The sequence below is a fragment of the Mya arenaria genome, chromosome 10, assembly GCF_026914265.1.
Source record: "Mya arenaria isolate MELC-2E11 chromosome 10, ASM2691426v1".
In the NCBI taxonomy this organism is placed as follows: domain Eukaryota; kingdom Metazoa; phylum Mollusca; class Bivalvia; order Myida; family Myidae; genus Mya; species Mya arenaria.
The window spans coordinates 72546575-72690753 of record NC_069131.1 but is presented as its reverse complement, the minus strand read 5'-3'; the positions used below and the strand labels follow the sequence as shown (position 1 = coordinate 72690753).

The 144179-nt window shown below is 36.2% G+C and overlaps 3 protein-coding genes and 1 long non-coding RNA gene across 5 annotated transcripts; all 4 read right to left on the bottom strand.

Annotated features, from left to right (window-relative positions):
- Positions 1–536: 536 nt before the first annotated feature.
- On the bottom strand, positions 537–19678 carry LOC128205299 (uncharacterized). The gene is made up of 4 exons (XR_008256213.1): positions 19528–19678; positions 5110–5247; positions 4635–4972; positions 537–1946 (listed from the first exon to the last, which is right to left on the bottom strand). It is a non-coding gene; the product is annotated as an uncharacterized LOC128205299 (long non-coding RNA).
- A 27429-nt stretch (positions 19679–47107) lies between these two features.
- LOC128205089 (protein archease-like) lies at positions 47108–62271 on the bottom strand. Of its 2 annotated transcripts, XM_052906506.1 has the most exons (7): positions 61974–62271; positions 61309–61333; positions 59779–59821; positions 56973–57054; positions 54969–55051; positions 53467–53519; positions 47108–48419 (listed from the first exon to the last, which is right to left on the bottom strand). In XM_052906506.1, the coding sequence occupies exons 1-7, from the start codon at positions 62143–62145 to the stop codon at positions 48293–48295; spliced, it is 585 nt and encodes a 194-aa protein (XP_052762466.1). In that variant the 5' UTR covers positions 62146–62271; the 3' UTR covers positions 47108–48292. The 2 variants fall into 2 exon arrangements, with proteins under 2 accessions (XP_052762466.1, XP_052762467.1); XM_052906507.1 differs by lacking the exons at positions 61309–61333; positions 61974–62271 and adding an exon at positions 60416–61298.
- A 23853-nt stretch (positions 62272–86124) lies between these two features.
- On the bottom strand, positions 86125–97174 carry LOC128206463 (uncharacterized). The gene is made up of 5 exons (XM_052908894.1): positions 96716–97174; positions 95108–95251; positions 92406–92523; positions 89393–89520; positions 86125–88439 (listed from the first exon to the last, which is right to left on the bottom strand). Exons 1-5 carry the CDS (start codon positions 96777–96779, stop codon positions 88411–88413), a joined length of 483 nt encoding a protein of 160 aa, XP_052764854.1. The 5' UTR covers positions 96780–97174; the 3' UTR covers positions 86125–88410.
- A 2695-nt stretch (positions 97175–99869) lies between these two features.
- LOC128205783 (potassium channel subfamily T member 2-like) lies at positions 99870–143106 on the bottom strand. Its single transcript, XM_052907738.1, has 30 exons — positions 143016–143106; positions 142024–142089; positions 139607–139712; positions 137425–137499; positions 136764–136850; positions 136298–136401; positions 135389–135575; positions 134335–134499; positions 133810–134010; positions 132872–132980; positions 131441–131549; positions 128760–128795; positions 127319–127345; positions 123017–123166; positions 122033–122229; positions 119569–119671; positions 119039–119173; positions 117814–117957; positions 117007–117111; positions 115352–115457; positions 114604–114776; positions 113527–113598; positions 113062–113196; positions 112322–112433; positions 111576–111680; positions 110868–110951; positions 110484–110639; positions 108993–109170; positions 107459–107543; positions 99870–106384 (listed from the first exon to the last, which is right to left on the bottom strand). Exons 1-30 carry the CDS (start codon positions 143030–143032, stop codon positions 106165–106167), a joined length of 3549 nt encoding a protein of 1182 aa, XP_052763698.1. The 5' UTR covers positions 143033–143106; the 3' UTR covers positions 99870–106164.
- Between the last annotated feature and the right edge of the window lie 1073 nt (positions 143107–144179).

Sequence of the window (144179 nt, the reverse complement as noted above, 5' to 3'; positions counted from 1 at the left end):
GCCAACAAAGGACAACTTCATGGCGGTATTTCTTGTATTAGTTCAGGCTTTACGTAAACCCAGAACTCTCTAGACAAGACGGGTTGATGGTTACGCGGGACAGACGGGTGTCCTGTATAGTTATTGATGAGAGATGTGTACATTTCGAAAGTACGATATGGTCATCGCGAAACTTACATCTTCTACCAGTAAGTGCACCAATGAATTTGAGAAAAAGTTCGGTTCTATTGCTGTGGTAAATGAATAGTTGCTAATGAAAAGTGTTTCCAACTCAAGACCGCTTCCTTGCAAAAGTGCATGATCAGTTCCAATGCCTGAATCTGGGTTAAGCAGTGCGTGTTTCAACGTAATTCGTGGCTCTTTAATTCCATTGTCAAAACATTCTTTGTGGGTCATTGCAATTGTTGTTTGATAGGCAATTAGTTCGGATGTGTAAAATGCCATCTCTAACAAACAACCGTTTGCTTTCATTAAACATATCTACACACTTGCAACCTTGTTCATAGTTCATGACACATAAAAAACAACATATCGGGTGACACAACAGAACCAAAATTTTCTATGAATTTTCTCCAAATATCACTATCAAAACCATGCGAAGATAGAAACACACATGCAAGCATCTCCTTATAAGTCTGATGTAAAAATGTGTACACATTGCTCTCTCCTGATATAGTTTTCAAGCTTGTTTTCGAAAGAAGTCCAGATTTGAGAAGTACCGACGTTTCATCTTTCTTAAGTTTTCTTATTTGGTGTTCTTCTATTAAAGATTTATTATCGCCTAAGAGTGAATAAGCAGCCAGTTTTCCAATAGCGTAAATTAGTTTTGCTAAACCACAGCACGCGTAATTTCTTTCATCAAAACATTCGGGAAGTGCATGTGGTTGACCATTGTTCTTGTAATACTCACTGAGATCTTGTACGAGTGATTCCTCCTTCTTTTCGGTACTACGTAACATCAGTTCTATCATATTTGCATATACATGCGACCTTGTCTTACCAAGGTATGTCAGTCCGGTCTGACGAGGTACTACGTTGTACCGGAATCTGAACATAATCTGTGAACGGTTGCATTGTCCGAACATGTTTTATTCTCACTGCGTTTATCGTGATAGATACATAACAACTGCAGCGCAAACATTGGATTTTCGAGCTGAGATTCTAAACATTGAGTTTTGACAGCGTCTAAGAAATCATCTGTATCATATGATGTCTTGAAATGCTTGTTCAAACATTCGTTCGCAAGATTCACAAGTTGTTTGGACAAATCTTGTTTCATAACCTCAATTTGTGCATGTGTATATTTTTTTTGCATACTTATGTTTGCAAGTTTCCAAGGACGTGATGTAATGAGAACAGTATACTTTCTATTTACAGGCATAGACATTATCAAGGGAATTTTACATTCATCTAAGCCGTCTAAAATGAACAAACCGTTTTCTTTCGACAATATATTATCAAAGGCTTTATTATCCCGCGTTAACTTTGTGTCAACAGATTCCGTATGCGAGAAAATGATATCCTCTAATTTAGCGCATTGGTTTTCACGTAAATTGACGTAAAACAAATAAGTAAATTCCTTCAAATACTCAATAATGCTAGAAACGTTTTGGGTGCCACTAACCGTTGATTTCAGATCGGTCGTTCCCTCTTGAACCTTACACCACGATAAAACTAAAAACTTACAAAATGATGTCTTTCCAACACCAGCGTCTGCGGTGAGAAATATGATACCTTTCGAACTGAACAACTGTTCCAAATTCGAAAGAGGTTCTGTAGTCTGTTCTATTGATGTCTTGTCTTTATGAATCGACTGAAGAATAACCCTACTAATGTTTGGCCATAAATAGAGGTCCTCAAGTCCTGAATCTCCAGATCTAAGCAAGGACCAAGCGGTAGCGAGCAGTTATTTGTGCCATGATATACGATGAGACCTTTCTTCAGATCTGTAAAATAAAGGACCAAGCAATAGTGTGCAGTTGTTTTCCGGTGATACATGATAAGAGACTCCTTCAGATCTGAAAATAAAGGGCCAAACGTTAGCGTGCAGTTGTTTTCCGGTGATACATGATTAGAGACTCCTTCAGATCTGTAAAATAAAGGACCAAACGTTAGCGTGCAGTTGTTTTCCGGTGATACATGATTAAGACCTCCTTCAGATCTGTAAAATAAAGGGCCAAACGTTAGCGTGCAGTTGTTTTCCGGTGATACATGATTAGAGACTCCTTCAGATCTGTAAAATAAAGGACCAAACGTTAGCGTGCAGTTGTTTTCCGGTGATACATGATAAGATCCTCCTTCAGATCTGTTAAATAAAGGGCCAAACGTTAGCGTGCAGTTGTTTTCCGGTGATACATGATAAGATCCTCCTTCAGATCTGTTAAATAAAGGGCCAAACGTTAGCGTGCAGTTGTTTTCCGGTGATACATGATAAGATCCTCCTTCAGATCTGTTAAATAAAGCACCAAACGTTAGCGTGCAGTTGTTTTCCGGTGATACATGATTAGATCCTCCTTCAGATCTGTAAAATAAAGAGCCAAACGTTAGCGTGCAGTTGTTTTCCGGTGATACATGATAAGATCCTCCTTCAGATCTGTTAAATAAAGGACCAAACGTTAGCGTGCAGTTGTTTTCCGGTGATACATGATAAGATCCTCCTTCAGATCTGTTAAATAAAGGACCAAACGTTAGCGTGCAGTTGTTTTCCGGTGATACATGATAAGATCCTCCTTCAGATCTGTAAAATAAAGGGCCAAACGTTAGCGTGCACTTGTTTTCCGGTGATACATGATTAGATCCTCCTTCAGATCTGTAAATAAAGGGCCAAACGTTAGCGTGCAGTTGTTTTCCGGTGATACATGATTAGATCCTCCTTCAGATCTGTAAAATAAAGGGCCAAACGTTAGCGTGCAGTTGTTTTCCGGTGATACACGATAACAGTCGCAGTAAGATCTGTAAAATAAAGGGCCAACCGTTAGCGTGCAATTGTTTTCCGGTGATACACGATAACAGTCGCAGTAAGATCTGTAAAATAAAGGGCCAAGCGTTAGCGTGCAGTTGATAATTCGGTGATACTTGATAAAAGCAACCGTCAGATATGTTTAATGAAGGACCAAGCGCTAGCGTGCAGTTGTTTTTTTGGTGATACAGGATAACAGTCGCCGTCAGATCATTATCATGGAAACCAGAGAACGGTGTTCCTGCTTTATAGAGTATTTTTCTTCGATTACTAATATCGTATATTATACCTCACATAAATTTATCATTTCTTTATATATATAATCTCGATCGGTTCGTATATCACAGTATTTTGATGAAAATTCAGTTTTATGACGTCAGCGGTCAATATTATATTTTGGGCCGGTCTGGACCTCGCCGAAAATGTAATATGGACCGCTGATGTCATACGATTTGATAGTGCGGCTTGCTATTTTCACAACGGCGAAAAACATGTCGCAAGTAAACATTATCAGGTTTGTTAAAAAACACATTTAAATCGCTTTAAAAATATTGACTTATAATGAAAAGTGTTCGGTATAATATAAGAAATATAACACACCACCTCGGCCATATGGCATATTAAGGACCGGTCAGTCAGCCCCCGAAGGTGAATGGATCTCGGCTAGTGCCTGAGTCCATATACACCAGTGGTGGCTGAATGGCCGGTCCTTATAATGTCATATGACCCTCAGTGGTGTGTTATATTTCTTAAGTAAGATCCCTGCCCGAAACACACATTTTTAAATACACATGAATGTATTGTAAAATAAATAAACGTTTTATAAATACAATTCGATGATAGAAAGACCATTGATGCAACACATCAAAGGGTGCCAAATTTAGCATGTAAAGTTCGTTGGAAATGAATGACAAACGAATTATAAAAATAGCTTTTTTAAATAATATTCTTTCATCGGTTTTAATTAAACACCACGTGACGGCTCTCGTCCAGTCTGTGTCTTACAAATAGAGTGGGAATGATACGCCGAGAAGCCGATCGTGATGTACACTGTGATATATGTATCCGTAACGTGATATATTGCGATACGGTTCTTTTAATATTAGTTTTAAATATTATTTTTCCGGTGTCAATTACAAACACCACGTGACTACTCTCGTCCAGACAATGTGTATATTGCGATAGATTATTTTTTTTACAGTTGAATGATTTTTGACAATATGATTTATTCATTTGTTGTAAACGTTGAAACAATACAAAATTATTCAATGCTACATGCAGCTAATAATTACAGTAAAAAAGGATCGCACTTTTAACGAGATGATGCATTATTCTGATTTTGTTGAATCAAGTCTTGCATTTAACTATTTTTACGTCTTATTTGCATAATGTCGGTCATTTGGTCCAATGACCATACTTACTCACAAATAAGATGTAACGTAATTCATGCAATTGTTTTGATTACCAAAAAAGAAAATAAATATCGAAAACAATGTTTTTGTTTTAATTGTGGTCAATTTTAATTTGGGAGTAACAGTACATCTTTAACAACAAATTTGATATTAAAAGATTGAGAGCGTGTTCCCATGCCGTATGAACGCAAAAAGGCACGCAAAATTATTAATGAAGTTTTCTTGCAGAAAGCCTCAATATTATTTCAAAACAAACCACTGACCTGATTTAAACGAGGTCTGTTCATCTTCATTCAACCCTTTTATGTTCTGGAGGGCTTTGTCTTCAGCATCTTGTATAGCATGGACGCCTACATCTGTCTCGTACTGGAGCACGTCACCAAGGACCGACGCTTTCCTCTCTAATTCATGTTTAACTATACTTCCAACATCTTGTATACGGTCGATGGTAACTTCAGCTTCATTTTCAAGCACTTCGACGAAATCCCCAGTTTCTCTCTCTAACGCACGTTGCTGTTCAGCCATTATTGCTTGCTCTGTTCAACAGGTCAAGTGCTGCTTCGATGTCTGAACGTCCAATCACAAGTTCGTCTCTCTCCAGCTGTGAAATAAACTATTGCTATATTAATTATTAGCGTGTGTTTCAACGTCAACGTACACCCAACTGCAAGACATAAAATGCATGTACACTTTGAACATTAACCGATCATCTATATCCAGAATTCCACAAAGTCTTACCTTATAGAGCTGGTCTACGGCATCTTGCGCACGGATATTGTCTTTGTTGGATGTGGAGTCAGAAAATAAGGCCTTCAGATCAGACAGCCAGACCTTTATGTTATCGTCAGTACCCTCAAGTTTCGGAGCATCACGGACCTACAATACGGATACATCATTGTATGTGCATTGAAATTAACTGAATCATTTATGAAGCGTTGGAGAACGTAAGCTAAAGGTAAAACATCATCTTAAGAAGCACGTAAGCTAAGGGTATAAAGTCAGTTAACCATTCCTTAAAGTCAGCGTACTACTACTACTACTGCTGCTGCTGCTGCTGCTGCTGCTGCTGCTGCTGCTGCTGCTTCTACTACTGATTATGATTATAATAATAATAATAATAATAATAATAATAATAATAATAATAATAATAATAATAATAACCAGAAAAAATATATATTGTGCAAGGTGTACAACTGCACATTACTAGCTAGCTATTATGTTTCAATCAATTCCTTCAAGTAGTTTTTGATACCAGTCTGCATTATAAAACAAATAAACAAGGGGAAAACCTTTTTCAAAGTATGTGCCTCAGAGTCATAATCACAACTTCACATCGGTTTCTATGTATGTGCCAAGTTTCAATCTATATTTGAGTAAGAAAGGACTTTGTTTACATCATTATACCTTGCAGGGTACTCAACTTAACATTGCTGTCAATCTATGTGCCAAGTTTCAATCTATATTTGAGTAAGAACCAGGACTTTGTTTACATCATTATACCTTGCAGGGTACTCAACTTAACATTGCTATCAATCTATGTGCCAAGTTTCAATCTATATTTGAGTAAGAACCAGGACTTTGTTTACATCATTATACCTTGCAGGGTACTCAACTTAACATTGCTATCAATCTATGTTCCAAGTTTCAATCTATATTTGAGTAAGAACCAGGACTTTGTTTACATCATTATACCTTGCAGGGTACTCAACTTAAAATTGCTATCAATCTATGTTCCAAGTTTCAATCTATATTTGAGTAAGAACCAGGACTTTGTTTACATCATTATACCTTGCAGGGTACTCAACTTAACATTGCTATCAATCTATGTGCCAAGTTTCAATCTATATTTGAGTAAGAACCAGGACTTTGTTACATCATTATACCTTGCAGGGTACTCAACTTAACATTGCATCAATCTATGTGCCAAGTTTCAATCTATATTTGAGTAAGAACTAGGACTTTTTACATCATTATACCTTGCAGGGTACTCAACTTAACATCGCTATCAATCTATGTGCCAAGTTTCAATCTATATTTGAGTAAGAACCAGGACTTTGTTTACATCATTATACCTTGCAGGGTACTCAACTTAACATTGCTATCAATCTATGTGCCAAGTTTCAATCTATATTTGAGTAAGAACCAGGACTTTGTTTACATCAATTACCTTGCAGGGTACTCAACTTAACATCGATATCAATCTATGTTCCAAGTTTCAATCTATATTTGAGTAAGAACCAGGACTTTGTTTACATCATTATACCTTGCAGGGTACTCAACTTAACATTGCAATCAATCTATGTGCCAAGTTTCAATCTATATTTGAGTTAAAACCAGGACTTTGTTTACATCATTATACCTTGCAGGGTACTCAACTTAACATTGCTATCAATCTATGTGCCAAGTTTCAATCTATATTTGAGTAAGAACCAGGACTTTGTTTACATCATTATACCTTGCAGGGTACTCAACTTAACATCGATATCAATCTATGTTCCAAGTTTCAATCTATATTTGAGTAAGAAACCAGGACTTTGTTTACATCATTATACCTTGCAGGGTACTCAACTTAACATTGCAATCAATCTATGTGCCAAGTTTCAATCTATATTTGAGTTAAAACCAGGACTTTGTTTACATCATTATACCTTGCAGGGTACTCAACTTAACATTGCTATCAATCTATGTGCCAAGTTTCAATCTATATTTGAGTAAGAACCAGGACTTTGTTTACATCATTATACCTTGCAGGGTACTCAACTTAACATTGCTATCAATCTATGTGCCAAGTTTCAATCTATATTTGAGTAAGAACCAGGACTTTGTTTACATCATTATACCTTGCAGGGTACTCAACTTAACATTGCTATCAATCTATGTGCCAAGTTTCAATCTATATTTGAGTAAGAACCAGGACTTTGTTTACATCATTATACCTTGCAGGGTACTCAACTTAACATTGCTATCAATCTATGTGCCAAGTTTCAATCTATATTTGAGTAAGAACCAGGACTTTGTTTACATCATTATACCTTGCAGGGTACTCAACTTAACATTGCTATCAATCTATGTGCCAAGTTTCAATCTATATTTGAGTAAGAACCAGGACTTTTTACATCATTATACCTTGCAGGGTACTCAACTTAACATTGCTATCAATCTATGTGCCAAGTTTCAATCTATATTTGAGTAAGAACCAGGACTTTGTTTACATCATTATACCTTGCATGGTACTCAACTTAACATTGCTATCAATCTATGTGCCAAGTTTCAATCTATATGAGTAAGAACCAGGACTTTGTTTACATCATTATACCTTGCAGGGTACTCAACTTAACATTGCTACAATCTATGTGCCAAGTTTCAATCTATATTTGAGTAAGAACCAGGACTTTGTTTACATCATTATACCTTGCAGGGTACTCAACTTAACATTGCTATCAATCTATGTGCCAAGTTTCAATCTATATTTGAGTAAGAACCAGGACTTTGTTTACATCATTATACCTTGCAGGGTACTCAACATTGCTATCAATCTATGTTCCAAGTTTTAATCAATTACTCCAACAAGTTTTTAAGTAAGTGTATGGACAAAGTTTGCAGTATAACTTTATGACAATGGACAAAGGGAGATTAATTTACAACAAAGTACCCCGAAGTTATAATAAGTTTTATTTTTTTAGTTCTGCTGCGGACAAAGTTTGAAGAAGAGTATAATGACAAATACAATATGTCGGCCTTCCAGTCAAAGGGGAAACATAATAATGATGATATTTATAATACATTTATTTTCAGTTGGTAACGCATTTAGAATATGTAATAACACAATACATCTTAGGACATTACATACAGCACACAGCTAATTTACAATGTGGCCATCTTTATAAAACATCAGTTAACCCTTAAAGGATGTAAACTCAATGTATATCACCAGTGAACCGTTAGTGGACGTAAGCTAAAGTTATAACGTCATTCGATGATTTTAAATGGACGTACGCTATAAGTATAACGTCAGTTAACCGTAAATTGACGCAGCTAAAGGTATTACATTAGTCAATTGACGTAAACTATAAGTAAAACGTCAGTTCACCGTAAAAGAACGCTGCTTAAGGTAGTACATCATTCAACAGTTAATGGACGTCAGCTACACAAGTATAACGTGAGTTATACGTAAAAGAACCCATTTAAGGTAGTACATCATTCAACAGTTAATGGACGTAAGCTATAAAGTATAACGTCAGTAAACCGTAAAAGAACGCGGCCAAAGGTATTACATTAGTCAACAGTAAGTGGACGTTATCTATAAGTATAACGTCAGTAAACCGTAAAAGAACGCAGCCAAAGGTATTACATAAGTCAACAGTTAGTGGACGTTATCTATAAGTATAACGTCAGTAAACCGTAAAAGAACGCAGCCAAAGGTATTACATTAGTCAACAGTTAATGGACGTTATCTATAAGTATAACGTCAGTAAACCGTAAAAGAACGCGGCCAAAGGTATTACATTAGTCAACAGTTAGTGGACGTTATCTATAAGTATAACGTCAGTAAACCGTAAAAGAACGCAGCCAGAGGTATTACATCAGACAACAGTTAATGGACGTTATTTAGAGATTAATATATGGCCGCACGGGGCCAATGAGTGATAATAGCCCCGGCATGTGGATAATGGCCCGAGGGCTTTAGCCCGAGGGCCATTATCGATATGCCGGGGCTATTATCACTCATTGGCCCCGCGCGGCCATATATTAATCTCTAAGTATAACGTCAATAAACCGTAAAAGAATGCAGCCAAAGGTATTACATTAGTCAACAGTTAATGGACGTAAGCTATAAAGTATAACGTCAGTAAACCGTAAAAGAACGCAGCCAAAGGTATTACATTAGTCAACAGTTAATGGACGTTATCTATAAGTATAACGTCAGTAAACCGTAAAAGAATGCCGTAAAAGAACGCGGCCAAATGTATTACATTAGTCAACAGTTAGTGGACGTTATCTATAAGTATAACGTCAGTAAACCGTAAAAGAACGCAGCCAAATGTATTACATTAGTCAACAGTTAATGGACGTTATCTATAAGTATAACGTCAGTAAACCGTAAAAGAACGCGGCCAAAGGTATTACATTAGTCAACAGTTAGTGGGCGTTATCTATAAGTATAACGTCAATAAACCGTAAAAGAACGCAGCCAAAGGTATTACATAAGTCAACAGTTAATATTAACACCTCAACTTCCATTCCTTAAATGAACTGCCTTTCGGCAATTGCGTTCATCAATCGATGAACGCAACATCTTCGGATATGTTCGGATCGTAATTCATTGCATAACAATATACATAAAAGCTATTGATCTTGTTATTGGTTGTATTGTGTCTGCAGGTCCCGTAAAATATAGATCAACATTTTTAAAAGTGTTCGTTTATTATATTTTAAATACATTACCAGAAGTGTTTCAATTTTACGTTTTAAAGTGATTTCAAGTGGTTGATCTTTTCCTGCGTTATTGTGACGTCATTTGAAAAACTGTTTCCGGTTATAGTCGGGTCGTTCTATTTACAGAATGGGTAAGAACGGATTACTGAAAGGTTTTCTTAAATGAAATGAAGTACTTTTTTTAACAATTCTTGAATGAAATAATGAACTATTGGTGTAAATATAAGGAATGAATTGCGGGGTTGATGTCATTATCGGGGATATAAACGCAATTGGGTTGGTCAAAGTACGCGTGGAGTCCTTCGGACTCCACACATTGACCAACCCAATTGCGTTCATACCCCGATAATGACATCAACCCCGCAATTCATTCCTTAAATGGACGTAAGCTATAAGTATAACGTCAATAAACCGTAAAAGAAGGCGGCCAAAGGTATTACATTAGCAAACAATGCGAATGTCTGTCGGACATGTCCGGTATATTTCAATTTTGACCGACGAAACTTTTGTTTTGGTCGGTCACAATGTCCGGTGGAAAATTAAAGTCAGCACCGTTTAATTTTCGGAAAATTTACTTTCAGTTTCTAAATAAATGTTCAGAGTTATTTTTATATCATGATTATTCAGCGTGTTAATCCGTGTTTCACTATTTGTAAACCCTGTTTCGACATGTTTCCGTAAAAGCCGATAAAACGCGTAAGGTTCCGATTTCAGTTCGCACTCTAATACTTTTATTTTACGGAAATGTTCGGAAATTACAAAATTCCGTATGTAGTGGTTCCCGGCATTCGTGTTAATTTAAATATGATGATTAATATACCGAGCTGACTTTCTTTCCGCTCGGTTTAACATTGCCAATAACATAACTCTACTTTCGTTTTTATCATAAATGTTGTGCCTGAGTTTGACTTGTAGTACAATTCGTTACATTTTATAACCGTATTGTATCTTTAATTTAAAGATGAATTAAAAGAGTAAGATCTAGATGTTCCATGGATAGACGAACCAGATATGAGTTTTTTTGGGGAGGCAAGGGAAGAAAAAAAAGACATTTAGAAGATCCGAATATTGATTTTTTTTACATTATGTTTGGCTTTTTTTGTAATTTATTATAGTTCTGTAGGACAAATCTAACCAAAAATATCTAAACCTGTTATAATGGGGAATTACAAAACTTATTTAAAAAAGAGGCTTAAAATCAAGGTTTAGGCTGATGTAACTGAATACTGTTTGTAACATTGCGACAGGTAAAAATTTGGTGCGACAGGTAAACTTTCAGTGTTTACCTGTCGCAATGTCCTGTGAAGAAGAAAAAGTTTTCGCGTTGTCTGCATTAGTCAACAGTTAATGGACGTTAGCTATAAGTATAACGTCAGTAAAAGAACGCAGCCAAAGGTATTACATTAGTCAACAGTTAATGGACGTTATCTGTAAGCATAACGTCAATAAACCGTAAAGAATGCAGCCAAAGGTATTACATAAGTCAACAGTTAATGGACGTAAGCTATAAGTATAACGTCAATAAACCGTAAAAGAATGCAGCCAAAGGTATTACATTAGTCAACAGTTAATGGACGTTATCTATAAGTATAACGTCAGTAAACCGTAAAAGAACGCAGCCAAATGTATTACATTAGTCAACAGTTAATGGACGTTATCTATAAGTATAACATCAGTAAACCGTAAAAGAACGCGGCCAAATGTATTACATTAGTCAACAGTTAGTGGACGTTATCTTTAAGTATAACGTCAGTAAACCGTAAAAGAACGCTGCTTGAGGTAGTACATTAGTCAACAGTTAATGGACGTTATCTATAAGTATAACGTCAGTAAACCGTAAAAGAACGCAGCTAAAGGTATTACATTAGTCAACAGTTAATGGACGTTATCTATAAGTATAACGTCAGTAAACCGTAAAAGAACGCAGCTAAAGGTATTACATTAGTCAACAGTTAATGGACGTTATCTATAAGTATAACGTCAGTAAACCGTAAAAGAACGCAGCCAAATGTATTACATTAGTCAACATTAATGGACGTTATCTATAAGTATAACGTCAATAAACCGTAAAAGAACGCAGCCATAGGTATTACATTAGTCAACAGTTAATGGACGTTATCTATAAGTATAACGTCAATAAACCGTAAAAGAACGCAGCCAAATGTATTACATTAGTCAACAGTTAATGGACGTTATCTATAAGTATAACGTCAATAAACCGTAAAAGAACGCGGCCAAATGTATTACATTAGTCAACAGTTAATGGACGTAAGCTCAAAGTTAAACCTCCGTTTTTTGTACGTGTAATAAAGAAATGGTTTCCATTAACTGTAAATAGCGGTACGGTAAAGCTATTACGCCAGTTGAACAGTTAATGAACGTCAGCTAAGGGTATAACATGCGTTCACATCTAACAGATTAAGTTAACGGACGTGAGGTAAAGGTACAACGTCCGTTAATAGTGAATGCTTATGTATTTCATCTGTCAACCGTTTGGACGAAAGTTGGAGGTATAACGTCCGTCAATTGTTAACGTACGTAAACCGTTATTGGACGTACGGAAAGTGTACAACAAGGTAAAACATCCGTTATCATTTAACGTTAGTAAGTTTAAGGAATAAAGTCCAACTGATAATGGACGTAGGCTACAGATATACCGTCTGTTAACTGTAAATGAATGCAGATAAAGCGGTTAACTCTTTATTGACGTAAACGAAAGTTTTAACATTCGCTTGCGCTGACAGACGTGAGGTAAAGGTATTACGTCCGTTTATCGTAAATGGCCATGAACTTAAGGTATAAAGTCCGTTAATACGGTCCTAAGCTAAATGTTTGACTTCATTTTACCATTATCAGCCGTAGGCAAATTTTATTACACCTGGCGAATGTAAAAAAATGTTTATGACGTCCGTTATGCCAATACGGACGAACGCTAAAGAATTACTTCTATCAAACGCTATCAAACTTAAAAACGCACAACGTGCTTGACCGTAAACAGACGTTTGACAGAGTCATATACGTTAACCGTTTCCGGAAGTTAGTTAAAGGAATAACATGTATCCGAATCCGTGCACATACGTAAGCTAAAATTATAACAGCAGTTAACTGTCGATGGACGTGAGCAAAAAGCATATCTTCCTTAAAACGTAATCGACCATGAGCTTAAGGTATTACGTCTGTAAATGATTATCTGACGTTAGCGAAAAGTATAACGTCCATTAACCGTTAACGGACGTAAGCAAAACATATATTATACCATAACCGTTAAAGGCTGTGATCTATAACATATGTTAAAATATGGGCATAAGCTTAATTAAAGCTGCACTCTCACAGATTGAATGTTTTTGAAACTTTTTTTTATTTTTTGTCTTGGAACGAGCCATTTTTTTGCAAAAATCCATGGAAACCAGTTAAATAAGACTGCTGACAAAAAATTAGATCGCATATTTTTATATTTCAGTTCAAAAATTGATGTGTTATGCATTTTTCTTAAACCGTTAGTAACGGTTTAGGCAATAAAACATTAATTTTCGAACGGAAATATGAAAAAATGCGATCTGATTTTTTGTCAGCAATCTTATATCATTGGTTTGCAGATATTTACGCAAACATTTGCTCCTTCCAAGACAAAATAAAAAAGTTTTAAAAATGGTTAATCTTTGAGAGTGCAGCTTTAAGATACAACGTCCAAAAACCGTAAATCGACGTTAGCTAAGGGTATAACATCCCTTAACCGTTAGTCAACGTGAACTAAAGGTTAAACGTCCGTTACCCAATAATAGCCTTTTACGGACGTAAGATTAAGATTTAACGTTAGTTAACATTTAAAGAACGTAAGCTGAATATAAAGCGTCCCCCAATCTTGGATTGACGTAAGCTAAAAGTATACAGTAACGTCAGTTTTAACCGTTAAATGAACCCAGCTCTAGTTAATACAACAATTAAGTTGGTACGACCCTATGGGCATCATTTCAAACTAATTTTAAAAAATCTTTACCGTCAAATAACAATTTTTATCCCACCTCCGATTTCAGATCTTTGTACGCAATGCTTCGTTATGTGCCGTGGGCAATTTGGCTACGAAAATCTCGTTATCATGAATAGTTAATGAGGCAGTTTCATGGTTCCGCAAAGTACCAGATGCTTTACAGTTGAAAAATATTCTGGCGATTTCCGGATATAAACCGGTCCGCATTCTCAGTACAGAAATATTTGGCAGTAGTCAAGACCACACGGCCACGGAGACTGCTTACACTGTGAAGTTATTGAACAATATTTGAGTGTAACATGCGAATTCATCCGAAGAAGAGTTGTCTCTCCTGCCTCATGTGTATTCATTAAAACGAGATTTTGTCAGTCAATTGTCCCACGGTATTTATGAAGTGGAACGGAAGAAAGTGCCGTGGTTGCCGACGATGGGTGACAGTTAATATTTGCTTTCAGAAATGGTACATTATTGATCACATCATCAACAAATATAATCAATCTGTACTGAAATAGCCATATGGTATGACAATTTTAGCATACTGTTTTGACCGCGTACAAATTGGAACATAGACATTTTAAAGCAAAGTTGTAGAAAAACAAATAAGCTGTTCTTTGTTAGTAACTAACTTTTTAATCTTTTGGGAACATTTTGCCAAAACATCTAAATGTTTTACCGTCTCTTTAAAAAAATAGAGTTCGAAATACCCAACCACATATTTCATCCGGGCCTGAAAGTTATGGGGTTTTTTTAAATCAAATATTTGTGTGTAGAAAAGTATTTAATTATTTCTTGATATTTTTTATAAACTTCCGTATAAGATGTAAGCTAAAACAGTAAAAAAAAAAAAGAAATATACGTGCTTCTGGGTGGATTCGAACCCCTTCGTTGAAGCCCTAAAAAGATTTGTAGAGCTATGCTTAACAACATAGGCTAAATCATTTATATTGAAGGGTGGAGGTGTTCACTATGGGTGTGCTACCTTAACCTTAGATGGTATTCAGCTTTTAAGGTTTAAAGTCCGTTAAACGTTAATCATTTTGAGCTTTAGGTAGAACGTCCGTTTGCCGTTAATGGTCATGGGCTATATGTATGACTATAAGTTTCTAGCACATCGGATAGGCATTTCCGGTGAATTCAGCCGTGCTGGGAAACTCCATCTGGCATCCCCCCATGTCAGATGAGTCACGCGCTGTGACGTATTACTTTTCATTTCTTTTATTTTACATTTAATCTAACCATAATTATAAGTTGTCAGTAGATGAGTTCCATAACTATTAACTTTACAAAAACACACCTACAAAACAAAACAAAATAACCCTTAAAAGACGTGATACTGAAGGACCTTCTTGACGTATGCAGTGAATAAATATTAATGCGCGTCATGACGTCAGCTAACATCATCGCACGTGCTTTTTGGTGAAATTTACAAAACTGCGCTTTTCTATGCATTTTTCACAAAAAAAAGTGTAATTCAAGGTATGCTAGAAAAATATTATCATGTGTGTCCGTTCCGGATCGAAAAATCCGACCCGAGGGCACCTGCGTTGCCAGGTAACGAGGCTTGCCGAGTTACCTGCTACGCAGCGTGCCCGAGGGTCGGATTTTTCGATCCGGAACGGACACACATGATAGATATTTTTTCTAGCATGCCTTAAATTACATTTTTGGCAAAGAAAATACATAAGAAAGCGCGTTTTTGTACATTTCACCAAAAAGCGCGTGCGATGATGTTTACTGACGTCATGACGCGCAGTAATTTGTATTCACTGCATACGTCAATAAGTTCCTTCGCTATCACGTCCTTTAATGGTTATTTTGTTTTGTTTTTAAGGAATATTTTTGTAATGTTAATGTTAATGGAACTCATCTATTGAAATCTCATAACTATGGTTACATTAAGTGTTAAATAAAAGAAATTGAAAGTATTACGTCACAGCGCGTGACTCATCTGGCATGGGGGGATGCCAGATGGAGTTTTCCAGCACGGCTGAAATCACCGGAAATGCCTATCCGGTGTGCTTGAAGAGTTTTTCCAGCACCGGTCACATGACCGGAAACACACGTCCGGTATGCAAGGATTCCGTATTCCGTTAATAGACGTAAGTTTAAGGTTAAACGTCCTTTAACTGTTTACGACAAAAACGGTATAACGCCTCTTACAACGTGAGCTAAAGGTCTAACATCAATAAACCGTTTATTGACTTAAGTTAAAAGTATATTGTCAGTCATAAATGGACGTGCACTAAATGTTAAACATCCATTAACCTTGAATAAATTTAATGTTAAGGTATAGCCTCTATGAACCGTTAATTGGCATTGTTTAATGGCTTAACATCATTTAAGCCTAAATAGACATTCGCTAATTTTATAATAAAAGCTTTATTATAATTGACGTAACGTAAGGTTTAACGTCCGTTAACCGTTAATGGACGTAGGCTAAAGCTATAACGTATGTTTACTTTCAATGAATGTAAGCTTAAGGTAAAACTTAAGTACATTAAAAGTGCTGAGTGCGTTATAAATAACATTACTTATCTGCATTTCACGATAAAATAATGAGCTCATTAAGAAGATCTAGCAGGTGAGGCCCGCGTTATTTGAGTCGACTAGGTAGTTGTTTAAAGTCAGATATTTCTCCCTCAAATAGAGGTCAGAGTAGCAATACGCCAGATAGTTAGGGTCTCCCTATTCCTATAAACGATTAAGACAAAATGCCTGCATACTAACACGACGAGATAGGTAAGCAAACGTCAATAATTGTGTGACCCAATTTATGCAAAAATATAGTGAACGGAACAATGACAGCACGAGGCAAAAACATTGACAGTGTCACAACATTTAACACAACAAGCTGCATATTGAGAAATATATTTACCATGTTTTTCGTTAACGTTATTCCAAAATCTGTCCCAATTCACGTGACAGGGCGATAGAGCCATAAAACGTTTCAGTATTCTACCACTTCTAACATATATTTTAATTCCTCGGCACATATTTACAATAAAAATAAACCGCGTGTAATCACTGAGAAAGTTGACAGCAATGACGTCATTTTCAAAGAATCTTCCTTATTCTATAGTCTATTTCAGTATGTTTCTCTGTATTAAGGGATAGTTGCTTAGTGTACAGTACCAACTGTTCAAGCATGTATACAGTTTGAGGAATCACGTGACTGAAAGGGTGGGTTCTTACACACAGGCGTCTGGCTCATTGTTTGTGTCTAAAATGTTGATAAATATAATTTCGGGTATATATAATGCTATAAACAACACCACTGAAGATATGTAATGTCTTTGGCATACAAGAAAATAACAAGGTATGTAAATCAAACATACAGGAGTCCAGGTTTTTTTTCAAATTTCTAAATCAACATAGAAACAGTGAATTGTTAAACAGGTGACATGAAAATAGGAATGAAAACCCTTTAAAATGGTATGCGATATGTTGATATAACTATTGTTTTAGACAAACAAGCCAAATTCAATGACCCGTTCTTGTCTTTTCTGTAATCGGAAACAGCAAATTCCTGTCTTCAATGTGCACCCGAGTAAACAGCACTATTTACATAAATATTTAAGTGATTTATGCTTCTGTGTATAGATAATACAATTCCATTCAGAAATATCACAAAATAACTAATGCATGCTATTTGACACAAACAATGAACATGAATAACCACTAATGGGTCACATGAGTCAGACGCCTGTGTTCTCACATGAATAAGCACGGGTCACAACCGATGTAAACAATCAAGTAGGTGACGTTAACATCTAAATTATTGTTTTCTCAAAAATAGATGTGAAAATATTTCTAAGCCTATAAGACTATGCTATTTTCTGCTTCTACACGTGTAAAATATTTTAGATTTGTTTGTATTTTAATAATGCAATCATTGGCCAAAATTTCAATTTGACGGAATTTGTAGAACGATGCAATGCTGAAATTTTCGCCTAAAGCTTTAAAATTAAACATTGGAGTATCAGTGTGTGTATACCACGTGATTAAATGCGTCATAAATGCTATGTCAGAAGGATAAATTTTGCTTCGAATGATGCCTTAAAACAAAAATACATTTTCTTTCTCTCCACCGTTATGAAACAAAGCCCCCCCCCCCCCCAAATTGTCCAAGTTATCTTTTTATTTCAATATAGGCGAAAAAAGTAATGAAATTTGTAACCGCCCTGCAACACTTTATCCTAATAAATTTCTGTTCTGAGGTTGGGCCGCAAGTCAAAAGTTTACGCTCCTAAGTTACGCCCCCTATAACGTCGAATCCTGGTGCAGCCCCTGATGTTTTAAAGATAAGCAAAGGACAGTATTTACAGAAAAGAGATTTCCAGCTATCTTGTGAAGTGTTGTATAATATTATGCTTAGAGGGTTATAAAGTTAGTGTTGTACTGAAACAAAATGAATTAGTGATATTTAATTGTATTATGTTCTTAAAACTAAGTTTAAAAAACAAATCAAAAACAAAACAAACAATAACATTGGACTAACAAGGTCCCAGTCTCGACATAAAATAATAAACCAAAATAAATTAATGTTTGAATTTAAACAAATAAAATAAATGTTCAACATTAGTATCAATTATAGAGTAAACTATGTGGAAGCCTGCTTAACTCATTGCCTGTTTCCCAGGACAAAGTTGAAACAGGCTATACATTCCTTAGGTACGATCTCATAAGAAAAACAGCAGAATGGACGATATCGTTAATATTTTGACCTTATTTTAAAGCTGCACTCTCACAGATATACCATTTTTACAACTTTTTATTTTTTGTCTTGGAAAGAGCAAATTTTTGCGTAAATATCTGCAAACCAATGATATAAGATTGCTGACAAAAAATCAGATCGTAGATTATTATATTTCCGTTCGAAAATTAATGTTTTATGGCTTAAACCGTTACTAACGGTTTAAGAAATACGCATAAAACATCAATTTTGGAACTTAAATATAAAAATCTGCGATCTGATTTTTTTGTCAGCAATCTTATATAACTGGTTTCCATTGATTTTCGCAAAAAATGACTCATTCCAAGAAAAAAAATAAAAAAAATTGTCAAAACGTTCAATCTGTGAGAGTGCAGCTTTAAAGGAAACGGCAAGTTGAAGGGATTTCTTAGTACGGAGATTAAATCATCTTAGTACCCAATTTATTCATGCAAGCTTTTCCACGTTATCAAGAAAAACATGAATACCTTTTTATAATTGAAAATTTTAATGACCTTTAAGTGACTCGCTCATGTTTCTGAACCAAAAAATTTGTTTTCCCGGTAATGCAATTGTACACACTTATTTTGTCATTATTTTACTCTATGATATCGAAATTGCAGAAAAACTAGCGTTATAGCATAAATAAGTATTTTGGTTTTAGTGCCGGTAAAGTCAAGAAAAAAAAGAAAACAGCCGGCTAGTCCACACGGCCACCGGAACTTTAACAAAAGTGGAGGATATGTTGATCTGTAAAGGATACATTGATAACATCACGTGATAATGTCAATTAACCAATCACGCAACACCACATCGGTAATTCATTTTCAATCGCGTAATTAACGCTTATGAAAAATGTGGTCTTTAAAAACGACATTTAAGCAAATATCAACATTTGCTGAAGGGTTTAGGTATTTTTGTTTAAGCACTCCTTATGATTTGCCAAACTTTATTTCGGAATTAAAAACACAACATTTTACAAACCATGTGCGAGTCACATTAAAGAAGGATGATTACTCACGTAATATCTAACACTCTCTTTCCAATATTAACATCGAATTCCAGTCCTCTTCCTTTGAAGCATTTTCAAGCACCAAATTGATTATGTAATTATAATGAGTCCTGTCCCTCTGGAGGTTCGTTGTGAATGGTGAATTTCAAAACAAACTTGTATCTTTTATATACTCCAGATCATTGTCAAATGGCGTGATTTTCAAAATCGGTGAAGGTAAAGAATAACATGTTCGAGGGTCATTCAAAAAGGACTTAATCAGAAAAGCAGATAATTCATTGCGTATCAGTGCCGTAGCCAGACTTAAAAAAAAACACCGAGGCAGAACGGTCTAGGGGATTCCGGGGGCACGCACCCTCGCCCTTTTGCAAGATGGGATTTCCAGCATTCTGGAGTATCTTTGGTGGAATTAAATGCATAAAAATGTTACATAAAAATATAACATTTCAACATTTTTAGTGCTATAACTTTTGATACAGTTGAAGTTAATTCTACACGGTTAACATACATTTAGACGAAACAAATGTGCATTTAGAAGAAATTTACAATCATATGTGGCTTTGTTACCAATACCATGAACCTACTTCTAAACGTCTCACATATCGCCAGTGCTATGCGATGGTGTCCTGTGGCGTCCCACAACTTGTTTAGTGTTAACAAAATGTTGTTCCTGTGGATGTAGGCAAGTGCCAAACCATTAAGTCTGATGTCCGACCCCAGGGCTTAAGCCGCCTCACTGAACTGAAACTCCTTTCACAAGTGCAAGAACCAACAGGCAGACACATAATTAATTTGAATAATCTTTAAATGTTGGGGAAAAATACTTCGTCACATGCAGCTGTTGGAAGTAAAGCCTCAGCCATATAGTCTACGGCGTAACGTTTAGTATATGTATATGGTGTCACGTTGACTCTTTGGAAGATCCGTCTACATTCTTGACGATCATTATCCCGTATCGCTTGCTTAAGATTTTCGATTTCGGCATTCCGATAAAACGAAAACATATACAATTCGTACTGAGTATGTTTGTTTCAACATTTTGTGTAGTTCAATTTTATAGATACATGTATTTAGATTTTGTTTCGGGTATTCTTATTTGTATCATTCTGTTTTAGTTCCGAGTTGTTTGAAACAGCGAAAACAAAACAAAAGTTTATTTTAATTTTCAAAAGAAAAAAATGTGACCGAACCATCGCCCAAGAGGTTTGTTTCATACAGCTCTCTAGAAAGCGCTCGCGCGTTTCCACTACACCACGGGGACGTAAATTTAAGATTTATAAACTCATACAACAAAATAGCACAGAGTGGCGCGTGAAACGACTTTGATAAATTCCACTAATACTATATAAGTCAGGTTAAGGTGTATAATTCTCATATTATTCATGACAAGTATCTATATAGTGTGTACTTACAATCATGTTTGGCTCTGTCATCTTGGTTTAATCAAAAACATTGGGCCGCTGACGCATTAGAACTCGTTTATTTCTGGCACCGTTTGTGTTTACATTCTGCCCGGTGCATGTATAAAATTCGTGATATCTTTCTAATAAAATGTTATATAATCAATAAGTGAGCCTTAAACGGTATGGTACCGTAGTTTGTAGAGTTTATTCTATTATATCTAATATTCAGTTCTTTTTTCAAATATAGACATTCCGCCTCGATGGTTTGTGTACATTGAAGCAAATGAAAAAAGTCGAAAAGAGTTATTTTTAGACCTATAAAAATTGTTATATGCCCCCAAAAACACCGAGGCAGCTACGGCACTGCGTATCAAGGAAAGATGTAAAACGGCCATTGCAATATGATTGGACTTAGTTTTAATTTTATCTATTTGAATACGATTTAAAAAAGGTAACATTAACTTGATTGGCACGATATTGCGCGAGAGTGTGAATTTGTTTTGTGTGGGTGAAAGTATGATGCAGATCCCAACAGCTGCCCCTAGCTTACTTTAAATAGTTGCCTGTGCCCAGTTGGGTAAAAGCAGTCTTGACACAAAAAAATAAATAAATAATACAACATTTTATGGGCTTATCACGTCATGGGACACACACTTTGAAAAGAAAGAAAGAAGAAACTTTCCAAAACACAATTTGTCATGAAAAGATAAACGCAGAACGCAGTGATATGCTTTGGATCTGTATATTAGTGTTTGCATTCATGTCTGAACTAGACGTTTATCTTTTTCATGACGAATTGTGTTTTGGAAAGTTTCTTCTCTTGTCAATTATATAACCTAGCGGATTTTTAGATTTTATAATTTGTTGAAATATCGTCGCCAAATCATGATTAATAGTTTTGTATTGTGTCCCATGACGTGAAAAGCAGCCCAAAACTGTTGTATTTTTTTATTTTCTAGGGTCAATACTGATTTCACTCAACTGAGGCTTCAGGCAACTATTTAAAGTAAATCAGTTGCAGCTGTTGGGATCTGCATCATACTTTCAACTCTCTGTGATTTATCAAAGCGCTGATAGCGCTGCATGAACAAAGTTTTATACGGGTTTTCACCATTATGATTCACTGTCATGTGTGTATTAATAAGGTGCTGATACGTAGCACAGTGAATGTAAGAGTTCCCGTGTAAAACAACCACAGCCCCCCCCCCCCCCCCCCCAGGATTATTGAAGCATGATGGTAAATGACAAGTTATATTTTATTGACAATAAAGTTAATGCCGCTATGTAAGCAGGCAAACCAGGATGGAGAATGTAACCAATCCCAGCATAACTCCATCCTTTGGTGTAACAATATGAGTTAGGCTTGCTGGTAACAGTTTATGACCGCTTCGTTCGCTCCTCCATTCTTATTCATTAAGATTTCAACTATTTCTTCACATTAATCCTGTCTTATTGCTAGAACGACCCTCGTGCAGATTTTTCTACTTTTCCTCATTTTATCTAAAGTCAGGGCCGTACGGTTATTTCTGGTATGCACTTGAAAAACACAGGGAGTGCTGTCGCGAAAACAAAAGATCAAAGAAGAAAACATATTTTGTTTGATTATAAACACATAAGTCTGGCTTTGTATGAAATCATATCAGCCAAGTCACCGGCTTTAGCTTTCAATGGGCTCATTCATGGTTAATGGGATCAAACATTGAAACAAATATTTTGGGGGTTTCTTTTGTTTAAAATTCCTTACCGATTTTTCTTCAAATTTGCAGGTGAAGGATAGGTGATATTGCATAAATTGTTTTCCTCATTCAATCGTACATGTCATTCCAACCTTGTACAAAGTACACATACACGGAGGAGGTATCTATCGTACATGTCATTCCAACCTTGTACAAAGTACACATACATGGAGGAGGTATCTATCATACATGTCATTCTAACCTTGTACAAAGTACACATACATGGAGGGGGTATCTATCGTACATGTCATTCTAACCTTGTACAAAGTACACATACATGGAGGAGGTATCTATCGTACATGTCATTCTAACCTTGTACAAAGTACACATACATGGAGGAGGTATCTATCGTACATGTCATTCCAACCTTGTACAAAGTACACATACATGGAGGAGGTATCTATCGTACATGTCATTCTAACCTTGTACAAAGTACACATACATGGAGGAGGTATCTATCGTACATGTCATTCTAACCTTGTACAAAGTACACATACATGGGGGAGGTATCTATCGTACATGTCATTCTAACCTTATACAAAGTACACATACATGGAGGAGGTATCTATCGTACATGTCATTCTAACCTTATACAAAGTACACGTACACATACATGGAGGAGGTATCTATCGTACATGTCATTCTAACCTTGTACAAAGTACACATGCATGGAGGAGGTATCTATCGTACATGTAATCCTAACCTTGTACAAAGTACACATACATGGAGGAGGTATCTATCGTACATGTCATTCCAACCTTGTACAAAGTACACATACATGGAGGAGGTATCTATCGTACATGTCATTCTAACCTTGTACAAAGTACACATACATGGAGGAGGTATCTATCGTACATGTCATTCTAACCTTGTACAAAGTACACATACATGGAGGAGGTATCTATCGTACATGTCATTCTAACCTTGTACAAAGTACACATACATGGAGGAGGTATCTATCGTACATGTCATTCTAACCGTGTACAAAGTACACATACATGGAGGAGGTATCTATCGTACATGTCATTCTAACCTTGTACAAAGTACACATACATGGAGGAGGTATCTATCGTACATGTCATTCTAACCGTGTACAAAGTACACATACATGGAGGAGGTATCTATCATACATGTCATTCTAACCTTGTACAAAGTACACATACATGGAGGAGGTATCTATCGTACATGTCATCCTAACCTTATACAAAGTACACATACATGGAGGAGGTATCTATCGTACATGTCATTCTAACCTTGTACAAAGTACACATACATGGAGGAGGTATCTATCGTACATGTCATTCTAACCTTGTACAAAGTACACATACATGGAGGAGGTATCTATCATACATGTCATTCCAACCTTGTACAAAGAACACATACATGGAGGAGGTATCTATCGTACATGTCATTCCAACCTTGTACAAAGTACACATACATGGGGGAGGTATCTATCGTACATGTCATTCCAACCTTGTACAAAGTACACATACATGGAGGAGGTATCTATCGTACATGTCATTCCAACCTTGTACAAAGTACACATACATGGAGGAGGTATCTATCGTACATGTCATTCTAACCTTGTACAAAGTACACATACATGGAGGAGGTATATATCGTACATGTCATTCTAACCTTGTACAAAGTACACATACATGGAGGAGATATCTATCGTACATGTCATTCTAACCTTGTACAAAGTACACATACATGGAGGAGGTATCTATCGTACATGTCATTCCAACCTTGTACAAAGTACACATACATGGAGGAGGTATCTATCGTACATGTCATTCCAACCTTGTACAAAGTACACATACATGGAGGAGGTATCTAACGTACATGTCATTCTAACCTTGTACAAAGTACACATACATGGAGGAGGTATCTAACGTACATGTCATTCTAACCTTGTACAAAGTACACATACATGGAGGAGGTATCTAACGTACATGTCATTCTAACCTTGTACAAAGTACACATACATGGGGGAGGTATCTATCGTACATGTCATTCCAACCTTGTACAAAGTACACATACATGGGGGAGGTATCTATCGTACATGTCATTCCAACCTTGTACAAAGTACACATACATGGAGGAGGTATCTATCGTACATGTCATTCTAACCTTGTACAAAGTACACATACATGGGGGAGGTATCTATCGTACATGTCATTCCAACCTTGTACAAAGTACACATACATGGGGGAGGTATCTATCGTACATGTCATTCCAACCTTGTACAAAGTACACATACATGGAGGAGGTATCTATCGTACATGTCATTCCAACCTTGTACAAAGTGCACATACATGGAGGAGGTATCTATCGTACATGTCATTCTAACCTTGTACAAAGTACACATACATGGAGGAGGTATCTATCGTACATGTCATTCTAACCTTGTACAAAGTACACATACATGGAGGAGGTATCTATCGTACATGTCATTCTAACCTTGTACAAAGTACACATACATGGAGGAGGTATCTATCGTACATGTCATTCTAACCGTGTACAAAGTACACATACATGGAGGAGGTATATATCGTACATGTCATTCTAACCTTATACAAAGTACACATACATGGAGGAGGTATCTATCGTACATGTCATTCTAACCTTATACAAAGTACACATACATGGAGGAGGTATCTATCGTACATGTCATTCCAACCTTGTACAAAGTACACATACATGGAGGAGGTATCTATCGTACATGTCATTCTAACCTTGTACAAAGTACACATACATGGAGGAGGTATCTATCGTACATGTCATTCTAACCTTGTACAAAGTACACATACATGGAGGAGGTATCTATCGTACATGTCATTCTAACCTTGTACAAAGTACACATACATGGAGGAGGTATCTATCGTACATGTCATTCTAAACCTTGTACAAAGTACACATACACGGAGGAGGTATCTATCGTACATGTCATTCTAACCTTGTACAAAGTACACATACATGGAGGAGGTATCTATCGTACATGTCATTCTAACCTTGTACAAAGTACACATACACGGAGGAGGTATCTATCGTACATGTCATTCTAACCTTGTACAAAGTACACATACACGGAGGAGGTATCTATCCTACATGTCATTCTAACCTTGTACAAAGTACACATACATGGAGGAGTTATCTATCGTACATGTCATTCTAACCTTGTACAAAGTACACATACATGGAGGAGTTATCTATCGTACATGTCATTCTAACCTTGTACAAAGTACACATACATGGAGGAGGTATCTATCGTACATGTCATTCTAACCTTGCACAAAGTACACATACATGGAGGAGGTATCTATCGTACATATCATTCTTACCTTGTACAAAGTACACATACACGGAGGAGGTATCTATCGTACATGTCATTCTAACCTTGTACAAAGTACACATACACGGAGGAGGTATCTATCGTACATGTCATTCTAACCTTGTACAAAGTACACATATATGGAGGAGGGTATCTATCGTACATGTCATTCTAACCTTGTACAAAGTACACATACACGGAGGAGGTATCTATCGTACATGTCATTCTAACCTTGTACAAAGTACACATACATAGAGGAGGTATCTATCGTACATATCATTCTAACCTTGTACAAAGTACACATACACGGAGGAGGTATCTATCCTACATGTCATTCTAACCTTGTACAAAGTACACATACACGGAGGAGGTATCTATCGTACATGTCATTCTAACCTTGTACAAAGTACACATACATAGAGGAGGTATCTATCGTACATATCATTCTAACCTTGTACAAAGTACACATACATAGAGGAGGTATCTATCGTACATGTCATTCTAACCTTGTACAAAGTACACATACATAGAGGAGGTATCTATCGTACATGTCATTCTAACCTTGCACAAAGTACACATACATGTAGGAGGTATCTATCGTACATGTCATTCTAACCTTGTACAAAGTACACATACATGGAGGAGGTATCTATCGTACATGTCATTCTAACCTTGTACAAAGTACACATACACGGAGGAGGTATCTATCCTACATGTCATTCTAACCTTGTACAAAGTACACATACATGGAGGAGGTATCTATCCTACATGTCATTCTAACCTTGTACAAAGTACACATACATGGAGGAGGTATCTATCGTACATGTCATTCTAACCTTGTACAAAGTACACATACACGGAGGAGGTATCTATCGTACATGTCATTCTAACCTTGTACAAAGTACACATACATGGAGGAGGTATCTATCCTACATGTCATTCTAACCTTGTACAAAGTACACATACACGGAGGAGGTATCTATCCTACATGTCATTCTAACCTTGTACAAAGTACACATACATGGAGGAGGTATCTATCGTACATGTCATTCTAACCTTGCACAAAGTACACATACATGGAGGAGGTATCTATCGTACATGTCGTTCTAACCTTGTACAAAGTACACATACATGGAGGGGGTATCTATCGTACATGTCGTTCTAACCTTGTACAAAGTACACATACATGGAGGAGGTATCTATCCTACATGTCATTCTAACCTTGTACAAAGTACACATACATGGAGGAGGTATCTATCGTACATGTCATTCTAACCTTGTACAAAGTACACATACATGGAGGAGGTATCTATCGTACATGTCATTCTAACCTTGCACAAAGTACACATACATGGAGGAGGTATCTATCGTACATGTCATTCTAACCTTGTACAAAGTACACATACATGGAGGAGGTATCTATCGTACATGTCATTCTAACCTTGTACAAAGTACACATACACGGAGGAGGTATCTATCGTACATGTCATTCTAACCTTGTACAAAGTACACATACACGGAGGAGGTATCTATCGTACATGTCATTTTAACCTTGTACAAAGTACACATACATGGAGGAGGTATCTATCGTACATGTCATTCTAACCTTGTACAAAGTACACATACATGGAGGAGGTATCTATCGTACATGTCATTCTAACCTTGTACAAAGTACACATACACGGAGGAGGTATCTATCGTACATGTCATTCTAACCTTGTACACAGTACACATACACGGAGGAGGTATCTATCGTACATGTCATTTTAACCTTGTACAAAGTACACATACATGGAGGAGGTATCTATCGTACATGTCATTCTAACCTTGTACAAAGTACACATACATGGAGGAGGTATCTATCGTACATGTCATTCTAACCTTGTACAAAGTACACATACACGGAGGAGGTATCTATCGTACATGTCATTCTAACCTTGTACAAAGTACACATACAAGGAGGAGGTATCTATCGTACATGTCATTCTAACCTTATACAAAGTACACATACATGGAGGAGGTATTTATCGTACATGTCATTCTAACCTTTTACAAAGTACACATACATGGAGGAGGTATCTATCGTACATGTCATTCTAACCTTGTACAAAGTACACATACATGGAGGAGGTATCTATCGTACATGTCATTCTAACCTTGTACAAAGTACACATACATGGAGGAGGTATCTATCGTTCATGTCATTCTAACCTTGTACAAAGTACACATACATGGAGGAGGTATCTATCGTACATGTCATTCTAACCTTGTACAAAGTACACATACATGGAGGAGGTATCTATCGTACATGTCATTCTAACCTTGTACAAAGTACACATACATGGAGGAGGTATCTATCGTACATGTCATTCTAACCTTGTACAAAGTACACATACATGGAGGAGGTATCTATCGTACATGTCATTCTAACCTTGTACAAAGTACACATACATAGAGGAGGTATCTATCGTACATGTCATTCTAACCTTGTACAAAGTACACATACACGGAGGAGGTATCTATCGTACATGTCATTCTAACCTTGTACAAAGTACACATACACGGAGGAGGTATCTATCGTACATGTCATTCTAACCTTGTACAAAGTACACATACACGGAGGAGGTATCTATCGTACATGTCATTCTAACCTTGTACAAAGTACACATACATGGAGGAGGTATCTATCGTACATGTCATTCTAACCTTGTACAAAGTACACATACATGGAGGAGGTATCTATCGTACATGTCATTCTAACCTTGTACAAAGTACACATACATGGAGGAGGTATCTATCGTACATGTCATTCTAACCTTGTACAAAGTACACATACACGGAGGAGGTATCTATCGTACATGTCATTCTAACCTTGTACAAAGTACACATACATGGAGGAGGTATCTATCGTACAAGTCATTCTAACCTTGTACAAAGTACACATACATGGAGGAGGTATCTATCGTACATGTCATTCTAACCTTGTACAAAGTACACATACACGGAGGAGGTATCTATCGTACATGTCATTCTAACCTTGTACAAAGTACACATACATGGAGGAGGTATCTATCCTACATGTCATTCTAACCTTGTACAAAGTACACATACATGGAGGAGTTATCTATCGTACATGTCATTCTAACCTTGTACAAAGTACACATACATGGAGGAGGTATCTATCGTACATGTCATTCCAACCTTGTACAAAGTACACATACATGGAGGAGGTATCTATCGTACATGTCATTCTAACCTTGCACAAAGTACACATACATGGAGGAGGTATCTATCGTACATATCATTCTTACCTTGTACAAAGTACACATACACGGAGGAGGTATCTATCGTACATGTCATTCTAACCTTGTACAAAGTACACATACACGGAGGAGGTATCTATCGTACATGTCATTCTAACCTTGTACAAAGTACACATATATGGAGGAGGTATCTATCGTACATGTCATTCTAACCTTGTACAAAGTACACATACACGGAGGAGGTATCTATCGTACATGTCATTCTAACCTTGTACAAAGTACACATACATAGAGGAGGTATCTATCGTACATATCATTCTAACCTTGTACAAAGTACACATACACGGAGGAGGTATCTATCGTACATGTCATTCTAACCTTGTACAAAGTACACATATATGGAGGAGGTATCTATCGTACATGTCATTCTAACCTTGTACAAAGTACACATACACGGAGGAGGTATCTATCGTACATGTCATTCTAACCTTGTACAAAGTACACATACATGGAGGAGTTATCTATCGTACATGTCATTCTAACCTTGTACAAAGTACACATACACGGAGGAGGTATCTATCGTACATGTCATTCTAACCTTGTACAAAGTACACATACATGGAGGAGGTATCTATCGTACATACATGGAGGAGGTATCTATCGTACATATCATTCTAACCTTGTACAAAGTACACATACACGGAGGAGGTATCTATCCTACATGTCATTCTAACCTTGTACAAAGTACACATACATGGAGGAGGTATCTATCGTACATGTCATTCTAACCTTATACAAAGTACACATACATGGAGGAGGTATCTATCGTACATATCATTCTAACCTTGTACAAAGTACACAGACACGGAGGAGGTATCTATCCTACATGTCATTCCAACCTTGTACAATGTACACATACACGGAGGAGGTATCTATCGTACATGTCATTCTAACCTTGTACAAAGTACACATATATGGAGGAGGTATCTATCGTACATGTCATTCTAACCTTGTACAAAGTACACATACACGGAGGAGGTATCTATCGTACATGTCATTCTAACCTTGTACAAAGTACACATACATAGAGGAGGTATCTATCGTACATATCATTCTAACCTTGTACAAAGTACACATACACGGAGGAGGTATCTATCGTACATGTCATTCTAACCTTGTACAAAGTACACATACATGGAGGAGGTATCTATCGTACATGTCATTCTAACCTTGTACAAAGTACACATACACGGAGGAGGTATCTATCGTACATGTCATTCTAACCTTGTACAAAGTACACATACATGGAGGAGGTATCTATCGTACATGTCATTCTAACCTTGTACAAAGTACACATACACGGAGGAGGTATCTATCGTACATGTCATTCTAACCTTGTACAAAGTACACATACATGGAGGAGGTATCTATCGTACATACATGGAGGAGGTATCTATCGTACATATCATTCTAACCTTGTACAAAGTACACATACACGGAGGAGGTATCTATCCTACATGTCATTCTAACCTTGTACAAAGTACACATACATGGAGGAGGTATCTATCGTACATGTCATTCTAACCTTATACAAAGTACACATACATGGAGGAGGTATCTATCGTACATATCATTCTAACCTTGTACAAAGTACACATACACGGAGGAGGTATCTATCCTACATGTCATTCCAACCTTGTACAAAGTACACATACACGGAGGAGGTATCTATCGTACATGTCATTCTAACCTTGTACAAAGTACACATACATAGAGGAGGTATCTATCGTACATATCATTCTAACCTTGTACAAAGTACACATACATGGAGGAGGTATCTATCCTACATGTCATTCTAACCTTGTTCAAAGTACACATACATGGAGGAGGTATCTATCGTACATATCATTCTAACCTTGTACAAAGTACACATACATGGAGGAGGTATCTATCCTACATGTCATTCTAACCTTGTACAAAGTACACATACACGGAGGAGGTATCTATCCTACATGTCATTCTAACCTTGTACAAAGTACACATACATGGAGGAGGTATCTATCCTACATGTCATTCTAACCTTGTACAAAGTACACATACATAGAGGAGGTATCTATCGTACATATCATTCTAACCTTGTACAAAGTACACATACATGGAGGAGGTATCTATCCTACATGTCATTCTAACCTTGTACAAAGTACACATACATAGAGGAGGTATCTATCGTACATATCATTCTAACCTTGTACAAAGTACACATACACGGAGGAGGTATCTATCCTACATGTCATTCTAACCTTGTACAAAGTACACATACATGGAGGAGGTATCTATCGTACATGTCATTCTAACCTTGTACAAAGTACACATACATAGAGGAGGTATCTATCGTACATATCATTCTAACCTTGTACAAAGTACACATACATAGAGGAGGTATCTATCGTACATGTCATTCTAACCTTGCACAAAGTACACATACATGGAGGAGGTATCTATCGTACATGTCATTCTAACCTTGTACAAAGTACACATACATGGAGGAGGTATCTATCGTACATGTCATTCTAACCTTGCACAAAGTACACATACACGGAGGAGGTATCTATCCTACATGTCATTCTAACCTTGTACAAAGTACACATACATGGAGGAGGTATCTATCGTACATGTCATTCTAACCTTGTACAAAGTACACATACATGGAGGAGGTATCTATCGTACATGTCATTCTAACCTTGTACAAAGTACACATACACGGAGGAGGTATCTATCGTACATGTCATTCTAACCTTGTACAAAGTACACATACATGGAGGAGGTATCTATCGTACATGTCATTCTAACCTTGTACAAAGTACACATACATGGAGGAGGTATCTATCGTACATGTCATTCTAACCTTGCACAAAGTACACATACATGGAGGAGGTATCTATCGTACATGTCATTCTAACCTTGTACAAAGTACACATACATGGAGGGGGTATCTATCGTACATGTCATTCTAACCTTGTACAAAGTACACATACATGGAGGAGGTATCTATCCTACATGTCATTCTAACCTTGTACAAAGTACACATACATGGAGGAGGTATCTATCGTACATGTCATTCTAACCTTGTACAAAGTACACATACATGGAGGAGGTATCTATCGTACATGTCATTCTAACCTTGTACAAAGTACACATACATGGAGGAGGTATCTATCGTACATGTCATTCTAACCTTGTACAAAGTACACATACATGGAGGAGGTATCTATCGTACATGTCATTCTAACCTTGTACAAAGTACACATACATGGAGGAGGTATCTATCGTACATGTCATTCTAACCTTGTACAAAGTACACATACATGGAGGAGGTATCTATCGTACATGTCATTCTAACCTTGTACAAAGTACACATACATGTAGGGGGTATCTATCGTACATATCGTTCTAACCTTGTACAAAGTACACATACATGGAGGGGGTATCTATCGTACATGTCATTCTAACCTTGTACAAAGTACACATACATGGAGGAGGTATCTATCGTACATGTCATTCTAACCTTATACAAAGTACACATACATGGAGGAGGTATCTATCCTACATGTCATTCTAACCTTGTACAAAGTACACATACATGGAGGAGGTATCTATCGTACATGTCATTCTTACCTTGCACAAAGTACACATACATGGAGGAGGTATCTATCGTACATGTCATTCTAACCTTGTACAAAGTACACATACATGGAGGAGGTATCTATCGTACATGTCATTCTAACCTTGTACAAAGTACACATACATGGAGGAGGTATCTATCGTACATATCATTCTAACCTTGTACAAAGTACACATACACGGAGGAGGTATCTATCGTGCATGTCATTCTAACCTTGTACAAAGTACACATACATGGAGGAGGTATCTATCGTGCATGTCATTCTAACCTTGTACAAAGTACACATACATGGAGGAGGTATCTATCGTACATGTCATTCTAACCTTGTACAAAGTACACATACATGGAGGAGGTATCTATCGTACATATCATTCTAACCTTGTACAAAGTACACATACATGGAGGGGGTATCTATCGTACATGTCATTCTAACCTTATACAAAGTACACATACATGGAGGAGGTATCTATCGTACATGTCATTCTTACCTTGTACAAAGTACACATAAATGGAGGAGGTAGAGCACAAACAAGGTCCACGTATACGCGTATACGTACAAGAAGTGATTCGCAACATCTATAGTGTTCAGTTTGAAGTACGGTTTGTACCAGCCATGTACTCAATTTACCATGCTATCGTTATTGTTTATTATTATCATAATAATAATAATAATAATAATAATTATTATTATTATTATTATTATTATTATTATTATTATTATTATTATTATTATTATTTCAATAACAAAATTCATAACATGTTTTGAGACATTTATGAGTCATCGTGAGACGTCAGACAAACTTTTCTTTTTAAGCGTTGTAACACCAATGTGAAAATGTTTAACAAATATATGTACATCATGAAAATGTTCAGAGAGCCTTAAAGCTTAATAGGAATAAAAAGAATTGACAAACAAAAGCGGGCATGAATTGATCTCAAATATAGACCTTGTAATTTTGGTAATTTGACATCAGTTAATTTTAAGCACGTTAAACTCGATATTTTATTTTACCAACCACTGATTTTTATCTATAAATCAGGATTGTCTTACGGTTTGCTCAATTGACTATTTTTCAAAGGGTACGCAATGTGTTGGATATTGTATTGCATTTACACATTCCATAATGTCATATAATCACATAATCACTTAGCAAATTAACCGCATTACTTACAAATAACATTCCATGATAGCCGTTACAAAGGAGTATAGTCTTATAAGTCTTTATATATATTTACGATTCCATGAAGTCTCAACTTACAAAGGATCGAAAATATAAATGACTGACCTCGAACGATTTCACAGAAACCGATTTCCATGAAATATCCTTCCATAACATCATTAATGTATTACCGAAGTTTTTGACAAAAATAGTGCATTTACGAAATTCATAAGAAATACTTTGGAATCGTTCATATTTGGTTTTCTAAATGATAAAGTCGGTATACCGGGTAAACCATAAAATGCTAATGCAGGGCCACAATTAAAATAATGTGTGTTTGAGGTTCCCCTTACCATAATTTCGGTAGGTGGGTAGGAATTTATTTAAACAGGTTTACATAAAGTGCAACCTAATTATAAGAATAAAGAAAGTCGTTGATTGGGCTGGCGGGCGGACGCCGGACTATTGCTGTGTCAACATCACCTATCTTATGGAATACCTTTTGTTAGGGTTGAAATAGTATGACCAAACTTGGAATGTAGGAGGGGTTTTATGCGTATGTGAGGTGAAATGTCACTGTTACTTAAAATAGAAAACCCTTTGGGGTTGATATATTGTGAACAATATTTGTGTATAGGAAGAGTGTATGCAGACCTTTCATATACTTGCGTTTTAGGCCCTTAGGGTCAAGTTCGAGGTCACTTTTACTAAACTAGAAATATAGTTTGTATTGAATAACTTCAGTTATGGTAGACATATGGTGACCAAACTTGGTACATAGGAAGGGTTGGTTTGGTAGACCTTTTTGGATTGCGTTTGGAGCCCCAAGTGTCAAGGTCACAGTTACTAAAGATGGAGAAAATTGTTTGTATTGAATAACTAAAGTTATGGTTAACATATTGTGAGCTTTTTTTGGTATAATGGAAAAAATGGGATTTCGCTTTGGTCCCTAGGGTCAAGGTCAAGGTCACTGTTACTAAAAATAGAACAAAAACGACTGAAACTCAACATCTTTGTTTATGGTAAACGTATTGTCAACAAACTTGATATGTAGGAAGATATTATTGTGGAGACCTTTCAAGTGATTGGGTTAAAAACACACGCCACTTATCAAATCAGCCTAAATATAATTCTCACAGCATATGCTGAAGACCTCAATTATTGAAAACCTGGTTACGTGGAATTGTGGTGTTTCTTGTATTCAATTTTGAACGTTGAAGACGGACCCCGTCGTTAATGCATGTTCCTTCGTCGCGTGAAAAGTTGACCCTCGTTGAAAACTAATAAGTTCTAGAGTCCAATAGCAGATATAGTCAATAATATGGCAAACCTCAATGAATGTATTAAAATTACATGTTAGTTATTTAAATCAAACATTACAATGAGCTACATTAATCTTAGATCCAATTGGGACGGATATTGTAAATCACCACAACTGTAGGCGACCCTAATTGTCGCATGCAAGTTATTCCTTTTTTGAAAAGTAAATGATAAACTTATAAATGACATATACCAAGTCATGAGCCATAACGTTGCTGAAACTAGTCAGAAAATAAAACTATTGATGCGGCCTAACTTTTATTTCATGTATTAAAAGCTGCAGGTTGACCGATTTGATTTTTTTTTCATTTGTTTTGTTTCAGAATCAGCTGCTTTTTGCAACACTGTTTTCAAAATAGTTATATAGCATAACACACAGTAGAATATATCTCAAATGTTTGGACACTGACGAATTTTTCATTTGCTTAAAACGTTAGTAACGCTTTTATCCATAAAACATCAATTTTCAAGCGTAAATGTTAAAAACTGCGATCTGATTTTTACTGGCAGTCTGATATCACCGTTTTTTAAACATTTACGCAAAATTTTGGCACATTCCAAAACATTTTTTTTCAAAATGGCCAATCTGTGAGAGTGCAGCTCTAATCTATATTTTTATATCTGTATAAATTATAGATATTTTAATTATGTTATGTATATATAATTATTTTTGGCTTTAAACTGTTACAATGATAACATGTATTGATACATGCTTTCCATAGCATTTTGCTTTGTATGATTTATGTATGATACTTTTTTCGATCATATAAGATGTATTAAGTTATTCCAAACTTGAATTTTGCATTGGCTATTGAGCATGTATGTATTGAAAATCATGTTGATTTATAATAAACTATACATTTCAGTCCAAAAAATATCATGTATATTTAAATTTCTGCAGAGTTGCGTTATACATTGTTATATTGCTACTAAATGTCCTCGGTCTCAGCGAAAACTAGAATGACCTGCTGTGTATTATATTCTTTTTAACTATTGTCAGTTTATCTCAGACTATTGTTCTGGTGAAGTGACTCGTTCACACTTTGACTTTGTGTCTGACAATGGAAACCTGATTGTATAAGAATGATTTATAAAAAAAATATAAAATAACAAAGATATATAACTAAAAATTAAGCGAAGCACAAAGCAAGTCTTTTGTTTTGTCTTCAAAAAGAGCCCATTCAGACTTAATGTCACCATTTTGATTCTCTGAGGGAGATTTGCGAACCAAATACGCAATAGTTAATCACCCACACAGGCTTTCAAATAGGCTGAACTCCAAACCCTTGGCAAAAGTAGATAAAGGTGTTTTGTGTCTATATTAAAGTACTTGTTTTTGTTTATAAGACAAACGTCGTGAATAGCGGATTTATTTATTGTTGCCTTTGAAAATTTCAATCGCGGTCGAATGATAACAGGCCAGAATTGTACCCCCCCCCCGCCCCACAACTAGTATATCAAATGGTATCAAACCGGCAGTGGTAGTGGTGTTGATAGTGGCAGTGGTAAAAGAGCGGTAGTGGTGTTGATAGCGGCAGTGGTAGCGGAGTGTTAGTGGTGTTGATAGTGCCAGTGGTAGTGGTGTTGATAGTGGCAGCGGTAGTGGTGTTGATAGTGTCAGTGGAAGCTGAGTGGTAGTGGTTGTGATAGTGGCAGTGGTAGCGGAGTGGTAGTGGTGTTGATAGTGGCAGCGGTAGCTGAGTGGAAGTGGTGTTGATAGTGGCAGCGGTAGCTGAGTGGTAGTGGTGTTGATAGTGGCACAGGTAGTGGTGTTGATAGTGGCAGCGGTAGCTGAGTGGTTGTGATGTTGATAGTGGCAGTGGTAGCAGAGTGGTAGTGGTGTTGATAGTGGCAGTGGTAGCTGAGTGGTAGTGGTGTTGATAGTGGCAGTGGTAGCAGAGTGATAGTGGTGTTGATAGTGGCAGCGGTAGCTGAGTGGTTGTGATGTTGATAGTGTCAGTGATAGCAGAGTGTTAGTGGTGTTGATAGTGGCAGTGGTAGCAGAGTGGTAGTGGTGTTGATAGTGGCAGCGGTAGCTGAGTGGTTGTGATGTTGATAGTGTCAGTGGTAGCAGAGTGCTAGTGGTGTTGATAGTGGCAGTGGTAGTGGTGTTGATAGTGGCAGCGGTAGCTGAGTGGTAGTGGTGTTGATAGTGGCAGCGGTAGCTGAGTGGTAGTGGTGTTGATAGTGGCAGTGGTAGGAGAGTGATAGTGATGTTGATAGTGGCAGCGGTAGCTGAATGGTTGTGATGTTGATAGTGTCAGTAGTAGCAGAGTGTTAGTGGTGTTGATAGTGGCAGTGGTAGCAGAGTGGTAGTGGTGTTGATAGTGGCAGCGGTAGCTGAGTGGTTGTGATGTTGATAGTGTCAGTGGTAGCAGAATGCTAGTGGTGTTGAAAGTGACAGTGGTAGCAGAGTGGAAGTGGTGTTGATAGTGGCAGTGGTAGGTGAGTGGTAGTGGTGTTGATAGTGTCAGAGGTAGTGGTGTTGATAGTGGCAGCGGTAGTGGTGTTGATAGTGGCAGTGGTAGCGGAGTGGTAGTGGTGTTGATAGTGCCAGTGGAAGCGGAGTGGTAGTGGTGTTGATAGTGACAGTGGTAGGAGAGTGGTAGAGGTGTTGATAGTGGCTGTGGTAGTGGTGTTGATAGTGACAGTGGTAGGAGAGTGGTAGTGGTGTTGATAGTGGCAGCGGAAGCTGAGTGGTAGTGGTGTTGATAGTGGCAGTGGTAGATGAATGGTAGTTGTGTTGATTGTGGCAGTGATAGCTGAATGGTAGTGGTGTTGAAAGAGGCAGTGGTAGCAGAGTTGTAGTGGTGTTGATAGTGGCAGTGGTAGCAGAGTGGTAGTGGTGTTGATAGTGGCAGTGGTAGCTGAATGGTAGTGGTGTTGATAGTGGCAGTGGTAGCAGAGTGGTAGTGGTAGTGGTGTTGATATCGGCAGTGGTAGCGGAGTGGTTGTGGTGTTGATAGTGGCAGCGGTAGCAGAGTGTCTGTGGAGTTGATAGTGGCAGTGGCAGCGGAGTGGTTGTGGTGTTGATAGTGGCAGTGGTAGGAGAGTGATAGTGATGTTGATAGTGGCAGCGGTAGCTGAGTGGTAGTGGTGTTGATAGTGGCAGCGGTAGCTGAGTGGTTGTGATGTTGATAGTGTCAGTGGTAGCAGAATGCTAGTGGTGTTGAAAGTGACAGTGGTAGCAGAGTGGAAGTGGTGTTGATAGTGGCAGTGGTAGGTGAGTGGTAGTGGTGTCGATAGTGTCAGTGGTAGTGGTGTTGATAGTGGCAGCGGTAGTGGTGTTGATAGTGGCAGTGGTAGCGGAGTGGTAGTGGTGTTGATAGTGCCAGTGGAAGCGGAGTGGTAGTGGTGTTGATAGTGACAGTGGTAGGAGAGTGGTAGAGGTGTTGATAGTGGCTGTGGTAGTGGTGTTGATAGTGGCAGTGGTAGGAGAGTGGTAGTGGTGTTGATAGTGGCAGCGGTAGCTGAGTGGTTGTGGTGTTGATAGTGGCAGTGGTAGATGAATGGTAGTTGTGTTGATTGTGGCAGTGATAGCTGAATGGTATTGGTGTTGAAAGTGGCAGTGGTAGCAGAGTTGTAGTGGTGTTGATAGTGGCAGTGGTAGCAGAGTGGTAGTGGTGTTGATAGTGGCAGTGGTAGCTGAATGGTAGTGGTGGTGTTGATAGTGGCAGTGGTAGCAGAGTGGTAGTGGTAGTGGTGTTGATATCGGCAGTGGTAGCGGAGTGGTTGTGGTGTTGATAGTGGCAGCGGTAGCTGAGTGTCTGTGGTGTTGATATCGGCAGTGGCAGCGGAGTGGTTGTGGTGTTGATAGTGGCAGTGGTAGCAGAGTGTCTGTGGAGTTGATAGTGGCAGCGGTAGCGGAGTGGTAATGGTGTTGATATTGTTAGTGGTAGCTGAGTGGTTTTGATGTTGATAGTGGCAGAGGTAGCTGAGTGGTAGTGGGGTTGATAGTGGCAGTGGTAACAGAGTGGAAGTGGTGTTGATAGTGGCCACGGAAGTGGAGCTGTAATGCTGGTGATAGTGGCAACGGTAGTTGAGTTGTAGTGGTGTTGATAGTTGCAGCGGCAACAGAATGTTAGTGGTGTTGATAGTGGCAGAGGTAGTGGTGTTGATAGTGGCAGAGGTAGTGGTGTTGATAGTGGCAGAGGTAGTGGTGTTGATAGTGGCAGAGGTAGTGGTGTTGATAGTGGCAGAGGTAGTGGTGTTGATAGTGGCAGAGGTAGTGGTGTTGATAGTGGCAGAGGTAGTGGTGTTGATAGTGGCAGAGGTAGTGGTGTTGATAGTTGCAGCGGTAGTGGTGGCAATGGCAAAGGTAGCTGAGTGGTAGTGGGGTTGATAGTGGCAGTGGTAACAGAGTGGCAGTGGTGTTGATAGTGGCCACGGAAGTGGAGCTGTAATGCTGGTGATAGTGGCAACGGTAGTTGAGTTGTAGTGGTGTTGATAGTTGCAGCGGTAACAGAAGGTTAGTGGTGTTGATAGTGGCAGTGGTAGCAGAGGTGGAAGTGGCGGCAGTAGCAGTATGCTAGTGGCAGCTCTTTTGGCAGCAAATGCTGAGTTTGAAGTGGTGTCGGTGGTTGTGGCAGCGGTTGTTACACTGGTAATAGTTTGCGATAGCAGAGAAGAAGTAGTAGTTGGTTTTGGGGAGGTGGCAGCGGTAGAAGAGTTGTAGTGGTGTTGATAGTGGCAGTGGTAGCAGAGTGGTAGTGGTGTTGATAGTGGCAGCGGTAGCTGAGTGGTAGTGGTGTTGATAGTGGCAGTGGTAGCAGAGTGGTAGTGGTGTTGATAGTGGCAGTGGTAGCTGAGAGGTAGCCGTGTTGATAGTGGCAGCGGTAGCTGAGTGGTAGTGGTGTTGATAGTGGCAGTGACAGCAGAGTTGTAGTGGTGTTGATAGTGGCAGCGGTAGCAGAGTGGTAGTGGTGTTGATAGTGGCAGCGGTAGCTGAGTTGTAGTGGTGTTGATAGTGGCAGTGGTAGCAGAGGGGTAGTGGTGTTGATAGTGTCAATGGTAGTGGTGTTGATAATGACAGTGATAGCTGAGTGGTAGTGGTGTTGATAGTGGCAGTGGTAGCTGAGTGGTAGTGGTGTTGATAGTGGCGGTGGTAGCTGAGTGGTAGTGGTGGTGATAGTGGTAGTGGTAGCAGAGTGGTAGGGGTGTTGATAGTGGCAGCGGTAGCTGAGTGGTAGTGATGTTGATAGTGGCAGTGGTAGCTGAGTGGTAGTGGTGTTGATAGTGGCAGTGGTAGCAGAGTGCTAGTGGTGTTGATAGTGGCAGTGGTAGTGGTGTTGATAGTGGCAGCGGTAGCTGAGTGGTAGTGGTGTTGATAGTGACAGCGGTAGCTGAGTGGTAGTGGTGTTGATAGTGGCAGTGGTAGTGGTGTTGATAGTGGCAGCGGTAGCTGAGTGGTAGTGGTGTTGATAGTGGCAGTGGTTGCAGAGTGCTAGTGGTGTTGATAGTGGCAGTGGTAGTGGTGTTGATAGTGGCAGCGGTAGCTGAGTGGTAGTGGTGTTGATAGTGGCAGCGGTAGCTGAGTGGTAGTGGTGTTGATAGTGGCAGTGGTAGGAGAGTGATAGTGATGTTGATAGTGTCAGCGGTAGCTGAGTGGCTGTGATGTTGATAGTGTCAGTGGTAGCAGAGTGCTAGTGGTGTTGAAAGTGACAGTGGTAGTGGTGTTGATAGTGACAGCGGTAGTGGTGTTGATAGTGGCAGTGGTAGCGGAGTGGTAGTGGTGTTGATAGTGTCAGTGGAAGCGGAGTGGTAGTGGTGTTGATAGTGACAGTGGTAGGAGAGCGGTAGAGGTGTTGATAGTGGTTGTGGTAGTGGTGTTGATAGTGGCAGTGGTATGTGAGTGGTAGTGGTGTTGATAGTGGCAGTGGTAGGTGAGAGGTAGTGGTGTTGATAGTGTCAGTGGTAGTGGTGTTGATAGTGGCAGCGGTAGTGGTGTTGATAGTGGCAGTGGTAGCGGAGTGGTAGTGGTGTTGATAGTGTCAGTGGAAGCGGAGTGGTAGTGGTGTTGATAGTGACAGTGGTAAGAGAGTGGTAGAGGTGTTGATAGTGGCTGTGGTAGTGATGTTGATAGTGGCAGTGGTAGGAGAGTTGTAGTGGTGTTGAGAGTGGCAGCGGTAGCTGAGTGGTAGTGGTGTTGATAGTGGCAGTGGTAGTGGTGTTGATAGTGGCAGTGGTAGGAGAGTGGTAGTGATGTTGATAGTGGCTGTGGTAGTGGTGTTGATAGTGGCAGTGGTAGGAGAGTGGTAGTGGTGTTGATAGTGGCAGTGGTAGGAGAGTGGTAGTGGTGTTGATAGTGGCAGCGGTAGCTGAGTGGTAGTGGTGTTGATAGTGGCAGTGGTAGGAGAATGGTAGTTGTGTTGATAGTGGCAGTGGTAGCTGAATGGTAGTGGGGTTGAAAGAGGCAGTGGTAGCAGAGTTGTAGTGGTGTTGATAGTGGCAGTGGTAGCAGAGTGGTAGTGGTGTTGATAGTGGCAGTGGTAGGAGAGTGGTAGTGGTGTTGATATCGGCAGTGGTAGCGGAGTGGTTGTGGTGTTGATAGTGGCAGCGGTAGCTGAGTGTCTGTGGTGTTGACATCGGCAGTGGTAGCGGAGTGGTTGTGGTGTTGATAGTGGCAGTGGTAGCAGAGTGTCTGTTGAGTTGATAGTGGCAGCGGTAGCGGAGTGGTAATGGGGTTGATATTGTTAGTGGTAGCTAAGTGGTTTTGATGTTGATAGTGGCAGAGGTAGTGGTGTTGATAGTTGCAGCGGTAGTGGTGGTAATGGCAAAGGTAGCTGAGTGGTAGTGGGGTTGATAGTGGCATTGGTAACAGAGTGGAAGTGGTGTTGATAGTGGCCACGGAAGTGGAGCTGTAATGCTGGTGATAGTGGCAACGGTAGTTGAGTTGTAGTGGTGTTGATAGTGGCAGAGGTAGTGGTGTTGATAGTGGCAGAGGTAGTGGTGTTGATAGTGGCAGAGGTAGTGGTGTTGATAGTGGCAGAGGTAGTGGTGTTGATAGTGGCAGAGGTAGTGGTGTTGATAGTGGCAGAGGTAGTGGTGTTGATAGTGGCAGAGGTAGTGGTGTTGATAGTTGCAGCGGTAGTGGTGGTAATGGCAAAGGTAGCTGAGTGGTAGTGGGGTTGATAGTGGCCACGGAAGTGGAGCTGTAATGCTGGTGATAGTGGCAACGGTAGTTGAGTTGTAGTGGTGTTGATAGTTGCAGCGGTAACAGAAGGTTAGTGGTGTTGATAGTGGCAGTGGTAGCAGAGGTGGAAGTGGCGGCAGTAGCAGTATGCTAGTGGCAGCTCTTTTGGCAGCGAATGCTGAGTTTGAAGTGGTGTCGGTGGTTGTGGCAGCGGTTGTTACACTGGTAATAGGTTGCGATAGCAGAGAAGAAGTAGTAGTTGGTTTTGGGGAGGTGGCAGCGGTAGAAGAGTTGTAGTGGTAGTGTTTTGGGGGGGGGTTTCAGCGGTATCAAAGTTTTAGTGGTGGGGGTAATGGTGGTGGTAGTGGAAATGGTTGAAGAGTGGTGGTTGTAGTGGTTGAAGAAGAGGTAGGTCTATTGGAAGCGGCATTGGAATTGTAATAGCGGTGTTAGTGGAAATGCATATTATTATTATTATTATTATTATTATTATTATTATTATTGTTATTATTATTATTATTATTATTATTGTTATTATTATTATTATTATTATTATTATTATTGTTATTATTATTATTATTATTATTATTATTATTATTATTATTATTATTATTATTATTATTATTATAATTATTAGTATTATTTTTAATATGATTATTATTATTAATATTATTATTATTATAAATAATATTATAACTAGTACTATTTTTTTATTATTATTATTATTATTATTATTATTATTTACTTTTTGTATTATTATTATTATCATCATCATCACCAACATCATCAGCATTATTATAATTATTATTACTATTATCATATTATTATTATTTTTATTATTATTATTTATTCGACAGTACAACATATTGAACATAAATTATAGACAAAAGAAATGACAGAAATGAACAAAAAACATATGTACATTGTTTGCAGGCAGCTAAAATATGCATAGATGCGGAAGGTTTTACATATCAAACAATTTTGTGTTACGAAGATTCACACTATTTAAATCTTCAGTACATTGGAAATATTTTAAACATCACGCTTTAAAATGAAAAACAGGAATATAAATAGGGACAAAAGTGTATTTTACAAATGTGTCTTCAGGTTTTTGTCGAAAATGAATAAACAGACAAATACAAAGGCGCAGAGATTGAAAATAAAATAACATAGAAATGATCACATTCTGCACTTGTTTTAAAACAGTTCAATACCTGATCGTGCAGGATAACATAATGGCATATCTTCATGAACGGAATTTGATCCGAATTACTCAAGGTCTAAAATGTTCTATTTTTCACCGAGCAAAATATGAAAACAACAAAGGTCCAGTTTGTGCACTATCATAGATTTTCACTAGCGGATCCAGGTGGGATGCACCAGGTGCGTGCCCCCCCCCCCCCCCCCACCATCTAATTGTCCAAGTTATCTTTGTATTTCAATATAGGAGAAATGTCATAAAATACGCCCAGAAGGCACCATTTCAGAAAAGAAAGTGATAAAATTTTCTTCAACACCCCCCCCCCCCAACCAATACTTTAATTAAACAAAATAAATTTTGTTTCTGAGAAAGGGGCACAAGTCATAAGGCTACGCTCCCTAGTTACGCCCCCTTTAACGTCGAATCCTGGAGGCGCGCCTGCTGTTTGTTTTTTGATTAAAGAAGTAAAAGAACAGTTAAAAAACTGATGTCGGTACTTTACATTATTTTTGTGATAATAGTTTCGCCTCCAGTAATTGCTTTTGAACTTTTCCTATGTTTATAATGATTGCATGTACATGATAAGCTCTCTCATGACACTGGTTATTGCATACTGAATGTTAAACTTCTTCTGTACATGTCAGCGATATTCAATTGATTGAAATTATTCGTATCACTGTATCAAACCCAGCAATCGATTTAATTATAAATCTAAACACAGTGACCATAGCTGACCTGGTGAGATTGGCCAGAATGCCCGGAGGTCAATAATCGCCTCTATAGATGTAAAGCCGGCCGGGGAGTCCAGTGAGAAGAGCTGACCTGGTAATATTGGGCAGTGTCAGTAGGTCAGTAATCACCTCTATAGATGTCAAGCCGAAGAGTCCGGTGAAAATAGCTGACATGGAAAGGCGGAGCAGAGTGCCTGGAGGTCAATAATGGCCTCCATAGATGTAAAGCCGGGAGTCTAGTGACCATAGCAGACCTGGTGAGGCGGAGCAGAGTGACTGGAGGTCAATAATCTCCATAGATGTAAAGCCGGGAGTCCGGTGACCATAGCTGACCTGGTGAGGCAGAGCAGAGAGCCTGGAGGTCAATAATCCTCTCTATAGATGTTAAGCTGGGGAATCAGGTGACCATAACTGACATGGTGAGACGGAGCAGAGTGCCTGCAGGTCAACAATCCCCACTATAGATGTAAAGCCGTGGAGTTCAGTGACCATACCTGACCTGGTTATGCAGAGCAGAGTACCTGGAGGTCAATAATCCCCTCTTTATATGTAGTCGGGTAATCCGATGACCAAAGCTGACCTTGTGAAGCGAAGCAGAGTACCTGGAGGTCAATAATCCCCTTTATAGATGTAAAGCCGTGAAGTTCGGTGACCATAGCTGACCTGGAGAGGCGGAGAAGAGTGCCTGGAGGTCAATAATCCCCTTTATAGATGTAAAGCCGGGGAGTCCTGTGACCATAACTGACCTGGTGAGGCTGAGCAGAGTGCCTGGAGGTCAATAGTCCTCTCTATAGATGTAAAGCCGGGGAGTCCTGTGACCATAACTAACCTGATGAGGCTGAGCAGAGTGCCTGGAGGTCAATAGTCCTCTCTAAAGATGTAAAGCCGGGGAGTCCTGTGACCATAGCTGACCTGGTGAGGCGGAGCAGAGTGCCTGGAGGTCAGTAGTCCTCTCTATAGATGTAAAGCCGGGGAGTCCTGTGACCATAGCTGACCTGGTGAGGCGGAGCAGAGTGCCAGGAGGTCAATAGTCCCCTTTATAGATGTAAAGCCGGGGAGTCCTGTGACCATAGCTGACCTGGTGAGGCGGAGAAGAGTGCCTGAAGGTCAATAATCCCCTCTATAGATGTAAAGCCGGGGAGTCCTGTGACCATAACTAACCTGGTGAGGCGGAGCAGAGTGCCAGGAGGTCAATAGTCCTCTCTATAGATGTAAAGCCGGGAGTCCTGTGACCATAGCTGACCTTGTGAGGCGGAGAAGAGTGCCTGGAGGTCAATAATCATCTCTAAGATGTAAATCCGGGGAGTCCGGTGACCATAGCTGACCTGGTGAGGCGGAGAAGAGTGCCTGGAGGTCAATAATCATCTCTAAGATGTAAATCCGGGGAGTCCGGTGACAATTGCTGACCTGGTGAGGCGGAGCAGAGTCCCTGAAGGTTAAGAATCCCCTCTCTAGATGTATAAAGCCGGGAGTCCGGTGACCATAGCTGACCTGGTGAGGCGGAGCAGAGTACCTGGAGGTCAATAGTCCCCTCTATAAATGAAGAACCGGAAGTCCAGAAACCATTGTTGACCTGGTAAGACTGAGCAGAGTGCCTGGAGGTCAATTATCCCCCATATAGATGTAAAGCCAGGGGCTCCGGTCACTATAGCTAACCAGGTAGGGTATGGCAGAGTGCCTGGGGTCAAGAAACATTCATTGGTGCGTTGACGATTACAGTACAATTGCAGATGAATTAAATAAGTCCTTGTTCATCGAAATATGGTCGATATGAGATTGATTTCTGATACCATACGTCATGTGAAATCCTTTGTAAAACAGGCACGTCAAAGCCCAAACGCCTGTGAGTTTGACATGCCGAGTAGCCATCATGACTTTATTGATTTTAAATGCCATAAGTTGTATTAGAAAGAAGTGACTGCAATTAACAGTCAAATAAAGAGATAAGACGTCAAGGGTGTTACTTGTACTATATTTGAACGCCTTTCGGTTTGACGAGGCCGGGGTTGGGACCCGCCACCTTCTGCACACGAGGCGAACACGAAGTTATCAAGGTGGTTTGGCTTGATGTAACCAGTATGAATTGTCTTACCTGGTAGGAGAAACTGAAAAGGTCAAACTCAATCAAAGTAAATAGATACAAATGCATCACTTTGTGCATTACTTATAAGTACTGTCCAGCAATAGTCTGTTGAAGGCAGGGTCTTATTTCACATTAACTTTTAACATCCTGTTATCAATAAAGAGTATCATATAACAATGTTTTATACAATTACCACAGTAAATTATCAAAAGAGTAGTCATGACCACTCACATAATGTCCTATATATGTTCAACCAGAATCCTGTGTAACAAATATAACTATAATATTTTGAGGCCTATCAAATAATGTCATATTTTGAGTGATTGCGTACCGGCTACCAACCTCCTCAGTCCGGAGCCCCTAAATACAGCAAACCATAAATGACGGTTACACACTCCTTAAGATGGACAATGTATGACGGAAATCGCCCAATCACGACAGCTCAAAATGAAAGTTTTTTTTATAACTGGATCAAGTTGAATTTCAAGGTTGGTCTTAAAATAAATCCTTCATCAAAGGTAAAAAGTAAATTATCATTATTTATTTGTCAAAAACCAATATGCATCATTTAAAAAATCAAACATGGAAAATAGTCATATATACATAGTTATAATGCCTTAAATATCAGTATTAGATAACACTAAAAATTTACAAAAAATATCTTATATACATTTGGTATCAAATATATTAGGCAATAAAAATGAAAAAAACATATTAAAGGGACTTGCTCATATTTTTGTTAAATGCACTTTTTTGTATGACGAAATTAAGTTTGGCAAATCATCAGGAGTGTTAAACTTAGATATAAAAAGCTAGAACCCTTCAGCAAATGTTCATATTTGCTTAAATATCGTCTTTGAATACCAAAATTTTCATTAGCAATAATAACAGCTATGAGTGAATCGTTGTGGCAAGAAATTATCCTGTTATGTTATCAATGCTTTGTTAAAAGGTCAAAATATCCATCGCTTTAAATAAGTAAATGGTGGCCTAGTGGTAAAGGCATCTGTTGTTTTTTTCTTGACTTTACTGGCTGGCAAGGGTTCACACCCCAGTAAACCCAGAAATACTTTGTCTATTCTATAATTGTATATTTCTGCAATTTGGATATAATTTTTGGTCCAAAACATGAGCGAGTCCCTCTCACTTCATTAAGTTATCTCAAATACCAATGATAAACGAACGGGTCTGATACACTAACGTCCCAAGTCTGAGTTTGGGACTCAGACTAGCAATGTTTTAATTGTGTTGTTTTATGCTATGTATTCATTAAAAATAATCTGTTCAACAACCAGGCACACATCTTTTGTCAACATAAGTTATATTATAGATATTTTGAAGCATTTAAGAATTCAGTTTTCTGTTACTCAGGCTCAAGAAGTTACTTAATACGGATCCACGTCATGATGAATATATCAAATGTAAAACATCAACAATGTTATAGACTTGTGTCACGTTCAAAACACTATCTAAGGACTTTCTTATCGACAATCATTTTATACGATCTCTTATTCCAACGGGTAAATCCAAGAAGCAATATTATTTATTTCAAAACAATTTTTTTCATAGGTCACTTCAGACACAGTGAGTTTGATTTTGCAAATACCACGATTAATTCAATAAGTGATTGATTAATTCAATAAGTGATCTTAAATATAATACAAGCTTGAACAAACACGTGATCTGACATATCTGGTCCAACGCGTGATGATAAGTTGACTCGTAATGGTTATATATCTATGATTACAAACACCTCGTGTTTCTTGTCGTTATCGTAGATCTGCATGTTGGAGTATGTGATTGCCTTTACTTCAGTGCCTTGTGGATGCTTTTCTAAGTCAAACTCCTCACCATATCTGAAAGCACAAAACCAGTACATGAATCATTGTTTAATAAAGCATCTTTTAATGAATAGGTATAAAGCCTGTGGTGTGCTGGAGTGACGGAATGTGATTGACCGGGCCGTTGAAGGGCTGAAACCACTTCGACGAGGGGTAAGGGGGCCATGATAGGCCCAAAATAGCAGTCAAAGGGAGCGGGCACAAAGACACAGAGGCAAAGGTGGCTTTGCAGAAACTCTGTTCAGGGCTCTAATGGCTGCAAATTTAAAATAAAATGGAGTGTAAATACTAACAACAAAACAAAAACAATCATAAGCGACCAGTTTACTTTTTTAATATTTAAAATAAAAATGTTTTCAAGTTATTGTTTTCACTAATGTTAGGTTTTGTTCTATACTGATTTATTTAACATCTGTGAAACAAGTTCTTGCAGGCTTTCCAGTGCTGCCCATATAAATGTAGAAAGCGTTCTTGTCAAAAATTATAAAAAATTATGGGAGTTTTTCACGACCAAAGTAGGAAAAAAGAAAATCAGCACATCCTTTTTTATGATATTCCCTTAAAGTTTCAATCTTATCTTTATGGTTTTCGCTTTGTTTAAAAAAAGGACCGGGTGCTGCGGGATTGGTTGCTGCAGAAGAGGGACAGGATGCTGCAGAACAGGGACAGTGGGCTGCAGAACAGGGACAGGGTGCTGCAGAAAAGGGCCAGGGTGCTGCAGAAGAGGGCCAGGGTGCTGCAGAAGAGGGCCAGGGTGCTGCAGAAGGACAGGGTGCTGCAGAAGAAGGACAGGGTGCTGCAGAAAAGGGACAGGGTGCTGCAGAAGAGGGACAGGGTGGTGCAGAAGAGGGCCAGGGTGCTGCAGAAGGACAGGTTGCTGCAGAAGAGGGACATGGTGCTGCAGAAGAGGGACAGGTTGCTGCAGAAGAGGGACAGGTTGCTGCAGAAGAAGGACAGGGTGCTGCAGAAGATGGACAGGTTGCTGCAGAAGAGGGACAGGTTGCTGCATAAGAGGGACAAGGTGCTGCAGGAGAGGGACAGGATGCTGCAGAAGAAGGACAGGTTGCTGCAGAAGAGGGACAGGTTGCTGCAGAAGAGGGACAGGTTGCTGCAGAAGAGGGACAGGTTGCTACAAAAGAGGGACAAGGTGCTGCAGAAGAGGGACAGGTTGCTGCAGAAGAAGGACAGGGTGTTGCAGAAGATGGACAGGTTGCTGCAGAAGAGGGACAGGTTGCTGCAGAAGAGGGACAGGGTGCTAAGGGAAACAAGAGCACCGCGAAACGGAGCATTATACGCCCGAAGAAGATTCGGCTTGAGGTCTTTAATAAACATTTAGGTTATGCTAGTATACTGCTTACTAGGTGTGAAGTGTTTACAACAAAGGCTTAAACTTCCAATATTGAAAGTTTAAGGATACTTAAGTTAGCAGTGCTAATAAAAACCTTTGTTCAACAGTATTTTTTTACAACATAGAATAATTGTAAAACAACATACATACTGGTAAGTAGTGCAATGAAGAATGTACTAATATGGAATCAGATTTTATGAAATGAAATATTTTTATAAAATCAGCATACAAATATGGTTGGTACATATCTCCTAAATTACCCGGTTACAAAGTTGTGGCTAGGACACGTTTTCTAAAAATTCCTTTATTAGTAATAACACAAAGTTGTGGCCTGGACACGGAATTGCTAACACCCCCCAGTGAAATTAGCCTTTGAGGTACGGACCTGGAAAGCATGCTTGACAAATTCTTTTAATGTAGAGATGATTTGTATAAAGTTATTTGAAAATTGCTTTAGTTGTAACCCAGTTATGGCCTGGACATGGAATTGCTAACGTCCCCCCCATGGTGATTCTAGTCTTTGAGGTATGGACCTGGAAATTGCGCGCGACACATCCTTTTAATGTAGTGATGATTTGTATAAAGTTATTTGAAAATCGCTTTATTAGTTACCAAGTTATGGCCTGGACGCGGAATTGCTAACGCCCCCCCCAGTGAAATTAGCCTTTGAGGTACGGACCTGGAAAGCATGCTTGACAAATCCTTTTAATGTAGAGATGATTTATTTGAAAATTTCTTTAGTAGTAACCCAGTTATGGCCTGGACATGGAATTGCTAAAGTCCCCCCCCCCCATGGTGATTCTAGTGTTTGAGGTATGGACCTGGAAATTGCGCGCGACACATCCTTTTAATGTAATGATGCTTTGTATAAAGTTATTTGAAAATGACTTTATTAGTGACCAAGTTGTGGCCCGGACACGGATTTGCTAACGCACCCCCATGGTGATTCTAGTCTTTGAGGTATGGACCTGGAAATTGCGCGCGACACATCCTTTTAATGTAGTGATGATTTGTATAAAGTTATTTGAAAATCGCTTTATTAGTTACCAAGTTATGGCCCGGACACGGAATTGCTAACGGACGGACAGACAGACGGACAGACGATGGAGGCCATAACATAATACGACCCTTCGGGCGTATAAAAAGGGCACATTGAATCATGCTGTAAACTGGAATTATTATTATCTTAATATGTTAGACAAATATGTATAGTATATATTTGTAATCTTATTATAAGGAGTGCTACAGCTAGGAATAAATAGCAGGGGGAGCAACCTGCTGCCCTTTTCCAGCACCCTGCTGCCCTTTTTTGGCACTCTGTTTCCTTTTAAATATTTACCCTGTGTCCTTTTGTTTAACAGAGCCATCGTTGATGATTGTGAACTTTATTTCGGTTTTTTTTTTTTAAATTGATAAAAATAATTTTCAGTATAAAGTATGAGAATAATAAATATACATAATTTTGACACTTGAGTTAAGATAACACCTGAGGTATTCATAACAAACTATTAGTATTGAAAGTAGTAACAAAATACACATAATATGCATTGAAAATTGACCTTGCAAGTGCCCCATTAAGATTTGTTTAATGCGCATCAAAAGGACCCTTTCTGACCTAGCACCCTGTCCTTTTCAAATCCTGGCTGGAGCATTGAATTATATAGTTTCAATTAAAACAGAAGACATACAGTTCTAACTTTAAGTAAGTTAATTGGCTAAAACTCTTTATTTCAAGGGAGACAATTAGGGTGACAATAATGGAAAAGTGGATCACAGAGTTATCGTTCTAGTAATGTACATGAATCAAACATTTCTTTATTTCATCATTTTGTGCTGAAGCATTTTCTTTTTGTAATCAAGAAAGGCAATATGGTAATAATGGGTCACAGGGATATGATCCTTGTACTACACACATGTTCACATTGGCAGAACTATATTGATTGTTAAAGGGACACTCTTATTCAAAATCAGTACATACACATGTAAAACAAACATCAATTTTGATTGATAAAACTTGATCTACCTACTAAATAATGCATTTATGGAAAAAAATAATTTCTGATAACAAGATTGTAACCGTGTATTTAATAGCAGGAAGCGCAAAAATATTAAATGATTGGTGATTGCTAAAAGATTTACAGTGGTCAACCATAGTCTCATAAGGTAGAAATACCGTGTTTATGCTAATTTCTTCCAAGTTAAACTCGGTATCCTTCATAACAGCCATTATTATTATACCCCATTTATATAGCACTTTTGTCATAAACAAGAGCTGTCACAGAGACAGCGCGCTCGACTATTCCGCCGCTTTTCAGTGTAAGGATTGAAAAGTTTTGGCGAAACTTGCATGGATCACTGTTAGATTAGATTTCAATGCAATTCATGATGTGCTGAGATAGTAACATAAATGTGGTTACATGGAAAATTTCAACCAAATTTTTTAAGTCTAATAATAAAGGGCAAATATTTGCAAAATACAGTTATATATCTTGGTTATTCAATTACATTGAGTGGTTGAATACCATTCTATAAAGTCTCAATTCAATACATCGAGTAGTTTCTTAGAAAATAACCTATTGTGTGCTTACACCCAAAACCTTAACCATAATTTTTATGTCGAATAATAAAGGGCAATTATTTGCATTAAATGAAACTAGAGTTATCTTACATGGTTAATTAAGTAGGTTGGATGGTTGAGTACCATTGTATCGAGTCTCAATGCAATACATCAAGTACCTAGTTGCTTTGATATTAAAATAATGTGTGCTTGCACACAAAACCTTAACCAGAATTACAAAGTTGAATAATACGGTAAAGGGCAATTATTTGCATTAAATGCAAAGTAGATTATCTAACTTGGTTAATTAATAAGGTTGGATGGTTGAGTACCATTGTATCAAGTCTCAATGCAATACCACAAGTAGTTGCAGAGATATTAACCTATGTGTGCTTGCACACAAAACCTTAACCAGAATTTCTAAGTCAAATAATAAAGGCCTATTATTGGCATTAAATGCAAAGTAGAGTTATCAAACTTGGTTAATTAAGTAGGTTGGATGGTTGAGTACCATTGTATAAAGTCTCAATGCAATACCTCAAGTAGTTGCTGAGATATTATCCTATGTGTGCTTGCACGCAAAACCTTAACCAAGGGGTGACGCCAACGCCGACGCTTGGGTGAGTAGTATAGCTCTCCATATTCTTCGAATAGTCGAGCTAAAAACACACGTTCAAAAGTGCCATTGTTTTCGACATGTATTTATTCTTTTTGGAATATTAAAACAATATCATTTACTGTGGTAAATCTTATCTGGGAGCATCTTTAAGTCCAAAACAAATCCTTTGAAAACTGTCCATGTTCTGATATTAGGTTAATTGATCATTTACTGATTTTTTCTGATTATAAAGTGCCATCAATCTTATAAAATTTAAGCTTGAGTTACAAAACTTGTCATAAAAGGGAAGAGTTAGCCAGCATAGTTATTGATTGGTCAATATTTATCGAAAAGAAAATATTAACCAATCAAATCATTTCAATGTGCAAACTTGCCTAAAGATAATTTGTGGACAACTTATCCAAGTTTTGTTCCATTGGCTGCTGATAGTGAAGCACATATTTCCAAATTGCCTAAAGATAACTCGTGGACAACTTATTCAAGTTTTGTTCCATTGGCTGATGATAGTGAACCAAATATTTCTGAAAAGTTTACTTACCCTTTAGACTTGATTTTAAAGTTTTCCAAATCCATCTCTGTAATTTCAATTTTCTGAAATGAAAAAAAAATGCTGTTCCTTGATGTATAATAACAAGATAATAATGTGCATTTCTCCAGATAAATTAAATGTTAACCTGAATAAAAAGCTTTTGAGCTTTTAAAACACTAAGAGCTCATACTTAACATGGTTATAACCCGATACTATATTAAATGTTTCACATATTAAAATACATTAAATTCTACAATGTATATAGACTTGATTGTTTATAAAGACTTGATCGTTTTGACTATTATATCATAATTTTAAAATCATAAACAGTATTCAAAGAATACAAGATCAACAATAACATAACCACTAATCATTAAAAATTAAAAATTACATGATTGTATTTGTTAGTTTTAGTCAAGTCAGCTTTACCCTTGTCATAAAGTAACGTTCAGCAGAAAATAAATTTAAATATATTTTAAAATATTAAATGATTTCAACAGGCTTCAATTATTTAAAATGTCTAGGTATGAACAAGTATTTGTTGTTAAAGCTGCACCCTCACAGGTTGAATGTTTGACAACTTTTTTTTTAAAATTTCTTGGAACGAGCCAATTTTTGCGAAATCCTTTGAAACCAGTTATATTAGACTGCTGACACAAAATAGATCGAAGGCCTTTATATATAAGTTCAAAAATTGATGTTTTATGCTTTTTCTTAAACCGTTAGTAACGGTTTAAACCATAAAACATTAATTTTCAAACGGAAATATAAAAATCTACAATCTGATTTTTTGTCAGCAATCTCTACCTGTTCTCAAAATTTGATAAGGATCACTTGATTAGTTATTTGTAAAAACTTAACCAAATAAGCATGCTTATTTAATTTCAAAGAATTAGTTTTATCCCTTCATGCCTCTAGAATTTTTGATGATTTTGATTGTATTGCTACCAGCGCGTCCACGGGCAGCACAGAAAACTGCATAACCACGAAATAAGGCGTTTTGGCATACATGTAACAACTTAAACATGTGGTCATTTCTTGTTTTTCGCATCGTGTATTCGATTTTTCCCGGACAATTTACCACATTGTGGTCAAAATGCCAAAACGAAATGCATGTTGGCATTGAAATGCTGGAGGCAGGGTTATCTCAGAGGACTGTGGCAGAACACCTGAATGTGCCACAAAGTGTAGTTTACAGGATGTGGAATCGTTAACAAATGAATGGAAATGCTCAACATCGACATGGTAATGGTCGTGCAAAGGCTACATCTGACGTTACATTGCAGTTTTAGCCAGACGTTACCGCTTTTGTAACGCCACTTCGTTACGTAGTGACTTCCAGAATGCCACAAACGTAAGAGTTTCAACGCAAACCATTTAGTATTGATATATTGTTTTCTTGAAATACATATGTACTTTATATTAAAAAAACATGATCCCTTCCATGATAAAAAACAAAAAAAGTTGTAAAAATGGTATATCTGTGAGAGTGCAGCTTTAAAATGCAATACCCTGGCGATAAAGTAGGGTTCAGCACAGAATGCGAAAAGCCATTCATCCATGAAGTGAAATAGAAGTGATTCCATGTCATCGCCTACAAAATAAGAAACAAACTGTTATTTATATCAAACTGAAAATTTGTTGACTTTGGTGTAAGATAATTTTTTATTTTACTTGTGATCGAAGAAAATTATGTTTTCACACCTGAAAACATTTTTTTCTTTTATCAGTGAAATCACTTTTGGAATTTTACCAAAATGCAACAAACATCCACTATTTCTTTCTATTTTAATTATGGAATAGACTTTATGATCTCTCCAGTTAATAAAATTATTATTTTCATAAAAAAAATATTTTTCCTCACATTCTTAACAATGACGGTTACCGTACTCATTTCATAAGCATTTAATCACTAAACAAACTTGATTTCCCAGTTTGCTCAAAAATTCACCATTAAAAAATAGTTTGCTTAAAGCATTACAATGACATAACTATTTGCCTCTAAAGTTACCATGACATAACTTATTTTATTAAAATTTACCACACTGGCAAACATAACACCAAGCAGTCTTTCACACTCACAAACATATAACCATGCAGTCGTACTCATTCGCAAACATAAAAACATGCAGTCTTTCACACTTGCAAACATAAAACCACACAGTCATACCAACTCGCAAACATATAACTAAGCAGTCATACACACTCCCAAGAAAACGACACAGTCGTACACACTCACAAACATAAAACCACACAGTCGTACACACTCACAAACATAAATCCACACAGTCGTACACACTCACAAACATAAATCCACACAGTTGTACCAACTCTCAAACATAAACCTAAGCAGTCATACACACTCGCAAGAAAACCACACAGTCGTACACACTCACAAACATAAAACCACACAGTCGTACACATTCGCAAACATAAATCCACACAGTCGTACACATTCGCAAACATAAAACCACACAGTCATACACACTCACAAACATAAAACCACACAGTCGTACACATTCGCAAACATAAAACCATACAGTCGTACACACTCACAAACATAAATCCACACAGTCGTACACATTCGCAAACATAAAACCATACAGTCGTACACACTCACAAACATAAAACCACACAGTCATACACATTCGCAAACATAAAACCACACAGTTGTACACACTCATAAACATAAAACCACACAGTCGTACACACTCACAAACATGAAACCACACAGTTATACACACTCACAAACATGAAACCACACAGTTATACACACTCAAAAACATGAAACCACACAGTTATACACACTCACAAACATAAAACCACACAGTCGTACACACTCACAAACATGAAACCACACAGTTATACACACTCAAAAACATAAAACCACACAGTCGTACACACTCCCAATTATAAAACCACGCAGTTGTTCACACTCGCAAACATAAAACCACGCAGTTATACACACTCACAAACATAAAACCACACAGTCGTACACACTCACAAACATAAAACCACACAGTTGTACACACTCACAAACATAAAACCACACAGTCGTACACACTCACAAACATAAAACCACGCAGTTATACACACTCACAAACATAAAACCACACAGTCGTACACACTCACAAACATAAAACCACACAGTCGTACACACTCACAAACATAAAACCACACAGTCGTACACACTCACAAACATAAAACCACGCAGTCGTACACACTCACAAACATAAAACCACGCAGTCGTACACACTCACAAACATAAAACCACACAGCTGTACACACTCTCAAACATAAAACCATGCAGTTGTACACACTCACAAACATAAAACCACGCAGTTGTACACAATCTCAAACGTTTCATTTGAAAAAGTTAAGGCCCAGGTGAAAGGTTTTTGCAACACCAAGACTTAATGTCAATACTGCAACTATTTTTTGGGAAAAACAGACATTTTTAATAGTATGTCCAGGTCAAATCCTAGTAGCCTCAAATGGTTACCATGGATACATACCTTCTGCCTCCACCTCTTGCTCTTCAGTCATTTCCACAGTGGAGAAATCTGTTGTCATGTAGTTGAACATTGCCTGAACAACCTACAGTAAATAAGATCAGATCACCATATGTGTGAACAACCTACAATAAATAAGATCAGATCACCTTATGTGCGAACAACCTACAATAAATAAGATATGATCAGCATATGTGTGAACAACCTACAATAAATAAGATATGATCACCATATGTGTGAACAACCTACAATAAATAAGATATGATCACCATATGTGCGAACAACCTACAATAAATAAGATCAGATCACCATATGTGCGAACAACCTACAATAAATAAGATATGATCAGCATATGTGTGAACAACCTACAATAAATAAGTTATGATCACCATATGTGTGAACAACCTACAATAAATAAGATATGATCAGCATATGTGTGAACAACCTACAATAAATAAGATCCGATCACCATATCAGTGAACAACCTACAATAAATAAGATCAGATCACCATATGTGTGAACAACCTACAATAAATAAGATATGAGCAGCATATGTGTGAACAACCTACAATAAATAAGATCAGATCAGATTATTATTTGCCTAAACAACCTATGATAAATAAGATCATATCATCTATGACATATATGATCAGATCATCATTTGCTTGAACAACCAATGATAAATATGATCAGATCATCATTTGCCTGAACAGCCTATGATAAATAAGAACAACTAGAACAGATCTTTTTTGCCTAAACAACTTAATATGATAAATAAGATCAGATCACCTATGAGATATATGATCGGATCATCATTTGCTTGAACAACATGATAAATATGATCAGATCATCATTTGCCTGAACAGCCTATGATTAATAAGATCAGACCATCATTTGCCTGAACAACCTATAATTAATAAGATCAGACCATCATTTGCCTGAACAGCCTATAATTAATAAGATCAGATCATCATTTGCCTGAACAACCTATAATTATTAAGATCAGATCATCATTTGCCTGAACAACCTATAATTAATAAGATCAGATCATCATTTGCCTGAACAACCTATAATTAATAAGATCAGATCATCATTCGCCTGAACAACCTATAATTAATAAGATCAGACCATCATTTGCCTGAACAACCTATAATTAATAAGATCAGACCATCATTTGCCTGTACAGCCTATAATTAATAAAATCAGACCATCATTTGCCTGAGCAACCTATAATTAATAAGATCAGATCATCATTTGCCTGAACAACCTATAATTAATAAGATCAGACAATCATTTGCCTGAACAACCTATAATTTATAAGATCAGACCATCATTTGCCTGAACAGCCTATGATTAATAAGATCAGATCATCTTTTGCCTGAACAGCCTATGATAAATATGATCAGATCATCATTTGCCTGAACAACCTATGATAAATAAGATCAGATCATCATTTGCCTGAACAGCCTATGATAAATATGATCAGATCATCATTTGCCTGAACAGCCTATGATTAATAAGATCAGATAATCTTTTGCCTGAACAACCTATGATAAATATGATCAGATCATCATTTGCCTGAACAACCTATGATAAATATGATCAGACCATCATCTGCCTGAACAACCTATAATTAATAAGATCAGATCATCTTTTGCCTGAGCAACCTATGATTAATACGATCAGACCATCATCTGCCTGAACAACCTATGATTTATAAAATCAGGCTCCAATTTGATTTATAACTCAAAAATAATTTATTGGACACATTTTGTAAAATATTTGCTCTAGAATTATTTTTCTATAAAATATTGACCAAAAATGTGTATCAACATTTTAACATTGGTAAACAAGTTGAAATTTTAATCATGTTATAAAGTTATATGGTAAAATGAGTTGAGATTGAGAATAGACATAAGTACTTTTGTGACATTGAGGCCAGGTATGTGTTCCTTTATATGATCAGAACCGGCCAATGCATGCAGGGAGGCTACCAAAATGCATTCTGCAGTTGCTATGCAACAATTCAGTGAAAATATTTGAATTCTTATATTCTAATTGAAAATATTTACAGTCATTCTAAGAAATACACTGAGAAGGTTTATATATTTGGGAAAAACTTCCATCACACACAATGTCAACATTTCATCATAATGATGTGTTAACGGTTGATTCAATTCGTTTGTGCTATTTACCTAAGACAGAAGTGCCCGTAAGCAAATTCCATGAAGTCTGCTAGAGCTTCTTGGAAAACTTGCATGCGTGCCAACACACAAGGGACTGTGAGCATATTTCATGTAGCGCGCTAGCGCTTCTTCATTATTTTTCAAATGCAGGAAGGCATGCAGGCAAATACTATGAAGTTGCTAGTGCTTCTTAGAAAGTTTACAAGCCTGCCCATGCTGTATGACAGCAGGAGAGAAAGTGGGAATTTTGTAAGCATGCTCATTCTTGAATTCAAACAGCATTAACACACAGTAAAAGCAATCAATCCTTTATATATTTACATTCCAAATATTTTTTTACCTTGAATAAATTATAGTAAAATAATCTTCAGCTGAGTTTTTATTGTAAGAGAACGGTTTTTAACGACATATGTTTACATTAAAGAATTTCAGATAATTATAACATCAGATAATAAAACACGTGACCGGTAAAGATTGTTGCTGCACTATTAATATCAAAAGCAATATTTAAATCAACAATGATGTCATAACCCTTTGCCGCTTATACATTTAATATGAACATCAAGATTTCTCTATGGCAAATGTAGCTATAATAGGATTGATTACTGGAATGTTTTTTTTACCTGTTCGAAGGCTTCCTTTAGTGAATCTCCCCAAGCATGTAGCCTGTAAATGAAAAAATTTTAAATAAATAAATAGAACTTGCTGTTAGCAAATGCTCTGAAGACGTTTATATATGAAGTGATTAATATAACTATATGCAATTTAAAATGGCCTAAAAAGTTAGTTTGTCTCTGGTAACTGCCCGAAAAAATATTTGTCGGTAGGCGTTGTTGTTGTTTTTTGCATGGCAAACGGTAACTTTAAATATATTCGCCTTTCAACTAAACGTAAGTTTCATATTCATATTAGGATGCGAATGACTTTGGAGCCATTTGGATCAGCAAATACATAAAAACAAACTTATAAATATATATATATATATTTCAAAAATAATTAAAATTGAAAACAAAAACGGTTGTGGGTGAAAAAACACAGTCTGTCAGGTAACTCGAATTAGACCCTTTTCAATCAAAATGGTCAGCCTTAAAATCATGTATTTCCTGTCTGTACCTTGTTTTTGGTGTAAATATCATAACAATATTTATTGTTTAGATTCTGCAAATAACTTTACGGGTGCTGAGCTAAGGAATATTAATGAAACAGAGCCCAGGCCTTAAGAATCATCCAAAAATAAGTGGTTCAAACTATTTACCATACCTGTGTGTTAACGAGAAAAAAGCTCCATGATGCAGGAATTGAACCCAGGACCCGAATTCACCAGATTCTGATACACTTACCACTCGCCATTCCATTCGATAGTCTATTCTTTACCTTGAATTTCACACCATTGAAGATATTGGCATGATTGTGTAATAAAGCAATTGAAATTTAGCTACATAAGTGTCATTTCAATGACAGAAGCCTTTTTATAATAAATACTCAACAGGTCATTAGTCCATGTTTAACATTTCATAGATAAAAAGTTAATAGGTAAGATTTATTAAACGTCCCAGAAACAAACAAATTACATTAGCTCTAATGAGCAACAAACTGTTATATGTACAGTTTTAAAATCAACCGCTTTCTATTTTGTATGCCAGGGTGATAACCAGTACAAATCATATACCCGACTCAAAGTGGAGATCAAACCATGGGCTTTCTCTTATGAAATTGCCAACACAATTAGACTAACTACATGTGCTCGGTTATAGCTGCCATTATATTCAATGATATCAAGATGTTTTTCTAAACTTTTTTAAGAATGGTGCAGAGGCACTTGACTTGTAAAAATAATGAAACAAAATTCTGGGAAGCCAAAAAAATTTAAACATTACTTATAAAAAAATGCTAGAAATGGGGCTTTGATTGTGGTAGCTGTAAAGTGTATTCTAGATGTAGCTTAAATACACTTATTGGAAGATAATTATAATATTCAATGAACAAACAAAACAGTGGAGGAAATGTATGCAAAATTTGACATTATTTTTACAGATTTGTGGTGTTTCCTTCTAGCCTTTAATAATTAAGGGCGGGGCCCATATAAGGTAGAGAAAAAAACATTGGAATAAAAATCAATAATTGAAAGATTGAATAACGAAACAAAAACTTACTGTACATCTGCCGTATGATCCAGATCTACAAAGAAAACAAATAAGTTAATAATGAGGGATCATACCATTACTATAAAACAGTTTAATGAACACTGGCGTATCATGCAGTCAACAAAATTAATCTATTTAATTATATAGGGTTTTGGCTAGAGTTACATGTATATGGTGCAGCACCCTGTCCTTCTTGATGGCAACCTTCTGCCCTCATGCAGACCAGCAGATTTCTGCTACTGTTTGGATTAACCGGTAAAATTGATGTACATGTATTTGTTAGATGTAGTTTGGAATATTCTTTGAACTGAAAGTGGCTTATGAGTATGATTCTCATTTATATTGAATTTATTCATGTTTTAACCCGGAGTGAAAATTCTTCAGAAAATGTAAATATTCTTCCCTTTCCTTATTTAACCACAGAGGATAGCTTTATGTTAAGGATGTGAAAATATTGTCATGGAATCATAATAAGTTGTTGTAACATGTCCCATGAAATGATAAACACCCCAAAAATATGGCTCTGCATCATACTCATACATGTACATGTAGTTCATACATCCTGGTGTCTGCAGGATACTATCAGCAGGATATTATCCGAAATGAAACTGTCCGAAATAATGTACAATAACAACAACGAAATTGCACTTAACAACACACATCCGAAAACTTACACTCGTATTTGCCGTAGATATTTTCGGTGTCGCCGCCACCACCGTCGTCGTAACGTTCATCATCCTCAGGCTCAGCTAAGTCCTGATTCTTGTCAAGGCGAGGATGTTTTTCGACGGTTTCTTTCTCAGAGTCTTTTGTAATGTCAAAATCTCTGTCGCGTTTTTCCGCCATAATTGTTTACTTAGGTATCGAACAAAAAACTTTGTAACTTTATATTCAAATGTGTTGATTTATAATATTATGCAATGTTAACACGTTTGTTTGTTTACATAAATTGCACATGTGTAAGGTAGCAGTCAACAGTTTACTGGGCAGATTTATTGGGAGTGAGACAAATCGGGCCGTTATCAAATCGGCCTCTAAGACATTTCGGCCCTGCCATTTCCGCCACGTAAATATTTTGACTCGAGACTTTTCGGCCCCTTTATAATACTGATTTTCAACAGATACATGTCGGCCCCTAAGTTTTATTTTTGTTTTAATGCAAATATAATTAAAACGAAAGAAGTGTTCAAATTTTATTTCAACAGAAGTTATATTTACCAGGACCCGGGGCTTTAATATTTTCTGAAAAGCCTTGACTATTACAATTAATCCCACGTCGGGATCATTAAAATGCTCTATGACTGGATCTGCAGTTATGTTTTGTGATAAGATATTTTAATATGATTGTTTAAATAGTTTTACCAGACTGTTTTAACTCCTTCGTGGGATTGCGTAATTTTATCGAAAACTTATTGATGACGTTCAACTAATATTTTTGTTCGCATAAAAAACGTGTAACTTGTTTTCAAATGTTGTTAAAATGTTATTAAATGTTAAGAACACAGTTGGAACTTTCATACCATTTATAGTGTTGGGGGGTCGTGAAAGCGCTGCTTTTTCGAGTGCAATTCGGTCAATTCACTTTAGCGAAGAGATACCTTTTCTAATGTTGTTTATATTCCAAACCAATACTATAAAAAAGACCATGAATCATTTGGTTTAGTGAACACATTTGTGTGAAAATGAATGACAAACGAAATATAAAAATATTTTTTGTTGTATTTAAATATTCTTTTATCGGTTTCAATCAAACACCAAATGACTGCTCTCGACCATTCGATGTGTACAGTTGAGGTTGCGTTGTAACGATACGCTGTATCGAATGTAAATTGCGGTACACTAGTCTCGTTTCAAGATATAGATTACTTTTCGCTCTACTATCATAACGAATGAAAATATCAATAAAGCTTTTCGATTTATTATGTCATCTGTGCCAGCAATATACGAATGTAAACACAGTAGTTGTTTGTGTACTTTGTTCACTTGCTCTCTTAGCTCCTCCCTCTCTCTCTCTCTCTCTCTCTCTCTCTCTCTCTCTCTCTCTCTCTCTCTCTCTAAATGATAAAATATATTGATTGTAATCGTGATATGCTTTATCTTACATGCGATAAGTCCCAGATTTGTTTATAAGCAGTCTCGTTTTTTATTTCATTTTCTCTGAATTTGAATTATACTGACCAATAACATGAAATTCTGAACTGTACGAATTATTCATTTTCTCAAAAGCTAGTTATATGCCAAATTTTGTCGGTGAAAAGTTGCTCCTTATCCAGATACAGTCTTGATATGTTCGCAGTATATGGACTGGGTAGAGTATTGTTGTGGACTGGGTATAGCCGTATACTAGAAAGTACTGTACTGTGGATAGTAATATACTGATTGTGGCATAGTCGTAGTAATTAATGTTTGTAGAAGCATAAAACATTACACGATAATTTAATTTGAGGAACAATAGGTCTATAGAAATTAAACATTATTTTACGAATCGTGTTATACAGTGTGTGTATACCACGTGATAAATTGCCTCATAAATGCTACGTCGGAAGGCAACATTTTGCTTCGAATGAAGACTTTAATTAAAGATAACCTCACTATTTTTCACCATTTTAAATGAAACATAACACAGTTTACGCCACTTACGGGGCTCCGCCTCTGTCTTTTACCAGATTTTGATTGGGAGTTGAGTTTCTTAAAACACTTCAACAAACCTTTTCACAATACGACCATCTGACGGAGCACTGTCAAAACATTATTTTGGAAACAGGTTTGTCGAAGTGTTTGATGAAGCTTATCACCTTATCAAACTTCGGTAATTAAACGAAGGCCGAGCTCTTTAAGCGGCATAAATTGCCCTTTGTTTTATTTAAAATGGTGTAGTAAAAAGAAAAGTTATCTTTGATTTAAGTATTTATTTTAAGCAAAATGTTGCCTTCCGACGTAGCATATATGACGTAATTTATCACGTGGTATACACACACACTGTGTATATGATTTATTTTTATTTTCAAGTTTTTAATGCCTAAAATGGGGGCATATATATGTAATGCTTTGTTGCTTTTAGACTGTTGGCCTACATACTTTAGTACCGCAAATCGAAATCAGGTATCGACAGATCTACATTTTGACATGTCATGTTAAAATGATTATTACGCCGGGGTTGGGACACTTGATGTTATGCGGTTTAAAATAATGCAAACGAAAATAACACTTGATTCAGATACGTTCATGAGGTTGCACGTGAATGTGAATTTGACACTAAGGCGAATTATCTTATTTTAGAATTGGTGAGGAGCCGAGGGGATAGATAATCATGGATAATTAAGCAGATTATAGAAATATGTTGACTAAAAGACACTGCCTTTATTTACGTACTACCGATTGAAAACAAGACAAAGTGCTCATCCAATATCGGTCTTCACATAACACTAGCAATACACTTGCGAGACAAAAGCAATGTTCATACATTGTATATCCTAGTACAAAGGTTTATCACTTAGCTCATTGTATTAAAACACTCAATTTACATCACCTTATCTTAGGTAATGACATAAACTTACCAGTAACCATACAGTTTGGGTCACTTATAATATTGCAATCGACTGACAGCCTTCTCGCTTAAATCAGAAACATATCATAATGCATTGCTTCTCCAGTTGCCTGTTTGTCCGCTCAATCGTTCAGACTGTGTTACATGTATAACACTAACTACTTTTTCTAGGATGTAAATCAAGTGTAAAGGCTAGCATATAGCTTATTTGAAGAAAAAAAAAAACACATGTCGTCACAATGACGGTGCATATATGGAACCTATAATTAGCGCCAAGTTAGTGAGGAAATTTGGCGAAGTCTAAAATCCTCTATGTTTAAATAATGTGTCATGGAGTGAACACTTATCATGTATTAACAAATCAGGGCAAACAAATGTAGACATGGCCAGTAAAATGAAAATGCTCCTATTTCAAATGTAGAGCATATGCAGGACTGTCAATTCCACATCGTCAGCGTGATAATTGTGTCAATATTCTTTTCTGATTATTACTTAATTACGGAACAAAGTAATCACAAAGCACTGAGATACATATACTTTCGTTAACTTGTAATATAGTTATATCACTATTAACACACTTATAACTCATATTTGTTTATTATTTATTTCCCATCGGTCAAATTGATACATTGGCTATGCAAATTGTATATACATACATATATATATGTGTGTATGTGTATGTGATAATATGAATCTGACATTCGTAATCATTACTCAATGTTTGTTCAAATCGTCCACGAAATATAAATACTCGCCAAAGTCTCGCAAGATTATGTACAGGCAAATTTCCTCAACTCATTGAATAAAGATGTTTAATATATATGATAACTCGTGGTAGCTGTAGGTAGTTATATATAGCAGGTGCGTAGCTGCCTATACGCAAGTACGAGGATGAATCCACATGATTCTGACAAGGAAAAATCAGTCAAAAATGCAGTATGCATACTTGACTATATGACACTAAAACTGTCCATTTTATAGTACTAAATAAAGCACCTCAGAATGCACCAGATTGCACCTTGGTTTTCAATATTTTCCGAGGGGGCATGCCCCCTGATTCCTCTTGCAAAATTGTGAATCCACATATATCGAAGGCTAGCTACACCCCTGGTTAGGTACATATATACACACACATCCTGAGCAAATCCTTATAGCAGACACTCAACGGAGACATTCAAAGACGACAACAAACACACATTATTCATATCACAAACATATGGCATAACATAACAAAACATAGAGTCTACAGTTTATTTAGTAAAGAAAGCATGTACAGCTTGTTATCAATTACACACTATTTTTAATGGCATATTATTCTTTAATAATATAGAAAATGATACAAATATATGTAATGCAAAATACTAAGTTTTTTTGCATGAAAGAATATAATATATAATGTAACATTTTTCAATGGAATGTTGATTGCAGAGTTTCTTACATTATTTGCTTTTTAAATCATCGTTATTAAAGCAATAATTAAAGGTCACGATAAGGTGAATGAAAACATCTAGGAGATATCACACTTGTTAAGTCAAAGAAAGAAACTTAAGTATGATTTGTATTGACAAAAGATAAAAGAATTAAGATTTTTTTGTAAGTTATCATTTTGTGACAGTTCCCCCGTCATTATCACTAAGTTTTTTTTTTAATGGGTTGGGGGAGGGGCCGCGGTGGTTAAAAAGTCGTGTCAAAACCTGTGGTATTATCACTCGATATCAGCAGCTTTTTTTTACCAAGATATTCCAAGCAAACGTTACAATGATTTATTTGTCAAATGTGTTTCCCGTTTAATATTTAACAAAGTAACGGTACAATTACAGCTAATAAGTACCTTATTATGACAACAAGAACCAATCGTAATTACAACTCGGCCCATTCGGAACTACTCGGCCATTTTTATCGAAAACAAACTCAGATGTATTTGGACATTTTACATACCCAGAAATTGGCATGTTTAAGTCCGCTGCAAGTAGATCGCGTAGTAATTTTGTTTAGCAGTTAAACTTTATGACTTAACTCTTGGGAATCTCATTTATGTTTGCAATAATACACTTCACTGGCAATCAATGTAAATTTAGATCAATAAATACAACTCTAAAACACTACGTTTTATTAATGATATAATTCAAAAAATTACGAACTACTTCAACTTATGTACCGGCATACATCCGAGGTTGTTTTCGATAAAAATGGCCGAGGAGTTCCGAATGAACTCGGCCATCTCCGGCAAGCTTCCTGTTGGATACTGGCCGAGGTGATCCGATTGAACAAGAACATGATATATATTCTTCTGCAACTTCCGGTGTTATAATTAAGCTATCCGACCACGATTTACGCGCAATAAGTAATTTATACGAATTTCTCAGAAAAAAGTTTGCCAGGTGTGACGGCCCAGGCAACTGACACACACTGCCCCAATACTTTCGCTAACTGACGGGCATCTGCCAGCCCTTGACCAAGAACTCTCCGAATAGACCTCTTAAGCCTGGCCACGCGAATCAACTGCACTTTTACGATTATTATGCTATCGGCAGTACATATTGTATATCCAATATATGCAATACGCTGTGTTGGCACTAGGTTTGATTTCTCAAAATTCACTTCAAACCCTAACTCGTCTAATGTATGCAGTAACTGATCTTTGTGATCTGTTATATTTGACACAGATGCACAAAGTAGAAAATCGTCAACAAAAACTGTAATTCTCAACCCTACAGACCGTAAATACGTTATAACATGCCTCAAAATCTTATTGAAAAATATGGTGAACAGCATAAACCAAATACTAACACATTCCACACATAATAAACTCCATCCCATTTAAATCCTAAGAATTTTCTGTGTGATACATAAACAGGTATATGTAAAAAATCCGTCTTTGATATCAGTCGTAATAAACCTGACTTCGGGTTCTATTAACTTCACAGCATCTCGAATGTCTTCATTTCTGTACTTTGGAACATTACAAGTATCATTAAGCTTCCTTAAATCCGTGATAAGACGAGAACATTATTACGTCATAAATGACTGTATTATGACGTAATTGTATGTCGCGTGACTACTAGCAAAACTACGCAATGTTAAGTGTGGCAATTGTAAACACGAAAAGGCATTGCCCATGCTATTATATTAACCTATCACTTATTTATTCCGACACGAAATGTGCCTTATGTACGGGTGATATCGTATGGCTTCAGTCGTTTTTGCTAATCTAAATACATTGTATACAAAATAATGTTAATCTCGTGAAGGATATTATAAACGGTTAAAAGAATAGTGCACACCAATCACGCCATAGCAAAGTTTCATATTTTTGTTGAGGGCAAACGACGGTGGGGTTGTTAAGATACTTCCGCTTTCATTCCAACTTCCTGATCTCTTGAAATGAAATATTGTCTGTGTAACCACTGGAACATCTTACACGTTAAAAAGGAATTTGGCTGATCTGACAATTCAGTACAAATCATAATTCAGGATACTCCAAATAGATAAAAATAATCCAGCTCAGGTTATGAACTTAAAATAGGCATATATACACATGCTATCAAAATTGTCCCCTACATGCAGAAATGCACCAGCTCATAGTTTGGGCAAAATAATGACTTTTCGGCATATTTCAATACAGTCACAATATACTGTATATTATATTTACAATATCCATTGGACACAAAATATATTCAGTAATTAAGAAATTATAGCACCTTTAATCATTCAGTAAATAAGAAAATGCTTGGATTTTTAAGCTACTATATACGATATGATTAACTGCTTTCATGCCCAAATCATTCATAAGGTCATTCTTCGACAATTTTGTAAGGAGCTCTCCGTCTACCTGATAGTTCAAGAAGGCTTCTGCATAACTACCAAGATGTAGAAATCCCAAGTAGCCAGTAACTTCACTCACTGATAAAGCACGTACATCTTCTGGTCTAACGATAACAGGAAGGGCAAGTCGGGATTTTTTTTCCATAATTCCTCCCACAATGTATTGGGCGTCTGGTTTAAGAGTAATTGGAATTACTTTTGCTGAAGGTCTTGCATTTCTCGCGGCCGGGGGATTATCTTGACTGACCACTCTCGTTTGCTGTATTTGTTGTGTCAAGGGTCTAATGTTCATATCTGACACGTCTGAATTTGGTTTAATGTGTGATTCTGGAGGTACTAAACCCTTTATCTCTTTAGGTTTGTTTGCAGGTTTTGGATTATACATCAAACATTTTCGGTTTTGGTAACAGTGTTGGTGGTGTTTTCAATTTATTTGTTGGACTTGTCGTTTTTGTCTCCGCAACTTGATGTGCATTGTGTATTCCTGCTCCTGGAAGTATAGTGTGTGTTTCCTCCAGTGGACTTGCCTTGTTGATACTCGCTGCTGGACTTATAGCTTTTGTCTCCGCGACTAGAAGCGGATTCTGTGTTTCTGTTCCTCAAAGTATATTGTGTGTTTCCACTCCTGGACTGCCCTAGTTGGTATTCACTGAAGTCGTCGCATTTCTTGTTATTATTGGTTTCAGATGTGCTTTTGCAAGTTCTATTTTCTTCTGAAGTTGGCAATTACTATCTTTGGTCGGCATTTCCTCGATACACGATTTAACTTCTTTTACTTCTTTACCTTGTTCAGACAATTTCTTGTAGTTTTCATGATGTCTCATATCGGGTCCTTTCGGCAGGAATTCAGAGTGAGAAATATCATCTGGAAGCGGCATAGAGTCTATTTGCTGCTTTATATGTTCTGTAGTAGTAGCATTCGTATATATCTTTGTATTAAACTCAACCTCTTCATAATCCTCCCCGTCGTCATGTTCTTCATCCACTAAAGGTTTCTCATCTTCTTGAGTTGTTCTTGTAGTACCCACGTTTGCGTACAGCTGGTTAACAAGGGACCAAAAATTGATGTACAAACATGGTTCGACATAGGAAAACACGGCTCCCACCTTTTCTGCGGGTTGTGTCGCATATTCAGCAATTTCTATAAGCAAATGTTTGAAAATAAGTTGTTGGTTGAACTTCATTGAAACCTATTCATTTCATTATGGTTCATTACATTTAAGTCTTAATCGGGGAATCAGTTGATAAACATGTAAGGGAGATTTTTACGGAAAGAAAATGAAAAAAAAAATAAAGTGTATGAGACGGTTTTAATATGAACGTTCATTGACAGATATCACTGTAATCTCAAATACCTGCATTTCCATAAGATGAATTATAGGAAAAAAGTGGCAGTGATAATCAAGGTCCTTGAGAAAGGTCTTCCATTCGTCCTTTGTTTTACTCTTGTGCCCCTTTACAACGGCAAAACCAATATGTGTGAGGTAGAGTGGCACATAAGTGACCTCAGGTTCCATTGTTTCTGCATCTGGATAAAAGACAAACATATCTAGTTTATAACACCATTCAAAACATAATGCCACGCCCAAATAATTATCTCTTTATCGTCATTAGGCGGGTACGAGTTAAGTATGTCAATGATTAAACAAAAACATTACAAAACTCAAACTTTAACCTCGAAAATTCGTATAAGGACTTTAAAATAGTGTTAACTGTTAAAGGTGATCAATTCCGCTTCGCAATGGTTAAGATACGTTTGTTTTGATCAAGGTACTGTTATTTCCTGACACAGAGGTTGGTTTTTAAATTGAAACCTGACGTTAAGAGTCTAATCAATATAGTATGGCCCAAAATGATAAGTGTTTCCAACCGGGTAGGTAGGTTTGAAATTGGAACATGGCACTCAACATTAAATTGGAATGGTCTTAAATGATCAAGCGTTCTTGTTTTTTATTTACTTGTCGCGTAGGTAGTTTTTTATATTGGAATCTTATGATTGACATTATATCAATTTGGTAAGGCCAGTTTTTTTTATTCCTGCCGGATAAGAATAAGGAAATTCGCATCCTCATTAACTTTTTCATAGGTTAGACAATCGATGTCTTTGATGTATGAGATGTTGGTCCTGATGCGAAATTCACATGTGACTTGGGCAGAGCAAATCACTGATTCAAGCTATTAGATGATAAATTTATTTGCAAAAAGTAGTATATTGTCCAAGATGATATAACCAACATTTTCTAAATTTGAGGTTGTGCATACAAACCAAAGATTGATTGCATTATTTCTTTTAAGTTATTTACCTGAACTGATGTAATTTCCCAGTAGATACATCTCATCAAACGTGCCTGTGTGTTCAATTTCTGAATGTTGTTTGTAACAAATCGTCTGGCTACCAACTGTTACGATTCTATTTTTCGGAAATTCAATTACGCATGGTCAAAGTCAAAGTCAAAGTCAAACACCGTTTATTCGCTCATGCCATACACATGGCAAATGAGGTCATATACAAAACATATATACATACATGGCGGCAGATACATTGTAAATTTTTAACCACAATTTATATGATACCCAATACGAGTATCGGAGAGTTATTCACATGAGGTCAGAAAACATTTTAGACAATTCTCAATGAATAAGGTTTTATCAATAGTAGAAATATTACCTTTGAATCACTTGTAAATAAGAAAAAGATTATCTTACAAGTGTGTGCCTAATTGGAAATTGATATATTTAATCGAATTTGGCGAACGAAATACTGTAAAAGAAGAGAAAGTCATACGAAAACCCCTTAATATATGAGAAAACCTATCCGATACAAAATGATAGGAAGTCAAAGGGGTTTTTAATTCAATATTTTGTTTTTCTGACATGAGACATGTTAATAATACATCACAGCTTGTTTCTAACTAACATCGTAGTACGCCAATATGACAATATTAATGTTTTACATAATTATAGTAATTTAAACTACAGCATGTCATACATATATATTTGTGAAAAATCTGCAAATCGACAATGATTAACATATAACTACAGTACATATATTCACATATGTAATACATACATTCAAAAAACTCAAAATTGTGAATGGAATTTTTCAAGCAAATCACTATATATAACTATCAATTCATTATATTGCATATAGTTACTTAATTTTTGAAAGAATAATATTAACAAATCTATATAGATTTATCTGTGTTTGTTTACTGCCTGTATTAATTAGTTTTTCTAATTTAAATGCATTGGGATGTCTATAAAAGTAAGGTTTTAGAAACTGTTTTCTTTCATCGTTTAAGAATTGACATTCAAACAAATAATGAAATTCGTCTCCTAGTTTGTTATTGCAGTGAGTACATAGTCGTTCGTTGAGTGGTATTCTACGCCAATTGCCTATTTCAATAGCCATTCTATGATTTCTTGTTCTAAATTTGATGAATGAAAATAACTGTCTATTTGGAAATCTGGTGAGATACTTTTCAAAACCAAAGTCCTTTTTAAAAATTCTATAAAATATACTTTTGCTTGCATTTTCCATATTCGACAACCAATCATTTAAAAATAAATCGATTAGCTTTTGCTTTACATTGTTTTTTAACCACTTGTGATTTATTACTTCTTGATTAAGCCATAGATTATTCAGACCACATTTGATGAAAATCGTTTTAATAAAATATATCCAGGGATATTTTTTCTTTGTTACTCTGTCATCTAATGGAAGTGCTAAGTTATATATAACTTTATATATCAGTGATGAGAGTTTTTCTTGTGTATTATTGAATGGTGTTTGTAATCTTCCCCAAAAAACTATATTTCTTTCTTCTATATCGATTGATAAAGGTTTCATGCCTGTTTCGCCATGGACCACGTAGTTTGGTGTTGATCGTTTTAATTTGAGAACATATTTCAAGTATTTAAGTTAGACCCTTTCTAGTATGCTATTGTTACCAAATCCCCAAATTTCTGCACCATATAACAAAATAGGTTTAATTGTTTTATCAAAAAGTTCTATACGTAGGTCAACAGGTAATGATAGGCGATTTGAGTTTCTTATTAGACTATACATTGCACGTGTTGCCTGAGAAGCTATATGTTTTTTACAGCTAGCAAATGAGCCAGTTCTACTAAAATAAATCCCGAGATACTTGTATTCGTTTACTACTTCTAAATTGTTATTTTTGAATTTAAAATCATAGGGCCGTTGTCGACATTTACCAAAAACAACTACAGTGAAACTGCGTTCCCTCAAACAAGCGGTCGTTCGAGAATCGGCGTTCCCTCGAGGTCGGAGCTTGGTCCCGAACTTTTTTCCTTCTATTTTCATATAAAATATACCCACGCTGCATCAAAACCTAATTATGTCGAGCAGTCGAGCAATATCCTCGGTCCCAAGTGCACAAATCGTGCACAAAACCTTATGGCTCCCTCGAGGACATAATTTCACACTTTTCCCCGAACGCGTGTTCCAAAATAAACAAACATTTGCTAGGTGTTAAGATTTTCGCAAGTTGTAAAAATTGCAATGACAGTTGAAAGGCAATTTGATAAGGTGTGAAAAACCGTAGTTGAATGGGGGTTTGCGAACCGGAAAACCATACATTTGTGTGTCAATATTCTCATTTCTACCAAAATCAGATGGGTACCAAAAATATTGGGGATACAGCTGCGGGATGAGCGACCATCATCGTAATTTGTGTAAAACGAATATGAGGGTCTAGATTCACTGAATCATATATTGAATCCCTGAAGGAAACCCTCTACGACCATTGTTGGTTGTTGGGTACGTTGCGGTTGGGGTGATGTTGCGACCTGGGAATGCTTAGCCTAAACCCTATGTTACTCTTCCCATAATTTTGATGGAACCCGATACCCCAAGAGACGTCAATAAGTTTCGGAAATGTCTCTTCCCTTTCCCTATGAACATGTGGGTACGCTGTTGGACAACGTGCCTCAATACCCCACCCTTATACGTTAATTTTTCTGATCCCAAAAGATGCCCGTGGACCACCGAAGATTCTACGATCTTCAGGCCTGGTAACGTATAAATTAATAAATTTAAATCCATTATTTAAATTATAAGTTATTTGATTTTGTGGTGTTGACTGTTAGTTTCCATAGATCACAGTAATTGGAATATGTGTTTATAGCATATTGTAGCATTTTGTAGTCCTATTTCTGTCTCTGACATTATAATTGTGTCATCTGAGTATAATAAAATAAATAATTTAAGGAACGTATGCATATTGTCATTATGAGCAGGATTTTGAATATCAACACCGTCATTCATTATATTTTGGGTAAAATAGGAGTGCAAATCATTTAAAAACAGCGAAAAAAGGAGCGGGGATAGATTTTCGCCTTGGCGGACGCCAATATTACTTGGAAAGAAGTTTGAATATTCTGAATCTTTCGTAACACACGATTTTATGTTGTTATATATGTTCTGTATAAGTTGCAGATATTTTCCATTGATATTTGTCTTAATTAGTTTTTGCCATACGCCTGATCGCCATACAGTGTCAAATGCTTGCTTTCAGTCTATAAATGCACAAAATAGTTTCTTTTTTCGGTTATTCAAATACTGTATTAAATGGTTATGTATAAACATGTTGTCCGTTGTTGAATATCCTTTTCTGAAACCAGCTTGACTGCCATCAATAAGGTTATTGGATTCAACGTATTTATCGAGGCGATTATTTATCATACAAGTAAACAATTTACCAAGGCAGCTTAATAATGTAATTGGTCTATAATTTTCCGGACGGCTAGGATCACCTTTATTTTTATAGATAGGGTTAATAACACCGGTTGTCCAACACTGTGGGACAACTCCTTTGTCTAAGATTAAATTGAATAAAATTACATATATATCTTTGAATATATTAAACGTACTTTTTATATGCTCATTTTTAACATGATCGATGCCACACGCCTTATTGTTTTTGAGTGTTTTTACTGCTTTTTCAATATCTCTGACGGTTATTCTTGCATTAATTTCTTCGTTAATGTCATTATTGTGTTCGTTTTCTATATCAGCTATTTCTACATCTGACGAAAAATTTACTTCTTTAAAGAAATTGTGCAAATCGTCTAAGCTAGCTTCATTTTTACTTATTTTTTTATTACTTAAGCACTTCCAATATTTACGCGGGTCTTTGATTTTTAAGTTTCGTAAGTTATTAATATTTTTGTTTTTCTCTTTATTTTTAAATTTATTCATCGTTGATTTATATAATTTGCTTTAACATTTTAGATTTTCCTTATTCTGTATATTTTTACGAAGTTTGTACATATTTTTAGCCCGGTGAAAGTCTCTGCGTGCTTGTTTACATTTTGTTCCGAACCATTTTGGCAAGATATTATGTTCGTGATCTTTCAATTTATTACATTTACTGGAATTTGTAAGACCAAATGCACTTTCGCACGAATTTTTGAATACATTATTTAATGAGTCGACAATGTTATCTGCTATTTCTTGAGTAAAGATATTTGATTCGGGGCATGTTTTGAGACGTTCGTGGATAGACGATACTTTCTGTTGATCAATACTTTCAATGAATCTATTACTTTTTGCATTATTCCATAAGATCAGTTTATCTCCCTTGTTGAAAATGTTTTGCATGTTATCTTGCATTTCGAAGTTGAATGTCAAACTGACAGAGTTGTGTGCATCGGATACAATTGGGCAAAAAGCATTTATTTTAAGACAGTTTATATACTTAAATAAGCTTGATGTACTTATAAAATAATCAACTGTGCTGACGCCTTTACAGGAGGAAGTTCCTGTCATATCACCATGTGTTCGTCCATTCAAAATATAAAGATTATTTAGCTGAAGGAATTCGATAAGCCTACTTCCATAATTATTACTGGATTTGTCACTATTATTGCGTTTATAAAATACATTTTCAGAGTTTTCAAACTTACTTAGTTCACATAGAAACTCATCGTAAACTGCTTCAAAATGTTGCCTTTCAGCAAATTCTTTATCTACAAAAGTTAAATCATCAAAACACTTAGTTCTGGCATTAAAATCTCCGAACAAGCAAGTATACTTGTATTGGTGAGAAAGCGTCTAAAGATCGCTCTGTAAATTTGAAAAAGGGTCCTCAATTGAATATAACGAATTTTCAGGTGCTAAATATACTACACCGCATAAAATATCTATATCTGTCTTTACTAGTTCTTTACTTATGGAGAACCATATTACTAACTTACTATCAGTGTTTATAATCGTTATATATTTAGATATATTACTTTTAACTAAGAGCGCAATACCGCCTGACTTGCGCGAATTAGTAACAATAGATTTTCTATTTTTAGTGAATACATCGTACCCTTTCATTTCTATGAAATCAAAATCATCAATGTGCGTTTCTTGAAGCCCAATAATGTCATATTGGTTTACTAAATCAATGAATTCGGGGCAATGCAGCTTGGATTTAAAACCGCATACATTTAGAGACAGAACATGTAAATTTCTAATAGTGGTGTTTACATGTACGCTATTTATAACTATATTTTCATCAACACTTAAATATTCTGAGGAAGCACTGTAATTGTTAGCACTTTTATCAAACGGTAACCTATTTGTTGAAAGATTTTCAGTTTCATGCAACGTACGGTTTTTATACATGTTATAGTCGACTAGAAAATTCGTATTATATTGATATCGATTAACACCCAGTTCGCTACTTAAACTACTAGTATTTTCATTTTCATAATACAAACAATCATTATTCATGTAAGCATCAACTAGAAAATTCAGATTGTAGCGATTGACATATACATCGCTAGGCAGGTTATCCACCATTATATAAGATAAACAATTATTACGCAAGTACCAATCAACTAAAACATTCACGTTATATGGATTAACATACAATTCGTCAGCATTAGCACAATAACTTATACGATCAAAAGTCTCATATTCATAGCAATATTCATTTTCAGCAACATCTGATTTTGATTGATACAATTTTGGATCAACCTGATTTTGTTCGTAATAATCGGATGCAATTTCAAAACTATTTTGAATTTCGGTATCGCTAGTAAGTGGAATACATTCAGAATTGTTAGGGTATGAATTGCGTGCAGGAAAATAATCCCCTACAGCTATGCAGGCTTTACAATGGTTATATAAATCATCAGTGTTTGGATAAGGCCAATTATACACAAGATCGCTGTTGCTACTTAAGGGGTCATAGATCAACAATGACTCTCCTTGCCTGTCCTAGTTTCGGAGACCGTCTACAGCGGGTTGAGGTTCGGCGGGGGGGGGGGGGGGGTCGACAACCAGTTCGATGGCGGCACTGTGGTCCACGTCGGTGATCTCTTCGGTCACTGTCGGGAGTGTAGGGGACCCAGCGTCATCGATGCGTTTTGGGGCGGTTTCAAGCTCGAGGGGTGACACAGCCTTACGTTTACTCTCAGTCAGTATGGTTCGGTTAGGGGTATCAGCGACAAGCGCTGCAAAGCGATTCGGAGTTTCAAACCCTGCTCGGTTGTCACATGGATGGTGGGTTTGGGATTGTGTTTGTTCCGAGAAGTAGTTCGGTGGGCTTGGCGACCTTGGTCTAACGTCCGGTCGTCGGGGCACCATGTTGCTGTAATGGAACGTCGGTGGGGGGCCTGAGGAGTAGTAGCAGGAGCAGGAGCAGCAGCAGCAGCAGCAGCAGCAGCAGCAGGAGTAGCAGAAAATGCAGTAGCAGTATTAGGGGTAGTAGTAGGAGTAGAAGTAGTAGCAACAGCAGCAGCAGAAACAATAACAATAGTAGTATAAGTAATAAATAACGCTACCTTTTCTGCCCCTGCCTTTGACACAAACCGGTTCCTCAAACGTGTGTGGAATGCTCACGTGCCGCATATCCTTACCAAATCCGAGGGAGGCATGGTTATTGTAGAGCCGAATGTGCGTCATGATGTTTTGGAAACATATACTTTATACTACTTAAAGGGCGAAAAAAGGTTCCGAAAATCCTATTTAGTCATTGTTTCGCCGCCATCTTGCATATCAGACTCCAAAACCTCACTTAAACCGTCGCAAATTCGGAATACCTGCACCCCCCGATTAGATTTATCATGACCGAACTTATGATGAACGAGAATGCGTGCGCACGTCCGTGTGTATGTGTGTGTTTGTGCGTCGCATAGGTGGCATTCACGATCGGGGGGAGATTTGTTTCATTCTGTTATGTACATAGAATAAAACTGCCATATATGGTACGTATGGTATGTAAATGATATTGTCATTCAATTATAGGCTACGGATCTTTTTAAAATTTGAAACAGAAAACATGTCCTCCGTTGTTTGTTACAACGAGGTATTGTCTTACAATAAAAATGAAATAAATCCTAATTTTGGTGAATACGAACGAAAGGTCAATGATCGCTATATAGCTAAGAGTTTCAAAACTTCCTTCATTATGTTTCAAATTTGAAAATATTACCCGGTGTAAAAGTAAGATGTTTAACTGTTTTGACGATGTTATATGGTTTTTATATCACTGTTTTCTGATTAGTTTTTGTGTCATCTTGTTTTGGGTAAGTTCATTCTACAAAATTCAATTTCTTTACCAAAATGTCCATATAAAGGCATGGGTCACAGAAGCAGGAAGAGAAGAAACAGATATGAGGCAAGGAGACAATATTTATTTTCATTTGCCGTCAAGAATTATAAAAATCAGATGGGGGGTTTATACCGGAAATACAAGCTATTAAAACACATGAAAAACACATGAAAACGTATCTTTCTACGTCTGAAATGCCAAATAAGAATGCATGGAAACAAATAACCGACCGCGCAATTCTTAGTCAATATGTTACTTGGTGGACTTTTCGGACCCAAGATGATCCTGATTTCGACCGCTTCCCTAAAGGGGCTGCACTCCGAATGATGAAATAGAGAAAAAAGAAAATAGTCGAAAACTGACATAAACTTGGTTTCGATGTGTACAATGCATTGAAACTTACTATTAAACTGAAGTACTACTACATATTCTTGAATGAGTTCATTGTGTAGGTAAATCCAATAGATTGATAACATATTCTTCAAACACTACACTTACTTTTTAAAGCTGAAATTTTCGTCCAACACTGTGGACATCATCAGAGCAACCATAAGTGAGTACCATGTGAAAAACTCTAAACATTTGTCAGACTCGTTGAGTACAGTGATGATTGAAGACAACGAAGTGTTTGCCTCACATGACGTGGTGTCACTTTTCACCAACACCCCCATCGACAAGGCCCTATCAGTCATAAGAGACCGCCTAGAGAAAGACAAGACCCTAAAAAAGAGAACCAAGCTGAGTGTGGATGACATCATGAATCTAACAGACTTTATTTTGACTACAACATACTTTCAGTTCAGAGGTGACATATACCAACAAAAGTTTGGCACCGCTATGGGAAGTCCAGTATCTCCGATAGTGGCTAACCTGTATATGAAGTTTTTGGAAAGAGAAGCCATTGCAACTGCTCCGGTGACATGTAAACCAACCTTGTGGAAACGCTACGTAGATGACATATTAGAGAAGATTCAGAGAGGACAACTACAGAACCTCACTGACCACCTCAACACTGTAGACGTTACCAATAACATCAAGTTCACCCACGAAGAAGAAAGCAACGGGGCCATTCCATTCTTGGATACTCTCATCACCAGGAAGGAAGATGGTAGTATCAAACTGCTAGTATATAGAAAGAAAACCCACACGGACCAATACCTGAATTTTTCATCCCACCACCCATTACAGCACAAGCTGAGCGTGGTCAGAACTCTATTAGACAGGTGCTACAACCTCGTCACCGAAACTGAAGATAGAGATAAAGAGGAAGAACATGTAAAACAAGCTTTAGGCCAGTGTGGGTACCCTGATTGGACAATAAAGAGGGTTAAGACCGAGATTTTGAAAAGAAAAAATGAAAACAAGGACAAGAAAAAAGTGAAACATACAGATAGAGACAATAAATCTAAAGGGATGGTGGTTATTCCGTATGTGAAAGGGCTATCTGAAGCAGTGAGCCGGGTGTTTAATAAACATCGAGTCGCCACGGCCATGCGCCCACATCAGACACTACGCAACATCTTAGTGCACCCCAAGGACAAACAGGAAACAACAGAGAAAGCAGAAGTAATTTACAAAATACCTTGTAAAAATTGTGATAAAGTCTACGTGGGAGAATCGGGGCGAAAATTTGGAATAAGACTGAATGAACACAAAAAAGATTGTGAAACAAACTCAAATAAGGCATTTACTAGATCAACTAGAAAACAATCAGAATCGACAATAGAAAAAAAGTGCAATCACAGATCACCAGAACATAAATAATCATGAAATAGACTGGGAGGGGGCACGCGTAATAGAGAGAGAATCAGACTGGAGAGTGCGAAAAACGAAGGAGGCTATCTGCATCAAAACTGAGGGGGCAGTTATGAACCGGGACGAGGGGGCCTTCCTTTCTGGGATTTACAACCCACTTTTCGCCGGATTACGGAAATTCGGCGGGAAGTCCCGAGTGTCAGAGCTGCGAGGGAGCGATAGTCAGGCCAGTTGCTCTGATGATGTCCACAGTGTTGGACGAAAATTTCAGCTTTAAAAAGTAAGTGTAGTGTTTGAAGAATATGTTATCAATCTACTACTACATAGTTTACAATTAATTTTGTATTGTTCCATTAGAAAAGATAACTAGGTATGTATACCTAGTAGAATTAATTCCTTATATGTGATTGGCTAGTCGATGTTATCACGTGATATTACGAAGTTAGGTATATAGCTTAAATATTCCATTGGTTGGAGTAAGCTTTCGTAGATTCGTAGCACAGTGGATACAACGCAGCCGCAATTTTGGCGACACCGGTTCGAACCCGGTCTCCGAATCATTTTTTTTTTACATTTCGTTTCTCTGTATTATCATTTTTCGCCTTGCTATTTGACCAACAGTGAAATTAATACAGAGTTGCAATGTACTTCATACATTAAATTATGCAGATATATGGATTCAGGTATTTATCCCTACTTTCAACTTGTAGTAGGTTTTAAGCTTGCCTATTGTCCATAAACAGTTAAGGTATCACATCCCTAATGAAAACCTCCACTTGAAACTCTTCAAGTTTAATGCTGTAGCCTATGTTATGGAGAACACGAATAGAAATATTATTTGAGGGGTTTTGCATTTAAATCGTAAATCGTCGACGTTCCAATTTTACGCGGTCAAAACAGTATGCTAAAATTGAAATACCATATGGCTATTTCCGTGCAGCATGATTATATTTGTTGGTGATGTAATCAATAATGAACTATTTCTGAAAGCAAATATATTTCTTGTTTCTTTGATACCAAATTATTACCAAAATGTTGAAAAATAAATTAAGTAAAGGATTGTTCTTGTCTCTCGGGTAATGTCGTTTTTATCGACAATCCTGAAATGGGGGGTAGGGTAATTCAAATTTAAATACAATTGTTATTTGACGGTAAATTTCTTTTAAATTTTGTTTTTGAATTCAGGAAATGATACACATTGAGAAATTATCAAGCTGATCATAGTCTACCTTAAATGCTGTCTTAAATTATTGTGTAACTTAAGTTTCGTTTTCGATTTAGTACCAGTATCTTAAAGGCAAAATTGTGTGCTCAACTATTTGCACTTCTCTTAAAAATAATAAGAGACCTCTTCAAATCAATTGACGACTGTTTCAAGTCACAGAGAGAGCTATGGCACATGAATTCGAAATTGTTTGGGAGGCATGCCCTGGAACACTCCTAGCCGGGCCTGCGCATACACGCCCCTGACTAATGCATTATTATCATTTGTTATAACTTTCGTTGAATACTAAATACTATGTCTTTAGCAAGACATCAGGTGGATGTGATGAAAAACGGCTGTTACCATTTGTAAATGTATATACTCTTAGAAATTTCCAAACTGTATTACCAGGGGCCAAATTCAGAACTTGACGTTAGAGGGGGCGTTACGTAAGTTTTTAACCTCCGCCCCTCCCTCCGAACCGAAATTTATTTGGTTTAAAGTGTTGGAAGGGGGGATGGGAGTGCCCTCGTTAGAAAATGTTCACAATTTCTAGTCCGAAATGGTGCATTTTGGGCGTATTTTATTACTTGTTTGTCCATTACTGACGTTAACCCCTGACGATTAAGGTTAGGGAGGGGTGGGGAGCCGGATGCCCCCCCCCTTGACCCGCCAATGATTGTACTCCAAGATTAAGTAATCAATAACACATAAAAGTCCATTTAAACAGGGTTTAACGATTGTATGGAAAGCAAACACAAATCATATAGCATGAAAGGCAATATTTTTATAGCTTATGTTTTATATTTTAAGAAAAATAATTACCATTCCCATTATCAAACGTATCTTGCTGGACGTCCCCACAGTAGCCTTGTGTAATCATGACAACTCTTAGCAACCGTTTACTGAATTTCTCGTAAAAATCCTTCGGAGAGTATTCCTTCTTCTTAACAATGTAATCCATGTTGGAGTTGAATTGAGTTGAGTTGAGTTAAGTTGAGTTATCTCGGAATTATTTTCTAGAGGCGCAATATTGATTTCGATACGATTTAAACGTGAAAAGGAGCTTCGTTTACACGCCTTCCTAAATGCAAACGGTCAGACATCATTTAACAAGTGTATCGTGTATAATTTAAGATAATCTTAAAAAGCGACACATGCCCCGTGTCCTGACATTGGACAACCAATTCACTTTGACTCATGATGTGTCCAAAACCATCATATACACCTTCAGTCCGCCAGTACTAACAGCACAATGGAAAATAGAGGGAAACTCCCTAATAAATGATTCATAAATAAACCAATATATTCATTTGTTCACCATGTCGCCGATTTTCTTCCTCTCACAAACGAAATTTGAAGACACTGATTGCAACGTTATATTAAAGCTGCACTCTTACAGATAGACCATTTTAACAACTTTTTATTTTTTGTCTTGGAAAGAGCAAATTTTTGTGTAAATATCTGCAAACCAATGTTATAAGATTACTGATAAAAAAATCAGATCGTAGATTTTCATACTTCCGTCTAAAATTAATGTTAAATGGCATGAACCTTTACTAACGGTTTAAGAAAAATGCATAAAACATCATTAACTTAATTAAAAAAAAATCTGAGATCTAATTTTTTGTCAGCAGTCTTATATAACTGGTTACCAAGAATTTCGCAAAAATTGGCTCGTTCCAAGACAAGAAATAAAAAAGTTGTCAAATCGTTCAATCCATGAGAGTGCAGTTTTAATATATAATAACAATGTCATTGCATACCCTTGTAATTGTCGCCAAAAGGTGTTCTGATTTATGTATATAAACCATCTGCTACATGTAAGTTTATACCAGGTTTCTCCTAATTGCAACCTTGATAAATTAAACTTGCCTTAAGAATAAATGAAATGCAAGTACCATAGCGACAGTTGTGTTTTAAGGTACGCTCTCACAGATTCACCGTTTTGATAACTTTTTTTATATTTTGTCAGGGAATGAGCCAATTTTTGCGTATATGTCTGAAAAACAGTGATATAAGACTGCTGACATAAGTTCAGCTTGCAGTTTTTCATATTTACGTTCAAAGTTGATGTTTAAAGGGGCTGTATTGATGTGTACAATGAATTGAAACTAACTAACTGAAGTACCACATACAGTCGAAACTCGATGGCTCGATATTCTAGGGACCGGCCAATATACTTCGAGCCTCGAGAATATCGAGTCAAGCGGGATTGCTTATAGAATGTTATTTTTTTATTTGTTACAATAAGTCTTGTTTATCTCGTTTGTTATTGACTACGCTATCTCCACAAGAAAACAGTATCTATTGGACATAGTTATTTGTAGTTTACAATATTTTTTTCGCATTTTTTAATATTTTTTCCGTTAAACAAATACTAGGTATGTACACCTAGTAGAATACATTCTTCTGCGTGATGGCTAGTCGATGATATCACGTGAGATTACAAAGTTAGGTATATTGCTTTAATATTCCAAGCGATTAGGGTAAGCCTTCATAGCACAGTGGATACAACATTGGACTGCAATTAAGGCGACACCGCGTCGAATCTGGTCATTGATTTTTACATTTCGGTATTTTTTTTACAATTATGATATCAAAGAGTAAAACATTTAATAAATAATTGTTCTGAGATTCGTTACAGAAAAATCCTTCTTGGTGCAAATCTGGTGTATAGTCCCTTTAATGGCTAAAGGGTTAGAGTTAACATGTGATTTGCACGTTTTTATTTTATCTTGATGTTTCTGTTTTCTTTAATCATTTTATATAATTATTTGTTTATAAATGTGGTTTTTATCAAACATATTTTATAGTTTTATTTTACAATAATGTAACGGTCCGCTTGTAGGCGGCGGATGTGCGTAGCGGTCCGCTGTAGGCGGCGGATCAGCGTTCATAGTGTAATGGTCCGCTGTAGGCGGCGGATCTGCGTTCTTTATAACATTCGCTTATAAACGGAAGTACGTTCATAACGGTTGTTAACTTGGTGTTAATATGCAAATTAGCAAAGACCGGGCTCTGTGAGAATAGAGAAGTAAGTGTGTATATAGACCAGTGGGCCCCTTCAGGTTCGAGCATGATTTCTCTGAATCTGTAACAGTTGGTGTTTGTTTGAAGTCGCACGTTACGATAATACTGCTGGCTGGTACATTTTGATCACGTGACCCTCCATGGTACAACATTGAAATCCATTTCAAACTTTTCCACGCGACGTCAATGACAGATGTACACGTATATATTTAATGTTGTTCTGTAGGCTTCGTGCAAATATTTCCTAACAGGGTTTTGACAACATGCAGTGAGATCAGGTCTAACACTTTTCATCCTATTTTGTTCACATCAGGTAAGATGTGTCTGTCATACACAATTACTTCGATTTATCTTCACGCCGATATGCATTGTGGAACGGCCACAAAAAGTGATAAATCGATAAGCGTTTGATTTTGACACATGGTAAGGTTTGTTTTCTTTGTGGGTATTTTATGCTGATTTATTTATGTGATTTTTTTGTGAGCGATCATGCAACTTTCAGTGAGAATCGTGCTATTATACAAAAGAGGAGACACATTTCCATCATAGTCGTACATTGGACAGGATCAAGCTATTCAAAACTCTTCGATTTTAATAAATATATCACCATAAAATACACAAAATGATAAAAAAATAACCGTGTGTCAAAATCAAACGCTTATCACTTTATCACTTTTTTGAGATATATCCGGTATCCGTTCCCCACAGTGCATGTGAAACAATCGGAACATCTCGCATCTACTTAGCGTAATGATAATTGAGTAAATCGCCGGCGGCCTCATCACATGTTCGTATACCTTGAAACCTATCATTCGGAACTCCTCGGTCATTTTGATCGAAAACAACATCGGATTTATTTGGACGGTTTCCAAAAGCGGTACATTTAAGACCGCTGCATGGAGATCGCGTAGTAATTTTATTTAGCAGTTAAACTTTATGACTTAACTCTTGGGAATCTTAATTATGTTTGCAAATGTAATAGTCCGCTTAAATCATGCTTTTAATATATATTAAAGTAACTTACATTTCATATTTCTGTCATCATTTCATGTGGCTCCTAGCTTTACATATCTGTAGCTTTACATGTTCTTTAGTATTAGTTTCGTGTTCGATGATATTATTATGTCCCTTGCATGTTCTTATAAAATTATAAGATAATACATACAAAATATATATTTATTGTTAAAACTTATGAATCATTTTATATTCATTATAATTATATTGTTTTGACAATGTTTATTTGTATGTATACTTAATACCCTATTAAATTGCAATCTGGGAGTAGAGCTAGTGAAGGGTCCCGAACCCTTGTGACACAATCTCACTCCAAAAAGGACCAAAAAGAGGTTAAAAATCTTGCTCTGGGATTAGTCATTACAGGTTGATATTGAATTTAAAGGGGGGTTGTAGAGAATAAATTAAAACCTTAAAAGAGTTATATCTAGTCTAGTTAGCCTTTTCCTAGAGATTAAAACATACACTTCCGTCCACACCTCAAGCCCGAAGAGCCCCGGTTACACAATAAAACGCTTCACTGGCAAACAATTTTAACTTAGATCAATAAATACAATTCTTAAACACTACATTTAATTAATGATGTAATACAAAAAAAAATACGAACTACTTTAACTGAAGTACCGGCATACATCCGAGGTTGATTTCGATAAAATTGGCCGAGGAGTTCCGAATGGAAGCCTATGTACGAGGTCTATCCCGAATATTGCCGGAGATGGCCGAGGAGTTCCGAATGGAAGCCTGTGTTCGAGGTCTATCCCGAATATTGCCGGAGATGGCCGAGTTGTTACGATTGCATGAGTAAGATACATTTATTTACAAGAAATACATTAGAGTTATTTGTATGTTTATTTGAAACAAACGCACAGATAAAACACAATTCATATATAAGATGCAGTTAAAGCTGCACTCTCACCGATTGAACGTTTTGACAACTTTTTTATTTTTTGTCTTGGAACGAGCCAATTTTTGCGAAAATCCATGGAAACCAGTTATATTAGACTGTCGGCAAAAAATAAGATCGCAGGTTTTTATAATTAAAAATTGATATGTTATGCATTTTTCTTAAACCGTTCAGTTTAAGCCATAAAACATTAATTTTCGAACAGAAATATGAAAGTATGCACTCTGATCTGTTGTCAACAATCTTATAACATTGGTAAGCAGATATTTTCGCAAACATTTTCTCTTTCTAAGACAAAAAATAAAAAGTTGTAAAATGGTAAATCTGTGAGAGTGCAGCTATAAAAGATATAAACGTTTTTTTCAACGTCAAATCCATGTGTCTTTTATAATAAAATGTATTCCCTTTCAAGAATATATAAGGCCAAAAACAAAAATACCTGTGTTTCCGGTAACCCGACCGAACCTATTTTTTCCTCGCCGACCCTAATCTTTTTTTAGACATAAAAGTAAAAAAAATTATATATTTTTAAATTCTTTCGTAAAAAAAATATATTTCTTTAAATATATCGTTATTATTTTCGTTGTTTATCTTTCAATGTCCCCGGAGAATGTACTTTCATTCCTGATTATGGATTACCGAGACGGAAAAACAAAATGGCAGATGGCGGCGAACCCTGTCCGAAATCTTAAAATTGGCAAACGTATGTTTACGGTCAAAACAGGTGGTTGATCACCAGAGACATATTTTGCTGTCTTTTTAATGGAAATATTTGTTCGCGGTGTTATTTATCCATATCCATGTCCAAATTAAAACTTACTTTTTTACGATAAGGCTTTGCGTATATCATGCAAGCTTCTTACGATTAGGCTTTGCGAATTCATGCAGACTAACTGCCAGGTTCCAATACACATTTCATTAATCGTTATATTAATTTATCCGCAATTATCAATGGTTATTTATTTCGCCTTATTTAAGTCCCATCAACTGAAATCCAAACAATAACCTGTGAAACACATTTATTGGAATGTGTCGGCTGCAGATCAAACGGTACAATTTGTGACGTCAGAGCACGAGCGGTATCAATTTGTGACGTCACAAACACGAGCGGTGATAAGATCAAAAGCGCGTGGCTATGGTTTGTATCTAATTCGGTCAGTCGGATACCGTATCACTATGATCCCATTTGATTGCCAGGATTTCGCCTAGGCTGGTACAAAAATACCATACGATCAAAAAAATAACAATCAATAATCGTCGTCTGGGAATCTTAAAACAATGAAACTCACTATAAATATGAATGAATCTTTGATTGCAGTAATGAACGAAAATAAGATAAATCCATAACCACGTTTACTTGTTGTTTTATTAACCTACCTCCACTTGAAGGCCTAGTTTAAGGAGCTCACAGTTGACAAGGAAATCGGCGATTTTCCTCAAGCAAATTAAAAATTTAGTTGATAATTGACTGTTTGGCTAAAACATTATCAAAGATTTTTTGAAATTGAAGTGCTGGATTTTTCCTAAAAACCGATCACGACTTATAAACGAGTATTGTAAACAAAAAAGCACCAGATTTCATGGGAAACATTGGCGGGGAAATACGGTAGTCGAAGTTAAGGAAATGATTTCAGACATTAAACAATGCTGTTTTATCAGACTTTTGGTAAATTAGGAAACGCGAAGATAAAACATAATTGATCTGATGCAACAGAAATTTGCATGATATGGAAAGTGTAAAAAAAAATCCCGACCTACCGACCCTATTTTTTTCGCCATGTTACCGGAAACACAGGTATTTTTTTGGCCTAACTGTTTATTATTTCCTTTAGTGTAACTCCCTTTTATTCTTTTAATAATTTCAAATAGCATTTTATTAATTAATATAGCAATACCACCCCGCGTTTTGATAACGTCCAAGAAAAAAAGCGGTACCATTTTGTTTGTTAAAAGTCGCATCTTTTTTAAATTTGTACAGAACAATATTCAAGAAAAGCTCTACATAGGAAGTGGAAAAACACGCATCAATATCCCTTTTATTTAAAAACATATTTCAAAAGATGCACCGAAAAAATGTGAAATGTCCCATCATTTTTATCGAATTTCAAACGAATTTCTTGGGCAACTATTAAGGTTGGGGGGGGGGGAGGTAGGATCGCGATGGGCCTTGTAGAATTTCGTAAAAGTTACAAAAATGTTCAATTTTATTTGTTTTAATCAGTCTGCACAGTTAAAACTCGGTATTCTTTTCTCCTTTTCATAAGTCACACATCACAGCAGCGAATTCTGAAAAGAGAAGAAAACACTTCTTTGATCATCAACATACAAACTCTACTGTGAGCTGGCGTTACAGACTAGGTACTTCACTAAAGAAAGCATGCAAATTAATATTATATTTGATAAGAAAATACAGTTAAGTAAGCATGAAAAACATGCATATCTTTAATGAGTTATGATTTTTTTTACATGATTAAAAAAAAAACTTCTGAAGGAAGTCGCCGACATTTCACATTAGACCCCCCAAAAATAAAAATAAATAATAATAGAGATTTGATAGAGATGGAGATTGAAAAAAGACTCATGTATGTTCATGATCCCGGCGTCTGAGGTTACACACCACTCAGGGTCATAGTTGGCAGAAACGGTCTCAGTGTGTTTACCGTGGAAATTTCTGTTATCCCCCCTCCCTCCCCCTCCCTCCCCTCATCCCTCCCGACAGCATGCCAACACACACACCTTCCCCCTTGAAGGTAAAAAAGGAGGGACAGTCGAGGTTGGGATTTGAGAGGAAACATGTTTGGTTATACATTGATACATTGTATACTTGTTATGTTGCTACGTAATGCGTTCAACTCAATAACGACCCCCCCCCCCATCCATTGAAGACCTTTTCCACCCCGTCCCAAATTTTAAACAACGGGGATAAAAAGCCGTTTTAAAGTTTTAACCACGCTTTCCGCCAAAGTGGTAACTAGTATTACTAGTGTTTCTTAGCGTTCAAAGACATGAGCTGATATGTGCTCAGTTTGGAAAGTTCTGGCTAAAAGGGCAATGGGGAAACGCTTTTGGACATACAAACATGTATATATTCTTAGTATGTATATAATTTTATCCCAAAAATATATGACCGTCTCTGGCCGATACTGTTATCTACGCTCAGCGATAGAGAGTGAATTTATGACGGCGTGTGCCCAGTAAACTTTATGCCTGTGACGATGCATGTCCAGGACAGTTCGTACCATCAATGGAGATATTGCCGTCCCCATCAATATCGACCTTTTGCAGCATTTCGTCGATTTCGCTGTCGTCTATTTTCTCCCCGGCCATGTTTAAAACTTCCCGGATTTCGTCACGGCTGATTGTACCACTGTGGATTTAGATTACCAATAATTAAAATGAAATATTGTAAATAAAAAGAATAAAAAAATAACGGTTATCGTAAAGGAATAATTCATCGGCCATATTTATAAATGTACGGACCTTTCCTTGTAAAGGCAAAACAATTGCCAAGATAATAGCCTTCTGCCACCTTTCCATTATACTCTAAAGATAGCTTTGAGCCCCGTGTCCCTTTTGAACTTCCCCTTCCCTTGTCCTTATGATCCCACGAACAAATAAAACAAAAACTCACTCGCATGCACGTTGGAGCGTTAACTGAACAGTGCGGGTATCCCGAGCCCCTCTGCGCCCGTCCCCTACTCCTATACCATTCAATCCCACCACACACGTGCCATCACAACTCTGCCCCACTCCCTACTCCTATACCATCATATCCCCTTCCCTACACACCTGTTGTCTCCCCCTCTGCACCCATACCCTACTCCTATACCATCCCTACCCTTCCCCACCCACCTGTTATCTCTCCCTCTGCACCCATACCCTACTAATATACAATCCCATCCTCTACCCATACACACCTGTTATTTCTCTCTCTGCACCCAACCCCTACTCATATACTATCCCACCTCCTACACCCACAGACCTGTTATCTCCCCCTCTGCACCCATCCCCCAATCCTATACCATCTCAACCCCTACATCCACACACCGGTTATCTCCCCCTCTGCACCCATCCCCTACTCCTATACCATCTCACACCCACACCCACACACTTGTTATCTCCCCCTCTGCACCCAACCATTACTCCTATACCATCTCACCCCTACCCCCACACACTTGTTATCTCCCCCTCTGCACCCAACCATTACTCCTATACCATCTCACACCCACACCCACACACTTGTTATCTCCCCCTCTGAACCCAACCATTACTCCTATACCATCTCACACCCACACCCACACACTTGTTATCTCCCCCTCTGCACCCAACCATTACTCCTATACCATCTCACACCCACACCCACACACTTGTTATCTCCCCCTCTGCACCCAACCATTACTCCTATACCATCTCACACCCTACCCCCACATACCCGTTATCTCCCCCTCTGCACCTATCCCTTACCCCTATTCCACCCCATCCCCTCATCCCACACACCTGTTATCCCCTCCCTCTGCACCCATCCCCTACTCCTATACCATCCCATATCATCCCCCACACACCTGTTATTTTCCCCTCTGCACCCATCCCCTATGCCTATACCTTCTCAACCCCTACACCCACAAACCTGTTATCTCCCCCTCTTCACCGATCCCCTACTCCTATACCATCTCAACCCCTACACCCTCACACCTGTTATTTCCCCCTCTGCACCCATCTCATATTCCTATACCATCTCAACCCCTACACACACACACACCTGTTATCTCCCCCTCTGCACCCATCTCCTACTCCCATACCATCCCGTCCCCTACCCCACACACCTGTTATATCCCGCTCTGCACCCATCCCCTACTCCTATACCAGTCCGATTCCTATCCCACACACCTGTTACCTCCCCCTTTGCACCCATCGCCTACTCCTATACCATCCCCTCCCCTACCACACACACCTGTTATCTCTCCCTCTGCACCCATCCCCTACTCCTATACCATCCCATATCATCCCCCACACACCTGTTATCTCTCCCTCTGCACCCATCCCCTATGTCTATACCTTCTCAACCCCTGCACCCACAAACCTGTTATCTCCCCATCTTTACCGATCCCCTACTCCTATACCATCTCAACCCCTACACCCACACACCTGTTATTTCCCCCTCTGCACACATCTCCTTCTCCCATATCATATCACCCCCTAACACACACACCTGTTATATCCCCCTCTGCACCCATCTCCTATTCCTATACCATCTCAACCCCTACACCCACACACCTGTTATCCCCCCCTCTGCACCCATCTCCTTCTCCCATACCATCCCGTCCCCTACCCCACACACCTGTTATATCCCGCTCTGCACCCATCCCCTACTCCTATACCAGTCCGATCCCTATCCCACACACCTGTTACCTCCCCCTCTGCACGCATCGCCTACTCCTATACCACCCCCTCCCCTACCCAACACACCTGTTATCTCTCCCTCTGCACCCATCCCCTACTCCTATACCATCCCATATCACCCCCTACCCCTACACACCTGTTATCTCCCCCTCTGCACACATCCCATTCTCCTATACCATCTCACCCCTACCCCCACACACTTGTTATCTCCCCCTCTGCACCCAACCATTACTCCTATACCATCTCACACCCTACCCCCACATACCCGTTATCTCCCCCTCTGCACCTATCCCTTACCCCTATTCCACCCCATCCCCTCATCCCACACACCTGTTATCCCCTCCCTCTGCACCCATCCCCTACTCCTATACCATCCCATATCACCCCCCACACACCTGTTATCTCCCCCTTTGCACCCATCCCCTACTCCTAATCCATATCACCCCATACCTCCACACACCTGTTATCCCCCCCTCTGCACACATCCCCTACCCCTATACCTCCCCATCCCCTAACCCCACACACTTGTTATCTCCCCCTCTGCACCCATCTCCTACCCCTATACCATCTCAACCCCTTTCCCACACACCTGTTATCTCCCCCTCTGAACCCATCCCCTACCCCTATACTATCTCAAACCCTTTCACACATACCTGTTATCTCCCCCTCTGAATCCATCCCCTACTCCTATATCATCTCACCTCTACCCCAACACAACATCTTTTACCTCCCCCTCTGCACCCATCCCCTACCCCTATATAATCTCATCCCCTAGCCCACACAACACCTGTAACCTCCCCCTCTGCACCCATCCCCTACCCCTATATAATCGCATCCCCTTTCCCCACACACCTGTTATCCTTATCAAAGACCTTGAAGGCGGTTTTCATCTCTTCCACTTGTGCGTCGATGTCCGCCTTCTGGTCCGAAAACAACTTTTTGAACTCTGACTTGTTCACATACCCCTCCTCTGTGAAAATTATGGAAGGTTATGATGACAGTAATTTATTTGTTAAAAATGCACTCTTTTCCCAAATAAGATGTACCACAGTAGATACAATTGTTTTAATGTATCGAAAAGGGTGAATTATTATCGAAAACAATGGTTCTTATGAAGGATGCCGTGTAAAGTTAAAGGAACGCCGCAGAAAGCAGTTTTTCTTCCTAATAATGAGACGATAGTTGATCACTGTAAATGTAATAAGACCCACCAGCTATTTAAAAGTTTTGCGTTTTCAGCTATTAAATACACGGCTACAATCTTGTTATCAGTAAATAATATTTAACTTAAGGCATTATTCAGTAAGTAGTTAAAGGTTTATCACTCAAAATGAATGTGTGTTATGCACCAGTCAATTGTAACCACGCCCCCCCCCCCTCGGGGGTATACCGGGGATATCCGGGGAAACGGGTCGTGTTTTTACCTTTCAGGTGGCCCCGCAGTGCCGGTCAATGCGGTGTTTTGGTTTTCTCTTTTAATATAGCGGGCATTACCTAGGGTCCCTGGGATGTGGGGACATTTGGCGAGGATTTTACCATCTGTACGTCTCCGCAAGGCGCAAGGCGGGGATTTTAGCCGGGGTTGGCTGGACCGAAAGTCCAAGTCCCCGCTTTTCCGAGTCTGGTAGGGCCGTGGATACAATTGACTGGTGCATTATACATGTGAACGTATTGATTTTAAATACGAGTATCAGTTTAAAGCTGCCCTCTCACAGATTTACCGTTTTGACGACTTTTGTATTGTTTGTCTTGGAATGAGCCATTTTTTGCGTGAATATATGCAAACTAATGATATTTATTAAATTGCTGACAAAAGATCAAATCGCAGATTTTCATATTTCCGTTCGAAAATTAATGTTTTATGGCTAAAAGCGTTACTAACGGTTTAAGAAAAATGCATAAAACATCAAGTTTTGAACTGAAATATGAAAATCTGCGATCTGTTGGTTTTTGTCAGCAGTCTTATATCACTGTTTTTCATGCATTTTCGCATAAATTGGCTCATTCCGAGACAAAAAAGTTGTCAAAGCGTTCAGTCTGTGAGAGTGCAACTTCAAGGAAGCGATACTGTAACTTCGATGCTTATAAAACGAAAAATTTCGCGTAAAATATGGTAATAAACTCCAAAACTAATAATTTAATATCCGTTTTATCTTCCTGAATATATAAATACGAGTAAAATATTGCAAAGTATTCATTTTACACAGGTCTATATCATCCTGAATTGTGTTTGGAAGGTAAGTTTTTTTCATTAGGAAGTAATTTATGTTGCTGTCAAAAAAATGTTTTTTTAAAACGAAAAAGATCTGACAAAACTTATTTTTCACGACACTTTTCTTTAATTTATTATGTTTTGATAACTAAAACATATCAAGATTTATTATTTGATTGTTGTCTAAAATGTGGTATAAATTGCTAGATTACCTTTATATGGTAACATTAAAAAAATGTATTGCGTCCTTGTTGTAGCTAATTCATCGTTGGCATTAGCGGCTTTAGAGGGGGGAGGGCGCACCCGGCGCGCGCACCCTCTAAAATCGTCAAAGGTAACTTTTTATTCATTATCGGAGAGAAAAAACGACATGCTCAAAATGTACCTTTTTGACTACAAATTATTACAATGGTCTTGTAGCAGTAACCCCAAACCTACATGCAAATAGTTTATGCAATATATATTCGGTTCTTAGGGAGGGGCGCATGTCAAAAGGATGCGCCCCTAAGTTATGCCCCATCTAACGTCAACTCCTGGAACCGCCCCTGATTAGGATATTGCCGAAGATCGGAATAGGTTTAAATATATGCCCATTTAATCTTATTTATTCCCATTAAATCTGAATTATAATAGGAAATTTGAATTATGTCTGGGTAATCAGATCTTATCTTAGGAAAACGGTACTTTTCCAAGAAAATCGTTACAAATTCTTACTTATCCAAGGAAATCGTTACTTATCCCAGGAAATCGTTACTTATCCAAGAAAATCGTTACTTATCCCAGGAAATCGTTACTAAACCCAGGTTACAAATCGTAACTTATCTCTGGAAATCGTTACTTATCCAAGGGAATCGTAGCTTATCCAAAGAAAATATCCCAGGTAATCGTTACTCATCCCAGGAAATCGTTACTTATCCCAGAAAATCGTAACTTATCCCTGGAAATCGTTACTTATCCATGGAAATCGTTACTTATTCTAGGAAATCGTTACTTATCCCAGGTAATCGTAACTTACCCCAGAAAATCGTAACTTATCCCATGAAATCGTTACTTATCCCAGAAAATCGTTACTTATCCCAGAAAATCGTAACTTACTCGGTAAATCGTTACTTAACCAAGGAAATCGTAACTTATCCCTGGAAATTCTAACTTATTCCTGGAAATTGTAACTTATTCAAGAAAATCGTAACTTATCCCTGGAAAATGAAACTTATTCCAGAGAATCATAAGTTTTTCGTATCTTTCATGGTAAATCCAAACTATCCCCAGTATACGATACTCTCTTGACTGTGGGTGAGCAATGCGTACCCCACATCTAATACACTATTTGTGATTTACATACGTGAGGGGTTGCAATCGGCGATCATCTGCGCAGCCTCATCCTGTGTCGGGTTCATACCAAGGAGGCGGGCGGCCTTCGTGAGCTCGATGACGGATATCCGGCCGTCATTGTTCAGGTCGATCTTTTCAAATATCTGTTCTATCTCTGTGTGAGATAATAAAGTGTTGGACGTACAGATGAAGGAGAATTGTTTGTTTTAGTGCAATATCGCAATATCCTTCACCGAGTGAGCATCGAGAATTATATTTCATGAGTGGCATAGCTACGAGCGAAATATAAATACGGGGTGAACAATGTTAAGATCTTATAATGATTTTAACATTTTTTTTTTCTAATTATGATATGCCTTAAAAGGATTTTAAATGTAAGTTTATTGTAATTTTTCAAATAAGCGCGGCAAAAATAAATGCGAACGTAAATGACGTCTTTGGAACTGTGTCGCAGCCCCGTGTGTGTTGACGTTTGAGTTGAAAGTGAATAGAGCGGGCCTTAATGTCAAAAGAGAGAAAAACATCAAATTGTTGTTTCATTGTTTAAAAATTGATATATCATTTTTATTTTACTGATAAACCTCTATAAATCACCGAATGTTTGTTAGCCTTTCACACAGTTTTGTTACAATATGTCAACCCAAATTAAAAATATTCAGTAGCAAATGTTTTCTATTAGACCAATACCATGAGTTGTTCATATATACCAAGTTTGGGTACAATTTATCAACCAAAACTAAAGCTATTAAGTTTTAACAGTTTTTTATTAGACCAATCCCATAAATGGTCTTCAAAAACTTTTGCTATATACCAAGTTTAATTCCAATATATCAACCCAAACGAAAGCTATTAAGTTTTCAACCATTTTCTATTGGATCAATCCCATGGATTTTTTACATAAACTCTTCATATATACCAACTTTGGTTATAATATGTCAACCAAAACTAAAGATACAAGTTTCAAATGTTTTTTTTGTTTTGTTTTGTTTTCAATTTGACTAACTGTGACCTTGACCTTGACCCTATGGGCCCAAAACCAAATCTCGTGCAATATTCACATATTACGAAGTTTCGATAGGCTATTTTCCTGGTATATTCGGTAGAGTTAGGTAGAGTTTAGAGAATGGTCCGGAATAAAATAGACGGTTGGTTCCAAAGACGGTCTCCTAGTAGACAATGGTGGATTACTTATCAAAAAAGATTTATGAGATAAAAAAACATTAACATTTTAATAACAAAGAATTGCTAACTACAGCTCCCGCTTGATTTAAAAATCGGCATCGCGTTCGAAAAGAAACTGAAATTTGAAAAAAGTTGAGCGAATGTTACAGTAGACGCAAGACCCCGTTTAACAATAAATATGCATACTCTTGAAATATTAATACAACTATAACAGAGGAATACCAGAATTAAAAAGAAATGTCACAAGGAGTTCATTTAACACTAAATGAATCATTTTGAGCCAGTCCAGTTACCACTGAATAACTACAAAATGTTATCTCTTTATCAAAGAACTATGTTTTTCAACATTTAGTACCAACCAGTTCATCGTTTGTCATTTTATGGATATACCAAAGTTAATCAAATGATACAACTAAGTATAAAATAATCAATATACCTGATTTTTGCTTCTTTGTTTTTGAATTCTTGGTCGTTCCTGAGTTTCCTTTCGCCTTTGACATTTTCAGGTTTTGTTGTGTTACAAATCTCCTCGAGTAGCGTAACACACCGTACAAGAACGCTTGATTCTTATATCGTTCTCAATATTAGTACGTCCGTTATGTATTATAACGTGTTTTATTATAAGTAGTATTTGTGTGCTCGTGAATTAGCAACGTTCGAACCGTTTCTGTTAAAAAGAGCATAAAATCATGTCCAATATACTTGGCCTTTTGTTGACACTTTCTTATAAATAATTGTATTTTTAATATCTGTTTTCTAAAGAATTAATGCATTTCATTTTTAATCGCGACATCTATTATTGAAACATTTAATCAAACATTCAACGTACACCTTTATTCCCCATCACAAAGGCCTTTCAAAATGTATAATTTTCATATTTATAATCCATATTCATTTACCTAAACATGATTAGTATGCAAACTAGATAAATATCACCGATCATTGCTCATTACGGATTATATTCTATCAATCAAGATTTGCGTGATGAATAATAGTCTGAATAAAGAATCATGTTTCCACTGTCGGGAGGTTAAACGTTTTTTGTATATGGCGTCAGAAGTTCGTTAATCCTGTCTGAAGTTTACAAAACGCTAAAGCGGGTACAGGGTTGCGCGGGGGGAAGGGGCACGATGACAAAGCCCCCCCCCCATCCAATTTTCCGTCGTGACAATGTCATAGAAAGAATTTGCATAAATACACCATTTTAGACTTACATAAACCTAATTGTTACCTTTTCTTTCTCCCTTTCTCCTATCGTCACTTGAATACACTTGACGAACAAAACATTTACGAGCAACTTAAGATGGATTAAAGCTATTAAAGTACATGGTCATTGAAGTGGCGATGTTACCAATCGTCCTAACAATCATTATGTTTCCAATCGTCCTAACAATCATTATGTTTCAAATCGTCCTAACAATCATTATGTTTCCAATCGTCCTAACAATCATTATGTTTCCAATCGTCGTAACAATCATTATGTTTCAAATCGTCCTAACAATCATTATGTTTCCACTCGTCCTTACAATCATTATGTTTCAAATCGTCCTAACAATCATTACTTTCAAATTATTAGGACAATGAATGGGGACACATGAAATGATTATTGTTGACATTAACTAACTGAAAATAACTATAAATGCTGCGTGTCAACATTTAAAAGTGAACAGTTAGTTGTAGGACGTAAGACTCTGTTTAATAAACATACATGTAGAAACCTCGCTAGTACTTACTAAAACTTACTGGACAAAATAGATTTTTAGGCTGAACTTTTATGGGAATGGTCTAGTATCAAGTATGTCTAAAAATAGATCATTTCGATAAAAGCCTGAAAATGGAAAAAAAAAAAAACCTTTTCCCATCATTGTTGAATGAGTGGATTTTGGCCCATTTTGTCTTTGTTATATAATATATATGTATATTAAAACTACCATCAAATGCAACGACCATAATTTTAGAATGCCATTGTTCTGCTAGCTGAAGGGCCAAAACTCTGTACTTACAATGTGCAGCTGCAAACAAACACCCAGGTGCATAACTAATTAACCCCGACTACATTACACTAAGGTTTCATGAATCTAGGTCAAATAATATTGGAGTTTTGAATTACACAAGTTCGAAAATTCCAATGGTTGGTAATTCATGATCAACGGCCCTTTTAGATGAAGTGGGAAAAAATCCATGTGCACAACTTTATCATCTCAACAACATTCAAATCAGATTTCATAACTATACGTCAAATAGTTTTGAGTTCTGAAAGACACAAGTACGCATAATATTTATGGACGGGATCACGGACGAACGAACGCACGGGCTGACAATGACATGTATATCTCACCCCCAAATGAAGTGGGGCATATAACTACAGGTATGTTCAATACATTGTTATAGGTGAGATTGGCGGCCTATAAAGATTGCCAACTGACATGATTTTCCAATTCTACTGTCGGCTTAGATTAAACAAGTGTACCTAAAGGACAGGACATGGTCCGATGCTATGTGACAGCTCAATAAAACAATAACTGCAGTTGTTTAATCAGGTCTCGATAACACGAAGTAACGTCAATGACGAAGAATGCCTGTTTTAGGTTACAACAAAATTACTTTGATCAATGGTTTAGATGAAATATGTAACCGCTGCTGTTTACGTCTCAGTGACAATTATTGCACAAATTAACCTTAACCTGTACCTTCACAATATCAAACTCATCGTTGAATGAATAAGCGATCTTGATCTATGGAATCTAACCTCCGGTGTAAATAATGACAAAGGCGTATACTGTGACAAACTTGCACGTATGCGGACTCATTTGAGCTTAAATAATGGCAAATGTAGACGTAAGACAATTTCAGGAGGAACAGCTTTGGCGTATACAAGGTAAAAAACTAATGGTTATTTAACGACAACTTTAGAAGTATGTGAAACTATTTGGGCTAATAAAAAGGAAACCTCAAGCTTATATTATGAGAAACTTCGACGTTTAAGGACAAACTCGGGCGTATACTGATATAAGGACAAACTCTTGGCTGTAATATTAACTCACCCGGACATTTACACGGACGATCTCATGCGTATATAATGAAACAATCGTGGGTATTTGATGACAGCTCCGAAGTCGAGGATAATCTCAGAGTCATATAAGGGCAAATACAGACGTATTTAAGGGCAAGCTCAGTCAAATTTAAAGTTAAACTCAGACGCAGTAAAGCAACTCGAGACGTTCTAAAGAGCAAACTTAGACATATTTAACGGAAAACTCATACGTTTTAAGGGTAAAGCGACGCATTTCAGTGCAACTTCAGACGTTATTAATGGCAAACCCAGATGTATTTAAGAATAAATACAGTCACATTTAAGGACAAACCAAGACGCATTTAAGAGCAACCGCAGACGTATTGAAGAGCACACTCATATCTTTGTAAGGGTAAACCCAGACGTAGTTATGGTAAGTCCGACGTATTTGAGGACAAACCCTGACGTTATTTAGGAAAACTCAAGACAAACTCAGACCATACGTATTTAAAAACAAACTCAGACGTATAAAAGGGCAAAATCACATGGTCGAACATAGGCATAAATAATACCAAACTGACATGGTCACATCATTTTATTCTATTTAACAATATATGATACAATTGTGTTGACAACAACACTTTAAGTGTACATTGACAATAAACAACACCTTTAAATGACAAATGTTTTAAAAATATAAAATATTAGTACTGTACTTATTCATAATCAAGGTATCTTGATTACTGTGAAATCACATATATGTGCAAGATACAGTGATATTTTTCAACTATCAAAATCATGAACCTTAAAAATTGGACATAAACAATTAATAACCTTGAAGTAGTTTATTACACCTGGGAGTATTATTGGCCCCAGATTACACAAAAACGTGTGTTAGTACTATGCAATCACCTACGCAGTGATCTCCCTTGATGACCAGATAACCTCTGCCGCCACTACGAAAATAGATGGATTTCAGCTACAGTATATACTTTTGGGGAAGTTTTTTTTACACATATTAAATTTTATGCACTATTGAAGTAAAGTTCCTTTAAATAAAATTGTTTTAAAAATTAGTAAAAACACACAAAAAATAACTTCAACGAACGCAAATCTTAACTGTTTGCATGACGTCACATGATATTGATCATTATCACATGACATGCGTAGTGGCAGTGTACTGTATGACAAAAGGAAGTAACCGCTGTAAAGTAAATAGTAAAACTCAAATGCGACTTTCCATAAGTTGAAAATACATAACTAAATGCTGACTTGAAATGCATGGCAAGAATATATTCGAAACTCTTAAGAAACATACATATTACCAATAGAACGAGGCATACAGATAACCAAAAAACTAAAACCATCAAAATACGTGAATAAAAAATGTACCTGAAACAAAACTAAAATAACCAAGAAACAGAACATTGTACATGTATGTAGTGCATCCACGAGTAAACAGCTATAGCATTTAAACAAAAAGGAATGTGATTTTACCTGAAAAGATTCCCTTTGATACAAATAAAGCAAAAAAACCAACACTTTAGTTCAGGCGAATACAGTCATTGATTGAAACATAGATTGAGTTTAAAGAGGGATTTTGTACTTCAAAACAACCATTGGTTTGGAAGATAGGTTGTGCTTAAAGGGGGATTCAAAACAGCCATTGGTGGGAAAAAAATTGAACCTTCAAAACAGCCATTCAATGGTAGGAAAAGATTGAGCTTGAATAGAGGCTTTATACATAAAAACAACCATAGGATTGTACATAGATTGTGCTTTATAAGGGATTATATACATGTAATTTAAACAGCCACTGGTGGGACTATAGTGTGTGTTTAAACGATTATGTAATTTAAAACAGCCACTGATAAGAACAAATTGAGCAGGAAGGCCATTTTGTACTTCAAAACAACCATTATTTGGAACATACATGTAGATTGTTCAAGAAGGAGGATTAAACATGGATTGAAGGGGGATTTTATCCTTAAAAGGGGCGAACTCATGACAATGCAGTATAATTATGGTGAACTTCTCTTCTGTAAAATAATGATTTTATTTTTGTTCAACTTAAATGGCTAAATTTACACATTTTCCTTTAAAAACAAATTTTATTTAGTGCTTATGGTGAATTTGAGGAATTATAGTGGAATTAGGCATTTTTTATTATTGAAGCGCTTAAAATATTAAGATTTACAGTCATGTAAAAAGTAACCTTCTTTTGGCCAACTTCATAATTTGAGGACTTGGCACAACATGGATGTAATCAGCAGTCTTGCACAGAGCATACAAATTATTTAGTGTTGTCACTGAAAGTTGGCTATGTCCCTCAACACAGGCTGCAAATGCCAATGCATAGGTTCGCATATCTAAATTTTAAACTTACCATGGTTTCAACCAATATCTTTGTGCAAAAAAGTCCCATAGATCTATTATAAAAAATAAAATCACTATATGTTGATAGGTTGAGTGGTTATTCAATCTTCAGTTTAGGTTATAACTTGTGTTACACATAACAGAATTCTCAGTACAGAATGTAGGCATCCACTAAACAATGCCAAAATAATGTCTACTATATGCTACACAAATGCCTATAGATTGTGGCACTAAACATCTTCTGAGTAAAACGCAATACATGTATGTGATAATTGAAATATACCATAATATTGTTATACTAGGACAAAAAGACAATGAGCTTTGAATGATGGAGTCAATCAAAATAACTGTCTATATGCGTGTGTTTCCTTCAAATAATGTATTGTTGTAAAATTGATAAAATATGTAAATTATTGGTTAAAACAGGTAGTACTAACTTTTTTTTTTTTTTCAAATAATGTTTTTTTCCTCACTGTGGCATGAACACTTATTTAAGAAGAGAGAAATGTATCAGACTTTTCATAGCTTTCCAAACAATATGGTATTGATGAATCAACATAAACACTTGTTACATGTTAAATATAGTTTAATGCCAATAAGTATTTGTTTTAAACAAAGATACATAATTTGGCCTCTAAAACAGAGTATTTAAAATCTGATTGAATATTTAAATCTAAATACAATAAAGTAAAAATAGAATTGCTTCTTTCCGATTTCACTGACCCCCCCCCCCCCCCATCTATAAAAACAGTAAGGTCGGCGCCTGTTTCGTAGGTAGGGTCGAGTAACCCAAAACAAATGTTGTTGTTTTTTAGGCCCTACCCAAAACCATGTACCAAAAATGAGTGAAAAATAAAGCAAATTTAGAGTCGGGTGGGGAAACCAGAAAAAAACAATCTGTTTTCGTTACACCTGATGAAAACTATGTTGCAGCAGTCATGAACTAAATGAGATTCGACAATGAGTAACCATAGAGATTTTTCTTTAAAAGAAAACTCCCATTAAACGCACATTGAAATTATAATATAAATAATTTAATGTGATTAATTTTTAGTTACAACCCAGGGAGTTGTAAGTCTCTGACCGGTGATAGTGACTCTGAAATTGAGTGAAGCAAATATAAATGCACAAAACAAGACAAAAACATCGCAGAATTACAGTTCATAATTTTTTTTAGATTTCTGAAAACAAATCAAGAGACACATCTTCGGCCATCCTTAAAAAATGTGTTTGACATGACCAGACTCAAACTTTTAGTTCAGAAAATATTTTTTATGACTCAGTGACAACTTCACACTAAACAAACCTGGCTTAATCCAAGGGCTATTTCCCAACTCAATAAAAAAGAAGTCTAAAATTGCATGAACTTTGAAAAGGTCTTAGGATGACAGCACACACACGTACGCACGCACGCACGCACGCACGCACGCACACACACACAATCTTTAAGGATGGACCAAGATACAAGAAATGTAGGAGCTGAGGTATTTGATTTTGTTCGATATGTGCTGACACAGTTATCATGGTGACATCGCTTAACATATATACATATCATATCATATCATACAGAAAATATATATAATTAAAATAAAGGATATATGAACACATGGCGAATTCGAACATAAACAAATTAAAAAATATACACTAACAAGTATTTACAACACAACAATAGTAAGCAGAAAAAATATTCCTTGTTTGTCAAAGTTTAAGAGAACATCTTCAACGAGTCCTACTGCTTCATAATAAACAATTACTAAGTCTCCTATAAACAGAGAATATCATTTCAATGCTTAAAATTTATATTTTATATTTGATGCCCAAAAATATTACAACATATTTGATGCCCAAAAATATTACAACATATTTGATGCCCAAAAATATTACAACATATTTGATGCCCAAAAATATTACAACATATTTGATGCCCAAAAATATTACAACATATTTGATGCCCAAAAATATTACAACATATTTGATGCCCAAAAATATTACAACATATTTTTTTCCTGAAATGAAGGATATGAAATTCCTGGGATATTTACAATTTTATGACAAAAAGTGGAAACCTCATACATAATCATAAAAGTTAATACCAAACACAGAGCACTGTGAAAACATCAATATTTAACAAACAAATAACACATGTTATCCATGCTAACAAACACATGTTATCAACTATGTCTTATCAACAGTAACAGACATTAATCACAGTAAAATATATCTTTTGGTCCCGTCAAAAATCATTGGTCCCTTTTACACAATAAACGGTTCATAATTCTAATGTACATGAAAACTACAAACAAACAAGCATGTATCTAGATTCTCGCATTTGTATTTTTTTATTCAATGTTTAAGCCATGACACGTGAAGAACTTGCAAATTGCCAAGAAAAAAACAAGATTAAATGCAGCTGAGAATCTAAAGAAAATAAATTAAAGCAGAATTACAAAGACAAACACGGCAGCAGTACTGTTTCAAATAAAAACAATTCTACAGTAAAAGCATCGAAAATCATTTAGAAGAGCAGTTTCAACATTGTTATTAATTTTAATATTTCCTCTGATGTCATCATCTAACACTGCAAAGATACATTGTACTTGTTTTGATGTGAACTCAGAAAGCTAAAATACGGACAATCCTATTTTGCAATATATATCAATGGCAGATTTATAATTGATATTATGGTAATGGATTCCATGTCTATGAATTTACTAGCGCAACAGGGATTACTTTTTGAAAAGGAAGCTTAGGAATCAGGTAAAACTCTCCAGATGCGAAGACAAAAACCTTGCAGCAGTTTGTACAACACTGAACAATAAAATCAGCAGTTTGTGAAATTAGCAATTCATAAAATCATCAGTTTGTGAAATTAGCAATTCATAAGATCAGCAGTTTGTGAAATAAGCAATTTATAAAATCAGCAGTTTGTGCAATAAGCAATTCATAAAATCAGCAGTTTGTGAAATTCAATTATTGTTTGTGATATAAGGAAAGTGTAAAATAAAGCCTTTCACCACTTTGCGACATACTCATTTTCTTTTTAAATCCAGATTTTGTGTTTACTTTGCAGCAGTTTGTAAAATTTGGTGGTTTTCTAGGGTAGTGAAAGCACTGGTATACCACAATGCGCATCAGAACTTAGAGGTGGTAATGTCTGGTGAGCTATTACACGTCAACTTGGATTCATGCACCGGCACAAACCTGAGGTTGATAAAACAGGCAATCGGTCAATTGATTAAAATACATAAATCAAGCACAGCAGGAAGTGAACATGGTTATATAAAGCACAGAAAAACAGAAAATGGGACTGGGAAAGTTGCTAAGTTGGGCAAGTACAGTAAACTACTCTATTCAGTTATGCCATAGCCAAAAATTAGGGTAATGGCACACTTATACTGCTGACAACACCTAGATGCTATGGTTATACCTGGATAAACTCCCTTGAAGCTACCTTTACCTTGACAATGCTTTTTGAAACTGACTATACCTTGGCAATATTTTCCAAAACTGACTACGGTATACATGTATACTCTGGCATTTTCCCCTGAAACTGACTATATTTTAGCAAAGTTTTCAGAAGCAGACTATACCATGTACCATGATTTTTTTGAAACTGACTATACCTTGGCTATATTTCCTTGAAATGACTATAGTTTGACAATTTTTAAACATACGCCCACAAACTGAAGGTTTGCAAAATGAAGGGCAAATAATGCTCTAATTTCTAAGGGGAATCCATTTTTGATTCAACGAACATAATGGTATGCACACTTTGTTAAAATATTATGTATTATGTTATAAACATTCATTTTAATCTCAAGTCTATTTCATAAACATGACAACTTACTATGCAAAATGATAAATAATTAAATTGCATCAAATGTGACTTTCACAATATATCACCACCCTCTCCCCGCTATTTTAGGACTAATTCTACATTTCATGTATTCAATATACAAGTCCAATTTTTCAATTTCTTCAGTCTGAAAGCTAGGCAAGTAGAGGACAGCTTTAGGTCTGGGTGTAAGGCAAAGCTTCCTGAGATTGGGTTACCTTCTATGTCCAATATAACGTTGTAGACATAGTTTACACTGATAGATACACAAAGTCCATCATCTTAATTTCGGAACACGTTGTGAGGCCCCCTGGTAAAATATTTTTGTAAGTTAACTTGTTTGAAAGGCATTGGCAATGATCTGTGACCACTGATATATCAACTATGAGGGCCTCATATATTTAAATCATTGACAGTTGAAATACAGCCAATACATGACAACGTCTTCATTTTTTGAAACTACAAGGAGCTTTGCCTTTAATTAACATCTTAAGTGCCACTCACAACAGCTACTATTCCGTAATCAAACAATTAACAACACTTAAAATAATAAAACAAACTATTTTTAAGTTTTAACAAGAACATCAATAACTTCGAAAACCAACATTAAACAACACTTTAACTCATACAACCAACTATATCTGAAACTGCAATATTAAAGTCAATTCTCAACAGATCCAATGTGAAACCTTTTCTTAGGTTTCCGATCCGACAATGAGCTTGTGCGATCTCTACTGAAGTTGGCATCGTCTGGGAATTTCAGTGTAATGTTTGTGTCGGAACCAGAGCGTTTTAACGGAGGTGTCCAGTTACGTCGGTTTTGCTTTAGCCGGGTGATACGACTTGGAATGGCGTACATAGAGCTGGGCTGAATCACGTAGCTGAAAATATGTTTATACACATTCAAAGCATGGGAAAATTTCTAAAAAAAATATTTTTAAACAATTTTACCGTACGTCAAAATGATTTAAATCAAATTTCACAAAAGACAATTAAGTTTCCTACAATTATCTTTTCAGTACTCTCCCTTTAGAAGTGAAAATACTCTTCACATGGAGAATAAAAAAGCAGTAAATGACAAAACAAATATACTCAGATCATATTTATTTCATTATTATATACTTACATTGCTATAACAGTGTTTAGATAATTTGAGAAATGAGCTCAATAAAGCAGGAAATAAGTATGAGTTTATTTGAAACATTACAGAGACCACTTCATTTCCAATTATTACACACTAGGGCTGATTTCTCAAACAATCTTAAGAAAGTATGCGTATTGTCTTTGGCAACATATGAACCAAGTTTCAATTGAATGTATTGGTAGTTCTTTGAGTTATGACCAAGATTAAAGGTTTTGCATTAAGATGCAGCTAATGTCAATGAGCCCAAGGTCATCACAATACCTAGCTCAGAGTTCAGTTAAGGCTAACACAGTTGTTCATGTTCGCTAACTGTTTTGTTTTGTATCCATGTTGCATCGCAGCACATACACTACACACGGGGAACCAAATTACAAACACTGTAAGTTGCAAACACCAATGATGCTTGATCTTCAGAAGCGACATTCAAAATGCATGTGATATACTTACACAAGGTCACCATGTGATATACTTACACAAGGTCATCATGTGATATACTTACACAAGGTCACCATGTGATATACTTACACAAGGTCACCATGTGATATACTTACACAAGGTCACCATGTGATATACTTACACAAGGTCACCATGTGATATACTTACACAAGGTCACCATTTGATATACTTACACAAGGTCACCATGTGATATACTTACACAAGGTCATCATGTGATATACTTACACAAGGTCACCATGTGATATACTTACACAAGGTCACCATGTGATATACTTACACAAGGTCACCATGTGATATACTTACACAAGGTCACCATGTGATAGACTTACACAAGGTCACCATGTGATATACTTACACAAGGTCACCAGTGCGTAGTTTTCTCTTCGGGGAAGGGTTAAGGATCACATAACAAATGTCATTCTTCTTATATGCCATAGAACCTGGAACACACAAGCAGAGTGGTTAAATGTATGCCTCGGCGAGTTACATTAGCAGAGAGTACCATTAAGCGGTTTGCGAGCCCTCCTTATACTTCAGCAAGATCTGAATCACTAGTTGATAGATTACCACAGGGGAGGGGTGCATTAGCAGAGAGTTTCACAAAACGCTATGCAAGCCCTCCTTACGTTAGCAAGACCTTCAATCTACAGTTGATAAGTTACCACAGGGGAGAGTTGCATTAGCAGAGAGTTTCACAAAACGCTGTGCAAGCCCTCCTCATATTTCAGCAAGACCTGAACAAACAGTTGATAGGTTACCACAGGGAAAAGGGGAATTATCAGAGAATACCACATAGCACTATGCAAGAGCCCATCTTATATTCAGCAAGACCTGAATCATCATGCGAAAGGTAAAAACAAGGGGGAGTTGCATTAGCACAGAGTATCACATAGCGCTATGCAAGAGTATTCATTACCTAAGCAACAACCTGAATTTAAGGTCGAGAGGTTTCAACAGGTTTGAGTTGCATATTCAGAGTGTACCACATAGCGCTATGCAAGAGTCCACCTTATATTTCAGCAATGACCTTAATCAAAATATTATATATAAAACTAGGTGATGCTGTCTGCTTAAGTAATGACCCCCCCCCCACCCCCCGCTTAGTACCTTTCCATAAGGATTGTTGTATAGCGTTCAGCGCTTAATAGTGAACAGCAACTCATCCTACATTTCATTGGGTAAAGGGAAGAGGGTTCAATTTGACATTAATTAAAGAAGGTGATAATACCTTTTTGCTTTCACCACTCCATTTTCACAACTGATGCCATAATACTATATCATAATGGTGCTTCAAGGGGACACTATACTACTCTTCGTTCTATAACTCCCGGGGACCAGATTTATGGGATCTGCTAGTCATTCGCCCATTAAGAATTATACCAAGTGACATTATTAATATGTATACCAAGTTTTTTGATGAACCTTTATATCAAGTTTCATGATTACCATGCATACCAAGTTTTATGTCAATGTCTTGAACACTTTAAAAATGCACAACGACGATAACAGCTCCCCAAAACCAGTTATCCCCAAAACTGTGGTTATGCCAATATAATGAAACTATCTCAACAACATTTTGAAAATCAGATGAGTTTCTAAACTGGTTCAAAATCTAGACCAACGCCATAGAAAGTACACACTTAAATTTTCATTTTCATTCCGGCCAACTTTTATCCGGTATCCCTCGTCCTATCATTTTTATTTGACAAAATTTTGAACTCTGCAAGCAAGGAAAGTGGGCCAAAATAAGATTATTCAATACATTTTTAATTTGAAGATTTAAAAATAAATTTACCCAACCATCCTTTTAAGAATTTTTAAAGTAAAAAATTAAAATCCATTTTTCTCTGGCATTTACTTAATGACAAAAAAACATGGCGCAAACTCACAGTAGTCATCAATAGTGAGGTCGAGACTCTTCATTCTGTTCCGTATGAGATCAGAGATGTCCTCGCGCTCCGGATTCTGAGTATTCCAGTGTTTCTGAATGTTCAGCTGGCTGTTCACTTTCTTCGGCTCACGGTGATGCGTCAGCTTCTTGCCATTGGCCTGCTCTGTGTTGTTGTTCTGAAGAAAAATATTAGATTAATAGACAAACTTTGGACGCGGGTGGCTGTTCACTTTCCTTGGCTCATGATGACAATGCAGTTTCTTGCTGGCAATATGCTCTGTGTTATTGTTCTGAATACAAAAATATTTGAGGTTCTTTCCATCAAATTCAAATTGGTGACCATAGATGATGGATCACTTTCTGTATTACTTTGTGACAATATAAATATCTATCATGTGTTTTTGGTACGGATGGAAAAATCCGACCCGAGGGCACGCGCTTAAGCCGGTAACAAGGCTTGCCGAGTTACCGGCCACGCAGCGTGCCCAAGGGTCGGATTTTTCAATCGACCGGAAAAACATGATTGATATTTTTTCTTGCATACCAAAAATTATGAATTTGTGGGAATATTGACGCAGAAAACACACTTTTGTACATTTCACCAAAAAGCTTGTGCGACATTGTGTACTGATGTCATAAAGTGCAGTAATTTTAAATCACCATCAACATCAAATAGTTCCTTTAATATTCGTGCTTTTACGATTATTTCTTTTCAATTTTAATTGAAAGTACAGTATACTTATATTTTTGATTCCGCTTTATTGAAATTGCAGAATATACTTTTCATAAACCATGCAATAAAAGAAATAAGAAGTGGCGCGTTGTTGCGCATTGTTGCGCGTGACTCATCTTACATGGGGGTGTAAAATTAGTTTTTCCTGCACCGGTCACATGACCGGAAACACACGTCCAGTATGAGTTTCTAACCATCCACATACTTAGTGCTGATGTTATCAGAAATATATTTATACCAAACCAATTTGTTTTCATCCGCTAACTGCCTATTTTTGTTGGTTGTCATGATGCCGAGGGAATTTCTTAGCCCATGTTCTACAATGCTCTGCTGAACCCAATCAAAGGATCCTCCAAATTTATGAGTTGATTATTTTTTAACAGTGGAGAGTATAATAACAGGGGATTTTTTCTGTTATTTATGAAAATGACTTGTTCCTTGTAAATTGGAATGAATTTTTCGCATGTTATTTTACTAATTCAGAATTTGTTATAAATATTTACTAAGACTGCAAAATTATACTCAAATATTTTTTTAACCATTTATTTGTGAGCTATTAAAACTTCAACAGCAATAAACTACAACAGAATTTCTTGAATTGTGGAAAAAGCATATTTTTTAGCACTGGGAACATTAGTAAATATTGGCTATAAAATTCTCTGAACTAGCTTTCAAATTAACCATTCCTCTTTGCAAGATCATAAATTGGTGTGTATAAGTACTTAAGAAATATGAGGTTTGTGAGGAAATACCCACCGGTGGTGTAGGAGAGGTTGGACTGGCTGATTTGATTGCTGACTGGTTATCGGTTCGGTACAGAGCAATCGGGACTTCTCCCGTTGTTGTACACAGAGCGTGGTATAGTTCTCCGTATGTGCGGTAGCGTGCAAGGGTCGTCCGCTTGATTCGAATCTGAAATTTTGCATTATGCGTAAAAGAAATAAACTCAAAAGCAAGGATGAGTCAAAGAATTACGTAATTTCAATCGTGTCACATAATTTTCATATGTTGTTTCTGTGACATTTTCACAATTTGTTAAGGTCCAATTACAAAGAAAAATGTTTTTTAACATAAACACCCCTCATCTTCTGCTTTATTTTTTACCAATAATCTGTGTCAATTTGTGTTAATTTAACTTACACTGGAGAGATGTCCAGAGTTTTCCTCAGCGTCAATTCCAAGCAAAAGGCGTACAAAAGTGATGAGGTATCCTTTTACAAATGTCTGAAATGATACAGGTTCAATTTGACTTATGCATTGAATCATAAAAATAACATATTCAGTAGACAAATCAGAATCCATGATTTCTGACAATGAGTTTAAAATTAAAGATCAATAAGTTTAAAAAATTTAATTTCCATGCGTAACATTGAAAATCAGAACCGCTTGATAATAAATTTTAAATTAAAGATGATCAGGTTTACGATCATAACTAGCCATGCGTTACCCTGTTTTTGGCTTAAACTGAGTTTCAATAAAAATATCATGAGAATATTTATTGTCAAGAATCTGGCTGTAACTTGAGCACTCTCAATCAGCGTAACGTTAGCAACTAAGATATCTTATTGAAACAGAACCCAGGGGTGGTATTCAATATTAAACTTAAGTAAATCTTATGATCATACAACATTGATTTCATTCACTCTATTGGTCAGTTATTGATAACCAGTAATCTGATTAGCTACATCGTTCTTAGATCCAACTTAAGACCAATATTGAATACCAACCAAGGCCCGCAGCAAATAGCCTATAAATAAAATAATGAGGCTAGCCGACAGTAGTAACAATTACTTTAATGAAACATAGTTTAAATATAATATATATTGTCATATTTACAATCCAACATACCTGATAAAGCAGTGTGTCTAACATACTGGCACTGAACACCTGGCCTGCAGCAAATGGCAGACGGAATATATGGCTCAAGTTTGACGTCATGCTTGACTTCAGTTTCTGTGGAAGAAAAAAATATAAATACCGTCAGACGCACAAATGAAGATCATAAATATCTTTCATGTGTTTCTGGTGAAGATGGAAAACCATAAGGCACATGTGGAAGCCGGTAAAGAGGGTTGCCAAGTTACTGGCTACGCAGCGTGACTGAGGGTTAGATTTTCCAATCCACAACAGAGACATGTGATCGATACTTTTACATGTATACGTAAATTTGACATTACATAAGATGATAATCCTAAACAATAACAAAATTATTCAGCCTTCCATGTCCAAGTTAAAGAAAAAAAAACACCACAAAATTATCATTTTAAAGTCCCGAATCAGAATTTTGTAACTTGTCAGGGTCATAATCAAGCATGATTTTGTTTTGCTATATGATGCCTGGCTTCACAAGAAAGATTTGTTCGACTTTTTTTACGATTTTCGAGGTGAAAAATAGGAGCAGTAAATTAGGATTAATACAATAAAACACTGATATGGTTTGGCCTTGTGTTTAAATTAAAAAGAAGAAGTTTTTTTCGATATTATTTATTGTTTTTATTAAATTATAAATATAGCTTCACAATAAATAAAAAGAAATGTGCAAAACTTTTATAATTGTGGATGTCCAGCCAAATTTGTTAGCTACATTTACATACCCTTTCTAGGTCAGAGATTTTCTGTGAGTATTCGTCATGGGCGCGGAAATGCATGAACCGCATGTTTGATGCCTGGTTTAGCTCCGTAATAATGTTGGCATTCGGGAACAGCCTGAAAAATAATGTTACTTGGTGTATATACAGTGAGAACACTTCACGAGAATTGGCTATATGCACGAAAATGCATAAACCCAGGTCAGGTGGTTCTGCTTGGTAATTAAGTTTGCATTTGAGAACAGCCTTACAAAAAATGCTACTCATTGAATATTCAGTAAGTAACCTTCATTGGCACCAAAATGGTTATACAGAGACTAGTAAATACCTCCATTGGTTGAACAGTTATGTATATTTATGTCAGGCTGGTTTGGCAATGAACAAATTGACTATAATGATGATTGGTGATCCAAATGTAAGCATGTTCATGAACCATGTAAAAACACTTGGCCATAGTTCAGAACATGACTAAAGTGAAAAATTGTGAATATTAAAATATTAAAAACTATTTTTTACTTACTTTTTAATAGCATAGCTTAATCATGATTTGAAAAGGTCAGATTATCTAAGTTTTTTTTCTCTCACAGGTATTGTTAGCTTGTATATTCCTTTTAACACAAAAAGTGAAGATTTTTTAGTTGCAGAACCTACCAAAAGGAAACATTTTTTAAATCCAGGTGAGCATAAGGGAGTTCTTGCAAGTATTTTCTGTTTTTATATTATATAATAAAAACTGCAATAAGTACTTGAATATGGTTTGCACGGCAACAATGGTCTCGGAGTCGGCCAGCGTGTCCTCGCTCTCATTTTCACTCTGCTCCTTGTTTACGACCACAAGATGTGACGCTTTGTTGATTCCTGCCTTCAATAGGTCATCCACACTGGAAATACAGATACAATAACAATTAGACGATTAGCCACAAGCCAAAAACATTGCTAGCAGACTTCAAACCTACAATGCTTTATCATTAAGAAAAGCAGTTTGAAAACATGACATCATAATTTGTTTTTACTATCGTTACACTCTCTCTATATAAATGATTTGAATGGTTACAGAGAATGTTGTACTTATTCCAACCAATCAATAATCATTTTGGTTAACTTTAACTGAACATAAAAGTTAACCAGTGTTCTACAATTAGGAGTATAGCTCCTTCCTGAGAGCTGTGGTTTACTCACCAACCAATTTTTGATTATTTTAAGCAAGTTACCTCGATATAGATCCCAGCATCCAGTAGACAAGAGGGAAATATGAGATTGTTTCCTGAAATATTACGTCCGGCCTGAAATAAAACAATGAAATATTGAATATGTTTTGTTTTTTTAAATAAGCAATCCTGAGATTTTCATTTTTGTTTAAAACGATTAATAAATGGTTATTTTTATTTAGAGCTCTTACAAGCATCAGCATGTTGTCAATAACATTAAATAATTCTTTTTCAAGGCTCTGATGCCATCCATCATATCAAATTACTTTATATAATTTTTCATGGGTGTTTTATCACAAAGTTTTTTTAAATCTGAGATGAACTATCCAACTCAAATGATTCATTGCAAAATAGTTATCTGAGTGGATAGTTCATCTCAGATTTAAAATAAAAGATATGAGCACTGTCATCCATATAGCTACACTCGCACAGATGGACCGTTTTGACAACTTTTTTATTTCCTGTCTTAGAAAGAGCCAATTTTTGCCTACATGTGTATGAACCAGTGATATATATATGACAGCTGACAAAGAATCAGATCACAGTTTTTCATATTTACATTCAAAAATTGATGTTTTACGATAACGAATTTTTCTTAAAGCGTTAGTAATGCTTTTAGCCACGAAACTTCGTTTTTCGAACGTGGATATTAGAAACTGCGATCTGATATTCAGAGCATTCCAAGACAAAAAAAACAAATAGCTGTGGAAAGGATGGGATGCTCAAACCGATAAGCTGGAATTTTCCTCTCAATTACTTTCTATGTTGAAGTTTATAAATAAAGAAATTTCATTTCGGCTTCATGAAGTGTGCCATAATTATGATCATAAAACTTGTGAATGTTACAGCGAAAACTATATACAGTCGAAACCCGTTGACTCGAAATCGCTTGGCTCGAAATTTCATTGGCTTTAACTAGATGTACAGGACAGATTTCTTTAAACTGAAGGTAAGCGGCTCAAATATTTCGACGCTAGAGGTATTTTCGCCGGTCCCTGAGAGTTCGAGCGAACACACTTGAATAAAAAACTTCAGTGCAATATGTCCTTAGAATATGGAAATTATGCCAGCAAAACTCACGTTTCCTCCAATAGAAGAATTATGGGACACAGCGACTTCATGCCGATAAATTGTGACCTCAACGGCACTATAAAGTTGTAGATGCCATTACACGCGTGTTCTGCTGCAAGAATGATCAGCTGGTTCGTCCAGCGTTCGTCGTTGGTGTTCTTATATGTACAGTGCGAACATTTCTGAAAAGAACAGTTCCTTTAAGGATAAAAAGTTCCTGCGTACGGTATATCCCAAGGCTTTTAAAACATGGTTCAAAGACTTTGAAGATACAATCCATATATTTTGCCAAGAATTGAATTGAATTCACAATTATGTTTGATTTACCATATCACAATTTGCAACTGTTGTTATAACTCAATCGAGGTGATGTGAGTTATGTCCCTTTGAAATTAAAAGTAAACAAACTAGTTTTCCCCTAGTGCATCCTAAATTCAATGATTTATGGTATTATTAAAATTTTGGCATCATGCCAAAAGCCCAAAAGGCACATTGACTAATAAAAAAACCTTGATTTGTTCTTCTTAAAAACAAAGTCTTATTCAACTGGGTAGACTATTCAACGTTATTTATTCATCTATCATCTATGAGGCCATTTAAAATGTTTAACCATGTTGGGCTGTAATACGATAAAATGAGTTGCGAAAGTAAATGAGTACCGGTAATGACTTAAGTATTTTTGAGAAACTGGAGCCTGTTACTGTAATTGTATGATATCATTAAGGTTTCTCTGGCCCTGACAACCCTGATTACTCACCACGCCCCACTCCAGGCAGCACAGGGGTCTCCGCTCCCTCATCAGGTGACAGATGGCCCTTTTTGAGCCAACATAGAGGGTCACAGGGGGTGGCCCCGTAACAAACCTGAAAATATGGGCAAAATTGATTTATGAACAGAATGAGGGTAATACAAAGTCAAAAGTAAAGCATTATATTATTGTGTACAAAAATATGTGTCACATCAGACTCTTTTTATGCTTTTTTTAGTTGATTCTATGGTATAATTGAGATACTGACAGCCAGGGTTAAGTTAAACTACTAACAGGATAAGATATCACCAATAAAACTGTTGTTTTTTTACATTTGTTCTGCCATCTTTTGTTGCAGACAGAAACAAACTCACAAAAACTGAATACAAATTGAATTATGCATAGCAGATTGACTTAAACTTAGGCAGACTCACTTAAACCTAATTATCCTCAATAACAACGTACCGAATAACATATTTGTGATAGAGTTTAGGAATAACATATTTGTGGTAGTTAAGAAATAACCTATTCGAGATAAAGTACATAAATTACATGTTCATGTCTGAGATAGAGTTAAGAAATAACATACTTTAGATAGATAGAGTTAAGAAATAACATACTTTCGATAGATAGAGTTAAGAAATAACATATTTGTGATAGAGTTAAGAAATGACATATTTGTGATAGAGTTAAATAATAACATATTTGTGATAGAGTTAAAAATAACATATTTGTGATAGTTAAGAAATAACGTTTTTGAGATAAAGTACAGAAATAACATGTCTGAGATAGAGTAAAGAAATCACCTATTTAAGATATAATAAAGAAATCACCTATTTAAGATATAATTTATCTACTTATACATTCTGTTCCTGACTATGAGTTTCCTGATTAAGATTTTAAGAACAGAGAAACTAGGATACATAGAGCCAAACGTGGCGTATATGGGTGTGTGGTCTCTCTCTAGCTTTGTTACAATAAACAGCCACCAAAATTAGCTAAGAGTTAGAAAGGATAAAACACAGTCATAACTCTTGCTGGGGTCTGTTAAGTGATATAATAATTATGATGTGAGTATCATCAATGGCTTTAGGTGAACTTCAAAAAGGAGAACTTATAAACGGTGAATCGTGATTCAAACCTCTTTAAGATAGAGCATCCATTATTTTGTGATATTTATTAATAAGATAAACATTGATGCATGCATGGGTAGCAGTCAACAATTTGGGGTTCACATCTTCACCAAAGTGATGACACAAAAACAAATACAACTTAAAACATTTTTGAACGATTTACATTTTTGGTTGTTTTCTAAATCAAGACCTCCCAAAGCAAACAAACATTCTCAAAAAGAAAATCTCTGATTGGTTTTAAATTCTTTTATCTTATTTCTTTACATTATTTACAAAATATTTGTAAATAACTACCGGAGAGTTTTTAATTTTGGTTCAAAATAAATGTTTTTGAAGGTCGGAATCAATTTAATTCTTACAATAGGGTGTGCCAAAATCCGCTTTTATTTGGCACATTAAGACACAGTTTAAAAAAGGCAACCAATCAGAAATGTTTTACTAGATCTTTCTAAGCCATAATTCCAGTCCACTCCAGCCCAAACTTTAGAGCATGCCTCGGTGACAAGCCCTGTTTTACAAGGCACCACTCACTCAAAGGGAGACAAATCATTATTTGGAAGAACTTGTTGAATTCTCTCCTTTTTAAATGGATCTTCATCCTCACTGCTCACATAACTGTGAGAAGGGGAGGTAAACCTTTGAAATGAGTAAGATTTATGGTTACTGATGAGAAAATAACATATATTTAAAGAAAAAGCAACTGAAACTATACCATTGAATTCAGTGAAAGACATCGCGGTCTTGTCTGTCGTCCATTGAAATTGCCAAAGAACAGAATCGCAATTTGAAATCATTTCAAATACATTTTATTGAATTTGCGGAGAAAACTCATATTTTTACCAGATGCTATCATTCAACAAAAGCTACACATTCCATGCCGCCCAATCCCCCCCCCCCCCTGCGCCGGCAATCTTATGGGGAAAGTGACAAGACCATGGTATCTCTAACATGATTCTATAGTAGACAGATGTTAGTTAAAGTCATACAATAATTGCTTATTGCATCATCTAAAGATAAATTAATTGTTATACTTATTTTCTGATAAATGAAAATTGTTACATTTTATTAAATATTGCGAAGCAACACCATTATGTCAATGAAATAGCCAGATTATATGAAGACCGATTCTGAAATATCTTCAAAAAATCTGTTCAATGAAAACTACTGGAAGAAAAGAAGTGACTTCACAGATTGTTTTAAGATTCAAGATTCAAAGAATTTTTCAGAAGTCTTCAGTATCTTTTCAGTATCTATCTTGAATGAAAACTGCTTAGAGAGGGAAAAGCAACTCAATAAATATCTATTAAAGACCTAAAGCTAAGGGAAAGAACTACTCACTCATCTTGGTTCATGTCCAGGTATTGTTCCAGGACCTGTGAGCGGTCAGGAGGACCTGTGCCATCTATATGGTCAAACTGGTCAGTTGGGTCAATGTGGAATTTTGCCTTCGTGTCTCCATTGGCATTTGGTGACTTGGTGGGGCTAGAACAACAACAACAATAATCTTATGAAATACATACAATGCACAATAACCAAAGCCGAAACATTTCCTACTAAACTTTTAAAGGTTTGAGATACATTTGGGTGGCTAATAGCAAGATCACAAGCAGTGAACAAAAAATTCACAAACATCAGGGCTGTCAGTTTGATAGCAGTAACATAAGAAGTTATTGATAATTTTGGGGTTTTAAGTTTATTGAGCACCCTTTGGTCTTAAAAATTCACCAAAAATCTTCTGCAGTTTAATAAGTATACAAAGCAATAATATTGCATTGAAGAAAATACATTTAAATGTCTAAAAATGTACTCCAATGAGACTGAAGAAAATATAACAAGAGCTGTTACAGAGACAGCTTCCTTGACTATTCTTCCACTTTTAGGGTTTACACTTGCAAAGGTAAAACATGCATGGATCACTGTAAAAATTATATTACATGCATACTCTGAATCAGACTTTCAAAGTTGAATAATAAAGTGCCATAATTAGCATTATATGTAAAATAGATTTATTTCACTTGATCTTTTAAGCAAGTTTGATAGTTGGGGACACCTGTCTAAAAGATAAGTACAATACATAAAGTAATTGTTGTGATATTGGCTTAAATGTTTTTTCATGCAAAACCTTATCCAATTTATATTTTATATGCAAAAATGTTTTCAAACTGTAATAGTAATGTAGGTTGAATAGTATAAAGTCTCAATGCAATACATCAAGTAGTTACTAAGACATTAACCTATGCAAAAAACATAACCAGAATTTCTAAGTCGAATAATAATGGGCTATAATTTCTATAACATGCAAAAAAGAGTTATCTAACTTCATTTATAAAGTAGGTTTGATTGTTTGGAACACATGTTAAATGTTTCAATGCAATACATGATGTTTTTGTTGAGATGATGACTCAAAGGGGTTAACATGCAAAACCTTAACCATGGTATTCAGATGCCAATGCTGACACCACCTCCGATGCTTAGGTGAGTAGTATAGCTCTCCTTATTCTTTGAGTAGTCGAGCTAATACAATACCCGAATATGTAAATCAATGAAAAACACTGTTACCAACCTTTTCTTGAAGTTGTTGATCACAGCCTGGTGGTGCATGTCCTGTGAAGGTGAAGGTGATGGAAGAGATGAGGAAGAGTCGGACTTCTCCCCAGTAGTGTACGTGGCCCTCTTCACCCTGTTAGCTAACTCGTAACTGCAAAGTGTGATAACAAAAATATATATGATTTTGTTTAGACTAAATATATATATACATATATATATATATATATATATATATATGTCCAAAACAGGAAAGGTGGCTAACATTACATGGCTGGCTAGTTCACTAGAGAAATATGGAGTGCTAATTACTGTCTCCTTACAAGCAAAATATTTCAACCACAAGCTGCCTGGAAGTGGTAATAGGACTTAAAAAATGGTGAAATATTTTGAACAATGATAACCTGGAGCTTCAGTAACAGGTCTTCTGCTTTGCTTTTGACCTTTGGAAAATATTTAAACATTTGTCTTTTGGTCAGTGGTAACCTGGCCAGTTAGGTAACCCAGTAACAAAATTGTTATATGAAAACAACACAACATTAGACATACCCCTGTTGTATGGTGATGGTGTTGAACACGCTCTCTTCTTCACCGTAATCCTCATCTTCATCCTCTGAGTCCAACATCCGCTGAAGTTCTGCTGCCATTCGCTCTGAAAACATATGCTTCAAACTTCTTGACATGTTCCAAGAATCCTTAAGCACTGTCTTAACCACACGCTAGTTATTGAACGTTGCCCTTGACAACCTAGTTCAAAACCTTTCCTTCACCTTATCAATCAGAATTGAAATGTTACACTCATGCAAAGCGCATAATTTCAATAACCAAGATTGAGTGTGAAGGAACAAGTACAAATCTAACCTCATTGACCCAAAACCTTGATTTGTTGAATAAAAGTCTGTAATGACTCTTGTTAGTTTATGAACAAGAGCACTAGGTATGTATGTGGTCTGGAATGAAAATCTACATTATCTAGATATAAATGAAATTCCTTGCTTGTTTGTGCCCGATTGAGATTATTTTGAAAACAAACAGTACAGCCTTAGGTGAAAGAAAAAAATTGTGATAAAAGTCTTTTACATGTTAAACTGTACAAAATTATTCTGAGAATGTTTTTACTTTCATGCAATCTATTTTGTTATAACTAAGAAATCTGCTTGTCTGAAAACTTACACATTATGATGAAGCAGTAATAGAATGATGCTAGTTCCATCACCAGTTACACAAAAGCTACTTTCTTTGTGTCGGGGAAGGTATAGTATGATTTTGGAAATAGGAGTTTAACAATTTGATTTATTTGAAAAATCAACCAAGAAATACTTTTATACTGTTCTTTATTAAAAAAAAATTGCTATCAAAGAATTCAATGCTGATATAATAATGTGAAAAAGTTAATAAGCTAAAAATGACAGGAAATTGCATTGATTTTTCTAAATAAGCACAAAATGCTAGCTTTTGCTGGTAAGGCCAATATAAATCAATTGCTAGATTTTCATCTGATTTTCTTTTTAAATGGGGGGGGGGTCTTAGATCACTGTTTCACTGTTGATCAGTGTTCATGCTCTTTCTAATTGCTTAAGAGACCATATACAAGTGTTTCTAGACTAGCCACAAACATGATGAAAACCATTCTTGTTTTCTATGCACCAGTCAATTGTAACCATGCCTCCCCCCCCCGGTCCGGGGGTATACCAGGAATAGCCGGGGAAAAGGGCTGTTATTTTACTGTTCAGGTGCCCCCGCAGGGCCGGGTGACCGCGGTGGTTTTGTCATAGCGCCAAATTTAATGGAGATTGGGCCTTATATAGAGTCTCTGGGGTGCGGAGGCATTTGGCCGGGGTTTAATCATCAGTTCGTCCCCGCAGGGCGGGGATTTTACCCGGGGTTGGCTGGACCGTAAGTCAAAGTCCTGGCTATTCCCCGGACCAGGGGGGCCGTGGTTACAATTGACTGGTGCATTACATGTGAATGTACATGTAGGTATGAACAATTGTAATTACCGGACAGTACTCCAGGGCTGGTACGTAAATACAGACTCTATTGTATCATTTTTACTGGATTCAATAAGGGGTGGCAGAAGATAAGGGGGCAAGCGGGGATGAAAATCTAGCAATCAATTTATAGTAGCCTAAATCTGAATGCTTAATAAACTTATCACCTAAAAAATACAAAAATAGATACCCTTTTGTTTTCCTAAAAGAATATAGAAAGCAAAATTATTCATGCACTGTCTAGCAATTGCAACTCATGCAAACTAAGACACTTTATTCTTGTCAGAAAAAAGGAGTATTAAAGAAATAGAATGCTGCTTATCAGATGTGTAGACTGTCGAGAGCGACCATGTTTTCCAGTATAGGTCAACATGACCTTTGCCCTATTGACTCCAACATAAATAGAGGTCATCTGCAGACAATGACCAATGTGTGTACCAAGTTTGAAGGCTATATGAAAGTTTTGATGCTGATAAAACCGATGACAAACAAAGTAAATGTAACTCACAGTATCAGCACAGCTTTGCAGGTGACATAATAAAAACGTCTCGGCTCAAAATGATAATGGCCTAACATACGTGTAGTTATGGAAGGATTACCAGATTCTGATTCCAAATTGAATAACTATTAAACTGTCTTTTTAAAGAGCAAACTTAGGCTTGAATGAGAGCTCGCAGAGCAAGCACCAATGCTGGTCTCTTGATTTTCTGTTAAAAAAGGGCATAACTAAATCATTATAAAAGCAAGATTCATTTGCTATGCTGTTCTTGTGCATATTGTCTCTTGCAACATGTGAACCAAATTTCTTAACTTTTTTTTGTTTTGATCTTTCTGCATCCACACGAGAAAAATGACAGAAGGGACTATGCCAAGACTATCACAATTCCCTTTTCAAAAAAAAATGTGAAGCTTATGAAACACTCAACAATTCTCTTCTTAATAATTACATAAGTTCTCTGTTCATGCAACACTAACTATCGGCATGCATTACATCCTGCTACTGGATACTTCCAAACACCTACCCATATTTTTTGCTCGTGTAGACTTGGTATCGTCTTGCCTGAGTGCGTCCGGCTGTATTTTTGCATATTCCTCCTTGGTCACGCTCATGTAGAAACAGAAATCGGAGCCCTTGAGTATGTAGCTGGGCCCGGGGTTGAGTTGGAGATGAGGCTCGTCAACAGTTGTGTCAAGTATGGCCACAAGCGATATGCCAAACCTGAAATTGGTAGACAATATTACATGTTAAGGGGTCACCTACCAACCTCATAAGGTATATATCACGTTATTATCCTGTTAACATTGGTCAATTTATGGGAAATGTTTCATTTATTCATCGGAATTGGAAAAAAAATTGGTACAATATAAAGATAAGTGACCCAATAAGGAAAATTATGGAGCATAGACATGTGAAAAAGATATATGAAACAGACATGTGAAATAGAGATATGAAACAGATGTATCAAACAGACATATGAAATTGTGATATGATAAACACATAAGAAATAGAGATGAAAAACAAAGATGTGATATAGAGATATGAAATAGACATGTGAAATAGAGTGATATGAAAAATCATGTGAAATAGAAGTAGGAAAGTTATGTGAAATAGAGATATGAAATAGACATAACTTTAATGTTATATAGACATGAATTAGAAAGACATGAAATAGAAAGGTATGACATAAACAACTGAAATAGACATATAAAATAAAGATATATGAAATAGACATGTGAAACAGAGATAAGAAATAGATATATGAAATACAGATATGAAATAGAGAGATTTGTGAAAAAGACATTCGAAATTGAAATGTGAAAAAAAGATATGAAATGAATAGAGATAAAACAGACATATGAAATAGATGTTTGAAACAGAGATAATTTATGATTAGACATGTGTAATTGAAATTTGAAATCACGATGTGAAATATGGATATAAAATGTGAAATAGACAACGAAAGAGATATATTATGACAAAAATATATCATTTCTCTCCAGCTTACCTCTGATGCGCCTCAGCAGAAGCCGTAGTGAAAGATTTTCCCACATAACTGCTGAAAAAGAGACTCCGCTCCAGCTGTATGTGGTAGATCTCGTTACCAGAGTGACGACCGTATGTCTGCTGCCATTGGTCTGTTGCCAGCTCGCCTTCACTGTGATTGGAGAAAAAAGAAGGCAATGTTTATTATTTTGTCATAAAATTAAACAAAAAGTGGATGGACTTTATTTCGTTGGAATTTAATCAGGAGTTTCCATTAATAGATAAGAAGATTCAGCTTGCAGAGTCCATAAATAGAACTGAAGACTTATTTAAATTAAGTATTGAAACATGAGCGAAAAGTTTTTTAATATACAATCCTGAATACAAAGTTTGTGTTCAATTTTTCCAATTTATTTCAGTCTCTATTTCCTCCATTTGTTTCAGTCTCTATTTTCGCAATTTATTTCAGTCTCTATATTCCCCTATTTATTTTAGAGTCCATTTTTCCGAATCCATCCAAGTCTCTATTTATCCCCATTTATTTTAGTCTCCATTTTTCCAAATTTATTTCAGTCTCTATTTTCCCCATTTATTTCGGTCTATATTCCTCCCCCATCCCCATTTATTTCAGTATCTATTTTTCCCCATTTATTTCAGTCTCTCTTTGCCCCCTCCCAATTATTTTATTTATGTAAATATCATGATTGTTCTTTACTTATGAATTTAAAATTAATTCAAGGCCATTCAATTTTATGTATATAAAATTGTAAAAGGAGTTGATTCTCTTTAATTATTATTATGATTATGGCCCATATTATTTTTTTTCAAGTGGCACATATTTCTTCAACATCATTTCCTTATTCAAAAATATATTTGACTATGCTCTTATATTAAATAATTTGTAAAATACAATAAATATTCAATATATAGTGTGTTCAGCCATAATTATATATTATATATTTGTTATATTGTGAAGGTATAGTTATGATCAATATAATTGTACATAACGCGAAAATATTCTGAAACTGAATACATACAAATATATTATTAGATAAACATAAGTTCCCGCACAGAAAATTACAAGCATAGAGTTGTAAGAGAAGGACAAGATATTACCGGTAATGCTTAACAATCATTTAATATCTTAAAATGAATGATTACAAACCAAATCAAATTTCCGATTAAAAGCAATTTTTCCCCAATCATTATCATCTGACTAGAATGGCTATATACTAACTGATTATATATGATTTTTAATGCCTTTATTGTTAGACTAATAATAAACAGCCTAAAGAAGTGCTGAACATGTGGAAGGCTTTTTTTCCTTGCAAAGAGCTGAAAATGAACATCATGAATAGCAACATAAAGGCATTAGAAGCAGCTGTGAAATTACAATGGTCAATTTGCAACAAGAGAGGTTCATTATATATGGGTGCGCAATATGCATTAAACACAATCTTGTACAAGCAGGAACGGTCAATAGTACCATAAGCATAAACAAAGCGGTCAATAGTACCATAAGCATAAACAAAGCACTAAGTATAAACAATAACAGAAACTATAGTCAGCAGGAGGGTAGATATAAGTAAGATTTTTGAGTCTGATTTCCACATCAGTTTAAGAGAGATTTTTGAGTCTGATGTCAAAAATCGGTTTAAGTGATTTTGTTGAGTCTGATGTCAAAATCGGTTTGTCTGATTTTTTAAACTGATTTTTGAGTCTGATTTCAAAATTGGTTAAAGTCCGATTTCGAAATCATACTCAAACACCTCCCTTAAACCATCCTGGACTCGCTTTACATGTACCTCCCTGCTAAAGATTGCTTTAAATTTGCTAGGTTCTTTTCACTTTTTTTATTAGTTAGGCATAATTAAGCGACACAATGATATAAATGGCTTCCATATACAAAGCAGGATATTCATTCAATGTCAATTTTCTAACATATTCTGAATTTACAAAATAGTGGAAATACAAATAGTAGCAAAATCAAAACAATCTTCAATAAACAGCCAAACAAAAATGACAAATAACCAGACGCCAGTTGTCAAGGTTTTTTTTTTAAATTGAACGAAAAAATAATTAAATTCCACATGTAAATAATAGGTTTGTCCAATCATAAAAAGTGTTTAAAATAAGTCAATAATGAAGGACCATACAGTAACAACAAAACAGTTAAATGGGCACTGGCTTATCATGCAGTCAACAGACTTAAGTGTTATAGAAGAGTGCTGCATTCTGTCCCTCCTCTTTCCATCCTGACCCCCAATAACAATTTCTTACATGTTCTGTCAAAATCATAATATTCAAATTCTCCTGACCCTGATACGATGTGACCTTATCTGTCCCCTAGATCTGCAGCAACCTGTCCTTTATTAACCTGGCTTAAACCCTAATTCACCATTTAAATAGTCTGTCTTTTTTTAACGACTATCAGTTAATTTTGATCCTTTTTTCCATTTTTTAATTTACTCACTTCTCAACCTTGGACAAAAAACCTTAAGACAAATAACAAGACTCTACTTCATACAATCTGGCACATGACTATTAATCATAGTTTGTACAGGAGCAGTTCATTTGATATCTAACAGGCTTAACGCAAAACAAATCATAACTCCTTATTCTATACTAAGTTACACCTGTCTTACGCTGAGCCCGCTTTACATGTAATACAAGGCAACATCACAACACAAAGACAAACAACAGGGTCAAGTTATATGCTAACACTATAACACATAACAACAAGAAACAGAGGTCAAGAAGGCTGCTTATAAAACAATTCTTGTTCATCCCTTTTTGACCTGAACGAAAATAACCCCTGAAACATCCTATTGCCTTATCTCAACATCAATGTTTTATCTCTGAAGAATGTCTCCTATCATTAATTGGTGTTTTCTTCTTTTTTTACTTCTTTTTTGAGGGGGAGGGGGAGGGAGGGGAGACATAGGCAAGGCTTGTTTTGACTAATTACAAACAATTTCAGAGAATGGTTGAAAATGGAAAGAAAAAGAATTGTTTTGTAAGGTAACCAGTCAGTTACTTAGTATTGTCAGCATTAGTTCTGGACCTGCGCATTGGAAAGATTAAGTTTCGTGAACGATGATGATGATGACGACGATGACGACAACGATGATGATGACGACAATGTGATGATGATCATGATCATGATGATGTTGATGAAACAAAAGAGGCATAGCTGATGTGAGAGTCATTTGTGTGAAACTGCACAGTCAATTAATTTATTATCTTCCATGGCCTATAGTGCAAGATAGTTTCTCCTGACCTGAGCATAGGGTGTTTTGCAGAAACAAGGTTTACCAAGTTTCCGTAGAACACCCTGCATGAGTGTTGGGATGAACCTATCTTACACGAGTGGCCATGGTACATGCTTTTTTTCAATCACTTGACAGGCATTTACGACTTTGATGCGTTGCAGTGAAAGGTTAAAGGGGCCAGACACCAGATGGTCCCATAATCGGCAAACACAGTATTTCTACAAGACAAGGCTACAGTTGTCAATATTCGTACGATAATACAACATTTTACATGATGAAAAGAATATTTTGTTGCTGTCTCAGCTGAGTTTACCCGTTTAAAAATAGCACATTATGGTTTCCCAGTTCATAGTTTGTATATTTAGCATGTGAAAGTTATGTGATTAGTACAGAAACATATACTGACACTTTTTATAAATTAACTAGGATTTACATGGTAGACACACCCAGTATATTTCGAACTGGAAAAATACGGCAAAAACTGCGAAAGAAATAATCAAGCATGTACTGTAAGAGATGTGATACATCAGTTATTAAGATTGAATGCTTTGTACACAACAATATCAATTTTATGTAAGTTTTTTACAATTTCCTTATTTTCTTGCAATCGTTTCATATGGTGTCTAATCCCTTTTAATTGATTGGAAATGTACAAAATGTTCTAGATATTTTTTATTTATTTGTTAATGTGTATTGTTGGTAATGCCAGCTATGCCACTGAACAATTTAATGAAGATGAAGTATGTTTCACACAATAAAAATGAATTATTCCGTGCTGCCTAGAACACTAAATGTCTATGATATCTCCCTTAACTATATGCATTTTTATCGCAATATTTTGTTTATTTTTTCAACATTGTTTTTTTGCTGCATAACAGAAATACAAAAATTTCAGCATTCAAGTAGTTTATGCCATTTCATTAGAAACCTAAATTGAAAGTCTGTGTTCTAAGCCAGTTTGGAATATGTAATTTGTAAAGCAAGCATTAAATAAAAATGTACAATGATATAAAAAGAAATTACATTAGTGAAGCGTGAACTTTAAAACAGACCTGATATGATATTTACGAACAATGTCACTAGAATGGTATTTTGAATGATAATTAAAACAATAAAACATCCCATTCTCAATGCAATCCAACAAGGCAGAAGCAAAAAATATCAAATTAAACACATAGGTCCATGTTATCAACATTTGTAATTTTGTAAAGGTTCGAGGTTACTGGAATGTCTTTACCAAAATAAATGGTTTAAAGTGATGCATGTCGCATGACCATTTTACTTTTGTAAATGCATACAAATAATCCTTAAACCAGCTTGGTGGTCGAGATTATATTTTGTCTATCAACCCAGCCCCTGTTTAAAACATACCGATTCACCTGATTTAAATCAATAAAAGCTGACTGCCGACTTACCAAATAACTTTACAGCAGATTTGAAAACTATTGCCATTTTGTTGAACAAAATATAATTTTGACCACTTATGTGTAGTAAGTGTATCTATTTCAAAGTTAAAGATGCATTTGTCAGCTTAACTATAATCAACTTGATTTTTCAAGCAAAACAATCAAATTATTTTGTAACACAGACTTTATATCTAACCAAAAATCATCGTCATTCAATAGTATGTTGTACGCATGTTGATAAAGTATGCATGTTGATAAATGGACCTTCAATATCACAAAACAAATTATTTTTCACTATTAATTTGAAAGCAAACTCTGATTTAAAGATCAAATAACAAATAAATAACAAATTTAAAAACAACAACACAAAAACAACAAAGACAACTATACTGGGAATGTTCACACTTTACGGTTATATGTTTGCATCAAAATGCTTTAATAAATACTCAAAACCATAACGTAAAAACGCAATCTACAAAAACCAGGCCTCTGGCGTAAATGATTACAACATTTAATTATAATAACAAAACTCACTCTGGTGTAAACATTTTTACAGAAGGAAAGGATTTCTGGCCCATGACAGGAAAAATGCTGTTTTGTTTTATGCATATTTTTTTTTTAAGCCGAATTGCCCTCATATTTTATGGAGGCATCACTTTTTTTAAATCACTAAACAGCAAGTGGCCGATTCTAATTTGAACAGAATTTTGAAAATTCAAGCCGAAAAATAATTCAACTTTCAATAGCCTTACTTTTATATACTCTTTTTGAAAACAGCACATTCGTTCTTATTTTTATAGCTCTTAAGTTTTTGTTTTTTTTGGAGATGTTTTATTATTGCATAACAAGCTTTTTTTTATTTTCACTCTCAGACTTTTATATGCAAAACATAAACGAGTCCCTTACAAAAATCGAAAAAAAACTTTAAGATAGAAAACATGTTTTGGAAGTTCTGCAGCTGTTTTATTTTTTGAACACACTCTATAAGACAAGGTGAATAATTTAATCAGGCATAAAACAGCATCTGACTGCATGGTCTAGAATCTGGAGTAAATGTCAACATTGCCATGGCAACAAGATTGCATACCTGCGAATGGTTCCTTCTATCGAACCTTTCCCATACCTATGGCAACGAGACAAATCATAAAACAAGGTTGAGTTAAGTGTGGAGATGAATGGTTACATGAAATTGTGACAAACTGCAGAAAAGATGTAACAATATCAAAAATGATAGTGTTGAACTCAAAATTCACTGTCAAGGCGATCCTGTTCACGGAGACCCGATCCACACTTTTTTCTGTGGATTTGTTGGTATGGAACCTAATAATATCTTGATAATAAACAATTGTGCAGCACATTCTGTATTTTACTGTAGACAGTTATCAGTTCTTTTCCACAGAAAATGATTAAAATTATTGCCTGCGGACTATAGCTCATATAAGTTTATTCCCAAATGAATTCAGATCGATTTCAGAAAGATCTCGAAATTTATATTTCAAAACTGAAATCATATTTAACATGATTTTTCACATAATATTTCTGCTGGTTCACTGTAGTCAACTGTTTCAGGTCATCCTTAGTTCACCTATGCTAATTCCAATGACCTTTATCCCTGTGATTTTCATAGGATTATTGAACTTTTGATTATCTACAGTTAATAAATTAGCATACAGTTGTTCTAAACAATTTGATCATCAACAACAACAAAAAAATAAAAAATGTTTGGAAAAATTTAATTTTGCTAATCAGCTTTAACTAAATCGATAATGAAACCTCAGCAAAAAGCATCGAGGAAAAGAGCGCAGCAGAGCAAATGCCAAAACCCTAAACTGTTGTTTCTGTCAAGGAGAGGCATAACTGGATAATTATTAAAGCGCGAGTTATGGGCTGTGCTATACATGAGTGTATTGTCACTGGCAGCGAGTGTACTATTTTATAAATATCTGGAACTTTTTTTTGAAAAATGTTTGAACAAAAGCAAAAATCAGAATTTTGCAAAAAGATTCATATTTTGTGGAAGGCAATTGTGATGCAGGCGTAATTGACATGATGCTAAAATGGATAAGCTCGGAGATTGATAAATACCAGCTTGGTTCAAAACAAGCATAAATGATGGTTGTCCGGTTAGCGTAGTGGTTGGTGCACTCGCTGGTCACCTAGGCGACCCGGCTTCGATTCCCGGTCTGGGCGCATGTGAGTTTAGTTTGTGGTCACCAAGCCGGACAAGTGGGTTTCCTTTGAGTACTCCAGTTTCCACCCACAACACAAGACCACACTCTCGCGCAACATCGTGCCAACGAGAGTGATTAATATAAGTAGCAATAGCTTGTTTCACAATTGCTGTAAAATTAAATTGGTTTAAACTTAGAATGAAGACAAGCTCACTTACATTTCTTTTTCAAGGGTGACTAGTAAATCTCTTCAGTTTAACAGTTATGAATATTGATATATTAGTGGTTCACAGTCATCATTATTTACTTTCAGATCTCTACTTCTCTGAAGATTTCATGGCAACCTGTATAATCTGTTCCACTTTGAGACAACCTCGTGTTATTGACATATAACATCATATCACAAAATGTTTCATGTTTAAAAGTTAGCAACAATGCGGTCCAACGTTGTTAGCAGGATCGTTATAATTTTTTAAAGTAAAAGATTTTACGACATGTTGATATAAAAAAAAGCACAACTGACACAGTTGTCACAAAATTTGTTAGGAGTACTGCCGATGGCATGTGTCCATGAAAAGTCCAAAGCAGTAAAGATTCATGACGTTCTGATGTAGGCCTGAAAGATCGGCCCAATGTAACTTAAACAACAATACCATATTTATTCCATTCAAACAACTAACATCATGAGATGAAGACATAAATTACATAATAAGCTATGTTACTGATGCATTGTGAAGAAATGACTTAAATTTTTTAACTGAATTCCTGCCATATAATTATCAATCATTTTAGAAACAATCAATCAGAATGTAACTATTTATAGATTTCATCCCAGAATAAGCCCGAATGACAACACTGCATAAACTGGGTTCCTCGTCATGTAATTGTTATACTTTTCTCTAATTTGTAATATCAAACATCGGGCTTATGAAGGTAACTTCCACAATGTGTATCATTAAATTGATAAAGCCAAGCAGCAATAGCTGCAAGAAAAAATGTTTCTCAAATTAAGCCTATTCATGATGCACACTTAAAGATGCACTCTTACTCCCACGTAAGATTTACCACAATTAATACAATTGTTTTGATATACCTAAAAGGATGAATAAATGTTGAAAACAATGGTTCTTATGAAGGATAAAGAGTCTAATTTGAAAGACAGGTGCAGAAAACATGGTATTTCTACCTTATGAGACTATAGTAGATCACAGTAAATCTTTTAGCACTCACCAATCATTTAATATTTTTGCGTTTTCAGATATTAATAAATAGACGGTCACAATTTGTTATCAGTAATTGATATTGTCCATAAATGCATTATTTAGTAAAAAGTTAAAGGTTAATCACTCAAAATTTATGTTTGTTATACATGTGTATGTATCGATTTTAAATATGTGAATCACTCGTATATGTCGGAGAATATCTTTGTTTTTAAACAGCACTAAATGTTTGTAAAATGGTTATTATTTACCGAGTTTAAAAACAACAACACACACAGTGAATTAGAAGTGAAAACAAATGTGAATCTAAGAGCCTCCTAACAGAAACTCTATTCTACAATGGGCAATAACTCTACCAATGAAAATGCTGCACTTACAATCCGCCAGACGTGTGAACCAGCAGCGATACAAGGGTAGATAATCCAGGATACAAACAGTTGTTCGCCAATAACGCGTATTTGAATTCATCTTCACAAACGACATGTTCTGAAAAAGAGGAAGGAAAATTAGTGGAATGTAGCCTTTCATTAATTTGCCTGACTTAACAAGCTAAGAAACAATAGTTTACAGTCAAGGACTCAGACAGTTCTTTGTCAATAACGCATATTTGAATTCATATTCATATGCAACATGTTCTGGAAAGAAGGAAGCAGAATTAGTGGGATGTAACCTTGTTGTTTTACAGTTAATCAATAACTAGTGTTTGTGGCCGTAATATAATTTCTGGTAAATGACTTCAAAAGGTTCAGGAGATATTCCAATTGTCAATATAGATTAACTACAAACAAATTAATATCTTCTTTTCTGGCTTAATAGACACTGATTCTTTAGAACTCACTACCTATTTAATATTTTAATATATATATGGAAAGATTAAAGTCATATTCTAAAAGGTTAAATACCTTTAATTTTGTTAATTTCAAAACAAAACATCCCTAGGAAGATAAAAAATATTAACAAGTAGGCAAAATACAACCAAACTAGGTTTTCAATGATTCAAGTCAAGTCAAGTCAAATAAATTTTATTTATAAGTCGGAGCATTAACAATAAAACACAAGCTATGCAGAGCTTTTGATACTGACTACTAATGATTGACAGAACAACTTCAGCTTTCATTGCGAGATTCAGTTTCAACTGTTTGTATATTCAGTAACAGTGACCTTCACCTTGACCCCAGTGGCCCAAAATGCATTCCCATGAAAGGTTTCCATAAACTCTTCCTAAATACCAAGTACAGCAAATACATGTCAACCCTAACTTAAGTTATTCATTTTCAATTGTTTTTCCATTTTTAGTAACAGTGACCTTGACATTGTCCCCATGGATTCCAAAATGCAATTCCATGAAAGGTCTCCATAAACTCTTCATAAAAATCATGTTAAGTTAAGATACAACCAACCCAACGAAAGTAATTCAGTTTTAACAGTTTTTATATCTTTAGTAACAGTGACCTTGGGCTTGATCCTAGGGGCCCAAACGCAATCCCATGAAAGGTCACCATAAACTCTTTCTCTATTCAAAGTTTGGTCAAGATATGTCAACCCTTATAAAAGTTATTAAGTTTCATAGGTAAGTTTGATGTTGAATGCCAGGACACCCAAACAAGGACATACGTCATTCACTCTTCGAAGGGTTCACTATGAGAAAACCTGGTTAAAGCCTAGCTACAACAACAAGTAGCTATGGTACCGCATGGCTATTCCAGTTTAACTTTGTGCTGCATGGCTATTCAAGTATAGTGCGGTTTGGCTATTCAAGTTAACTATCAAGAAAGTTTCATTTTCAAATCAAAATCAATCTTTCGTACCTGCAAACTTGACGTGGATTTTGTTCTCCGGTTTAAAAAGCTGGATGTACTGTTTACACTTTGGAGCAAAGTCCTTCACAGCCCATGACCTCAATATCGTGTGCTGGTCCTATAAAGTATAACAATAAGTAAATTTATCAACCGCAAAAGAAAAAAACTGGATATACTCTTAGCACTTTCCAGCAAAATATTTGACGGCCGATGGCCTCCACAAGTGTTTTGATCCTATAAAAAACACCATGATCAACAAATCAAATAATAAAAGGTGAAATATCACAGAAAAAGTCTGATGTTATACATATTGGAGCTTCTGAGCAAAACCCTTCACTGAGTGAAGGAGGGAAACCCTTTCCCAAGCAAAACCCTTCACCGAGGGAAAAAGCAAAACCCTTCCCCAAGCGAAACACGTCGCCGAACGAAAAAGCAAAACCCTTCCCCACAGCAAAACCCCTTCAACAAGCGGAACCTTCACAGACTGAAAACCTTCTCTGAGTAAGTCCCTTAACATGATCTTCCCGTCGCATGACCTTGTGTGCTGCTTGCTCATAGCAAAGATAATAAGGAATATATAAAAGGCCAAAGATCAGAGTAAAAGCAGCATGGTTATATTGTTTACACTTCGGGACAAGGTCTTTCACCATACATGATCTCAAAATTGTGTGCTGATCCTAGAATAGACAGTTATAACAGTGATAACATTAAGTGGCAAAAAGGTCAGAGTAGTGGTTATAATTGGTGCAAAGGTCCTATGCTAATCCTGCAAAAAGTGAAGGCATTGGACAATGTCTTATGCATTATTCTAGGTTTTAATTTAAGGTTGAATATTAACTTTAATCGTTTAATACAACATTACGCATGCTTTATTGAGATTAAGTTAACAGAGTGCCAACAAAACATACATAGTCATCAGGAAATTAGCCTTTGAAACAAACACTTACAGCTTGTGTCCTGTCTTTGATGTAACGAGGTGCGAGAATAAAGCAGGCCTCTGCGCTGGCTATACGACACCGTTTCAGGTCTGTATCCTTGAGAACGGATCCCCGCATGTACACGACGCGCTGCGACCATTTTGGGTCCTTCAGGATCACTTGCATGTTCACATCCATTAGTTCCGAGGCCATCAAGACCACAACATGTTCCTGAACAAATATTGTTATGTTATTTAATGCAAAACAACAACTTTACCCACTTGCATTCAATATCACTTTAGCTTCTATGACTCATTTCATGGAACTGTTTATTTACACAGATATGTGTTCATACAAGGACATATCATCTTTAAACATTTAGCAGTCTAAGTGAAAGTAGCTTAAAAAACAATTCATAAGATTTTATTTCTAATTCACAATAAAAATAAATCAAACTACAAACTCGCAAACACGTATTTTTTTATCCTGTAAACCAGCAATAACACAAAAATATACATTCACCATTTTCAGAATCAGATCACTTCTTATTCTTACCTCTAGTTTTGGATGAGCATAAAACTCGAGCAAGAAGTCCATGACAGTGTCTGTCTGTAGGGTACGCGAGACAACGACCACATGTTTACACCCTGCCGCGCGTCGTTCACTGTATTCACTGCCAAACTTCATACGCTCCGCAATCGTGGAGGCTATCATCTGGATCTGTGACCACAAGGAAATAGTTTGGGTTGGAACAGTTTTATTTCCACTCATTGCGATGAAAGCTGAGAGCTTGTAGAACCAAGCTGAAGTATTTTTCCTGGTAGAAACCAGTATTAGAGTAATGGTTAAAAAACCAAGAGAAATTGCTCCAGAATGGTCTTGAACCCATGCCTCTTAGGTGATAGGCAGTCGTCCTCAATACCGAAGGACTGACAGATTGGTAGTTTTCACATTATTTTTTTAATTTTTGTCTCAGAATCAGCTGATTTTGGTATCATTGAATTCAAGTCAGGCATATAAGATATCTTACACTAGAACAGATTTCAGTCGTTTGAAAAATGGACAATTTTTGATATTTTCTAAAGCATTAGTAACACTTTTAGCCATAAAACATCAATTTTCGACCATGAATATGAAAAACTGCAATCTTAAGTCAGCCGTTTAATATCACTGGTTTTAAGACATTTACATAAAAAAGGCTCATAGCAAGACAAAATTTAAGAAAAGTTGTGAAAACGGTATCTGAGAGAGTGCAGTTTTACAGGCAAGAGTTTCAAAATATAAACAATTCAATACCATGCTAGCACTCGTACATTTTTCTCAGTCAGACAATGATATGAAGACGAACCAAGGCTAAAAACAAAGGGCATAACTCAACAATTATTAAATGAAGAGTAATGGGCCTTCCTATACATGTGTGTATTGTCTCTGGCAACATGTGTACCAAATTTCATTCAATCATCTTCAACAGTTTTTGAGTTAAGACCTAGGTAAAAGTTATAGCACGACGGTGACCACACTGCTTAAAAAGGTGCAAACAATGATCTTAAAGCTATAACAATACCTTGACTTGTTTTCTTCAAAATTTAGACAGGTAAAAATGTCTTACCTGCATCGGAATAAAGGCAAATGCTATACAGATCATTAGGATCATGAACACTTGTGACGGCCAGATATCGGGCGATATGTCCCCGTAACCCACAGTTGAGAACGTTACTATCACAAAATACACTGCGTCGAACATGTTGAGTTGAACCTCAGCACTTGCTCGCTGGATGTGCTGTATACCACAGATCCTGGAAAGGGAAGTTAGAAGCGCAAGATAGGAGCACTGCCAGTGGATGCCAATGGTTGCTAATATTTGTCAGGCTACCAATGGGTATGCTTAATATTTTAGATCCGTAACTGACTGAACTTGATTCATTGATGCCAGGTTTTTAAATGTTTTTTTTATCTGAAAGACTAAAATGGTCGTACAAAAAGCACAGCAGCATTTGAAGATAAATTTTGAAATACATCTTAAATGTTCATGATTACAACAACAGTGCAGCAGAGCAAACACAGAGGTTCCTCAGTGAAATGCGGAGAGAACTCATTTATTATCAAAGCTAAACTTATGGGCCTTCCTTGTGTTTTTTCTCTGGCAACATGTGTACCAAGTTTTATTTGAAAATATTTAAAAATAATTGAGTTATGGTGTAGGTTTAATTTTCAGCCCTACAATGCTGAAGACACCAAGCCTATCACAATGCCCTGATCATTTTTCATTGTAAACAGACAGGCTAAACTTGAGATAAAGTGGTAATAATATCAAAGAAGAAGTTTATGATACTTAAGACAATTCACAACACTTTATTCATCAAACAGATCTGAGAAACTACATGTATGTGTTTAGTGAAGATCAACAAAAATACAGACATGGTAAAGATCATCCAAAATATGAACAACAAAAATGTTAGCATGATAAAGAAAGATCAACCAAACTTTGTTCATGTTAAAGATCAACAAAAATACTTACGTGGTAAAGATCATACAGAAAAGCGTGGCGATGAGAATCAGACACTGTTGAGAGAGTGTCACAGAAATAGTCTGGAATCGCTGTCTAGTACGATGCAGGTCATTCTGAAATACACGATATCATGTTTTTTTACTGGATTCTTAAAATTAATCTTCATTTTTTTGGTTCAGAATTTTCACTCATTTGAATAAAAAATAAACCTTAACTCAAACAAGTATGCTGGAGTTTTGCAAAACTTTGAACACCAAAAAGGTATGGATAATTGCTTTTATGGAATATCAGCTATGCAAAACCTATATGCCTAACAAGGCAAAAACTATCAAAGGTTTACTTGCATATTAATGGTTAAGTTAATAATGTCTATCAAGTGTTTGTGGTAAGAACCAGAAAATCAAACCCCAGGGCAAGTGCGGAAACTGGTAAAAGACTTCCCTAATGTCCCGTGTGCAACAATAATAAATCTTACCAGTAATCTATCGAGAGCTTTCTTCACAAGCCAACATGATAGAAATGACGGTACAAAAAGGTTCTGTAGCAGCGGAGGATAGCACAGCTGAAATGATAATGGTGCAACTACTTCAAACTGCATGAAAACATTCTGATAAGTTAAGCACCTTCTACAGTATTAAGAGGGTGGTGAAAGCAAAATGAGCAAATGGGCAAAATTTTGTTTAATTTGCTTTGATAAAATTTGAAAAGCTCCATGATCATCATGATTGTAAGTTGTTTTTTTTTGCATACCACAAGTGTGTCCATTAAACTTCCACAGCAGTTAAGATTTGAAAATCAACAATGATGACGTTTACAATGCTGTTAACTTTAACAAAAATTGTGAACAATCTGCACTATGAGTATTAGGTTTAAGTCAATTTATTTAAGACTTCAAAAGACCAAAATAAATGCTGACTTTCTTAGTGTTGAGCACGAAATGCCTCTATATTGGCCAGAAGGCATGCAGAACTCTTACATAACCGACTTAAAAACCCAAATAAAGCCTAAATGGAAAGCAGTCAGCTGTATCAGCTTGATAAAATTTTGGTTGCCAGAGCTCTTCTGAATAATTATATATGAATCTGTCAGACGATCCTATTGGCCGAGGCGTAAACCTGAACACTAATCTCACTTACTGTCACAATAAAAGGGACGGAGCTGAACACCTCCAGGATGAAGTTGGCTTGTAGAAACTGCTCACTTCTATTACCCTGCAAAATACATATAGATAAGATTAAATCATACCGACATAATGAATAGTGACAGTTTGATTTTAACTTGAAACAGCAAAAAAATAGGATTTGTGTGATACCATTTATTTATACAGGGTCTGTATTCAATCAACAACTTTGAATCTGAGTGTTTTGATTGGACCGTAATAATTGGCTAATAAAATGAATGAAATCACTCAGGCATGACTTAGGATAAAGATAAGAATTATATTAAAAACGGCCCCTGGAGTCAAAGCCCCACACTTGTGTGTTTCGTAGACTCATCCTCTCAGAATGGGAATGCGATAAAAGATGGGTAATAAATGGTAAAATCTGTTATTTTGAACATGGAATTAATGATCTAAAAGCAATTGAATTTTAGAATAGAAATAAAATTTGTGTCATTCAAAGTCTTAACTTTTTTGGTAAATTTAGGCCATGTATTTAAATGCAGACGACCAATGTGTGTTTGATGACAAAAACAAGGATTAAAAGTTATTTACATAAGCGTTAGTACGCTTGTCTTCCAATCCATTTAGAATTATTTTATATAATTTTGAATTATTTGTATATTGTGCAGTCATTTTTGTGTATCCTTGAACTGATTAATATATTTAAACAAATTAAACAAAACATTGATTCATTAGAGCTGGTGTCAAATGACCATAAATGTTGTTTTAGCACAAGTATCAAATGTTTATGTGCTTAGATCAAATTAACGACAAACTATGCTCTATGTTACTAAGTTCATCTACGAAAAGAGGCTGGCTATTTATCATAGGCAATTTATTAAATTAATTCCTTACTTTGTTCTGATTAATAATTCTACTAACTATTTGCATACTAAATCAGTCTGTCAATCATTCAATAAGCGTTCTCAAAAACAACAATTAACTAATAAATCTGCACATGCAAATACACTTACACAAACAGATTCACATTTATTTCTTAAAGCGATATTTAACATTAACTCACATTTAGATGGAAATACATTAGATGGAATATGTCTCACACAACAATCTCCAATCACAAACAAAATTGGCCACGAAACAATATGAATATGCACAACAAGATTTCTTTAACAAAATAAAACCATTGAAAAAATGAAATAAACATAACATTTACAAAAAAAAATTCCCTAAAAATACCAAGATATTGTAAGAGAGGAGGGAGTTGACTTAAGGAAGCCGCACACGGGTAAATGTATCTACTTTAACATACATTAATAATTCATTTCAGGCCACAATAAATAATAAAGAGTTCTATTGGTGTTTCCCTTCCTGCTCTTAAAGCTGCAGTCTCACAGATTAGCAACTTTTATTTTAATTTTGTCTTGGAACGGGCTAACTTGAATGTCATAAATGTCTTGAAACCTGTGATACAAGACTGCTGAAAAAAGATCAGATCGTAGGTTTCCATATCTACATTCGAAAATGGTTTAATGGCTAGCTTTAAGAAAAGTGAGTTTTTCGGCAGTTTTTCAAACAATTGAACTTTAAGCAAAATGAGTTTTTCGAAAGTTTTCCTTATAATTGAGACCTGTTCTATTGTGCTTTACCTTATTTGACTGAATTGAAGGCAATGATGCCAAAAAGGCTGATTCTGAGACATAAATTAAAAGAAAAATCAATACCGTAAATCTGTGAGAGTGCAGCTTTAAGGGTGGTTGCATGTGGGTATTTTTTGTTGTTGTTTTGAAATGAAAAAAAAATAATTTGGTTCCAGTAGAGGAACAGTCTAGGAAATTATTGTGGTTTAGACGAGAAACACCAAACAAACTATTACTGTACTGTGGCCTCATACTTACATATTATTTATTCTGTTGCGTAAGGATATACACAAAGTCATAATTAGATTTTACTACCTTAGGAAACCTGGTTCAACTTTTATAAAAAAATTGCTTACTGAAACAAACTTCAAAGGATCAAAATTATTCATATAAAAATACCTCTGAAGACATTTATCAATTTAACTTACAAAAACATTCATGTGATACAGGAATTTAGTGTTGAAAGGGACTATCTGTTACCCAACTCATCTATAATTTTTAAAATTTATGCTTTGTTACTAAACACCCAACAAATATCTTGGAATTTTGTCTTGTTACCTTTGCGACATAAATTTTTAATAGACCCTTGACGAACGTTATCACAGAGAGGACAACTTGCATGACCCACAGCCACATTGGACGATGGACCCATAACATCACATGCCTGTAAAATAATATATAATCTCGTTATATTGGTAACAAATACCCTTCAGAAAACCCTCAGCTGCATCGAACGATGGACCCATAACATCACATGCCTGTAAAATAACATCTAATCTTGTAATACTGGTTACAAATACCCTTCAGAAAACCCACAGCAACAGAGGACCTTGGACTCATTATTAACATCACATGCCTGTAAAACAATATATAATCTAGCTATATTGGTAACAAATACCCTTCAGAAAACCCACAGCATCAGAGGACCTTGGACTCATTATTAACATCACATGCCTGTAAAACAATATATAATCTCGCTATATTGGTAACAAATACCCTTCAGAAAACCCTCAGCTTCATAGGAAGCTGGAATCAAAACATTTTGTTTAACTAAATGTCATGGCTTGTAAGCTAAATGATTAGCGAGAATAACGCATCTAAAAATAGATCAGTTGAACTAGTACCATGTGGGCAAGTGGTTTGTTTGTCTGTACATTAACATTAATATCAGAACGGTATTAAGAATAGGTTCAGCTTAACTGTGCAGGTAAATTACAGTGCAATTCATTATTTTTTCTTAATTTTGGAATGTTGTCCTTGACAACCTGGTAAAAAAACTGTTACACTCTGCACACACAACCCTCGTGATGGAATTAATACACGTACGCGCCCTGAAATTTAATAACTCAGGTTGTGCATGCAGTTACATTTTCTAAAAAACTGTATCCCTCAATACTTAAAGTATGTTTTAGATAATTTTGTTTTACTGAAGGTTAAAAAAGGTGTACATAGGACCTTGACATTGATATTTATATAAGCACAATATGTGGTTATTTACCATGTGTTTTATTCAGTTATGTAATGATCCATTTATTCACCTTTAATGTGTATTAAAAAAATGCACTTTTGTTACAGAGTAATTGAAGATACTAGCAGCATAAAATTGCATGAAAAACAGCCATTTAACATAATTATGCAAAAAGTTGAATTAATTTGCAAAAAAGTTGAATTCATTATGTAACTTGATAGTGTTATAAACGAAAAATAATTATAAGCATGTGTCATCTTAATTCTTTTAGATAACAATTATCAGAAATAAGGAAAACATATCTATATATTACCACTTTAAACCTATTTTATTTATTCACACTTTTTAAAGAGTGCCATATTTAATTCTATGTTAATCTGAATGCATCTTTTCATGAAAATATTTGTATGTACAAAGAATTGCAATAAACTTCACTTTAAATGAAATCAAAGTTTAACCGCTTTGAAAACAAATCCACTTTAATAGTCTATAACACCCCAATAAAAGGCAGGTGCTTTTAATGACAAAATGGGTATTTTTTAAAAGAAAGAAGGGCTTAAAATGGCTCATTTTTTACAAAAAAAACTCTTTAGAGATAAAAGGGGAAAAAGCAAATGTCAATAATAAGAATTCTATTTATAAGGTTCTTACTTAGAAAATTCTTTCACATTAACTATTACATTAAAATAAAGATGAAAACTTCATGTATATAAAATGCTCTTTTATGAATTTATCATGCAAACATATCATATCAACACAAGTTATGTTCATGATCATTTTTCAAAACTAAGGTTACAGAAGGACACAAAGGATATTCAGTTTGTCAAGTGTCAAATTTCATAGAGTGATTCTGTTTTAAATCTGTTTTACAATCATGACATGGGAAAGAGAGAAACATCAGTGGTCTTACAATGAAAAGAGCATCATATTTTATCACCTATTTCTCAAATGTTCACCTTGAATTACAACCACTTTGAAGTAATTTGAGAAATGTTAAATCCTAGATTCTGCCTTGACCTAAATGTACCAGTAAATCAATGTTATGTTTGCATTATGAAGGAGTTATTGCCCATGAATAGAAAATTATAGCAGTAATAATTTAGCTATTAATAAATCAAGGGGCAAGAACTCCTTCATAATGAATAATCAATCAATTTGAAAAGTTAAATATCGTAAAAAATTGATATAAAGGACAGTATGTTTTATTTGATGATTAACACACATACATACACAAAAAGACAAACAAGCTGTTTTTATACTTGTTGCACATTTAAATATTTATTGTCTTAAGTGTAAGTATTTTTCATCCAGATATTCATATTTTTTGTGGTGCAATCAATTTATATTTTTACCAATAAAAGAGCCATTGGAAACAGTTCCAAAAAGACAAAAAATATCAGACTGATGAAAAGATACTCATTATCTGGTCAACATCCAGTATGTCATGTGTTCTAATTCAATTAATCAAATAGTCAATACACAATAATTTGCCACAAAACCACCTTACCAGTTGACCTTAGATGAACCTGAAGATTGTTTTGTGCCGTTGACGACTTGGCACGGATCGCCAGAACTGGAAATAAAGCATTCTGTAAGTCAAGGTTGACAATAATTCATGATATAAAGGAAAGCATTTTTGTTTCAGTGTAGGACGCAACATATTTCATCAAGTGATATAGAAGAGAGCATTTTTGTTTCAGTGTAAGATCGCAACATATTTCATCAAGTGATATAGAGGAGAGCATTTTTGTTTCAGTGTAAGATCGCAAAATATTTCATCAAGTGATGAAGATGAAAGCATTTTTGTTTAAGTGTAAGATTGCAACATATTTCATCAAGTGATATAGAGGAAAGCATTTTTGTTTCAGTGTAAGATCGCAACATATTTCACCATATGAGTACCAAGAGATTTATTTCACGAGTGGCATTCACGAGATGAAATTAAATGCAATCGTACATGTAAAGAATTTTTTGTTACATTATGTTGAAGAAGAAAAAGGGTATAAAAATGAAGTTAAAAAAGGAAAGGACGCCTTATTGTATCCAAATGTAATGTTAATAAAGAAATGACACTGATGAAAATGAGTCCCAGTTTGTGAGTTTTAAAATTTCTAAACAGTGGAAAAGCTCTAACTGAAAATTTGAAAATTCAGACTCAAGCATGACTTTGGAATTGACCCGGTCTTCACTATATTATTCCGATAATAGTACAAGATATACTATGGAAAAACAGGCTAGGGAAATTTTGCAATGCATGAATTCAACCGTAAATGTTCAGTATTTCTGTATAGCCTAAGGTGTGTTTCAGGCCGTCCAATCAAATGTCTGAATTTTACCTCATCAATTATTCGCGAGTACAATGTTTATGCAGTCCATTTGCCCAGTGTATCCAATGGAATTGCATGTTATGAAAAGACTAGGAACAAGCATGGACTTTTTAAGCTTCCAGCGTTTGTAACAACTGGTGGATCAAGGGTTGTTCAGATTAAAAAATCTTACCACTCGTACGTTGACATATCATCAAGAATGACTCGTACGAAGTAGAGTATACACACCAGGCTCTTCGCAATGACGTCAAACACCGTGAAAGCCAGACCTGTAAATAGCAATTATAAAAAGTAAGTGCATAAACTGGATATAAATATCCTGTAAGTTCGCTTTGTATATTTGTATTCAAAGTAAAATGAGTATCTATTTGAGATGAAAAAAATGAGCCCAAATTTTAATTAATGGACTGGAAATAAGTTTTGTCATAAACAAACACAAATTTTAGACAGAGTTGTGAGCTATACGAAAGTTATGCATTGATAACATGAAGTGATAATGTCAATCAACCAATCACGCAACACCACATCCGTAATTAATTTTCAATCGCGTTACAGACACTAATGAAATTTGTAGTCTTCAAATACGATATTTGAGCAAAATTCAATATTTGCTGAAGGCTCCCAGCTTTTGGAAAAAAAAAAAATTGTAATTGAAAAAGTGCATTTTACAAACCATGGGCGAGTCACTTTAAACTACACTTCTCCGTTTCACTGTTTTAAAACAAATCAATGACGCGGAAACATTTAAAGGCTGTTCCTCAATTATCTATGCTCTAGGCTGATCGATAGAATATAAGACCTTTCCAAATAACAGTTATCAGGGGCGGTCCAGGAATTGACGTTAGAGGGGGTGTAACTTAAAGGCGCATCTTTTTGCCTTAAACTGTTTGCGTGGCGTTACTCCATCAAAATGTTGTTTAAAATTCGTAGTCGGTAAAGGTGCATTATGAGCGTATTTTATTATATATTTTTTAAGCTAATGACATAAAAAGGAAAATTGGACGACTTTAGAGGGTTCACGCACCTGAAGCCCCCACCCCCTTCTCTTAATCCGCTTGTGGTTATAGAGGTACAAATAATACTCAGTGTGTCGTCTGCAACATTACTCAATGTTGATTCAATTTTAATGGTAAGAGACCTCATTGCCATCAAATTCTAAATGTATGACTCTTGTAAATATTTAAAAAAAAAACTGTTAAGAAAAGCCCAGATGTCAAAACAAATAAATATCATTAAATACCTCATCGCGGGATCATACTGTGTTGATACCACAAGCGGGTGCAGAGGGAGGGGGGGCAGGGGGGGGGGTGTGCACACCTTTTTATTATTTTACTTT

Excerpts from the sequence above, each read along its gene's own strand:
- LOC128205089 (XM_052906506.1), bottom strand. The coding sequence starts at position 62,145 with ATGGCGGAAAAACGCGACAGAGATTTTGACATTACAAAAGACTCTGAG. Across the intron at positions 61,334-61,973 it reads TATCTACGGCAAATACGAGT|ATCTGGATCATACGGCAGAT; the intron begins GTAAGTTTTCGG and ends TTTTCTTTGTAG. Across the intron at positions 55,052-56,972 it reads GCAAGAGGTGGAGGCAGAAG|GCGATGACATGGAATCACTT; the intron begins GTATGTATCCAT and ends CTTATTTTGTAG.
- LOC128206463 (XM_052908894.1), bottom strand. The coding sequence starts at position 96,779 with ATGTCAAAGGCGAAAGGAAACTCAGGAACGACCAAGAATTCAAAAACA. Across the intron at positions 95,252-96,715 it reads AACAAAGAAGCAAAAATCAG|AGATAGAACAGATATTTGAA; the intron begins GTATATTGATTA and ends TATCTCACACAG. Across the intron at positions 88,440-89,392 it reads CGGCAATATCTCCATTGATG|AATTCGCTGCTGTGATGTGT; the intron begins GTACGAACTGTC and ends TTCTCTTTTCAG.
- LOC128205783 (XM_052907738.1), bottom strand. Across the intron at positions 114,777-115,351 it reads GCTGCCTGGAGTGGGGCGTG|AAATGTTCGCACTGTACATA; the intron begins GTGAGTAATCAG and ends TGTTCTTTTCAG. Across the intron at positions 106,385-107,458 it reads CTACGCACTGGTGACCTTGT|CTACGTGATTCAGCCCAGCT; the intron begins GTAAGTATATCA and ends ACATATTTTCAG.